At 41.4% G+C, this 144179-nt stretch overlaps 1 protein-coding gene across 2 annotated transcripts; it reads left to right on the forward strand.

The window, feature by feature from the left end:
* The first annotated feature begins 25421 nt into the window (after nt 1-25421).
* LOC112250250 (ephrin-B1-like) lies at nt 25422-106366 on the forward strand. 2 transcript variants are annotated; one of them, XM_024420230.2, is made up of 5 exons: nt 25422-26580; nt 70042-70319; nt 99781-99873; nt 103020-103157; nt 105861-106366. In XM_024420230.2, the coding sequence occupies exons 1-5, from the start codon at nt 26462-26464 to the stop codon at nt 106241-106243; spliced, it is 1011 nt and encodes a 336-aa protein (XP_024275998.1). In that variant the 5' UTR covers nt 25422-26461; the 3' UTR covers nt 106244-106366. The 2 variants fall into 2 exon arrangements, with proteins under 2 accessions (XP_024275998.1, XP_024250069.1); XM_024394301.2 differs by having other exon boundaries at nt 25422-25827.
* Nucleotides 106367-144179: the final 37813 nt, after the last annotated feature.

The following is a 144179-nucleotide window of genomic DNA, read 5'->3' on the forward strand; positions in this document are numbered from 1 at the left end:
GCAGTCTATGATTACCATGTGAGTGTACAAAAAATCAGTGAAAATAAAGGAATGCCACACCTGTACCAAAAAAAAGTTTAAAATATATTTAAATATTGCCAGGTTGGTTTTCACAGCTGTTTCATAAGGTGTTCATTGTTGTAAATGATAAGGTATCCCTTGATGGTATTTGTTAGTTCAACATTATTCATTGCTGTATCCTAGGACCTACAATAGATACATATTTATTCAACCACAAAGGTGTACTAATGAGCTATGTGAGATAGAAAGAAATGAATCATAATAGAGGACTGAAATAATATTATTTCACTGTAGATAAGGGGAGGGCAGGTTGAAATAAAAACATGGCAGTCATACAAGCCAGTGTATGAATCAAACGGATTTGCATATGAATGGAGCAGAAATTCGCTGACTTCGTGATCTGTAAGGTAAGTAACATTGACGTGTCAAGCAGATTAAACATTTGCTTTGCCATTTCCGAAACGTAGCAACGTTTATGACATGGACTTCATGTTGTTGAAATGTTAAAAAAGTACCCAAAAGTAGTTTGAAGTAATGGTTTCATTTTATTAGCGAAGCAAAACTAGTTTAAACAGCTGAATTGTCGCAGAACTCAGCTTTGCTTGTATTGTGGGGATGAAAAGAACGTAGTTTAGGCTGTAATGATCTCCAAAATTCAATGCATTAGCTCATCTACCATCTATATAGCAACGGACACTAATAGTTTAGCGAATCCCACTGTGAAGCAGGGGGGGACACTTTTTGGTAGAGGGACACTATTTGGCATGACAGACCCCCTGGAGGTCAGGGCACCTGACAAGAAGAGGAAAACTGCTGATGCACAAACAAATTAAGAAATTGCACCTTGTGTATTGTACTATTAACAGCTCAACAGTAAGTCAAGACCCCTTTTTTGTCAGCGGCCCCTTAGTTGCCAGTGGCCCTAGGTGTCTGCCTATGTCGCTTAGGGCCGATCATGTTAGTCTGCACTATGCTATAGTGGCAGTGTTTGTACTGGTTTTCTTTGGTGTATGTAGCAAAATGTGCTTTCCTAGCTCACATGCCCTTGCGACTGTCTGATCATCCATCAGCTTTACCGCTTTCCCATAGAAATCATACTGTACTGTAGCCTACATATGAAGGTTCATGACAGTCATGCGATCCAGCCATGTCCACATCCCTCATGCAGCAGCTGCACCAGGAGCAGCTGCTTTTTATTGGAGGTTTTTGAATCCCCCCAGAATGTTTCTGGCACATCATGAAATGATAAGTGTTAATCAGAGATCAGAGTCAGACCACGCCAAGGTAGCTGAAGGCAATGAAGAACAATCCCAAAGAATAGTCTTAATACATTCCTAGAAGTGCATGACCTAGATATAATTGTATTATCAACTCCTGCAACTTTATTTTAGTAGGAAAATCTCATATCTGCTGAGATAAGTCAAAATGGCAAGGAAATTGCCTGACAAAAGTTGAGAGGAAATATTCCTCATTGTGCAACAGTCTTAATTCAATTGACTTATTCTGTCCCATGAGTCGATAGCCATTTCCCCTGTCTCATCTAGCCATGGTTGATTTATAATATTCCAAGGCAGAGTAGTTTCTGGAGAGCAGTTTAAATAAAGTGTTTTTAAGTTAGTATTGTTCCATTCTCACAACCCTGAGAGTACTCAGGGGGTCCTCTCGTCCTCTCTCCTATTGTGGGTTATGCATATTCAGCAATAGGCTCGCTCGTTGAGAGAAATGCTAGCCTCTACTGTCATAGCAAATAAACACAAAAGCAACCATAATTGTTCCTGTAGATCCATAAAAATCCCAATAAACAATTCCGTCATTGATTCTATAATGCTGTTGTTGTCTTGTTATTGTTAAATCTTTCTTGAAAGCCAAACATTAGAGGGACTCAATGGCTTCCTTTGAAGCAACATTTACATATTTGTCACGTTCTGACCTTAGTTCATTTTTTATGTCTCTATTTTGGTTTGGTCAGGGCGTGAATTGGGTTGGGCATTCTATGTTTTTCAGTCTGTTTTGTTCTGTGTGTTGTATTTCTATGTGTTTGGCCTGGTATGGTTCCCAATCAGAGGCATCTGTCAATCGTTGTCTCTGATTGAGAACCATACTTAGGTAGCCTGTTCCCACCTGTGTTTGTGTGTAGTTGTTTTCCGTTTTGTGTATTGCACCTTGCAGAACTGTACATTTGTCGCTTTGTTGTTTTTCTTGTTCAAGTATTTGTATTGATTAAAAGGTATTATGAATACTTACCACGCTGCATCTTGGTCTTCTCCTTCTCCCGACAACAGACGTTACAATATTGGATGACAAGAAAATGTGTTTTATAATCAAATCAAATATTTTATAATCAAATCAAAATGTATAAGTCACATGCGCCAAATAGAACAGGTGAAACGCTTACTTACGAGCCCCTAACCAACAATGCAGTTTAAAAAAATACGGATAAGAATAATAAATAAAAGTAACAAGTAATTAAAGAGCAGCAGTAAAATAACAATATGGAGACCATATACAGGGGGGTACCAGTACAAAGTCAATATGTGGGGGCACCGGTTAATTGAGGTAATGTACATGTAGGTAGAGTTATTAAAGTGACTATGCATAGATGATGACAACAGAGAGTAGCAGCGGTGTAAAAAGGGGGGTGGGGGACAATGCAAGTAGTCTGGGATGCCATTTGATTAGGTGTTCAGGAGTCTTATGACTTGGGGTAGAAGCTGTTTCGAAGCCTCTTGGACCTAGACTTGGTGCTCCGGTACTGCTTGCCGTGTGGTAGCATAGAGAACAGTCTATGACTAGGGTGGGAGTCTTTGACCATTTTTAGGGCCTTCCTCTGACATGGCCTGGTATAGAGGTCCTGGATGGCAGGAAGCTTGGCCCTAGTGACGTACTGGGCCGTTCGCACTACCCTCTGTAGTGCCTTGTGGTCGGAGGCCGAGCAGTTGCCATACCTGGCAGTGATGCAACCAGTCGGGATACTCTCGATGGTGCAGCTGTAGAAACATTTGAGGATCTGAGGACCCATGCCAAATCTTTTCAGTCTTCTCAGGGGGAATAGATTTGGTCGTGCCCTCGTTACGACTGTCTTGGTGTGCTTGGACCATGTCAGTTTGTTGGTGATATGGACACCAAGGAACAAGAAGGTCTCAACCTGCTCCCCTGCAGCCCCGTAGATGAGAATGGGGGCGTGCTCGGTTCTCTTTTTCCTGTAGTCCACAATCATCTCCTCTGTCTTGATCACGCTGAGGGATAGGTTGTTGCCCTGGCACCACACAGCCAGGTCTCTGACCTCCTCCCTATAGGCTGTCTCGTCGTTGTCAGTAATCAGGCCTACCATTGTTGTGTCATCGGCAAACTTAATGATGGTGTTGGAGTCGTTCCTGGCCATGCAGTCATGAGTGAACAGGGAGTACAGGAGGGGACTTAGCATGCACCCCTGAGGGGCCCCTGTGTTGAGGATCAGCGTGGCCGATGTGTTGTTACCTACCCTTAACACCTGGGGGTGGTCTGTCAGGAAGTCAAAGAACCAGTTGCAGAGGGAGGTGTTTAGTCCCAGAGTCCTTAACTTATTGATGAGCTTTGAGGGCACTATGGTGTTGAACGATGAGCTGGAGTCAATGAATAGCATTCTCACATAGGTGTTCCTATTGTCCAGGTGGGAAAGTGCAGTGTGGAGTGCAATAGAGATTGCATCCTCTGTGGATCTGCTGGTGTGGTATGCAAATTGGAGTGGGTCTAGGGTTTCTGGGATGTGAGCCATGACCAGCCTTTCAAAGCACTTCATGGCCACAGACGTGAGTGCTACGGGTCGTTAGTAATTTAGGCTGGTTACCTTAGTGTTCTTAGTAGTCTGATTCGATCATACTCCTGTATTGACACTTTGCCTGTTTAATGGTTCATCTGAGGGCATAGCAGGATTTCTTATAAGCTTCCGGGTTAGAGTCCCACTTCTTGAAAGCAGCAGCTCTAGCCTTTAGCTCAGTGCAGATGTTGCCTGTAATGCATGGCTTCTGGTTGGGGTATGTACGTACGGTCACGATGTCATCGAGGCACTTATTGATGAAGCCAATGACTCATGTACTCCTCAATGCCATCGGAGGAATCCCGGAACATATTCCAGTCTGTGCTAGCAAAACAGTCCTGTAGCTTAGCATGTGCTTCATCTGACCACTTTTTTATTGATCTAGTCACTGGTGCTTCCTGCTTTAATTTTTCCTTGTAAACAGGAATCAGGAGGATAGAATTATGGTCAGATTTGCCAAATGGAGGGTGAGGGAGAGCTTTGTATGCATCTCTGTGTGTGGAGTAAAGATGGTCCAGAGTTTTTTTCCCTCTGGTTGATCATTTAACATGCTGACAGAAATTTGGTAAAAAGGATTTAAGTTTCCCTGCATTAAAGTCCCTGGCTAATAGGAGCACCGCCCCTGGGTGAGCATTTTCTTGTTTGCTTATAGAGGAATACAGCTCATTCAATGCTGTCTTGGTGCCAGCCTCTGACTGTGGTGGTATTTAAACAGCTACGAAAAATACAGATGAAAACTCTCTAGGTAGATAGTGTGGTTTACAGCTTATCATGAGATACTCTACCTCAGGTGAGCAATAGCTCGAGTCTTCCTTAGATATCGTGCACCAGCTGTTATTTACAAAAATACATAGTCCGCCGCCCCTTGTCTTACCAGACGCCACTGCTCTATCCTGCCGGTACAGCGTATAACCAGCTAGCTGTATGTTGATAGTGTCGTCGTTCAGCCACAACTCCGTGAAGCATAAGATATTACAGTTTTAATGTCCAGTTGGTAGTATAATCTCATCGATTTTATTCTCCAAAGATTGCAAGTTTGCTAGCAGAATGGAAGGAAGTGGGGGTTTATTCGGTCGCCTACGAATTCTCAGAAGTAAGCCCGCCCTCTGGCCCCTTTTTCTCTGCCTCCTCTCCAAGCAAATCACGGGGATCTGGGCCTGTTCCCAAGAAAGCAGTATATCGTTTGCGTTGGGCTCGTCAGACTCGTTAAAGGAAAAAAAGGATTCTGCTAGTCCGTGGTGAGTAATCGCAGTCCTGATGTCCAGAAGTTACTTTCGGTCATGAGAGACGGTAGCGACAACATTATGTACAAAATAAGTTAAAAAAACAAGTTACAAAACAACGCAAATAAACTAACAAAAATACGAGGGGACACGTAAAACGTCTGCCTTCTTCTCTGGCGCCATTAAATAATTGATGACACATTTTAGACCCTATAATTACACATGCCCCACACTGCAGTAAGCCCTGAAGTTTTAGCCACTTCAACTCCTATCCAAAACAGCACCACTCTTTCCTTTGCTTGACACACACTGAGTTATGTGCTCTTCTTGCGTTATGTGCTTTTCAGTTGCTCTTTGGACTTATATATTTTTCCACATAGAACCTCTTATTAATTTAGAAAGACAAAACCACTGTTTTGAAAACAAAATCTGTAGACACATTATATCTTTGCATTCTCTTTCACTTATCTAAGTTGTATATTGTATCATCAATGATTTATCAGAGTTGACTGCACCAAAGGTTGGCTGCATTCCAATAGGCGAGGTCTCTAATGACATCAGAGGCACATCTATGGCTTTCAGCATCTCTAAAGTGCTGCTAACATGAGGGCCATTAGTCACCTCTCTCTTTCCCTCTCTCCCTGTCTATCTATTTCTGAGTGTTTTGCAAATGTGGTTCTCTTTCAAATACTTGTTTCAGTATCTCATGATGGGGAAGCCCTTCGATGCATTGACCACAATGAAGCTCCAATCACACAACATCTGTCGTAGACAGAAAGGAAGTGTGGCGAATAGTGGGGAACTGTATAAGGTGCCACAATCCCGCCCACTAGTCATTATTGTTTTCTCCCCTTACGGAGATCATAAACTCTCACCAACTCCCCTCAGCATGACTTGAATTACTGCTTTTCTGCTTAACTGGGAACAGGTGACCCGCTAGAACTCACCTCCAAGAGTAGGATTACAGATTTTCCTTGAGGGTTGAGTACTTTTACCGAAAGGAATAGCCTTTGCCCCTCTAGCCCACTTAGCTCCTGCTTCTTGCTGCTTTTTCACACCACGATGGAAGAGAGTAAAGATACTTTTTAGATTTGTTTAGCCCACGTTGCAAGGTAAAACCATTCTAGCACACGCTCTGTACTACGGTCATGGTTTTTTTTCAGCCTGTAGAGCAACACCACCATGCAGTGCTCTCTTGGTAACAAAGTGCTAACTACAGCTACACTTCAGCTTGCTACTCGTTAGCTAAGCTGTACAGACCTCACGGTTAAGCTTTGAGTAGCACGCAGCGTCACACAGAAGGGAAATTAAATGCAACAAGGTACTTACGTAAATTTGAGTGTTGTCTGTTCAGGTGAGTTTCCGTTATGACAGAGTGGTAGACAGGGAAAAGGGTCAGTCAGGCATCCTGGTGTTGGAGCCTTCGGTCAAAGAAGGCCCTCGTCAGAGCTCAAGCATAGGCTCTCTCAGTTAAGCTCTAATTTTGTTCAGTCCAATGAGAGCTTGTTAAGGCATGTTTAATGGCTAGGCTGGCTCGACAACATTCCGCTGAAAAGGCAGTGCGCAAAATTAAAAAATATTTTGTAGAAATATGTAACTTTCATACATTCACAAGTGCAATACATCAAATTAAAGCTAAACTTCTTGTTAATCTACCCATCATGTCCGATTTTAAAAAGGCTTTGCAGCCAAAGCACAACATATGATTATGTTAGGTCAGAGCCTAGTCACAAAAACACATACATCCATTTTCCAGCTAAAGAGAGGAATCACAAAAAGCAGAAATAGAGATAAAATTATTCACTAACCATTGATGATCTTCATCAGATGACACTTATAGGACTTCATGTTACACACTACATGTATGTTTTGTTCGATAAAGTGCATATTTATATCCAAGAATCTCAGTTTACATTGGCGCGTGACGTTCAGTAATGTTTTGCTTCCAAAACATCCGGTGATTTTGCAGAGAGCCACATCAATTTACAGAAATAGTCATCATAAACTTTAATATAAGATACAAGTGTTATGCACATAATTAGATATATACTTCTCCCTAATGCAACCGCTGTGTCAGACAACAAATCAAGCCATACAGATATCCGCCATGTTGGAGTCAACAGTAGTCAGAAATAGCGTTATAATTATTCACTTATCTTTGATGATCTTCATCAGAATGCACTCCCAGGAATCCCTCTAGCCCACTTAGCTCCTGCTTCTTGCTGCTTTTTCACACCACGGTGGAAGAGAGAAAAGAGACTTTTTAGATTCGGTTAGCCCATGTTGCAAGGTAAAACCAATCTAGCACACGCTCGGCACTACGGTTGTGGGTTTTTTTTCAGCCTGTGGAGCAACACCACCATGCAGTGCTCTCTTGGTAACAAAGTGCTAACTACAGCTACGCTTTAGCCCACAAGACTGCTACTCGTTAGCTAAGCTGTACAGACCTCACGGTTAGGCTTTGAGTAGCACGCATATAACCTGGCTGACAAAACCATCTCTCTCAGAGTTATGGCTACTGCTTTCCCCTTACTAGGCGAACTAAGCCAAGCACTCAAATTCCTGGAATTACTAGCTCCGGCTACTTTGACTGGTTACACCGCATGGTACTAAGGTTAAAAGAGGCTCTCAAGAACGAAGAGCACATAATTTACGCTGTTCTCTTCGGCTAACACAGTGCTAGCATTAGCTAGAAAAGTAGCCCACCGGGTGAACACTAGCTAGCTAATGAATACTAGCTAGCCAATTATGAGAAGCTCACAGCTAAGCGTCATCTAGCATATGCATTACTCGGTTAACATGCTCAGGTAGTCCTGCGAGTATTGTACGGCATTACTAAGAACCAACTGCTAACCTAAGCTAGACTAAATGGTCCCACGGCTTACCTCAGCTGGCACAAGGGTGAGTTGGTCATCTTGCTTACTTAACATGTCCCACCTACACGGTACTCCACTCCAAGAGACTCTAAAAGTCAGCCAGCCATGTCAAGGCTCGTCTTTATAACCAGTAGCTGAAGCTGGGATCAAACACAGTGTGTTCTGTGCACAAGTGCCATCCAAGCTAAAGCTCCCCCTCAGTACTGGTTTTTTTGCCTCCAGAAATAAACCACTCTCTAACCCCTTGCTGTCTCTGTTCGCTTGCTAACTTAACAGTGAAATGCTTACAGGCTCTTCCCAACAATGCAGATGGAAAGAAAATAGAGAAATAATAGAAAAGTAAAACGTAAAAATTAACACACAATGAGTAACAATAACCTGGCTATATACAGTTGAAGTCGGAAGTTTACATACACCTTAGCCAAATACATTTAAACTCAGTTTTTCACAATTCCTGACATTTAATCCTTGTAAAAATTCCCTGTCTTAGGTCAGTTAGGATCACCACTTTGTATTAAGAATGTGAAATGTCAGAATAACAGTAGAGAGAATGTTTTATTTCAGCTTGTATTTCTTTCATCACATTCCCAATCGGTTAGAAGTTTACATACCCTCAATTAGTATTTGGTAGCATTGCCTTTAAATAGTTTAACTTGGGTCAAACATTACGGGTAGCCTTCCACAAGCTTCCCACAATAAGTTGGGTGAATTTTGGCCCATTCCTCCTGACAGAGCTGGTGTGACTGAGTCAGGTTTGTAGGCCTCCTTACTCGCACACGTTTTTTTCAGTTCTGCCCGCAAATGTTCTATAGGTTTGAGGACAGGGCTTTGTGATGGCCACTCCAATACCTTGACTTTGTTGTCCTTAAGCCATTTTGGCACAACTTTGGAAGTATGCTTGGGGTCATTGTCCATTTGGAAGACCCATTTGTGACCAAGCTTTAACTTCCTGACTGATGTCTTGAGCTGTTGCTTCAATATAGCCACATCATTTTCTTGCCTCATGATGCCATCTATTTTGTGAAGTGCACCAGTCCCTCCTGCAGTAAAGCACCCCCACAACAAGATGCTGCCACCCCTGTGCTTCACGGTTGGGATGGTGTTCTTCGGCTTGCAAGCATCCCCCTTTTTCCACCAAACATAACGATGGTCATTATGGCCAAACAGTTCTATTTTTGTTTCATCAGACCCGAGGACATTTCTCCAAAAAGTACAATCTTTGTCCCCATGTGCAGTTGCAAACCGTAGTCTGTATTTTTTATGGCAGTTTTGGAGCAGTGGCTTCTTCCTTGCTGAGCGGCCTTTCAGGTTATGTCGATATAGGACTTGTTTTACTGTGGATATAGATACTTTTGTACCCGTTTCCTCCAGCATCTTCACAAGGTCCTTTGCTGTTGTTCTGGGATTGACTGGCACTTTTCGCACACCAAAGTACGTTCATCTCTAGGAGACAGAATGCTTTTCCTTCCTGAGCGGTATGACGGCTGCTTGGTCCCATGGCGTTTACACTTGCGTTCTATTGTTTGTACAGATGAACGTGGTACCTTCAGGCATTTGGAAATTGCTCCCAAGGATGAACCAGACTTGTGGAGGTCTACAATTTTTTTCTGAGTTCTTTAACTGATTTCTTTTGATATTCCTATGATGTCAAGCAAAGAGGCACTGAGTTTGAAGGTAGGCCTTGAAATACATCCACAGGTACACCTCCAATTGACTCAAATTATGTCAATTAGCCCATCAGAAGCTTCTAAAGCCAAGATATAATTTTTCGAAATTTTCCAAACAGCTTCAAGGCCCAGTCAACTTAGTGTATGTAAACTTCTGACCGACTGGAATTGTGATACAGTGAATTATAAGTGAAATAATATGTCTGTAAACAATTGTTGGAAAAATGACTTGTGTCATGCACAAAGTAGATGTCCTAACCGACTTGCCAAAACTATAGTTTGTTAACAAGACATTTGTGGAGTGGTGGAAAAATGAGTTTTAATGACTCCAACCTATGTGTATGTAAACTTCCGACTTCAACTGTACATGGGTTACCAGTATTGAGTCAATGTGCAGGGATATGATGGAATAGAGGTAGATACAGCGTATTTGGAAAGTATTCAAACCCCTTCACTTTTTCCACATTTTGTTATGTTAAAACCTTATTCTAAAATAGAGTACACACAAAATGTTCCTCATCAATCTACACGCAATACACTATAATGATGAAGCGAAAACAGGTTTAAAAAAAAACAACAGAAATAACTTATTTACATAAGTATTCAGAACATTTGCTATAACACTCAAAATTGAGCCCAGGTGCATCCTATTTCCATTGATCATCCTTGAGATGTTCCTACAACTTGATTGAAGTCCAACTGTGGTAAATTCAATTGATTGGACATGGTTTAGAAAAGGCACACACCTGTCTATATAAGGTCTCACAGGTGACAGTGCATGTCAGAGCAAAAACCAAGTCATGAGGTCAAAGGAATTATCCGTAGAGCTCCTAGACAGGATTGTGTAGAGGCACAGATCTGGGGAAGGGTACCCAAACATTTCTGCAGCATTGAAGGTCCCCCAAAACACAGTGGCTTCCATTATTCTTAAATGGAACCATCTGGCCAAACTGAGCAATGACCAAACTGAGCAATCGGGGGAGAAGGGCCTTGGTCAGGGAGGTGACCAAGAACCCGATGGTCACTCTGACAGAGTTCCAGAGTTCCTCTGAGAAACAAGATTATCTGGCCTGAATGCCAAGAGTCACACCTGGGGGAAACCAGGCACCTCTCATCACCTGTCTAATATCATTCCTACGGTGAAGCATGGTGGTGGCAGGGTCTAGGAGACTAGTCATGATTGAGGGAAAGATGAACGGAGCAAAGTACAGAGAGATCTTTGTTGAAAACCTGCTCCAGGGCTCTCTGGACCTCAGACTTGGGCGAAGGTTAACCTGCCAACAGGACAATGACCCTAAGCACACAGCCAAGACAACACAGGAGTGGCATCGGGACAAGTCTCGGAATGTCCTTGAGTGGCCCAGCCAGAGCCCCGACTTGAACCCGGTCAAACATCTCTGGAGAGACCTGAAAATAGCTGTGCAGCTCCCCATCCAACATAATCTGCAGAGAAGAATGGGTGAAACTCCCCAAATACAGGTGTGCCAAGCTTGTGGCATCATACCTAAGAAGACTCGAGGCTGTAATCGCTGCCAAAACTGATTCAACAAAGTACTGAGTAAAGGGTCTGAATACTTATGTACATGTGATATTTCCATTTGTTATTCGTAACAAATTTGCAAACATTTCTGAAAACCTGTTTTTGCTTTGTCATTATGGGGTATTGTGTGTAGATTGGAGGGGAAATAAACAATTTGATCCATTTTAGAGTAAGGCTGTAAGGTAACAAAATTTGGAGAAAGTCAAGAGGTCTGAATACTTTCCGAATGCACTGTATGTGCATTTGACTAGGAATAAAGTGACAGATAATAAACCGTAGCAGCAGCATATGTGATGAGTCAAAAAAAAGGAGTGCAAAAAGGGTCAATGCAGATAGTCTGGGTATCTATTTGGTTAACTATTTAACAACGTATTTATAAATCTTATAGCTTGGGGTTAGAAGCTGTTCAGGGTCCTGTTGGTTCTAGACTTGGTGCATTGGTATCGCTTGCTGTGCGGTAGCAGAGAGGTCAGTCTATGACTTGGGTGGCTTGAGTCTTTGACAATTTTTAGGGTCTTCCTTTGAAACCGCCTAGTATAGAGGTATTGTATGACATGGAGCTCAGTCACAGTACTGGGCCATACACATTACCCTCTGTAGTAAAGCCCTGCATGTGTATGAATTTTAAACCCAAGCCCTACCCTTGCTCACGACGCTCAGGCACTACCCTACCCAGGCCTGATTGATCTCTGCCCGGGCCTGCCAAACCCAAAATCAGAAATAACTTTCTCCGTTAGTATCCATTAGCTGCTCATCTGTCGGTCCCTTGCTGTCTGCGCTGCTCGCTGCATGTGCTCTGTGCATGGCTCTGCTTGTGTGAGTATCCATAGCAACGCCTCTGTTTGCTGTTCTGCTCAATAATGTCACAGAGAGCAATTAGTTATAAACTAGCTACTTCCGTCACTCTAAACTCAGTGAACAATATTTTCTGCAAAATAATCTCTCCTGTGGACCCGGATAATGTTCTGGTCTTATATTTGACGATGTTGAAGCACTTTGCTTGTGCTCTGCGCAGCATAGCTTCATAACAGTGGGTTCATCCACCAGTAGGCTAGGCTATCAGTTCACATCCGAATGTGGACAACGCAGCAACAGTATTAATCGTGACATGTAATTAAGACTTACAATAATCAGTTACTGACACCACCTTCACACAGACGCAGCGTCACACAGAAGGGAAATGAAATGCAACAAAGTACTTACGTGAATTTGAGTGTTGTCTGGTTCAGGTGAGTTTCCATTATGACAGAGTGGTACACAGGGAAAAGGGTCAGTCAGGGGTCCTGGTGTTGGAGCTTTCGGTCAAAGAAGGCCCTCGTCAGAGCTCAAGCATAGGCTCTCTTAGTTAACCTCTAATTTTGTTCAGTCCAATGAGAGCTTGTTAAGGCATTTTTAATGGCTAGGCTGGCTCGACAACATTCCGCTGAAAAGGCAGTGCGCAAAATTTAAAAATATTTTGTAGAAATATGTAACTTTCATACATTCACAAGTGCAATACATCAAATTAAAGCTAAACTTCTTGTTAATCTACCCATCGTGTCCGAGTTTTAAAAAGGCTTTACAGCGAAAGCACAACATATGATAATGTTAGGTCAGAGCCTAGTCACAAAAACACATATACATCCATTTTCCAGCCAAAGAGAGGAGTCACAAAAAGCAGAAATAGAGATAAAATTAATCACTAACCATTGATGATCTTCATCAGATGACACTCATAGGACTTCATGTTACACAATACATGTATGTTTTGTTCGATAAAGTGCATATTTACATCCAAGAATCTCAGTTTACATTGGCACGTTACGTTCAGTAATGTTTTGCTTCCAAAACATCCGGTGATTTTGCAGAGAGCCAAATCAATTTACAGAAATAGTCATCATAAACATTAATACAACATACAAGTGTTATGTACAGAATTAGAGATATACTTCTCCTTAATGCAACCACTGTGTCAGATTTTTTAAAAACTTTACGGAAAAAGCAAACCATGCAATAATCTGAGTACAGCGCTCAGACAACAAATCAAGCCATACAGATATCCTCCATATTGGAGTCAACAGAAGTCAGAAATAGCATTATAAATATTCACTTACCTTTGATGATTCTTCATCAGAATGCACTCCCAGGAATCCCAGTTCCACGATAAAGTCCACCATTTATGTCCAATGGCAATGGAACGCAAGCTAACTCTCATGTGAACGCACGTGACCAGCTCATGCCACTCTGGCAGACCACTGACTCATTCAGCTCCCATTCCCCCCTCCTCCATAGTAGAAGCATCAAACAAGGTTCTAAAGACTGTTGACATCTAGTGGAAGCCTTAGGAAATGCAATTTGACCCCATAGACACTGTATATTCGATAGATTTCCCACTTCCTGGTTGGCTTTTTCTCAGGTTTTTGCCTGCCATGTGAGTTTTGTTATAATCACAGACATCATTCAAACAGTTTTAGAAACTTCAGAGTGTTTTCTATCCACATCTACTAATAATATGCATGAATTAGCAACTGGGCCTGAGTAGCAGGCTGTGAAAACGTGAAAATACTGCCGCCTATCCCAAACAGGTTAAGGCACTCAGGACTGAATCTTGGCCCGGAATGTGGGATCTTGTGAACATCTGTCCTCCATCCCACACCCTGAGTGACTCCACTCGTGGGCTCACGATACAACAGTGCAGTGTCCATGAATTCTATTTAGCAGCTTTCCATGGGGTAGTGTCTGCGAGGATAGTAGTAAGGACAGACATGTCTCACAGGGTGGAGCGCAGTCCATGAGGGCAGAGCAGTGAACAGCTGTAAATTACCTCGAGTTGCTTACAGTGCTTCTGGCCATACGCATTTTTTACCTTTTCTTCAGAATTGTCACATTCTGGTCAGTACTGACAATATGACTGTGGTGGCATACATCAACCGCCAGGGTGGCACCTGATCCGTGTTGGGGAGTAGTGAACTACATTTAGTTCATTACTAGTCATTTACACTACATTTTGCAGTAGCTTGGTGGTAGTTGAACCAAATTCAAATCTAGGTAGTGTTTTCAGTAGTTCATTTGGTTTTTTTCCTTATAGCTAACTACTGGAACAACACAATACTTTTTTTGCAAAACAAAACATTTTTTTATATGAGTGAGGTAGGCAATCATTTATTTTGTTTTTCCACATCAGACCTGCCCAATTTTCACTTGAAACATTTTTTGTATTTAATAGGCTAAATTACACTTACAGTTAACTAATATATGACTCCAATGTGATCTATTCTTGCAATTGGTAGTCAATGGGATTTCAGATTTACATGTGATAATTTTCCACAAAGTAGTTAGGATGGAGGGAACTACTTTTTCATAGTAATTGTTGTTAACTAAACAACTTTTTTCTTAAGGTTAGCGTTAGTGTAGCTTAACTTCTTCCTGTGTGATGTAATTGGTAGCTTGGTAAAACTATATTTTCAGAGTAGCTTCCCCAACACTGCACGTGATCTCTTCAACTGTGCAGACTAGCCCACAAGCTTATTCTCTGGAGCAGTGCACATCTTCTCTCTTTACGTGCAACTCATGTCCCAGACCTAATGAACACAGAAGGAATCCCCTATATAGGGACAGAAGACTCCATCCCCAAGTGGTGGCCAAAATGTGGCAGAAATACAGACAAGTGTCCATAGATCTCTTCGCATCACGCAAAGACACACACTGTCCACTTTTCTTTGCATTAGCAAGCAGCAATGTGCCACTAGGGGTGGACGCTGGCACACGTGTGCCCAAGGGAGTGAAGGAACTTCATTATTCATTCTTATAGCACCTCGATGACCAGGACAGCTGTGGCTAGTGGAGATAATTTCATTGCTTTTTATGGCCAGCCCTGTCAGCTGCCATTGTGCAGGGATCTGTTGACCCAAGCAGACGGAGAGATTTTCCATCCTCATCCGGATATTCTATCTCTTTGGGCCTGGCCCATGAGAGGATGAATCTTAATGCAACAGGCCTACTGCTCAGTCGTTGAGACTATTCAGAGCGAAAAGGCCCTTTCTACATGCTCACTATGATAATAAGTGGCATGTGTTTGAGGGATGGTGTGAGAAGAAAAAGAGAATTCCCTTCCAATGCTCCATTTCAGAGGTGCTATGCTTTTTACAGGACCTTTGTAAAGGTGTCCCTGGCTGCCATCTCTGCCTGTCATACATCTCTGCCATCTCTGCCTGTCCCCCCCCCACACACAATTTCTCTTTGAGGGCTCACATTGCTTACGGCCTGCATCCAAGCCTTTAGTCCCCTATCTACCCCTTGTGCTTGAGGCCATTTCAAAGCAGCCGTTCAAGCCACTGGAAAGCGTTGGAATAAGATATCTCTCATTTAAAACTGCTTTACTTATAGCCATTACATCTGCAAAGCGGATGAGTGAGCTGCATGCACTGTCAGTCCACCACATGTGCCTGCAATTTGTCCCTGGGGTTATCCAAGGTTACCTTACAGCCTCACCCTGATTTTGTGCCTAAAGTCAGCAGTGCTCATGTTAGAGCTGTTAGTCTTTCACTCACCGCCCTTTTCCTCTAGGATAGAAGAGCATCTCCATCGCTTGTGTCTTGTGTACGCCTTACGTGTCTTCATGGACAGGACGTAGGGGTCTCGTCTCTTGGACATCTCCATATACGGACAGGCCCATTTCTCGTCAGTGCCTATCCTACTGGATAGTGGAGGCTATTATAGTGGCTTGTAATAGAGAGGGGTTACCACCTCCGGAGGGCTTGAGAGCTCACTCCACCAGAGGTAGGGCTGTGTCATGGGCATTGTTCAATGGCATCTCTTTTAGAGAGATCTGTAATGCGGTTCTACCGACTGGACTTCATTGACGCATACAGTGCTCAGTGTCAAGGCCTTTGGGGGCTGATGCTCTTGAGACTATTTAGCTTCGGAGAGTATATGAGCGCAACGGGAGTTGGCTATATCTCCATAGTGAAATACCAAAATAAGTATTTGAAAAACAACTTACGGGTTACTTTGTGTACTCTAATATTATGAGTGAGGTATATAACTATGTTTCCCTTCATGCTATGAATATCAAAGAAAACATATTCTTGATAATGGCTAGAGAGCGGGATGATGGCACCTTATAAGGAGTGGGGTTCCCCACAGTTGGACAGACTTCCTGTCTGTCTACGTTGGGTGATTGGAGTTTCCTTGTGGTCATCGCCTCAAAGTGCATTCCCCATAGTGAGATACCTCACTAATATTATCAGAGAACCGGGGTTATGCAAGTAACCTTAAGTCAATACTTATATGTGGTCAGGTTGTGTTTTGACTAAACTTACCGGCTCACATTCTGAGAAAAAACAAGAACTTGTGATACTGTACTTTCAGTAGTCTCACCGCCACATTCTAAAACCGAGTAAGAGCCATTCTGTTTCATAATCAATGCACCATCTGCTGACATGGTGAGAGAAAACAGCATTTTTCAATTCCTCCCCACATCAATTATACAGTGCATTTGAAATCTATTCAGACCCCTTCCTGTTTTCCACATTTTGTTACGTTACAGCCTAACTCTAAAATGTATTAAATTCGTTTTTCCTCATCAATCTACACACAATACTGGAAATGGCGCTGGAAGAAATTGCAGCAGTTTTACGGGCGGCCAACCAATTGTGCTATTATGTGATTTTTTTGCGTTATTTGTAACTTATTTTGTACATAATGTTTCTGCAACCATATCTTACGGCAAAAAAGAGCTTCTGGATATCAGGACAGCGATCACTCACCTCAGATTAGACTAAGATTTTTTTCTATAACATAGACGACGCATAAGACATTCTCCAAACACCCTACAGGACAGACATCTCTGTTATTTGCAAGAGGAAGCGACGCAGGTACAGAGGACAAAGAGCCGGATGCCTGGTCAGGACCTGGCGAAGGCGACTGGGAAAGCTGCCGTTATCGTCATTACTACTCGCCAACGTGCAATCGTTGGACAATAAATTAGACGAGGTACGATCACGAATATCCTACGAACGGGACATCAATAACTGTAATATCCTGTTTCACCAAATTGTGGCTGAATGATGACATGGATATTCAGCTAGCGGGATATACGCTGCACCGGCATGATAGAACAGCACACTCCAGTAAGACGAGGGGTGGCGGTCTGTGCATATTTGTAAACAACAGCTGGTGCACGAAATTTAAGGAAGTCTCTAGATTTTGCTCACCTGAAGTGGAGTATATTGTGATAAATTGCAGGCCACACTACTTGCCTAGAGAGTTTTCAGCTATACTTTTCTTGGCTGTTTATTTACCACCACAGACAGATGCTGGCACTAAGACCGCACTCAGTCAGCTGTATAAGGAAATAAGCAAACAGGAAACCACTCACCCAGAGGCGGCGCTCCTAGTGGCCGGAGACTTTAATGCAGGGAAACTTTAATCAGTTCTACCATATTTCAATCGACATGTTAAATTAGCAACTAGAGAGAGAAAAATTCTAGATCACCTGTACTCCACACACAGAGACGCGTACAATGCTCTCCCTCTCTCCATTTGGTAAATCCGATCACAACTATATCCTCCTGATTATTGCTTACAAGCAACAATTAAAGCAGGAAGCACCAGTGACTCGGTCTATAAAAAAGTGGTCAGATGAAGCAGATGCTAAACTACAGGACTGTTTTGCTAGCAAAGACTGGAACATGTTCCAGGATTCTTCCGATGGCATTGAGGAGTACACCACATCAGTCACTGGCTTTATCAGTAAGTGCATCGAGGACGTCGTCCCCACAGTGACTGTACGTACATACCCCAACCAGAAGCTATGGATTACAGGCAACATTCGCACTGAGCTAAAGGGTAGAGCTGCCGCTTTCAAGGTGCGGGACTCTAACCCAGAAGCTTCCAAGAAATCCTGCTATGCCCTGCGACGAACCATCAAACAGGCAAAGCGTCAATACAAGTGCTAAGATTGAATCATACTACACCGGCTCCGACGCTCGTCTTATGTGGCAGGGCTTGCAAACTATTACAGACTACAAAGGGAAGTACAGCTGCGAGCTGCCCAGTGACACGAGCCTACCAGATGAGCTAAATCACTTCTATGCTCGCTTCGAGGCAAAGCAACACTGAGTCATGCATGAGAGCATCAGCTGTTCCGGACGACTGTTTGATCACACTCTACGTAGCCGACGTGAGTAAGACCTGTAAACAGGTCAACATACACAAGGCTGCGGGGCGAGACGGATTACCAGGACGTGTGCTCCGGGCATGTGCTGACCAACTGGCAGGTGTCTTCACTGACATTTTCAACATGTCCCTGATTGAGTCTGTAATACCAACATGTTTCAAGCAGACCACCATAGACCCTGTGCCCAAGAACACAAAGGCAACCTGCCTAAATGACTACAGACCCTTAGCACTCACGTCCGTAGCCATGAAGTGCTTTGAAAGGTTGGTAATGGCTCACATCAACACCATTATCACAGAAACCCTATACCCACTCCAATTAGTATACCGCCCGAACAGATCCACAGATGATGCGATCTCTATTGCACTCCACACTGCCCTTTCCCACACGGACAAAAGGAACACTTATGTGAGAATGCTATTAATTGACTACAGCTCAGCGTTAAACACCATAGTACCCTCAAAGTTTATCACTAAGCTAAGGATCCTGGGACTAAACACCTACCTCTGCAACTGGATCCTGGACCTCTTGACGGACCGCCCACCAGGTGGTGAGGGTAGGTAGCAACACATCTGCCACGCTGATCGTCAACACAGGAGCTCCGCAGGGGTGTGTGCTCAGTCCCCTCCTGTACTCCCTGTTCACCCACGACTGCATGGCCAGGCACGACTCCAACACCATCATTAAGTTTGCAGATGACACAACAGTGGTAGGCCTGATCACCGACAAGACAGCCTATAGGGAGGAGGTCAGAGACCTGGCCGGGTGGTGCCAGAATAACAACCTATCCCTCAACATAACCAAGACTAAGGAGAGGATTGTGGACTACAGGAAAAGGAGGACCTAGCACACCCCCATTCTCATCGACGGGGCTGTATTGGAGCAGGTTGAGAGCTTCAAGTTCCTTGGTGTCCACATCAACAACAAACTAACGTGGTCCAAACACACCAAGACAGTCGTGAAGGGGGCACGACAAAGCCTATTCCCCTTTAGGAAACTAAAATGATTTGACATGGGTCCTGAGATCCACAAAAGGTTCTACAGCTGCAACATCGAGAGCATCCTGACTGGTTGCATCACTGCCTGGTATGGCAATTGCTCGGACTCTGACCGCAAGGCACTACGGAGGGTGGTGCGTATGGCCCAGTACATCACTGGGGCTAAGCTGCCTGCCATCCAGGGCCTCTATACCAGGCGGTGTCAGAGGAAGGCCCTAAAAATTGTCAAAGACCCCAGCCACCCCAGTCATAGACTGTTCTCTCTACTACCGCATGGCAAGCGGTACCGGAGTGCCAAGTCTAGGATAAAAAGGCCTCAACAGTTTTTACCCCCAAGCCATAAGACTCCTGAAAAGGTATTTGCATTGTGTGCCCCACTATCCCCCCCAACCCCTCTTTTTAGGCTGCTGCTACTCTCTGTTTATCATATATGCATAGTGACTTTAACTATACATTCATGTACATACTACCTCAATTGGGCCGACCAACAAGTGCTCCCGCCCATCCCGCACACCCACCACCCGCCAACCCCTCTTTTACGCTACGTCTACTCTCTGTTCATCATATATGCATAGTCACATTAACCATGGCTACATATACATACTATCTCAATCAGCCTGTCTGTATGTAGCCTCGCTACTGTATATAGCCTGTCTTTTTACTGTTGTTATATTTCTTTACCTACCTATTGTTCACCTAATACCATTTTTGCACTATTGGTTAGAGCCTGTAAGTATGCATTTCACTGTAAGGTCCACTTGTATTCGGCGCACGTGACAAATAATCTTTGATTTGATTTGAATACCCTGTAATGACAAAGCGAAAACTGTTTTCTAGAAGTGTTTGCAAAATTATTAAAAATAAACAGAAATACCTTATTTACATAAGTATTCAGACCCTTTGCTATGAGACTCGAAATTGAGCTCAGGTGCATCCGGTTCCATTGATATTCCTTGAGTTGTTTCTACAACACCTGTGGTCAATTAAATTGATTGGACATGATTTGGAAAGGCACACACCTGTCTATATAAGGTCCCACATTTGGCAGTGCATGTCAGAGCAAAAACCAAGTCATGAGGTCGAAGGAATTGTCCATAGAGCTCCGAAACAGGATCGTGTCGAAGCACAGATATGGAGAAGGGTCTGCAGCATTGAAGTTCCCCAAGAACACAGTGGCCTCCATCATTCTTAAATGGAAGAAGTTTGGAACTACCAAGACTATTCCTAGAGCTGGCAGCCCGGCCAAACTGAGCAATCTGGAAGATGACCAAGAACCCTATGTTCACTCTGATAGAGCTCCAGAGTTCCTCTGTGGAGATGGGAGAACCTTCCAGACGGACAACCATCTCTGCAGCACTCTACCAATCAGGCCTTTATGGTAGAGTGGCCAGATGGAAGCCACTCCTCAGTAAAAGGCACATGACAGCCCACTTGGAGTTTGACAAAAGGCACCTAAAGTACTCCCAGGCCATGAGAAATAAGATTATCTTGTCTGATGAAAGCAAGATTGAACACTTTGGCCTGAATGCTGGATGTCTGGAGGAAACCTGGCACCATCCCTACGGTGAAGCATGGTGGTGCTGTGTTCTCTTCATTCAAGAGAATGTTGACCAACTGAATAATGAGGACTTCGCCAAGCTTCATTGATTGGTTAGGAGGCCAGGGCTATCTAATGCTGTGCGATGTTTTTCAGCAGCAGGGAGTGGGAGACTAGTCAGGATCGAGGGAGAGATGAACGGAGCAAAGTACAGAGAGGTCCTTGATGAAAACCTGCTCCAGAGCGCTCAGGACCTCAGACTGTTGCAAAAGTTCACCTTTCAACAGGACAACGACCCTAAGCGCACATCCAAGACAACACAGGAGTGGCTTCGGTTCAAGTCTCTGAATGTCCTTGAGTGGCCCAGACAGAGTCTGGACTTGAGCCTGATCGAACATCTCTGGAAAATCTTGAAAATAGCTGTGTAGCAATGCTCCCCATCGAACCTGACAGCGCTTGAGAGGATCTGCAGAGATGAATGGGAGAAACTCCCCAAATACAGGTGTGCCAAGTTTTTAGCATCATTCCCAAGAAGACTCGAAGCTGTAATCGCTGCCAAAGGTGATTCAACAAAGTACTGAGGAAAGGGTCTGAATACTTAAGTAAATTGATATTTCAGTTTGTTTGTTTTTAAAATAGATTTCTGTAGATTGACGAGGGGGAAAAAACAATTTAATCAATTTTAGAATAAGGCTGTAACGTTTAAAAAAAATGTGGAAAAAGTAAATGGGTCTGAATACTTTTGGAATGCATTGTATATAGACAATGAACTTTAGATGGAGAACCCATTTTAGAGCTAATTAACACACATAATTTCTAATAACAGTAGCACTTCTTTTTCATAGTCTAAATTGGTACAGCGATGCAGCAATGTAAGGGGAATGTAAGAATGTAATTCCGATATCACTGTAATTTTACAGTAAAGGTACAGTATGACATCAGCAGGTACAAGATGGCCAAACAAATGTTAATGTTCAGAAACTATATTTTCTATTAGACCATTTATTATGGTATTGATCTACAGTCGTGGCCAAATGTTTTGAGAATGACACAAATATTAATTTTCACAAAATCTGCTGCCTCAGTTTGTATGATGGCAATTTGCATATACTCCAGAATGTTATGAAGAGTGATCAGATTAATTTCAATTAATTGCAAAGTCCCTCTTTGCCATGTAAATTAACTGAATCCCCCAAAAACATTTCCAATGCATTTCAGCCCTGCCACAAAAGGAGCAGCTGACATCATGTCAGTGTTTCTCTCGTTAACACAGGTGTGAGTGTTGACAAGGACAAAGCTGGAGATCACTCTGTCATGCTGATTGAGTTTGAATAACAGACTGGAAGCTTCAAAAGGAGGGTGGTACTTACAATCATTGTTCTTCCTCTGTCAACCATGATTACCTGCAAGTAAACACGTGCCATCATCATTGCTTTGCACAAAAAGGGCTTCACAGGCAAGGATATTGCTGCCAGTAAGATTGCACCTAAATCAACCATTTATCGGATCATCAAGAAATTCAAGGAGAGCGGTTCAATTGTTGTGAAGAAGGCTTCAGGGTGCCCAAGAAAGTCCAGCAAGCACCAGGACCATCTCCTAAAGTTGATTCAGCTGTGGGATCGGGGCACCACGAGTACAGAGTTTGCTCAGGAATGGCAGCAGGCAGGTGTGAGTGCATCTGCACGCACAGTGAGGCGAAGACTTTTGGAGGATGGCCTGGTGTCAAGAAGACAGCAAAGAAGCCACTCCTCTCCTGGAAAAACATCAGGGACAGACTGATATTCTGCAAAAGGTACAGGGATTGGACAGCTGAGGACTGGGGTAAAGTCATTTTCTCTGATGAATCCCCTTTACTATTCTTTGGGGCATCCGGGAAAAAGCTTGTCCGGAGAAGACAAGGTGAGCGCTACCATCAGTCCTGTGTCATGCCAACAGTAAAGCATCCTGAGACCATTCATGTGTGGTGTTGCTTCTAAGCCAAGGGAGTGGGTTCACTCACAATTTTGCCTAAGAACACAGCCATGAATAAAGAAGAATGGTACAAACACATCCTCTGAGAGCAACTTCTCCCAACCATCCAGGAACAGTTTGGTGACGAACAATGCCTTTTCCAGCATGATGGAGCACCTTGCCATAAGGCAAAAGTGATAACTAAGTGGCTCGAGGAAGAAAACATCGATATTTTGGGTCCATGGCCAGGAAACTCCCCAGACCTTAATCCCATTGAGAACTTGTGGTCAATCCTCAAGAGGCAGGTGGACAAACAAACACACACACATTCTGACAAACTCCAAGCATTGATTATGAAAGAATTGGCTGCCATCATTCAGGATGTGGCCCAAAAGTTAATTGACAGCATGCCAGGGCGGATTGCAGAGGTCTTGAAAAAGAAGGGTCAACACTGCAAATAGACTCTTTGCATCAACTTCATGTAATTGTCAATAAAATCCTTATGAAATTATGACACACCTTATGACACTTATGAAATGCTTGTAATTATAATTCAGTATTCCATAGTAACATCTGACAAAAATATCTAAAGACACTGAAGCAGCAAACTTTGTGGAAATTAATATTTGTGTCATTCTCAAAACTTTTGGCCATGACTGTACTATGTCAGACAGTTGTTGAGGTCAACTGTCTAAGTCCATAACCAGTAAAAACACAAGGGGAAATCCATAGCCAAGAATGATCTAAATGAAAATCTCGCCACAGTGGCTGCCTTTCATTGGATATGATTTTAGAACATCAGTCTAAACAGTCAGCTCTAACATAAAACTGTCCAAACACACTTCTTAGTACTAAAAAGTAGTCCATCTTTTATCAATAAACTAATTTTCCCCTGTGGCGCAGCGTTCTAAGGCACTGCATCTCAGCACAAGAGGCGTCACTACAGTCCCTGGTTCGAATCCAGGCTGTATCACATCCGGCCGTGATTGGAAGTCCCATAGGGCGTCGCACAATTGGCCCAGCGTTGTCCGGGTTTGGCCGGGGTAGGCCGTCATTGTAAATAAGAATTTGTTCTTAACTGACTTGCCTAGTTAAATAAAGGTTAAATAAAAAAATATATATAATGATGACAACTAGCTGCATCCATCTCCCTCGTACTGGGTGGCAAACATGACTTGAAATGCATACAAACAACAATTTATAATATGTGTCTGGGTGATGGCAATTGCAATCTGAGAGTAACTCTGCATTTCATACTTGACACAGAACTATACAGCTGATTATATTCAGTGAAGCTGTGCCTTTCTCAAGGACAAAACAGTAGTGTCCACATCTGGGAATTAAACCTGGCCACATGCCAATTGTCTGCTACATCATACCGCTGGATTCCTGGAGCATTTCACTACATGCCTGAATGGTATTTTCAATGAGTGTCATATTCAAATGAAGACCTATTTGTCTTTTCCTCCCTTATTCCAAAGGTTGAAATAAATGCCTTGTTAAGGAGGTTGGAAAAACTTCTACATAGTCAACTCTCATGCCATGATATCAGGTTATATCAAATAAGCAAACTGCAATGTAAAGTTGCTATAGGTGTCTATCCTAAGTAGGTCACCAATCAAACATCTAGTTTAGAGCAATGAGTTATTTTTAGAGACCTGCCATAGATGAAGTTACAGCAATATGAAAAGGTCACATATTCCTGACTTTGTAGAGATGCATCTATTGCTAACCATGGCATGAAACACAACTATGAAAACAGTTGTGCTCTAACTTTACATTTTTAGAATGAGTTAGTTTTTTGGTGTATAAGCACAATCTTACTAGGTAGCTTTGGTTAAGGCTTGTGTTGAAATGTGATTTAACAAGAAATAGTTTACATTGGAACCATATCGAGATATTTTTTAATCAATAACAAATGTTAAATACACATTATAACTGGTAAAAAAGTTGGTTAATACGTTTTGAAAGAGCAAGCCGGACTATAACCAAGTAATGACTTTACAATAGGCTGCCATAACGTTGATATTAAACATAATTTCACTTCAAAGGCATCAAATATATTACAAGCAGGGAAACGTTTTATTATATTACATAATAGGCTTATAATAGAATAGAAACAGAATAGATCCAGCAAGATCCACTCGTGATAATGCTTTCTGTTTTCCCACAACGTTTCCACCCATTCCAATAGAGGGCAACATTGTCAAATGAGTATTGCAAGCCATCTTAGACCTACAAGAGTCACATAGAATAGACTACCATCTGTAATGGGAGAATCGACGAAACTTTAAAAATATATGTTTTGAATTCTATCAAAACATCTTATAAGTAGCCCATGTAGTGAGCAAGATCTGATAATACATTTACCATGCACTGCTACGTTAAAACTTATGTAGGCATACTATATTACCTGTTGATTGTGGAGACAAGTCTAGGCCACCATATCTAATCAATTCATATTTATACAACATGGTCCGTGCATATGTTGAGAAAGATAATTATCTCTTAATTATAATGTATTCACTGTAAAGACCCAGGCTGCACTATGCCTGAATATCTTCAGTCAAGAGAATGTTGACCAACTGAATAATGAGAGGACTTCGCCAAGCTTCCTTGATTGGTTAGGAGGCCAGGGCTATCTAAGCGTTGCATTACGTACTCAGCAGTGTGTGCGAAAAATGAGTATCGAATGCTAGTTTGGTGTGCACTGTACGCTGGAACCGTCACTGCTAAAATTCATTGCGAGTTCAAGTTAAATAGGCACAATATTTAACTTTACTTACAAACGTTTTTTTTTTGAGAGACTGAACTGGATTACTCACTCGTATCAATGACGTGATGTTTAAGAGACTATTCATGCCCTTTGGAAGAAGCAGTTCAGCGCGGACTTCGAACATGAGTTGGCGTCCACAATATACAGGCAGACTGTAACATTTGAAGTGGATTCTAAGTTCAATGCATCGGAGCCTAATGTCCACCTGAAATAAGGATTTTACGCATTTTATCGCGACTGTTTTTGAGTCTGCTGCTACACTGATGGAGTAGGCTACTTTGGAGGTACGCAAAATATTTTCTGTCAGAGCGTTTTTTTTTTAATAGTCGCTAAAAAATTTAATGGATGTATCTATAGACAACGGCTTCACCATACAAAGAAGACACAGTTGCACCAACTGGACAAAACAGATGTTTACTGAAGAAGCAATAACAAAAGGGTCACATTTATTGTAGTCTGCTTGTTAAATGTGCATCAACAACCGCAAAACGCACTCCAGCGTACGGGTTCGTGGGTGAAGACTCCACTTGTTACCGGATTCAACATTATTTTCTGACCAGTAACAAGAAACTTGTTCTATCAATGCGTTTAAACGTGCGCATATCCCACCTTAGAAATATATTCGACACCGGTAAGGTGATGAGATAAAGAATCCAGAACATTGACTCACTCACCTGCAAGATACTCTTGTTCTGCTTGCATAGCCTGCACGAAACGGGAAAATAGGATTTCATATATTATATTCATTGCTGGTTAATATTTTTCTATCGTCAACGTAGATTTACGTATAATCTAGGCTAGGCTACATGCGACACTAGTGAATGGGATCTAGAATTGTGCGATATTTACACTGTATCCACATTTTCGAATGATTTCATCGTGCCGTTGACTAATTTGCCTGACTGAATAAGCGTGGAAATGGCAGGCTCCGGTTCCAATTGGAAGTACTACCTTTGGATTTTGACAGTCTTGTGCAGGTCGCTGTTGCCCTATGCCAAATCATTGGAATCGGTGATTTGGAACTCGCAAAACCCCAAGTAAGTGTTAAATTTGCTAATCTAGTCTATAGAAGACGTAAACTGTATTACCATACATTGAAAAAAACACTGAATACTTATGTTATTCTATTAGCATGCGTAAAGCTTGCTAATGGAAATAAATATGCATTGACGCCAGGACATGTTTTCGACTACTGTTTGCGCTGAATGACATTCAGGACTCTGTGATGTGCTGGCTCTGAAGACTCACACAGTGTTGAATGAAACAGCATGCTGTAAAACAATATGAAAGAAGGCATCAAAGGAAAAAGCCAGACATTGTTTGATAGCATGTATCATATAGGCCATAATTTAAACAATACAACAATAAACATTCAGTTCTGCCTAGTGAGTCATTAATAGATTTCTACATGTTGTGGTAAATGTCTTTCATATAGGTTATTTTTGATAGGATTCATTAACTCGTGTTTGCCATTAATCAACTTCCAACCAACATTTATGAGGTGCCAATTTCAGCTAGAATCAACCAGGCCCCATCATTTACGGGTAGCCTGCATCTCTACTGCAGAGTGGTCTCTACAATCAAGGGAGAGGCAGCAACTGCTGTTGGTGTGTGTGTTCTCATATGTGTTTTCAGGTGCTCTCCTCTGGCTGGAATGACATATTTATAAGTGTGTTTTTCAAGTTTAATCAATATCTTTCTGGCTTTGAGGGTAGACACATTGCCTAAGATAACATCCCAACTTAAGTCCTCAGAAAGTAACAGGTACTTTGCCTTTAGAATATGTAGGCCTTTAAATGTTATTTTGTTATTTGATCTAGATTAATATATATCAAATGTCTATATATTTGTATTTCAATCCAAGTTAGTCCTGGAATTATTAATATTACCTCGTCTTCAATAGATTATATTAAGTGTTTCTCTGTTGCGGTCTCTGTCTGTCTACAGTGTAGAAAATAACACACACACATATATATATATATATATATATATATATATATATATATATATATATATATATATATATACATATACATATATATATACACATATACATATATATATACACACATATACATATATACATATATATATATACATACACACACACACATACATACATAAATACATACATACATATATATATAAAACCTTTTGGCAAAATCCCTTCAATTAAACATTTCATTAATATAAGGGGGAAAAGTTGTGGTACCACAAGGTAGCAGAGTTATGTATTGTGCATATAAGTATACAGTATATGGGCTGATAAGGTGAATCACACATTTTATAATAATCTCTTCAAAATGTGAAATGTTCAGAACACATCTCTATTATTATTGAAAGGAGTTACCAAGGGACTCAATATTCAGGATTTAAACACCAGCTGTGGATGTAGACAAGTGAAGTGGCCTAGTCCTGGCCTTGTTCACTCATCAGTACACAGTCTAAAAGAAGTCACGACACTGAACAACGTAAAAGACAAGACTTCAATTGCCGTTAACCATTTGTTAAAATAGAGACTATGTTGTTTTAAAACAGTTGGTGGCTGTTTTCTCAAGTAAGTTAATGTTTGTTTACTTACCCCACCAAGGGGTGATGCTTTGCTCTTCCTACCTCTACAATGCTTGTAGTTAGGTCATCGAGAGTGCAGACAGGCACTTAAAAGCTGATTACAGATCTATCTGGACATGAGGACATGCTCATGTTCATAAAAGCATAACATTTTTTGTTTGTTGATTTGTTATAAATTGAATTCACACAAACAAATGCAGGACTGCACCACCAGAGAATCTTACCTCAAAACATAAAATATAGATTGTCTTTCCAATGTATGAACTAAAATAATTAATTTTATACAGAGGCACAACATTTATTTTGCTGAATTGGTGCAGACTAAGTTTGCTCCAACTGCAGCTGTAGTTTTTGAATTGTAATGCAGCAGCCATTTTGTATCAAGATATTGTATGTCAAAGTTGTCAGTAGTTGGGATTAGTTCCAGTGTGGATATAAACTCAAACTTCAGTTCTCAGATAATGAGCAGAGCCCACACATGTTTGTTGAAGAAGACATTGTCTTATTGCCTAATAATAAAAAAGGCCAAAGCAAGTCTTTTCAGAGAAGCTGAAAAAATACATGTTTGAGTTCTTGTTGGCTGTAACGATTGTATGACTCGAGGTGATGGCCCTGCAAGAGGCTTGTGCATGTGGAATAACACTACCCCCATGCTAGCATTGGTAAATCAATCTGTAAAGCATTTTACAGGACTTTCCACAGTAATTTCAGGTAAATTGGCTCACCCCCCCCAAAAAAATAAAAAAAATAAACACATTCATGCAAATGCCCCTGGTATAAAATATTGGCTGATAGTATGTTTCAAAAGCACTGGTTATTACTTTAATTATTATATTGTATGATTTTGTGATTTCCACATTTTTCTAAAAAATAAACACATTCACGCAAATTCCCCTGGTATATAATATTGGCTGTTAGTATGTTTCGAAAGCAATGGTTATTACATTAATTATTATATTGTATGATTTACACATTCTTCTCAATGGGATACTTCACTTCTCTGTCAATGTTCACTCAAATGGTCTTTTACTTTGGCACTCAGTATTTCTGTTGCTTGTTCAGATTAACAGACTAACAGGAATGTTTTTGGGTTGCCACCATTCCCTTCTCCGGCTCTTTATTATTTTGCCTCATTAAAGTTATGCAGACGGTCTACCACATTGAGTCTTATACACTTCAGCCACACTGTCTGCTGAATTCTCACCAGTACCAGACCTCTGGCTTGGCTAGCCCACACCGTTACAGCTATAAACTTAAGAAGAGCGTTCCTTTCATTTAATCACATGAATCATGAAGTCACACTGAAACATGTAGATAGGCCTACTGAGATGCAGAGACCATACTTGTACATCATAAAAAGCAGAGATGGTGATTGAGCACACGAGGAAAAGCTTGTGGTAGACCAAGGAAATTGACAGAATGCTTAAAAGTGTGAACTCTAGACAGAATACAAAGATGAATGCACTTTAAAGCTGTTGTTCTTTGGTCACAAGCCAACATTTTAAGATACTGTTAACATTTTGGACAAGTTGTTTCTTGCAGACTTCTAATTTAAACATTCAAATTAGGGCTGTCAAAGTTAACGCTTGACATGTTTACCACCATCATTTCTTCGCCGCTGTTAATCGCATCTCCATTTCTTCAACGCACATAAACATATTAAGTGCACATTTCCACACTGACCGTTTTAAGTGCAGAACACAACATGGAACACAGCTAGTCAATGCTTGCTTGCTCCTTTACATAGCTGAAGACTGTGTGCCTCTAACCAAAATCAGGTGAAAGTTATGCCCAATATTACCAGACTTCTGCTTTTTCTTGCTGCCGTTGATTCGTGCGCCTGTCACGGGCAGTTTTAAACTACTCGTGACGCTCTATTTTCTGGTTTGATAACAAACATTTTAGCTAGCTAGTCATGTTAGCTATCTAGCTAGCTAGATAGCAACCTGCTGTTTCTTCTGCAAGAAGGATAGATAACTGTATATATTATTTGAGCTTTTTCTCTCCTGAGACAGCAGCTAAATGGAGTGTTTGCAAGGGGGAAATAGCTGTAATTGGATTTATTGATATTTAACAAACCTGCTTCTCTCTAATTTCTCAGGATGGAATAAAATGAGGTAATTGAAAATCTCAGAATTGAGCTCACTATTAACTTAATATAGATTTACAACAGATCTACCATTAATTTTTTCAAAGCACAATCAAATATATTATGACAAACTTGTATTTATTTTGTTATGCATGTGATAGCCTTAGAAAATATACTTGATATCATATTTGTCATCTTATAATATAGTGTGGTATAGCAATTCCCATGTTGGGCTGGGACTGGTATCTCACAAAAACATTGAGAAAGAATATAGTCATTTGTCACTTAAAGCATCCTACATGTAGTAAATCTATCAGATTTTGAGACCCATCACTGCTAAATCTCATACATTCACCCTGCCATCTCTCTCCCTTGTGAGAACAATATGTAATTCTGGCCTTGTAATGTAATTCTGGCCTTGTAATTTTCAAGATTATGAGTTCGGTGTCTGACAGACCCAAGCAGGTGGTGGCCAGTCAGGCCTACTGTATGTCGTCAAGAGACTATATTTGTTGTGTTTAACCATTGGCACATGTGAATTACAGGCAATGGTAAGCTTTTAGACAACTTGCACTTACATGCAAACAGTAATAGTTTTATAATATCTTCATGAGGGCATTTTCTGAAATGTCTTCTCACAGAGGTTATGATAGGACAACACGAAGATAGCTGTTAAGAAAAAAATACGTTTGAAAGCAGTTTCATTCCATTTGATGGTGCACTTCATACCATAATTATACTGTTGCCAATGATTCAGAAATGATCTTTGCCTGTTAAAGCCAGGGAGTATTATTTTTGTTTGCGCAATCTTGAAATAAGACCCTCCAGCTTTAGGTAATTCAACAAATCCCTGATTTAATTCCTCAAGGAAAAACAAGTGGAGAGAAAAAAAGAGAAGGGAGACACCAGTCAGTTAATGTTTTAACCACTCAGCTCATGTGTTATTGAAGTTATCTTCAAGAGGGGTGAAACCTCGGAATTCTCACTCTGTGATGACCGACACGAGGGACTGTCTGCAGTGACTGGTCTATGGTTATGTCAACAGTTTGACATCACATTGTAAAACGGGAGAGAAAATTGATATTGATTTGTGTTTTAATTGTTCCCACAAAGTCACATGGCCTTCCATACAGACAATTACAGATCTAGCTTGGTCGGAAGATTCAGCAGTGTATGATAAATTGAGCAAATATCGAGTGGCCTGTGTGTTTAATGCATTAGAGCCAAGTGAAGTAGCTCGAGCTTTGCCTGACTGTGCCATCATGATCAATGCTCCTGTGATTAAAAGTGACAGTCTAGAGATTAACTCTGTCACTGTTTAAATAGGCTGTGCCAACCCTCCAGCCTTTAATAAACCCACCCATGCCCCTTCTCCCTAGGTTTCAGCCGTAGTTTACACAAGAAAGAGATTCCTTTGAGAAGTGTCACAGGAGTGGTTTTGTTCTCCTCCTGGCCTCATCCCTTCACGCTGGTTTTGATAACGTTTCACAGAAACCCAGACCCCATCACAAAGAGGAGAGACTTAGAGCCACCTCAGGGCGGCTTAGTTCAAGAATGAAAGGAAAGTAAAAGCAGTCAGTCATTAGCAGTGTCGGGGTTAACGCGTTACAAAGTAACCCGTTACAGAAATAACATAAGTTTTTGTGGTAACAAGTAATATAATGGAGTACTGTTCCAATTTGAGTAATAATATTACAGTTACTGATCACAGATAGTTCATTGTTACTTTTGTTATCATTCCCTTCCTATTAGTTATTGATCCAAATAAATATTTTTGAAGATTATTATTCCCTCTCTGTTGGCACAATATTTAAAAATCCCCCGCCCCCGATTCTAATTGTTTTCAACCTGAGTTTGATGTCCTCTCACCAAGTTCCTGTTAACACTCACACATTACTACTAACTGCTTTAGTGAGGGAGATTAAACATGGCAGAAGCGTTGGGTTGGGTTACCCCCATTACTTTGATTTGGTAGGAGGATAAAATGACAAGAATATAACTGTGAAATATAAACTGTGCTCTCCACTGCTAGAAACACAACTTCCAAATCTTTTGAAGCACCTGCAAAAGCAAGACAAAACTTGTAGCGAAAGATCCCTGAGGCCTGACCACTGCTGCTGAAGATGTCTTTAGGCCTACCTCATCCAAACAACCAAGGTTTGATTTGAATAGTTCTGGAGGACAGGCTGTAACCCGGGGGGAGCTGAACAAGCTTGTAACTGGGTATGTTGTAGAGGAAATTCTGCCCTTATCCACGGTAGAATAGTCCTACATAATGTAGAGATGTAGGATCTTAATTTGATCATTTTTTTGATGCTGAGAATTTTACTGCACACAGGAAATGCAACATTTGAGTGTTTTTGAGTTTTAAAAATGCTTATAAAGTTCCACTTTGAAATTTCAGACTTGATTTGCCCTAACAACAAAATCTATCAACCTCTACACAAATGTCCATAAATTATAATCCACATAATAATTATATTTTCCTGTTGCTGCAGAATTATATTACTGCTGTAGCAAACTGGCACAAATTAAGATCCTACCTCTGTAATGTTGTTTACATTGAGCAACCTTTTGGGGTGTAAGGCAAAAGTAATATAAAGAGTATTGTAACTAATCACTTTTCCCATGAAGTGATAAGTAATGTAATTTGTTACTGTTAAAATAAGTAATGAGTAATAGATAATAAGACCTTGTTGGAGTAACAACCCCAACCCTCTTACAGGCCTGTGCAATTTCAGTAGTCCTCGGGGGCCTGATTTGTGTTACACTTTTCCCCCGGTCCCTAGGAAACACACCTGCTTTTATACTAATTGCATTTTTAACTGAAGATCATGATTAGTTGATTATTGGAGTCAGGTGTGTTAGCTGGGGCTGGAGCAAAAGTGTGACACCAATCAGGCCCCCGAGGACTGGAGTTGCCCAGGCCTGCAACATCTGCTACTTACTAGCCAGCTAGCTAGGTTGCAATGGAGCCTGCTTCGCCTGGAATAGCTAACGAACGTCTCCAGCGCTGTAGCAGCTGTGTTTATTACGCTCTTTTCCGGGACAATATTGACAATCCGGAGTTTCAATGCAGCAGTTGTTTGCTTGCGGAATGAGGTGGCTATCCTTAGCAAGCAAATTTCAATTCTGTGTGAACTTGTGAGGGCAAATTGGAACTTTTTCTCTCTCAACTCCTGTGGCTGGATGCCACTCGGTCTTAATGGATGTATCCCCACCTTGTCATCTGTCCCTATCTGAATGGCCTATGCTACCTGTAACTTGCCTGCCAAGGAAGTCGTCTCCATCTGCTTCTCCTCTTCCATCTTGCAGTGGAGTAGACGGAGAACAGCAAGAGGATTGTTCCAATCAGCGCTGGTCCCATGTCAGAAGTCGTGGAAAACGAAGGCAGCGGCATGCTGCTAAGCGGACTGGAATGGTCTGGCGCAGATTGACATGAGGAATAGCTTCGCCGCCCTGGTGCCTGATCTAACTGCGCTTTCATCGCTGGGAGTACCTATGTCTGTGACGGCTTCGCTGACTCCAACTAGGCTGAATCCAGCAACAAGTCCAGCTCCTTTCCTTCTCTCTGGATCTATCAGGGCATTGCCTGCTGTGGGAGGTCTGGACCTATTGCCCGGGAGCTGCGGGCGTAAGCTATCCTGCTTCTTGTGGGCCTGTGAAAGGTTCCACGAATTGTGTGAGGTGTAGGAATGAGCAGATTTCTTCAACCCCTTCTCAGTCCGTTGTATTGGGCAGTTCAATGGTGAGAAATGTCTCAGTTCTTGGAGCAAAACTTTGTGCTATCCAGGAGCACGAGTACAGGACATCAGTAAACTGCTCCCAAACAATTTAAACCTGCATCAGGAAATTGACTCTGATTCAATTACATTAAGGGTAGCTCAGAACAGCTGAAGATGGATTTTAAATAACTGATTGGATCTCTGCTTGACACCAACAAACTCCCCATAATATATGTCCCTGTGCCATCCCTAAATTGTAGCATTGAATGTTTCAGCAGACTTTTAGCCCTCCATAACTGGCAGTTATACTGCAGCTCTGTATGTGGAACATCAAATCAAATCAAATCAAATGTATTTGTCACATACACATGGTTAGCAGATGTTAATGCGAGTGTAGCGAAATGCTTGTACTTCTAGTTCCGACAATGCAGTAATAATCCAACAAGTAATCTAACTAACAATTCCCCCCAAAAAACTACTGTCTTATACACAGTGTAAGGGGATAAAGAATATGTACATGAAGATATATGAATGAGTGATGGTACAGAGCAGCATAGGCAAGATACAGTAGATGGTATCGAGTACAGTATATACATATGAGATGAGTATGTAAACAAAGTGGCATAGTTAAAGTGGCTAGTGATACATGTATTACATAAGGATGCAGTAGATGATATAGAGTACAGTATATATGTATACATATGAGATGAATAATGTAGGGTATGTAAACATTATATTAGGTAGCATTGTTTAAAGTGGCTAGTGATTTTTTACATCATTTCATCAATTCCCATTATTAAAGTGGCTGGAGTTGAGTCAGTGTGTTGGCAGCAGCCACTCAATGTTAGTGGTGGCTGTTTAACAGTCTGATGGCCTTGAGATAGAAGCTGTTTTTCAGTCTCTCGGTCCCAGCTTTCATGCACCTGTACTGCTCGCCTTCTGGATGATAGCGGGGTGAACAGGCAGTGGCTCGGGTGGTTGTTGTCCTTGATGATCTTTATGGCCTTCCTGTAACATCGGGTGGTGTAGGTGTCCTGGAGGGCAGGTAGTTTGCCCCCGGTGATGCGTTGTGCAGACGTCACTACCCTCTGGAGAGCCTTACAGTTGTGGGCGGAGCAGTTGCCGTACCAGGCGGTGATACAGCCCGCCAGGATGCTCTCGATTGTGCATCTGTAGAAGTTTGTGAGTGCTTTTGGTGACAAGCCGAATTTCTTCAGCCTCCTGAGGTTGAAGAGGCGTTGCTGCGCCTTCTTCACGATGCTGTCTGTGTGAGTGGACCAATTCAGTTTGTCTGTGATGTGTATGCCGAGGAACTTAAAACTTACTACCCTCTCCACTACTGTTCCATCGATGTGGATAGGGGGATGTTCCCTCTGCTGTTTCCTGAAGTCCACAATCATCTCCTTACTTTTGTTGACGTTGAGTGTGAGCACGCAAGGGGCCGGCTGGGGAGCGGTGTTATTTTCCTGACACCACACTACGAGGGCCCTCACCTCCTCCCTGTAGGCCGTCTCGTCGTTGTTGGTAATCAAGCCTACCACTGTTGTGTCGTCCGCAAACTTGATGATTGAGTTGGAGGCGTGCGTGGCCACGCAGTCGTGGGTGAACAGGGAGTACAGGAGAGGGCTCAGAACGCACCCTTGCCTACCCTCACCACCTGGGGGCGGCCCGTCAGGAAGTCCAGTACCCAGTTGCACAGGGCGGGGTCGAGACCCAGGGTCTCGAGCTTGATGACGAGCTTGGAGGGTACTATGGTGTTGAATGCCGAGCTGTAGTCGATGAACAGCATTCTCACATAGGTATTCCTCTTGTCCAGATGGGTTTGGGCAGTGTGCAGTGTGGTTGAGATTGCATCGTCTGTGGACCTATTTGGGCGGTAAGCAAATTGGAGTGGGTCTAGGGTGTCAGGTAGGGTGGAGGTGATATGGTCCTTGACTAGTCTCTCTAAGCACTTCATGATGACGGAAGTGAGTGCTACGGGGCGGTAGTCATTTAGCTCAGTTACCTTAGCTTTCTTGGGAACAGGAACAATGGTGGCCCTCTTGAAGCATGTGGGAAATGATTTGATTTGATTTGATTTGATTTGAACTGGTATAGGGATTGATTGAATATGTCCGTGAACACACCGGCCAGCTGGTCTGCGCATGCTCTGAGGGCGCGGCTGGGGATGCCGTCTGGGCCTGCAGCCTTGCGAGGGTTAACACGTTTAAATGTTTTACTCACCTCGGCTGCAGTGAAGGAGAGTCCGCATGTTTTCGTTGCAGGCCGTGTCAGTGGCACTGTATTGTCCTCAAAGCGGGCAAAAAAGTTATTTAGTCTGCCTGGGAGCAAGACATCCTGGTCCGTGACTGGGCTGGTTTTCTTCTTGTAGTCCGTGATTGACTGTAGACCCTGCCACATACCTCTTGTGTCTGAGCCGTTGAATTGAGATTCTACTTTGTCTCTATACTGACGCTTAGCTTGTTTGATAGCCTTGCGGAGGGAATAGCTGCACTGTTTGTGTTCGGTCATGTTACCAGTCACCTTGCCCTGATTAAAAGCAGTGGTTCGCGCTTTCAGTTTCATGCAAATGCTGCCATCAATCCACGGTTTCTGGTTAGGGAATGTTTTAATCGTTGCTATGGGAACGACATCTTCAACGCACGTTCTAATGAACTCGCACACCGAATCAGCGTATTCGTCAATGTTGTTATCTGACGCAATACGAAACATATCCCAGTCCACGTGATGGAAGCAGTCTTGGAGTGTGGAATCAGCTTGGTCGGACCAGCGTTGGACAGACCTCAGCGTGGGAGCTTCTTGTTTTAGTTTCTGTCTGTAGGCAGGGATCAGCGAAATGGAGTCGTGGTCAGCTTTTCCGAAAGGAGGGCGGGGCAGGGCCTTATATGCGTCGCGGAAGTTAGAGTAACAATGATCCAAGGTTTTTTCAGCTCTGGTTGCGCAATCGATATGCTGATACAATTTAGGGAGTCTTGTTTTCAGATTAGCCTTGTTAAAATCCCCAGCTACAATGAATGCAGCCTCAGGATGTATGGATTCCAGTTTGCAAAGAGTCAAATAAAGTTTGTTCAGAGCCATCGATGTGTATGCTTGGGGGGGAATATATAGGGCTGTGATTATAATCGAAGAGAATTCTCTTGGTAGATAATGCGGTCGACATTTGATTGTGAGGAATTCTCAGGTGAACAGAAGGATTTGACTTCCTGTATATTTCTGTGATCACACCACGTCTCGTTAGCCATAAGGCATACGCCCCCGCCCCTCTTCTTACCAGAAAGATGTTTGTTTCTGTCGGCGCGATGCGTGGAGAAACCTGCTGGCTGCACTGGCTCCGATAGCGTCTCTCCAGTGAGCCATGTGTCCGTGAAGCAAAGAACGTTACAGTCTCTGATGTCCCTCTGGAATGCTACCCTTGCTCGGATTTCATCAACCTTGTTGTCAAGAGACTGGACATTGGCGAGAAGAATGCTAGGGAGTGGTGCACGATGTGCCCGTCTCCGGAGTCTGACCAGAAGACCGCCTCGTTTCCCTCTTTTACGGAGTCGTTTTTTTGACAATTACAACAATACTGAATGAACACTTATTTTAACTTAATATAATACATCAATAAAATCAATTTAGCCTCAAATAAATAATTAAACATGTTCTATTTGGTTTAAATAATGCAAAAACAAAGTGTTGGAGAAGAAAGTAAAAGTGCAATGTGCCATGTAAGAAAGCTAATGTTTAAGTTCCTTGCTCAGAACATGAGAACATATGAAAGCTGGTGGTTCCTTTTAACATGAGTCTTCAATATTCCCAGGTAAGAAGTTTTAGGTTGTAGTTATTATAGGAATTATAGGACTATTTCTCTCTATACGATTTGTATTTCATATACCTTTGACTATTGGATGTTCTTATAGGCACTTTAGTATTGCCAGTGTAACATTATACCTTTCATCCCTCTGCTTGCCGCTACCTGGGCTCAAACTAGGAACACATCGACAACAGCCACCCTCGAAGCAGCGTTACCCATGCAGAGCAAGAGGAACAACTACTCCAAGTCTCAGAGCGAGTGACGTTTGAAATGTTATTAGCGCGCACTCCGCTAACTAGCTAGCCATTTCACATCGGTTACACCAGCCTAATCTTGAAGTCATAAGAGCTGCTGGCAAAACGCACGAAAGTGCTGTTTGAATGAATGCTTACGAGCCTGCTGATGCCTACTATTGCTCAGTCAGACTGCTCTATCAAATCATAGACTTAATTATAACATAATAACACACAGAATTACGAGCCTTAGGTCATTAATATGGGCGAATCCGGAAACTATCATTTCGAAAACAAAACGTTTATTCTTTCAGTGAAATATGGAACCGTTCCGTATTTTATCTAACGGATGGCATTCCTAAGTCTAAATATTGCTGTTACATTGCACAACCTTCAATATTACGTCATAATTACGTAAAATTCTGGCAAATTAGTTCGCAATGAGCCAGGCGGCCCAAACTGTTGCATATACCCTGACTCTACGTGCAATGAACGCAAGGGAAGTAACACAATTACACCTGGTTAATATTGCCTGCTAACCTTGGATTTCTTTTCGCTAAATATGCAGGTTTAAAAATATATACTTCTGTGTATTGATTTTAAGAAAGGCATTGATGTTTATGGTTAGGTACACATTGGAGCAACGACAGTCCTTTTTTGCGAATGCGCACCGCATCGATTATATGCAACGCAGGACACGCTAGATAAACTAGTAATATCATCAACCATGTGTAGTGATTATGATTGATTAATTGTTTTTTATAAGATAGGTTTAATGCTAGCTAGCAACTTACCTTGGCTTCTTACTGCATTCGCGTAACAGGCAGGCTCCTCGTGAGGCAGGTGGTTAGAGCGTTGGACTAGTTAACCGTAAGGTTGCAAGATTGAATCCCTCAGCTGACAAGGTAAAAATCTGTCGTTCTGCCCCTGAACAAGGCAGTTAACCCGCCGTTCCTAGGCCATCATTTAAAATAAGAATGTGTTCTTAATGGACTTGCCTAGTTAAATACTGATTTCCGATTGTTATGAAAACTTAATCGGCCAGTCCGATTAATCGGTCAACCTCACATTTTTATAAGGAGTGTAACGGCAGATTCATCTGAATAGGAGTAAGGATTGGACCAAGATGCGGCGTGTTAAGTGTTCATGACGATTTTAATAACAAAAGCACTGAACACTATGAAATACAAAAACAATAAACGAATACGTGAAATAACAAAACCGAAACAGTACCGTGTGGGGAAAAACACAGACACTTAAACAAACACCCACAAACCAACAGTGAAACCCAGGCTACCTAAGTATGATTCTCAATCAGAGACAACTAACGACACCTGCCTCTGATTGAGAACCATACTAGGCCGAACACATAAATAGAAAAACATAGAAACACAAAACAGACTGCCCACCCCAACTCACGCCCTGACCATACTAAATAAAGACAAAACAAAGGAAAATAAAGGTCAGAACGTGACAGTACCCCCAAAGGTGCGGACTCCGGATGCAAAACCTGAACCTATAGGGGAGGGTCTGGGTGGGCGTCTGTCTGCGGTGTTGGCTCTGGCGCGGGGTGTGGACCCCGCTTCACCATAGTTTTGGTGCGCCTCTTAGCCCGCCTCCGTGGCCTCTTTAGAGTGGCGACTCTCGCCGCCGATCTTGGACTGGGGACCCACGCCACGGGTCCCAAAAGGATGATAGACTCCGGCAGCGCCGGACAGCCGGGAGACTCCGGCAGCTCCGGAGTGAAGGACGGCTCCGGCCGCTCCTGGCTGACTGACGGCTCCGGCTGCTCCTGGCTGGCTGACGGCTCTGGCAGCTCCTGGCTGGTTGACAGCTCTGGCAGGTCTTGTCTGACTGACGGCTCTGGAAGATCCTGGCTGACTGACGGCTCAGGACAGATTGGCGGATCTGACGGCTCGGGACAGACTGGCGGCTCTAGCGACTCAAGACAGACGGGAGACTCTAGTGGCTCAGGACAGATGGGTGACTCTAGCGGCTCAGGACAGACGGGTGACTCTAGCGGCTCAGGACAGACGGGAGACTCTAGCGGCTCAGGACAGACGGGAGACTCTGGCGGCTCTGCTGATCCTACAGCTAATGTATGCAGTAATCATGTGCCTATGAACCACTGAGGCAGTGTCCCTAGTAGGAAGTCCACTGTGTGCAGCTCAACCTGCACAAACATAAATAACATGATCATGCTTGTCTGCTTCTGCCACACTTTCCAGTAAAGCAATAAAAACAATAAGGCATCCCAAAAAAGTGGTAAAAATAGCCCAGGTTAACATATGTAGCTTAATAAGAAACAAGGTTCATGAAATCAATAATTTGCTAGTAACAGATGACATTAATATTCTGACAATATCTGAAACTGAGATAATACCTTTGATGATTCAGTGGTAGCAATACATCGTTATAAGATCTACAGAAAATACAGAAATGCCAAAGGTGGAGGTGTGGCTGTTTTATATTCAGAACCACATTCCTGTTAAGCTTAGAGAGGATCTCATGTTAAATACAGTTGAAGTAATATGGCTACAGGTTAATCTACCTCACCTCAAGCCCACTATTGTAGGAAGCTGCTGTAGACCACCAAGTGCTAAAAGTCAGTATCTGGATAACATGTGAAATGCTTGATAATATATGTGATATCAACAGAAGTATATTTTCTGGGTGATTGAAATATTGACTGGCTTTCATCGAGCTCCCCACTCAAGGAAAAGCTTCAAACTGTAACTAGCGACGGCAACCTGGTTCAGGTTATCAATCAACCTACCAGGGTAGTTACAAACAGCACAGGAATGAAATCATAAATATATATTGTCTGCACAAATTTACTTTAAGCCTTTGACACGTACCAACATAGTGATCCCTGCAGCATACACTCAAACCGGTGTGATTAGAACGCTGATATAGAACGTCCAGTTTCGATTGACGCAACAGTCAGCGTTTGAGTTGGACACTTTTTTTCACAGAAACATTTTGTACAAACACAGTCCTTATAAATTTCTGTCCTGAATGTGACCAGTTTATTTTTAGATGCAATGTTCAGACAATCACAGAGGTAGTGACAGCATAATGCAATCATCCAAACTGGAAAATGTAGGCTACATTAGTCCTTGCGCTAACTGAGGAAAGATTGATGAACACAAGTCATACTTAGCTTGGCTGACAAACTCTTGGCTGACAGAAACCACAATATGAATTAGCTTATATCAGTTACTATTTACAATTCATTACATCATGGGTGATCTCCCCATTAATCTAAATAATTGAGTTAAACACTTTATAGTATCCGAAAGTAATCTGACGATGGGTAGTTTATGTGCGCCACCATGTTTTTTTTTTTTGCGTCAACCAAAGATGAGAAGAGGAGACGAGTTTGGTCTGTTTGAAGTATGTATGTTGAAGGGAGTGTGTCATCTATGATAAATCACTTCCCTTCATTCACTTCCGTAAGTTCACTCGAAAGATGAGTGAACCATTCCGTCACCTCATTATAACATCTTTGGTCTGACAGACTTTACGTGGCACCCAGAATGCATTGTATAATATCAACAAGCATAGTACCACATGTAGCTGGCAAATAGCTTAGCATTAGCTCATCATAATCAGTACAACCTTCAAAAAAGTATTTTACACACATAAGTGTCTATTAAAATCTATGCAATAATTGGAATGCATTTGCCACCAGTACTTGAAAACATGTGAATAAATCTGTAAATACATCATGCTCCATACCTACTGTATGCTACAGTAGAAACAACAACACGATATACATAAAATAAGGCACTGACTTGGATAGGAACGCACACATGTCCAAAGGAATTATTTGTAAGGAAAACAACAATGAAGGCAATGCAAGCGCCAGATAGAAAATGTGCCAGTTCATGCAAATGTATACTTGATCTGTCAGAAACACTGGGGACATGCTTGGGTTCTCCTCGAAGAGAGAAGTTTGTCCGGCTCAGTAAAGCATCAAACCTAAATTGTCCGCAACAGTGAAATGGGCTACTTCTATGTGAATTAATGAGGCGGAATACACCTCAATTCAAACTGTTGTTTTTTAAAGAAAATAATTTGAAATTGACAAGTTGAAACATATACAGTGGGGCAAAAAAGTATTTAGTCAGCCACCAATGTGCAAGTTCTCCCACTTAAAAAGATGAGAGAGGCCTGTAATTTTCATCATAGGTACACTTCAACTATGACAGACAAAACGAGAAAAAAAATCCAGAAAATCACATTGTAGGACTTTTAATGAATTTATTTGCAAATTATGGTGGAAAGTAAGTATTTGGTCAATAACAAAAGTTTATCTCAATACTTTGTTATATACCCTTTGTTGGCAATGACAGAGGTCAAACGTTTTCTGTAAGTCTTCACAAGATTTTCACACACTGTTGCTGGTATTTTGGCCCATTCCTCCATGCAGATCTCCTCTGGAGCAGTGATGTTTTGGGGCTGTTGCTGGGCAACACGGAGTTTCAACTCCCTCCAAAGATTTTCTTTGGGGTTGAGATCTGGAGACTGGCTAGGCCACTCCAGGACCTTGAAATGCTTCTTTCGAAGCCACTCCTTCGTTGCCCGGGCGGTGTGTTTGGGATCATTGTCATGCTGAAAGACCCAGCCACGTTTCATCTTCAATGCCCTTGCTGATGGAAGGAGGTTTTCACTCAAAATGTCACGATACATGGCCCCATTCATTCTTTCCTTTACACGATCAGTCGTCTTGGTCCCTTTGCAGAAAAACAGCCCCAAAGCATGATGTTTCCACCCTCATGCTTCACAGTAGGTATGGTGTTCTTTGGATGCAACTCAGCATTCTTTGTCCTCCAAACACGACGAGGTGAGTTTTTACCAAAAAGTTATATTTTGGTTTCATCTGACCATATGACATTCTCCCAATCTTCTTCTGGATCATCCAAATGCTCTCTAGAAAACTTCAGACGGGCCTGGACATGTACTGGCTTAAGAAGGGGGACACGTCTGGCACTGAAGGATTTGAGTCCCTGGCGGCGTAGTGTGTTACCGATGGTAGACTTTCTTACTTTGGTCCCAGCTCTCTGCAGGTCATTCACTAGGTCCCCCCGTGCGGTTCTGGGATTTTTGCTCACCGTTCTTGTGATCATTTTGACCCAACGGGGTGAGATCTTGCGTGGAGCCCCGGATCGAGGGAGATTATCAGTGGTCTTGTATGTCTTCCATTTCCTAATAATTGCTCCCACAGTTGATTTCTTCAAACCAAGCTGCTTACCTATTGCAGATTCAGTCTTCCCAGCCTGGTGCAGGTCTACAATTTTGTTTCTGGGGTCCTTTGACAGCTCTTTGGTCTTGGCCATAGTGGAGTTTGGAGTGTGACTGTTTGAGGTTGTGGACAGGTGTCTTTTATACTGGATAACAAGTTTAAACAGGTGCCATTAATACAGGTAACGAGTGGAGGACAGAGGAGCCTCTTAAAGAAGAAGTTACAGGTGTGTGAGAGCCAGAAATCTTGCTTGTTTGTAGGTGACCAAATACTTATTTTCCACCATAATTTGCAAATAAATTCATTAAAAATCCTACAATGTGATTTTCTGGATTTTTTCCCCCTCAGATTAAAGTAGTATGCAAATCCATTTGATGTAGTGATCACAATCTACAGGAGTAGCCATATCTAGGAAAGACAAAGTTCCAAAGGCTGGGGGCTAATATAGTATATAAGAGGTTATACAATAAGTTTTGTAGTGATTCCTATGTTGTTGTAAGAAATATTTGTTGGTCTGTGGTGTGTAATGAGGAGCAACCAGACGCTGCACTTGACACATGTGAATTTGAATTTGCTTATTCCAGTTACTAATAAGCATGCACCCGTTAAGAAAATTACTTGAAAAACTGTTAAATCCCTGTGGATTGATGAGGAATTGAAAAAATGAATGGTTGAGAAGGATGAGGCAAAAGGAATGGCAAATAAGTCTGGCTGCATTGAGAAATCATGTGACTAAACAGAATAAAAAGAATAAGAAACTATACAATGAAACAAAGATGTATGACATAAAGAATTATAGTAAAAAAGCTTTGGAGCACCTTACATGAAATGCTGGCCAAAAAGGCAAACTCAGCTCTATCATTAATTGAATCAGATGGCTCATTCATCACAAAACCAACTGATATTACCAATTACTTTAATGCTTTTTTCATTGGCAAGATTAGCAAACTTAGGCATGACATGCCAGCAACAAACGCTGACACTACACATCCAAGTATAACTGATACAATTATGAAAGACAAGCATTGTCATTTTGAATTCTGTAAAGTGAGTGTGGAAGAGGTCATTTTTTGTTGTTCAACAATGACAAGCCACCGGGGTCTGACAACTTGGATGTAAAATTACTGAGGATAATAGCGGATGATATTGCCATTCCTATTTGCCATATCTTCAATCTAAGCCTACTAGAAAGTGTGTGCCCTCAGGCCTGGAGGGAAGCTAAAGTAATTCCACTACCCAAGAATAGTAAAGCCCCCTTAACTGGCTCAAATAGCCAACCAATCAGCTCGTTACCAACCATTAGTAAACAGTAGGAAAAAATTGTGTTTGACCAGATACAATGCCATTTTACTGTAAACAAATTGACAAGACTTTCAGCATGCTTACAGGGAAGGACATTCAACAAGCACGGCACTAATGGCCAAATCAAATGGCCACCCAGACTATTTATATTGATCCCCCTCCTTGTTTTTACACTGTTGCTACTCACAGTTTATTATCTAGGCATAGTCACTTTACAAATTACCTTGACTAACCTGCACCCCCGCACATTGACTCAGTACTGGTACCACCTGATATATTCTTATTATTGTTATGTAAATGTATTGTTACTTTTTGATTGATTTTTAATATGTTTACTTTTTTACTCTTTCTTGAACTGTATTGTTGGTTAAGGGCTTGTCAGTAAGCATTTCATGGTAAGGTCTAAACCTGTTGTATTCGGGACATGTGAGAAATAAAATTGGATTTGATTTTATACACATCAGCTACTACAGTGACTGAAATCACTGCAACACTTAACAAAGAGCTGCAAGTTAGTTTCAGAATAGGAGGCAAGGATTAGGTTAGTCCTAAATATTTCAAAAACTAAAAGCATTGTATTTAGGACAAATCATTCACTAAACCTCAACTAAATATTGTAATATTGTAAATATTGTATGTTGAGGTAACTAAACGGCTTGGCGTAACCCTGGATCGTAAACTATCATGGTCAAAACATGTTGATACAATGGTAGCTAGGATGGGGAGAAGTCTGTCCATAGTAAAGCGCTGGTCTGCCTTTTTAACAACACTATCAACAAGGCATGACCTACAGGCTCTTGTTTTGTCGCACTTGGACTACTGTTCAGTCTTGTGGTCAGGTGCCACAAAAAGGGAAAATTGCAATTGACTCAGAACAGGGCAGCACGGCTGGCCCTTAAATGTACACAGAGAGCTGACATTAATAATATGCATGGCTCAAAGCGGAGGAGAGATTCATCACTACTTGTTTTTGTAAGAAGTGTTGACATGCTGAATGCAGCGAGGTGTCTGTTTGAACTACTGGCACACAGCTCAGACACCCATGCAAACCCCACAAGACATGCCACCAAAGGTCTCTTGACAATCCCCAAGTCAAGAACAGACTATGGGAGGCGCACAGTACTACATAGAGCCTTGGCTACATGGAACTCTATTCCACATCAGGTATCTGATGCAAGCAGTAGAATCAAGAGAAAAAAATACACCTTATGGAACAGCAGGGATTGTGAAGACACACACACAGGCACAGACACACATACACATGATAAGACATGCACTCTACACACATGTACACATGGATTTTGTATTGTAGATATGTGGTAGTAGAGTAGTGGCCTGGGGGAACACTTAATGTGTTGTGAAAAGTGTTATGAAATGTAATGTCATGTAATATTTTAAATTGTATATAACTGCTTTAATGTTGCTGGACCCCAGGGATCCTTAATGCGGATCCTTAATAAATACAAACACTGGTTATTAGGCACTCTAATATTCTACTTTTAGAATGCACTGGAGCTACTGGTCTAGACAGTTGTCTGAGGCTTCCTTTTGCAGCCATCGATGGCTTGATTTTGAGCAACTAGGGGTCCTGAGTAAAGCCTTTGTTAGAAATGGTTTTAGACATTTTGAAATTAATACATACAAAATCCATAAACTGTTCCTACATCTTATGTCTATGAGAACATTGATGCTTCATTCTCATGTGAGCCACATTCTCGTATCTGAGTGCTCTAGTCTAGCTGACCGATCAGGTCGCTCTAAGTGGCCTTTTCCCTTCTCGTTACTTATTTAAATCAATACATGAAAAGGGAATATTCAGGGGAATGTTTTACAGCATGTTTTCTCAGGGCTACACCGGGTTTTCTCAGGGCTACATCGGGTTTTCTCAGGGCTATACTGGGGAGTGAGATTTACAGACAAATGAACTGTTAATGGACAACCCAAATCTCTTGCAGTAAATATGTATTTTCTAGCTGTTACAATTGTTTTTTTTCATGTGGCGACTTGTATGTGCAGAATCCTTTTAGGAATCTGTCGACAGTCTGGCTGTAAAGTTCCTTAGCAGTGACTCATGCATACACAGCCCTCTTAATGAAATACTGAGCTCTCCAATGCAACGAAAGATATCCAAATGCTTAAGGGACAACTAACAATTAATGCTGTCTGTTAATGTCCTATAGTTGCACATCCGTCATTAGATTGGACCCTAAAGCAGTTACCATTACATAGGTGCTCATATGTAAACAGCACCTGGACATAATTTGAAAGGCAAATTCAGAAGTGTAGTACATTAGTGGTAGCCATATAAAATGAAAGAAAATAGCCAGAAAGGTTATATTTTTCATTACTGACATTTTGTTTCATGAGAAAATGGATGCATGTGTTTTTCTATCTCTTGACACAGCCGTTACATACAGTTGACTCAAAGCCATTGAGTTTATATTTATTGGCAGAGTAGGCTGAGTCATTGTTGAACACCACAAGAATACCATTGTTTGTCACACTCGATCCATGACCATTCCTAAGTTAACTACAACATTCATGGGACTCTACTAAATAATCAAGGGCTTGGGATATGGGGGTTGGGGGGGGTCAGCTCTACATGCCTAGCTCATGCTTGCACCAACAATGGCAGAGAGGTTTCTGTACAGAATGAGGATTGTGTAACACAAGGAGAGAGGAACAGATGTTAGATATCAGAGGCATAGGTCACACAAATGGGTATTCCACCAGACACACTCTAATTGAAACTCAGTACACATATCGCCCCAACCAACTGTGAGATTGGGATCCAGATATTGCTTTCCATAAATGCATATGGCTCCCCTAACAATGTGCTCTCTGTCTCTGAGGGCTTCAACAATATAATCGTTTTTGCATTCACAGTTTGCAGCAGTATCACAGTTTGCAACAGGTGGTCTGTGTTAATAGTGTACAGAGGTTTTCTTTAAACATGCTTTGAATCGTTTCGTAATAAGGACGACTAAAGATATGGTAATGTGTAGACATGCTATGTCTCTTCTTGTGTTATCTTTTATCTTAGGATCAACGTTGTTATATCCTCAATACTTCAGAGAGCACACACACACAGACAAAGATTCTGATTGGATCTTTCTCCATTAGTTACACCTATGTGTTGAGCAGGATCCCAAAGAGTGGTTTGATCTCCTTCATGGAGAAGACAACAGTAGGGAAACCCTTGTGTCTCGCTGCATTCCAGATCTAGTCCCTGGCTCTGGAACGGATGGGTGTGACAGCCAGTTCAAAGCCCATTAGAACCAGCGTTTCAAAGCAGATTTAACTAAATGGCTGATGCCATGGGCCTGCTGGGCCTAGTCCTCTGCAAGTGTGTCGCTGCGCCAGATGTACTTTTTTGCTAGAATACATTTTATTATTAATTATGAAACAGACCCTTTAATTTCCACTGTGTGTAATGAGAGAAATTACACAGCAGAAATTGCGTAACACAGACATAGTGATTATAACCATAGGCCCTGACAGTGACAAATAGCCATATCGTTCACATTTCATAAACCTGATTTTTCTCCCGCTCTGAGTGTACACATCAGATGGGAGCCATCTTGAGCTACGCTGAGGTTTTCCCTCTCTCCTTTGTCTGTCCGTCCAGCTCTACAAAGGCTAGTGATCCAATGTGTCTGTAAGCCAGGGCTTTCTCCATGCCACCTTTAACCCATTCTACTGGGGCTCCTCAAAGCCCTCTCGAGGCGTTGCTATGTGAATGACCAGCATGAAAGGATTCCCTAGTCCACTGCACAGAGTTGGGGGGGGGGATTAAAAGTCACGCTGTTAACGCCACAGCTCCCTAGGATTGGCGGACCCTCAAACCGCCGAGTGCCCTGGCAGCTGGAGAGGCCAGCTCAATAGCCCCACGCCTGGAAGCATTCTCTCCCACTCTTTATAGGAGGCTGCTAAGGAATCTGCGCATACACAGAGAAAAAACAATCCCCTTTTCTCCCATTTTTGACAAATTTTCGGAAAACTATAGAGGGCCCATAGCAGGTGATTTGTAGTGCATATAACTTTTGACCATGTGGATGTGCAGTACCAGTCAAAAGTGTGGAAACACCTACTCATTCAAGGGTTTTTCTTTGTTTACTATTTTCTACATTTTAGAATAATAGTGAAGACCATCAAAACTATGAAATAACACATATGGAATCATGTAGTAACCAGAAAAAGTGTTAAACAAATCCAAATATATTTTAGATTCTTCTTGATGACAGCTTTGCACACTTGATGACAGCTTTGAATTCTCTCAACCAGCTTCACCTGGAAGGCTTTTCCAACAGTCTATGCTGAGCACCTGTTGGCTGCTTTTCCTTCACTCTGTGGTCCAACTCATCCCAAACCATTTCAATTGGGTTGAGATCGGGTGATTGTGGAGTCCAGGTCATCTGATGCAGCACTCCATCACTCTCCTTCTTGGTCAAATAGCCTTTACACAGCCTGGAGGTGTTTTGAGTCATTGTCCTGTTGAAAAACCAATGTTAGTCCCACAAAGCGCAAACCAGATGGGATGGCGTATTGCTGCAGAATGCTGTAGTAGCCATGCTGGTTAATTGTGCCTTGCGTTCTAAATAAATCAACAACAGTGTCACCAGCAAAGAACCCCCACAACATCAAACCTCCTCTTCTATGCTTCACGGTGGGAACCACACACAATGACATCATCCGTTCACCGTCTCACAAAGACATGGCGGTTGGAACCAAAAATCTCAAATTTGGACTCATCAGACCAAAGGACAGATTTCCACCAGTCTAATGTCCATTGCTTGTGTTTCTTGGCCCAAGCAAGCCTCTTCTTATTATTTGTGACCTTTAGTAGTGGTTTCTTTGCAGCAGTTCGGCCATGAAGGCTTGATTCACGCAGTCTCCTCTGAACAGCTGATGTTGAGATGTGTCTGTTACTTGAACTCTGTGAAGCATTTATTTGGGCTGCAATCTGAGGTGCAATTAACTCTAGTGAACTTATCCTCTGCAGCAGAGGTAACTCTGGGTCTTCTTTACCTGTGGCGTTTCTCATGAGAGCCAGCTTCATCATTGCACTTGATGGTTTTTGTGACTGCACTTGAAGAAACTTTCAAAGTTCTTAATGTTCCGGATTGACTGACCTTCATGTATTAAAGTAATGATGGACTGTCATTTCTCTTTGTTTATTTGAGCTGTTCTTGCCATAATTTGGACTTACCAAATAGGGCTATCTTCTGTATACCACCTCTACCTTGTCACAACTTAACTGATTGGCTCAAAAGCATTAAGAAGGAAAGACATTTCACAAATTAACTTTTCACAAGGCACACATTTGAATTGAAATGCATTCCAGGTGACTACCTCATGAAGCTGGTTGAGAGAATGACAAGAGTGTGCAAAGCTGTCATCAAGGCAAAGGGTGGCTACTTTGAAAAATTCAAAGATATAACACTTTTTTTGTTACTACATGATTCCACTATTATTCTAAAATGTAGAAAATAGTAAACATGACGAAAAACCCTTGAATGAGTAGGTGTTTCCAATCTTTTGACCGGTTCGTTACATCCACATGGTCAAAAGTTATATGCACTACAAATCATCTGCCTAGGGGCGGTCTATAGTTTGCCTAAAATGTGTCAAAAATAGGAGAAAAGTGGGTTGTTTTTTCTCTGTGTGTGCACAGTTTCCTTAGCAGCCTCCTAAAACGAACGCGAGAGAATGCTTCCCGGCGTGGTTACTACATGATTCCATATGTGCTATTTCATTGTTTTGATGTCTTAACTATTATTCTACAATGTAGAAAATAGTAAAAATAAAGAAAAACCCTTGAATGAGTAGGTGTGTTATATATATATATATATTTTTTTTTACATTCTGAGAATAGTGGTTTTGAGCTTCATACACATTCTGTTAGGCTTCAGTTATATCCTTAGTGGCTTAAAGCAAGTGGGATTTGACGTCCATTTAATGGATTATTTTGATTGATGGAAAAAGTCTGATTTTCTGCAAGTTCTCTTTTTATGACTCTGATGTAATTATTTTACCTAACTGCAGTGTTGTGTTAGCTACTCTGAAAATATAGTTTACCAAGCTACCAATTACTTCAGACTGAAAGAAGTTAAGCTACACTGAAGTTATCCTTAAATATATACACTTCAAGGTCAAAGTATGCAAACACATTTTGGATTCTTGGAGATTTGTGAAAAATTATCATTCACTACAAATTGCAAGAACAGGTCACTCTGGTGTCAGATGTTAACAGAATATGTCATTTGGCCTATTAAACAGAAAAACGATGATTCAAGTGAGATTTAGGCAGGTCTGATGCCGAAAAAGAAAACATTCTTCCCTACTTTATCCATATTTTCCTTTCTCTTAGCAAAAATATGGTGTGTAGTTCCAGTAGTTAGCTACACCACTACATTGCAAAAAAGTAATGTAAATACTAAAAAAACAATACAGAGATTTGAATTTAGTTCAACCACCACCAAGCTACTGCAAAATGTAATTAAATTACTAGTTGAACTACATGTAGTTCACTACTCCCCAACACTGCCTGACAGTCAGGGACATTGGAAAGTATTGAAGACAATGCAGGCATACCAATAGAGAATTAATCCTGCAAACAAAAGCATTTGTTTTGAGAAGAGGCGGTGAGCTGTCAGGTTAAAGTTTCAGAAAGAAAAGGGGACAATGAAGTCCACACAAAGCCATATTGAAATTCCTCCCAGTGTGGCCTTTCACATTAAAATGAATGACATTGTCTGGAGACCAGGTATTCCTCTGGGGGAATGGGTCATTGTCTGCCTGCAGTGAGGTTACAGTGTGGCTGCAAGTCACCGCGCCAAGGCTTTGACTGATGATGAGGCTGTGACACAAGCCACAGCTTCCTCCCAACAGAATGGCCTTTATGGATCTGGCAGATTTAAAACTTTTAAAGGCACTCTGAAGTAAAATATGACTGAGAAACCCCAGGCTATGCATCTTTGAAGCCTGTTTTGCATAATAGCAGCAAAATATATGCACGTTATATCATCTTGCCTCAGTAATGCTTGTAACGTAAACAGTAATAAGCACAAAACATTTCAATTCCGAGTTTTCAAGCAAGTTGTTTCAATAGAGTGGTCATGGTTATCCTCTGACTGTATTGGCTGGAACTTGATTGCTTGACAACCATTGTTAGGAGGGACATCGAATGTTATAGTAATGGTGGGAAGCTGATTTACTGATTTGAGATTCTGTGTAAAGAAATGTATGCTCCAGTGACTGATTTAACCTTCTTCTTGAGTTAGAATTTTCTCCACACTAAAACTTAGAGCAATTAGTCTTGGTGCATTTGTCATGAGTGCAGGCTGGTGCACATGCGTAGCTATAGGGGAAATTAAACTTTATTATATAAACTGACAGATGTATTGTAAGTCTAAGGAAAAGGCAAGTAACTCGATGGACTCCTTACACAAAGGAACAATATTTTCCCGGTTGACTGCTGTGTTTTTGAAGAGAGGGGAGAGTTTGAGCAGTTGACACCTCAAACAGCTCCGTTAGCTCAACATCTGCCATACCAAAGCAACTAACACACATGCCCAAATCCTAATAGTTATTTGATACAGGGAACAATATCCACGCATCAGAATTCTCTCTGCCATATTAGGGGAGCTGCTGTGCAATGATTCCAATGTTCCCAAATTTAGTCGGACTGAATTGTCTGCTGAAAGAAGAGGGTAGGAAGAAGCTCAGAAAACAGCAGTCCTCTGATACATTGTGCTGGCATTAAGATTGCCAGCTGCGTGACAAGTGCTATTATAGTGTGTCAGCATTTACCCCCTCAGAGCGAGGTTTGTAAAATAGCCTGGCTTAGCACACAAAAAGTATTTTCAGGATTTTTAATACATTTCTTGTTCTCTGTGTGTTGAAAGCAGAACCAGGGAAGAATCAAATCTCCAAGAATCAAACATGTAGAAAACATCACATATGAGTTTAATTTCTACATCTTAATAAAGAGGATGAACTAGTCTTATGCAATATTTCATTAAGACATTCCTGGGGGGAAGAAGTAGCCAAATAGAACTTGCTTTGTGATCGGACATTATGGCTATGGTGGTCTTCTGCATTTGGCATTGTCTGCTTTAGCACAGTTAACACTTTGTATCCGTGTTCTGGTCAGGTGCTAGAAGAACAGTGCGTGTCCACAGTCACATTGCAAGGCAAGGTTGCAGCTGTCTCCAAAAAAGGGAAGACTTGTTGGGTAGAGGAAGGCTCCGGTGTCAATGTGGCCGATCTCAGTGAGATTAAGGCCCAGTATCTGTTGCAGATGGTACTAATGGTGATAATATAGCTTCCCTAATAGCGTGTCTTTCCCCCTGCTGTCTTAAGCTATTAGCCAGCTGTTCCTCAAAAACAAAAACAAATTGTTTCTTGAGAAGACTATAATTAAAAAGGGAACAACCCTACTGAAACAACAACGAAAGAACAGGACTGTCATCTTTCTGTCTGTCAGACCAGAGCTGTAATACACACCCCAGGCACTAAAGCAGACCTGTTCCAACCCTATCACAACAGCTTTGGTTAGACTGCTCCTGTTTCTTCTGACTCCTGTCAGCTAATGTTGAAACTCTAGTTTCACAAGAGAGATTTGCCTTTTTCTAATTAGCTATTCAAATGAAATGGTGCATTAGCAAATGTAGTATGTTCCATACACATCTGTCTAGTCTTACTGTTAACCTATATTTGTGTTTACTGGTTGACCTTTCCATTGAGTGTGTTGAGGAGATTGAGATTACATTGTGTCAAATAATATACAATTATCCCCCCTTATTAATAACATTGTTCTGTGGTCGGCTGTTTCTGTAAAGTCCCTCCTGTGTATCACTGTTTATAGGCAGATAGACAGCAAATGTATGTCATTGCTTTGGGGTCTAACTTGTTCACAACCAGTGTGACAAAGAATCACACAAAGTGCTGAAAAGGTCAATAAGTTGTTTTAACGTTTTTAACCTTGTTTCCTCTTGACAGTGAACAGAATGTTCCCACGTGTTGGGTGGAGATCCTATTTGCATCTATATAGATGTCACCTGGTTATACAAGACAGACCAGCAGTGTGATACAAAGAGGGTCCATTTTAGATGTTGATATGATCACAAGCTATGCCCTCTAATCAAAAATACATATGTAAGTTGACTGTGATCCCCACAGTGGAATTGTTACATTGTGTTACTCTCAAGTAACCAATATGAGATTGAGTTGTCTTTCCCAATGACAGGCTGGGCTCCTTTTTGTTCCCTTGTGTACAATTACCCCATGTTCTTTTCTCATCCCTGGCTTGACTCTGAAAGGAGTCTCTTTGGTTTGGTAGTTAATATGGGGACGAGAGCGCCATCAGACACAAATCTGGTCAGGCCAAGACATGTACTTACTTTGATGTTATGTGTACATTTGGTGGGTTTTGGTTTAAACACATTAGATATTACTTTTCGGTTGTGCAGGGCTCAACATGTAAAGTGGTGTAATGCTCCTATAGAAAATGATCTGTGCTTTTATATGGTTTTATTGCAGTCTTTCCATGTTCCTGAGACAGGCCTTGACAATCAAAAGGCTGTTGTGTCATAGATGTTTCAACTTGCACTGAACCAGGTGTTTTGTGAGCCTACCAAGTTTTTTTTTCCTGGAAGAGGTGTTAGCTAGGCAGACTAGTCACAGTCGGCAGCTTCAATATCAGCTATTACTGCCAAATGATTTAGTTCTGGCTTCTCTAATGGTGAATTAGTGCTACAGATGCCTCTTATAGGATAGAAGACATCATTCATGCCAATGCAGCTCATTGAGCAAATCAATTGATCACATTACCCGTCTGTCTTAAATCCAAGGCTAGGGACTTTTTTTAAATTCACCTTAATGGAATTTATATTATAATCATTGACATGGGTCTCTCAGGCTACTCAGGTTATCCATTCTTCTAGTTTACCAAGTAAAACCTGTTTATTTGCTGGTTTTTGGGCAGAGGGTAATCAGTTCTGTGTGTAACCTGATCAGCAACACCAACACGGTGCCAGATCCTCATTTAGTCCAAGTGTTGGGAAAAGTACCTAATTTTCATACTTGAGTAAAAGTAAAGTTTCCTTACTTGAAAATGACTAAAGTAAAAGTGACAGTCACCCAGTAAAATACTAGTAAAAGTCTAAGTATTTGGTTTGAAGTATACTTACGTATCAAAAGTAAATGTAATTGCTCAAATATACTTGTACTTTTTTTGGGGGGGCAAAAAAGTATTTATTCAGCCACCAATTGTGCAAGTTCTCCCACTTAAAAAGATGAGAGAGGCCTGTAATTTTCATCATAGGTACACTTCAACTATGACAGACAATATTAGAATTTTTTTTTTTTTAAATCACATTGTAGGATTTTTAATGAATTTATTTGCAAATTATGGTGGAAAATAAGTATTTGGTCACCTACAAACAAGCAAGATTTCTGGCTCTCACAGACATGTAACTTCTTCTTTAAGAGGCTCCTCTGTCCTCCACTCGTTACCTGTATTAATGGCACCTGTTTGAACTTGTTATCAGTATAAAAGACACCTGTCCACAACCTCAAACAGTCACACTCCAAACTCCACTATGGCCAAGACCAAAGAGCTGTCAAAGGACACCAGAAACAAAATTGTAGACCTGCACCAAGCTGGGAAGACTGAATCTGCAATAGGTAAGCAGCTTGGTTTGAAGAAATCAACTGTGGGAGCAATTATTAGGAAATGGAAGACATACAAGACCACTGATAATCTCCCTCGATCTGGGGCTCCACGCAAGATCTCACCCCGTGGGGTCAAAATGATCACAAGAACGGTGAGCAAAAATCCCAGAACCACGCGGGGGGACCTAGTGAATGACCTGCAGAGAGCTGAGACCAAAGTAACAAAGCCTACCATCAGTAACACACTACGCCGCCAGGGACTCAAATCCTGCAGTGCCAGACGTGCCCCCCTGCTTAAGCCAGTACATGTCCAGGCCTGTCTGAAGTTTGCTAGAGAGCATTTGGATGATCCAGAAGAAGATTGGGAGAATGTTATATGGTCAGATGAAACCAAAATATAACTTTTTGGTAAAAACTCAACTCGTCGTGTTTGGAGGACAAAGAATGCTGAGATGCATCCAAAGAACACCATACCTACTGTGAAGCATGGGGGTGGACACATCATGCTTTGTGGCTGTTTTTCTGCAAAGGGACCAGGACGACTGATCCGTGTAAAGGAAGAATAAATGGGGCCATGTATCGTGAGATTTTGAGTGAAAACCTCCTTCCATCAGCAAGGGCATTGAAGATGAAACGTGGCTAGGTCTTTCAGCATGACAATGATCCCAAACACACCGCCCGGGCAACAAAGGAGTGGCTTCGTAAGAAGCATTTCAAGGTCCTGGAGTGGCCTAGCCAGTCTCCAGATCTCAACCCCATAGAAAATCTTTGGATGGAGTTGAAAGTCCGTGTTGCCCAGCAACAGCCCCAAAACATCACTGCTCTAGAGGAGATCTGCATGGAGGAATGGGCCAAAATACCAGCAACAGTATGTGAAAATCTTGTGAAGACTTACAGAAAATGTTTGACCTCTGTCATTGCCCACAAAGGGTATATAACAAAGTATTGAGATAAACTTTTGTTATTGACCAAACACTTACTTTCCACCATAATTTGCAAATAAATTCATTAAAAATCCTACAATGTGATTCTCTGGATTTTTTTTTCTCATTTTGCCTGTCATAGTTGAAGTGTACCTATGATGAAAATTACAGGCCTCTCTCATCTTTTTAAGTGGGAGAACTTGCACAATTGGTGGCTGACTAAATACTTTTTTGCCCCACTGTAAGTACCAAAAGTATAAATAATTTCACATTCCTTATCAAACCAGATGGCACAAACAAAGCATTTGTGTTTAGTGAGTCCACCAGATCAGCGACAGTATGGATGACCATTGATGTGCTCTTGATAAGTGCGTGAATTGGACCATTTTCCTGTCCTGCTAAGCACTCGAAATGTAACAAGTACTTTTGGGTGTCAGGGAATCTAGTGGAGTAAAAGTTAGTTGTAAAAAATATAAATAGTATATTTACAGTTCATATACTGAAATCAGTCAATTGAAATAAATTCATTAGGCCCTACTCTATGGATTTCACATGACTGGGAATACAGATATGCAACTGTTGGATACAGATATCTTGAAAAAAATGTAGGGGCGTGGATCAGATAACCAGTCAATATCTGGTGTGACCATCATTTCCTTATGTAGTGCGACATCTCCTTCACATAGGGTTGATCAGGCGGTTGGTTGTGGCCAATGGAATGTTGTCCCACTCATCTTCAATGGCTGTGTGAAGTTGCTGGATATTGGCGGGAACCTGATCATGCTGTCATACACGTCGATCCAGAGCATCCCAAACATGCTCAATGCGTGACATGTCTGGTGTGTATGCAAGCCATGGAAGAACTGGGGACATTGTCAGCTTCCAAGAATTGTGTACAGATCCCTGCGACATGCATTATCATACTGAAACATGAGGTGATGGTGACGGATGAATGGCACGACAATGGGCCTCAGGATCTCGTTGTCACAGTATCTCTGTGCATATAAAATGCCATCTATAAAATGTAATTGTGTTCATTGTACTTAGCTTATGTCTGCCCATACCATAAACCCACCGCCACCGTGGGGCACTCTGTTCACAACTTTGACATCAGCAAATCGCTCAACCACACAACGCCATACACGTTGTCTGCCATCTGCCCGGTTGTGAGGCTGGTTGGACGTTCTGCCAAATTCTCTAAAATGACTTTGGATGTGGCTTATGGTGGCTTTTGGGGCGGCAGGGTAGCCTAGTGGTTAGAGCATTGGACTAGTAACCGAAAGGTTGCAAGTTCAAATCCCTGAGCTGACAAGGTGCAAAATCTGTCGTTCGACCCCTGAACAGGCAGTTAACCCACTGTTCCTAGGCCGTCATTGAAAATTAGAATTTGTTCTTAACTGACTTGCCTAGTAAAATAAAGGTAAAACATTTTTTTTTAAAGAGAAATTAAAATTAAATTCTCTGGCAACACCTTGGGTGGACATGCAGTCAGCATGCCAATTGCACACTCCCTCAAAACTTGAGACATCTGTTGCATTGAGTGACAATTTTTTTTTAGAGTGGACTTTTATTGTCCCCAGCACAAGGTGCACCTGTGTAATGATAATGCTGTTTAATTAGTTTCTTAATATGCCACACCTGTCAGGTGGATGGATTATCCTGGAAAAGGATAAATGCTCACTAACAAGTTTGTAAACAAATTTGTGCACTTTTTTAATGTATTTTTTTAAATAAGCTTTTTGTGCGTATGAAACATTTCTGGGATCTGTTATTTCAGCTCATTGAACATGGGACCAACACTTCACATGTTGCATTTACATTTTTGCTCAGTATACTTAAGTAGTACTTTAAAGTATTTTTATTGAAGTACTTAAAACCACTGATTTAAGTCCTTCCTGTAACAGTACAGTTATGAAAATTCCCTCTGAATTCAGATCACCCTCACTCACATCAAATGCTGCCTGGGAATGTCAGTGAGCAATATTCTACATCCACTGAAAGGTTTGTTTTCGCCTCAAGCAAGACTGCAGTCTCTCAGATAGGAAATGTAGCGAGGGTAACATTTGGAAATACTATGAATCATATTTCTTGTCAAATACATCTTAAAGCTGTATGTACATTGCTAATGTATTACCTCAAAATAATTTGGAGAAAGTTATTATTTAGAATCATATGTACTTGTTGCCAGTGGACTGGTCAGAGTCAGATTGTATTATTGAGATATTTTTCTGACTGGGGGAAAGTAAAGAGATCACGTATTCCATGTCAAACCTGATGGGGGAAGAAAGGAGCCAGCCTCATCGTCTCTTTCCTCTGACCTGTGGCATTCTCTCCTCCTAACCAAAGCGATGGGAATGTGGGCAAAAGTCATGAACGTATCTGGGGAACCTGCCCCAGGAATGCTTTGCTTGTCCAATTGAGGCTTGAACAATAGTTGTGAATGTCCATTTCCTAGCAAAGAAAGATAAATATTGAACACTGTTACAAATGTTTAAAAAAAACATTTTACCCCTTATAGTTTGTTCAGTTGCATTATGAATCTTGCCTGCCTGTCAGGTTTTGTCCTGAGCTACTGTTGCCATGCTTTTGCATATGGGAACAGTCCTAAGGTCAAATGCGTTCTTCAGACTTATTATCAGCAATGACTTGCTTCTGTGCTGCCGGGCGTGAGCAAGACAAATTATGCTGCCTTGCTGGACCCAAAGTAGCTAATTACCTTCCCCAAACCAAGGCAAAACTGAGAAAAAAAGCAGAGAACACGAGTTGTGTAAGCAGTGTTGAGGCAACTTTTAAAAAGAAGTTTAAAAAGTTGTGCTTTTTATATGCCCCATTGATTTGTATACATTTCTTTCTATACACTTTTCCGAGTACCCTTGAAGGGATGCAACAACAGAAGAGGCACTATCTGAACATCTTTATGGTGGTTTTAGTTTTGCATTGGTCTGGAGTGGTTGACCATTTCGTATACTGGAAATACCTCTGATTCAAATGTATGTCCATAGCTAGTGCTAGCTAGTAGTCTCCTGTGGTAATTGTGTGATATATTTATTTCCATGTGCCATGCAGCCAAATATATTCCTGGTACGTTATCCAGGGCACCTGCCTCAGAAACACATCACAGAGAAATGTTGTCAAAGCCCCTTTGATACTGAACAGAAAATCTCCCCCTCTTATCGAGTAGCAGGGTATGGATGTCACCTTCCTCTCCGATCCCAGGTAATAGTCTGTTTACCCCTGCATATTATAACACAGCATGTCTCATCATGTCATCCCTGTCTCCATGAGGCCACCTGGATATATCCTCATTAGAAGCACATATCACAGTCAGAGGCAGACGCCTAAAAAAAATGAATTTAAGGAGCATCCTGAGGACCTTGTGGTATGGAGCGCTCTTCTATCACTCAGTGTGTTTTGGCCACCGTTCAGATCAGGCCTGGTCTGCTGGGCTGCCTCTAGGCCCCCTGGGTCTACAGCCTGTAGCCGGTTTCCTCAGCAGATCAGAGTCCATCTGGGGTTGGGCTTCCTCCAGGACTGAAAACGTGTCTCTCAGGACCACAGTGACCCTGGACTGCCTCTGTCTCCAACCTGTTTAGAAATGACCTAGATTTTATTTACTGTACTCATTTTTGTATCTAGATTTAAGAGTGTAGATAAGTCAGTATTTCCACATCTCAGAAAAAAAAATATTTAAACATAGTTTTTGGTACGAGGCCCTTGTGGTCAGAGTGGCATAGCTGTTTAAAAGAGTTACCACCCCTCAAATGTAGGCTTTAAAAGTCCAGTTGATGTTCATGCTTGCCTCAGTTGCCGAGTTGTATTTTTATGGTGGTGAATTTTATGTGGTGAATCCCACTCTCATTTCTAGGTGGAATTTATCATTTAGAAATCTTGTTTGTATTTTACAGCATAAGCTGGGACACATTTACTCATACGACAAGAAGGAGGTGTGGAAAGATTTTCAGTTGAAAAGTAAATGTCTAAATTGGTCATACAGCAGGCACTTTTCTGCTTCTGTGTCTGATATCAAGTGTTTATAGCGTGGATATGTGTGCGTGTTTTATACACGTTTATATGTGTTTAAGCACTGTGTAGTAGACAGATATGATTTCTCTGCATTCAACTTGTCTGCTGTGCACTTCTATGATGTGACTGATAATTGTCCAGTGAGTTATTAGGTTTAGCCATTGGTCACTGTTCGATGTGTAGGAGGGTGTTACTACACTGAATCAAACCCCAGTCACAGTGACAACTCTTCATACTGCCACTGGCCTTTTGCAGAATCCTTAGCCTGCTTGAAGGTAATTGGGATCATTCGATAATTCACACAGCCAGCCTTGGGCTTCAGTCTTCAGTCCACGAGAACTTATGTACTCCAAACTGGGCTCTTGATCTGGAAGAGTCACAGCCATGTTGCCAATTACTGTATCACTGTAATCTCAGGCAGCTCCATGCGCTGGAGACCAGAATAGACGTAAAAGCACATTTAGTAAGGAGGGTGATTAATACTCTCTCCGCCTGTTGGGGGCATCTGTTGCCCCAGGGTTTACCCTTCCTTCTTCGATATGTATTTCAACATTTCAGTGAGGGTATGGCAACTTTATGATAACACATTACCAGCCCTCTAGCTGTTTAACTGTGCCTGATCAGGGGCATCATGCACCCCAAAAATCTGAGGGGGCACAAAATACGTGAGGATGGCTGGGGTGTGGTCCGAAACAGCCTTTTCCTGCAATCTAGAGCCTTAATAATTGTGCATAAATCTATCTAAAAAAAAAAATATATATGTCTGTATCCTCATGACTGGTGTTTCTTGTTTAAAGAAACTAAATATGCTTCTCTGCATCTCTGCTAAAATCTGGGTAAAAGATTGAAAGGAATGTGACACTTAGTCAGTTAATGCTTGCTTACATGTAGTACATTTAGTCTACCAACCTCTTCAGCTAAGATAGTTGGCTACTCTAACTTGATTGATAGCCTGAAATGGCTTCTTGACAGCTAGTTTTGAGGTTGGTAGATTGGGAACCTATCTGGACTAGCTAAAGCCAACTTCATACAATTGCTAAGTGGCAATGTTTTTTTTTGCAGGACAAGTCTGAGAGGACAAATTCTATTTACAATGACAGCCTACCACAGACAACATTGGGCCAATTGTGCTCCACCCTATGGGACTCTCAATCACAGCTAGATGTGATGCAGCTTGGATTTGAACCAGGGACTGCGGTGACACCTCTTGCTCTAAGATACAGTGCCTTTTACCTCTGCGCCACTCGGGAGCCCATAAGGAGCCCTGTGCCCCCTATGGGCATGACACCTCTGTGCCTGATCCTCTGTAACTAAGTCAAAATAGTTTGAAGTAGTACTTAAGTCATTTTTGGGGGGTATCTGTACTTAACTATTTATATTTCTGACTACGTTTACTCCATGACATTCCTAAAGGAAATATGTACTTTTTACTCCCATACATTTTCCCTGACACCCAAAAGTGCTCGTTACATTTCAAGGACAGCAATATGGTCCAATTCACGCAGCAATATGGTCCAATTCACGCACCGACTCACTAAACACAAATACTGCATTTGTAAATGATGTCTGAGGGTTGGAGTGTGCCCCTGGCTATCTGGGGAAAAATATATAAAAAATAACCTTTGTGCCATCTGGTTTGCTTAATATAATGAATTTGATGTATAGCTTTTAGTTTTTACTCAAGTATGACAATTCAGTACCTTTTCCACCACTGTACTTACATACATTCAAACCCCAGATACTTTTAGACTTTTACCAAAGTAGTATTTTTCTGGGTGACTTTCACTTTTGCTTGTTATTTTCTATTTATTTTACCAGGCAAGTCAGTTAAGAACAAATTCTTATTTACAATGATGGCCTACCCTGGCCAACGCTGGGCCAATTATGTGCCGCCCTATGAAACTCTAAACTAGGGACTGTAGTGATGCCTCTTGCTCTGAGAAGCAGTGCCTTAGACCGCTGCGCCACTCGGGAGCCCCTATTAATGTACCTTTTTACTTTAAGTCAAGTATGACAATTGGGTACCTTTTCCACCACTGGACATGAACTGGCCATCTGCTTTACAAATCCTTGTTGAGGGCAAAATGTCTTGGTTCGTTGAAATTGCTGTGATACTTAAGTGATGCACGTGGCACGAGGGCCTCTGTAAACCACAGTATAGCCCGTTGACACAAAAGCCATTATTCCACAATGAACTCTAAACAATGACCAGTCTGTATTTGAGCAACCTTAACCAAGGAATTGGTTTAGGGGTGAATGGTATCACAGGCCTTTTTATACTGTACCCCATGAATGGCTGTACCTTTCTGTTTACATGATATGTTCCGCTTGGCAATTATATGAAGTACAAACAGAATCAACCTGAAGCAAAACAAACAGAAAATGTGTACAATATGGCAATCGTTTTTATAACGCTACAGTAATCATTTATTGACCGGTACTAACTGTTTCAGATGCAGTCTTTTGAACAGGAAAGCAATATCCATATCTAAAATATATACCGAAACAAAAATATAAACGCAACATGCAACAATTTCAACCATTTTACTGAGTTACAGTTCATTGAAGGAAATCAGTCAATTTAAATAAATAAATTAGGCTCTAATCTATGGATTTCATGTGACTGGGCAGGGGCGCAGCCATGGGTGGGCCTTGGAGGACATAGGCCTGCCCACTTAGGAGCCAGGCCCACCCACTGGGGAGCCAGGCCCAGCCAATCCCCCACAAAAGGGCTTTATTGCAGACAAGAATACTCCTCAGTTTCATCAGCTGTCCGGGTGGCTGGTCTCAGACGATCCCGCAGGTGAAGAAGCCGGATGTGGAGGTCCTGGGCTGGCGTGGTTACACGTGGTCTGCGGTTGTGAAGCCGGTTGGATGTACTGCCAAATTCTCTAAAACGACAGAGGCTGCTTATGGTAGAGAAATGAACATTCAATTCTCTGGCATCCGCTCTGGTGGACATTCCTACAGTCAGCATGCCGTTTGCATGCTCCCTCAAAACTAGACATCTGTGGCATTGTTTTGTGTTACAAAACCGCACATTTTAGAGTGACTTTTTATGGTCCCCAGCACAAGGTGAACCTGTGTAATTATTGTGCTGTTTATTCAGCTTCTTGAAATGCCACACCTGTCATGTAGATGGATTACTTGGCAAAGGAGAAATGCTCACTAACAGGGATGTATATACATTTGTGCACAAAATTTGAGAGAAATAAGCTTTTTGAAAAATTGCTCATGGAACATATTACTAACACTTTACATGTTGTGTTTATATTTTTGTTCAGTATTTTAACACAATCACAGACTTGCAGGAAATGTTTTTAAGATTTGATGTATGTTGATTTTCTTTTTTGAGGCATTTGTTTTTCTTCCCTCTCTGCATAACAGCTCATTTGGGCTGTGGTTCCCTTACCCTCAAATTACTGTCAGAGCAAGAAGATGTTTTTCTGTTAGTTAATGATTTGCAGGCATGAAGGAAAACTATACCTGCCAATCTCCATTTTTAGCCAACATTGAAAATAGGACTAGGGGAAAACTACTTATGGTGAAATAAAGAAACGTTTCTTTCAGAGAGCCCAACATCCTTCAACTGCAAAAGAAAAGTAGTCAATAGCAAGTTTGCATAGTCAATTTTGTCTTCAACTCAAATGTACTGATCATTATATCTATATATTAAATAACTAAGTATGCAAAGTGCATGTTTGAATGTAGAGTGTATCCTGCCTTCTAGCTAGCCCGAGGCCTATTGAGAGTGTTGTATGAATGGTGACTGCTTTAGAGTGTCAGACTAGTTGCACTGCTCTCTGATATTCCATTGGATAGCCTAAATCCTCCAGCAGAGAGGCATTGTGGGATGGAGGGGTCTGCCAAGTCATGTGCTTGAATTCCCCCTTGGAATGTATGAAGGGGGGAGGAGAGTGTGGCGATGCCACTTATGAGAGCTCCTTTTCCCCCTTGGCTGTGAGAAGAGCTCAGTAGCATTGTGAGAGCATGTGAATGAATAAACTTCATTTGCATGGACTACGAATTGTAGCTCTTTAATTGGTAAAGAGAGAGAGAGAGAGAACCTGGGTGCTTCATGTTAAAATGAGAAAAGCAGAACGCTGTGATAATGATGTCCTATGAACTTTATCATTTGTCACTCTGTGGGTGGGGTTGTATCGCATACAATGTAACTTCAAACCTACATTTTATATTATTTTCCTGGCTTTGAATAAATTGACTTCACATTTTAGTCACAGACGAAAGTACATGTAAGTCTTATATATTTTCCCTCCCTAAAGCTGTATACTGTTTAATCATTTTCAATCAGAGAGGATGGAGGGGAAGGAGGGAGAGAAAAAGGGACAGATTGTGCAAAAACTTTAACGTTTCCATGGCAACTTGTTTATGCCCTAATGGTGCATCTTGTAAATCCGATTGGCGAGAGAATGAGGCCTTGTCTCCTCCAAAGCCTGAATGGAACTGCCTAGGCTCTAAGTGTGTAGGAGGCCCAAATGAGTGAAGAACAAAGGAGGGCTATTTTTCAGTCTTTCCACAGTTTGATAATGAGCAGCGCAGACAATGGAGATCAGTTTGCTTCTTCAACTTTGCCCATATTGCTTGAGTTTGTCCCCTTGCACCTGGTATATTTGACACGTATTTGATTAAGTAGTTTTGCTAGCAGTGGGAAAGATACTGGGACATTTGTGTTTTTATTTGATTAGATGTCTGCTTGGTTTGTTCAACCAGAGGCATGTATCAGTGATGGTTCACAGAAGTTGACATCTTCATTGACAGGCTGATTGAATGTCTGTGATTCAGTGTTTGACCATAATGGAGCCAAATGTCCGCCTGAGGTTGTAGCCTTGGGAAGTATATTTTAATGCAAATATGTTGACTCCTAAAACATCAATTTAACATTCAAACAAAATATTGACTTAATTTTTATGCTTTCATTTCAGAGCAAGGAGAACAATCAAAGTTTGTCTTAAATGAGTGTTAATTTAGCTTGTCACTCACTCAATGTTTTTAGAATGATCAAACATTAAGATAACTATGCTATAAAATGTTAACAGAAGCTGGCTTAATCTAGCAGCCGCTTATCTATAAGCAATAATTCCCCCACGGTTTAAACTGGGTGTTTTTCTAATGTTTATTAGATTATTGACTTTGAGGGGCTGTGTCTTGAGATTGAGAGCAGCAGTCACCATATTGTGTCTCTGCTGGACCCCAGTTAATTTTATTTTGCATGTGAGGCTGTGATAAGGGGTTGACCTGGTACCTAATTATGTTAAACAGGATCTCAGGGGCCTCGAAGCGGAGGCAGCATCAGGCCCAGGGTGGCAACGTACAGCAGGAGGAGAGGCAACCTGGTCATGGAGGATTAGCTCAATATTGAAATCAAATCCAATCTTTTTTTAATCTGTTTTCACAAATGCACTCAGTGCAACATTGCTATTTTTCCCTGCCCTGGAAGACCTTGACAATTGAATTTCAAGTCAATAGTTGCAGATGTTATTATGCTGATAGCTATTTTGCTTATTGTTATTGTATCACTATCCAGAATGAGACTGACCATTCATTGTTTTCCCCCCACTATTGTCTGTGATCGTTTATGTAAATGTGAGTTACTTGTTTGATTCTGCCTTTTTTAAGACCTTGAGTAAAACATCTCTATGTTGTAACAATGAATTATGGTGATTTGAACATGCTTGTACCCATATTCTATATAATGCATTTTATTTGAGGATCACCATGCATCCTAAACTGAAAAGGATCCTGGTGTGCTCACTGCACGTGCAGATAACAGCACTTTAAAACCCCACTGACTGTGGAGAGCTGTAATAATACCTGTCTTCTTCTGATGAAAAATGACCATTGAAAAGACATGAAAGGATTTGTATGACGGGCAAACTGAATGAAATGGCAACCATTGAGCACTCCTGATGAATATGCCAATCAATCTCATTCATATTCATTCCACTTTAAAACACACATAATACCCCACGGTCTCTGCTGATATCTGTCCCTGAAAATAATAGTGATGAATAAAAATATAAACTCCGGCCTGCCATGTTAAATTGTCACTCTTTAAACCACATTTCCTATGGAAACTAGAGTAGTGGGAGGATATTCAGAGCTTAAAGCCTTAATCGTGAAGATGACCTGTAAATTCCAGTGTTCAGTCTTGAATCTGAACAGTCTTTTGCTCGGCCTCTTAGCTCTTCTGAGCAGCAGTCCTGTTGGATCAGTACAAAGGGAATGGAGAATCTGTTTGGACATCTACTTGTAAAATGGTTAATAATGGTAATAATAGGCAGGCAAAGAAGCGTCACAGAACCTGAGACATCCTAATCAGCACAGAGCAGCAGCAGACATGGTATTATGTGGTTTTTAAGTTATCCTTGAGTTATATAATTCTCTGCCATCTACACTCTGTTGTTCATTTAGTCAGGTTTGGGGCATTTATTGTTGGTGTTTTTGTACTTGTACTATTCTCTATTTTTGTTGGCCCACGCAGAGTCGGCCAACTGTCAACAGCAATTGCTCTGCCAGTGTATAGAGAGATATCTAACATGGTTTTTGTCATATTTTTCTGTTGAAGTACTCCATTTTGAGATGCTTGTGTGAAGCCATAAAAGTGAACTGAAGAAGGGGCTACTGCTGAGAGACTACAGAATGAGACAATCAGTGTCGGTTTTGTAGACAGCTATGAATTATGTGTTGGTCATTTTAGTTTGAAATACAGTTGGTTTGGTTTCTTTTTTATACAGTATGTTGCTAGTTGACGGTTACCGCAAATGCAGTGAACTCTTTGTTAGCCGCATTACTTTGTGCTGGCCCGTGGCCGTTTACCTTATCCTCTCAGGGTCCCATGATCGCAAATACAGAGGATTATAGCAGAGAGAGCATTTCTGCTTTGTGGAGGTTTGAATGTTAAGGCATCTGCATGCTTCCCATCCGAAACAGTTCAGAACAGTTTTTGTTAGTTTTGGTCTCCGGTGATTGGTCAATAGTAGGGATTCTTTAATGACGTGTTTGTTGTCATTCAATAAGAGATGAATCGTTTCCATGAAGAAAAGAAAATCACTTCAGAAATACTGCACCAAACATCTTAGTTAGGAGTAAAATCGCACGACTAAGATCTCCTTGACAAAAACGTAAAAATGAATGACAGATTTCTTGAGTTATTTTAGACTTTTGAGGAAGTGTATACTGGCTACGGAGTCTCAAGATGGACAAACGGTACTATTGACGCTTTGTTTTTGTTGCTCAAGCAAAGGTCTTTTAAAGGAGTATGCGAGCACACTCGTTGGGTTCTCGGCTAGGTGCCAACCGAACCGAAGCATGCGAAAGTCTTTAGTTTGAGAAAGTTAGCTAACAGAGCTGCATTATGTAGCCTACACACGTTGAAGAATGCATTTCCTTTGGCTCAGAAACACATTGTAGACAATATGAAAACTAAAGCCAGACATTTGATCAGTCTCTGGAGAAGCCTGAGGATAAGGGCAAATCAAACGAGTTTGAGAAGCCAAACAGAGGACCCACTGTCTGAGAAACAAAGACAACACCAAGCTAACCGCAGGGCCAGGCAAACTGTGCTGACTCCAGACTGTGCACTCTGCTTGGTCTTTATGTACAGTATGGTAATAGTATGCCAGTTCTGTTTCAGTATATTTTTTATTACCTTTATTTAACTAGGCAAATCAGTTACGAACAAATTCTTATTTTCAATGACAGCCTAGGAACAGTAGGTTAGCTGCCTGTTCAGGGGCAGAAAGACAGATTTGTACCTTGTAAGCTCGGGGGTTTGAACTTGCAACCTTCCGGTTACTAGTCCAACACTCTAACCACTAGGCTACCCTGCCACACCATATGGGGAATAATAAGGCATCATCATCACTCCTAAACTGTTAGCGAGCACACGGCACCCTTTTTATTTCACAAATCATGAGTCTCATCATGCATGGCAAAGAGCTGTAATCCCACATAGAACCAGAGAACAAAGAATTGAGAGTGGGAGAGATCCTAATTACAGCATGTAGAGAAACAGGGTCGGTGCAGACAAGATACTAAAGGAGCCATGGTGGATTGACATAGTGGAACCAGGGCACATACTTTTCTCTAAGATACCATAGCAAACCATAACTAATGTTTCTCACAGACAGATAAAAGCAGGCAGACAGACAATGCTGACTGTTGATTAATTGTATGTGTGTTGAGTATTAGTCAGCCTCCTAACCACCAGGGCCTTAAGATGAGTCATGAAAGCTGTTTTCTTGTCAATTTAACCATGTACAAACTGGTCTGGAAGAGTGTATATGCAAATCAAATGTAAATAAGGATCAGATTGTCCCTTTCCGTCTCCACCGTAACCGAATACGTCATTATCAAATTGAGCAACGTCACTCTGGTAACTAGGACAAGGTTGTTTAGACTTTAAGCGGAACAAAAATACATTCAACACAGATTTGTTTGACTTCTTACAGTACCAGATCAAATATTGCCTACATCAGCTCTTCTTTTATAATGAATTGTGTGGATTAAGCATGTTGGCAGACCTAAGGGTTCTTATCAAGAAAGAAAAAAGGAACTGAAACCACTCAAAGTATCACACACCAAAGGCAATCAGCGGGTCCAAATCCTCAAATAGAATTCAGCAGTGTCTGTTGCTTTGAGTTAGAGAGAAGATATCAAAATGAATGTGAAAGATAAGGCGTGGAGCATCTCGATAAGGCATGCATGCCATCTGACCATCACAGTGCTGTGTGTTTATCTATACTCTCCCTCGCCGGGCGCAGATTAAGCTCAGTCAGGACCCCTGCAGCCCTCTGTCATACTGATTTCCTCTTGACATCTACCCTGGCAATGTGCTGTATGTTTGCTTTGTTTACAGTGTTTTAAATCAAAGGGAATTAATGTAAATTAATGCATGTGTTTACCGTATAACTGCTTGGGCTCTCGGTTGTTATCTGTGTGTTTGATGTTGTAAATACCCGCCCCTGCTTCCCTTAACCTGTTCCTTGCAACGAATTCACTCATGATTTATTTTGCACCGGCTTTAAGTGAAGTGAAATAACAAACAATCTACTCTATATTTGGGCATTTTCACACAGTTTTGAGCTATAGTTCAAATCGGTTAGAATAGTTTGATTATTTGTATTTCTTTCACTTGGCCCGGTTGGTTTCACATTTCCAAATGTCAAACAAACAAAAATTCCTTAACAAAACCACGTGCCCATGCAAGTCATTTGTTTTTTGGACAAAAATGTTCATGTTAAATCCATCCATGATTATTATAAAGAATCACTTTTGTTTCCCAATCTTCATATTGCTTTGGTTTTCCAACAACATGCGGGAGGAAACAGCGCAATTGCCGCTCTAACTGCGAAGTGAATATGCTATATTCAGTAGCCTATATTCCCGGTATAGCCCCCGTCTGCATTGGATGTGCTCCTAAATGCATCAACTCTCACAATGTTTCAAAGATATCAAATTATGCTCGCACTTAACAAACTAATATGACTACGCAACTCTGGTTCTTTTTCCTGTGTTTGGTCTGGACTGCGTTCTCACCTGCAAAGAACCACACCACCACTATATGAATTGAATCGGACCGAGACCACCCTTTTTGAACGAACCACGATGCTTTGTTTAGTGCGTAGACCAGTCCAAATGAACCGAACTAGGGGGATTAATGCACCAGAGTTCGGAAAAAACACTCCAAACCAATTTGGTGTGAATACCCCCTTAGTCGCTGTTCAGCCAGACACAGAAAAAACCCACTTGTGTGAAGAGAAGAATGGCATTTTACAGTGTTATTACACACTTACGCAATTAATGTGATGTATGCCCAAACGTTGCATGTATGGTTATTAGAATATTTGAAATATTCTAATATTTCTCTTGTCATATTTTGTCTGTTTCAGATTTCAGTATGGGAAGGGCTTGGTGATCTACCCAGAGATAGGGGACAAGCTGGACATTATCTGCCCAAAGGCAGACATGGGGCGGCCATATGAGTTTTACAAACTGTACCTGGTGAAGAAGGACCAGGCAGACCAGTGCAGCACGGTCATGGACCCCAATGTGTTGGTCAACTGCAATAAACCTGAGAAGGACATCAAATTCACCATCAAGTTTCAGGAGTTCAGTCCAAACTACATGGGCCTGGAGTTCAAAAAGAACATCAACTACTTCATCACATGTGAGTATCTGGTATTTTACCTTACTGATGTATCTTATTTTACACCATCTATAAACATTTTATTGATGCTTACAAATTACAACATAATTGTTCATGGATTGTTCATAGTTTAAAGGGATAATTTGGGATTTTTGAACTACTTCCCCAGAGTCCGATGAACTTGTGGATACCATTTTTTATGACTGAGTGCAGTTTGAACTAAGTACTAGAGTTAGTGCAATGACTGGATGTCTATGGGTATCCATGTTAGCAAAATACCCATACACTTCCAGTCATTGCGCTAACGCTAGCTAGCATTGGCTCACGAAACTATCTCTAACTTCCTTCATAGCAAATACATAAAACTCTGACACTGGGGAAGAAGATAAGGGCCATCCTTGCCAAAATCGCGAAGTATCCCTTTAATACAGTCCTGACATGGAATACAAAAGATTCACAAGGCACTTAAATGCAATGAGGCTTTTCCTAAATCTACAATTTAGAAATGGGTATTGCAATGCTGCGATAAAATCAAACAATTGTAATTTCCATGGGCTTAACGTTCCATAGTATGCAACATATAGAAGAGGTACTGTACTTACTTGTGCCTTTGACTTGGAATTAAAGCTTATATAAAATATTTGCTGTGGAGCATGTAACTTTCTGAAAGAGACTTGTCTAGTACCACTGAATTGATTATCCTGCTGAGCCTGAAATCATTACAGCTCACATTAACCTCCCATGGCCCCCCATAAACATTTTCTTAAGGTCGTCAGAATATAATGTGTGTTGAATAAAAGCCTTATCAAGTAGTCCTTGGTCAGGAATGCCTCAGCAGCCTTGATATCTTTTTGACCCATTGTGTTTAAGTGCAGCCATTACTAGCCTAGCTCTCCCTGCTCAGCGCGACTCTAAACGCAGTGGCGTTTCTGAATTTTCTGAGGCAAAATCGTTTCTGTCAGATCCGGTCAGTTGCAATAACATTAAAACTCAGTGGCAGAGGGGTCAGCTCCAGTCAAGCAGGCCTGATTTGTTCTGTTACACATCGCTGAGCCGGGCCCATTGGCTCTGACATCCTAACACCAGCACATAATCGACTTCAACTGACTCCACAGGCCCACGGCTGCTTTTCTTTAACCCTCTAATCCACATGGTATGTCTTTAGACAATCACTGGTGGCTGGCTGGGGAAGGTACTCTGCTATTGTCCTATCCTCTCAGAGATCTAGCATTAGAACATCAACGACACCATAATGTCCAGTCTCACTAATGTCTTCCAACCCAACGTGAATGACCCATGAAAAAAAAGGCTTGCCGTTTTGATGCTTCCCTGTGAGGAAAGCAAACATATTGCATATTTGCCACCAACCGATTACATTTTTGACTATCCTTGAAAGTAGTCAGTATATTTTTCTCATGTTCTTTAGTCTTGTTCCAAAAGAACGATTTATGTGGTTTCACGAGTAAATGGGCCACATTTATCAAAACGTGTGCACACTGAATGTGTCAGAGGTGTCCCAGCCACACATGTACAGTATGTTGGATCAGGTATCCAGTATCCTTTTGACATCCATTTGATAAACAGTGCCTCTTTTTTTGTTTAAACACCCTTCATATAGGGGAAATGAGCTCAAGTGCTTGTTTAATTAGTGAACTCTGTAGCTTTCTGGGTAGTGATGGATTAGTGATGAAGACGAGAGGCGAGGCAGAGTGCACTCTACACTGCTGATTCAATTGTTTCCTCGTAAATCAAAGTATGGTTTAATACAACGCAGGACGTCTATTGCCAAGAGTGCTGCTGTCAGTGTGAGTCTCTCTGAGATCTTACTGACTTTGTGTCTTTGATGATCTGATCAATAGTGGTCAACTTCTATATTTCAATACATTAAGAACACCTTCCTAATATTGAGTTGCTGACCCCCTTGGGTGGTGGACCCTTCTTGATATACAAGGGAAACTGTTGAGCGTGAAAATCCCAGCAGCTTTGCAGTTCTTGACACAAACCTCCTACTACCATACCACATTCAAATGCACTTAAATATTTTGTTTTACCCACTCACCATCTGAATGGCACACATACACAATCCAAGTCTCAATTGTCTCAAGCCTTAACAATCCTCCTTTAACCAGTCTCCTCCCCTTAATCTACACTGATTGAAGTGGATTTTAAAAGTGATATCATTAAGGAATCATAGCTTTCACCTGGATTCACCTGGTCAGTCTATACCATGGAAAGAGCAGGTGTCCTTAATGTTTTGTACACTCAGTGTATGTCAGACACAGACAAGAAATAAAATATATATGTTCGTAAGCCATTGACAATATAATCTGTTATACAATATGTCCATATTAGAACATATGTAATTAGTTTACTTGTTGGTGTATTGAAACCTCATTTTCAGAAAATTGGCAGAGATCCTAGGGGTTACATTTAGAGTGTACTAAGGGCGTATAAAAGCTGTTTTATGGGTCCAAGTAGTTTTTATGACATTAGGGAAAATAAAGTGCCTCGAAGAGTTTCCCTGTTGAGGTCAGATCTTTGTTTCCTTTGACTCAAAACAACTGACCATGAACATTCCTCAGACAGTACAGATTAATCATACACGTTTTTCAATTGGTATGCCAAATTGTCTCAATCTAACTCTGTGATAACAATTTTTCTATTAGGTATCACTCGATTGATAAGATTAAACTTCCCTGGCACTTTAATATTGTCTCGAGGCAATGGGACACAGCTGGTCCAGCTTTGTGTGCACTTTAACTCTCTCTCTCAGAATAACTGTGGCTTTATGACAAACTGTGCTTGTTTTACTGATCTGTGGCAAAGTAGCCTCATCAAGGCTTCATCAAAGATTTGTATACTGCTCTGTAAACATCATCTGACCAGAGATAATGCCTCTAATTAGCTCCAGTGATTGGTGGATAATACAGTACACAGAGAAGGCTAGCATTAACTTTTAACTCCATCTCTCTTCTAAGAATAAAAATATATGCTCTGGCATACAGGGCCAGCATTATGGGCGGGCCTTAGGGGGCTTGGCCCACCCTACCTTACCTCCTTGCCCATCCAAGTAAAATATAGAAATATTTATAATTTATTTGACAGAGACGCATGCCGACAGACAGACGCATCAATCTCAGATAAAGCATCCGAGCGAGCGAAACAGTGCCCCTCTGTCTCTGTATGTGTAGCCCATATATCTGATGCCATACTCTTTTTGACCAGACAGCATCAGATACATGGGCTACATATAGTAATACAGAGTGGCGCTGTTTCACTCACTCCGATGTTTTCTCCTGGGAGAGAGTTTAAGCAGAGAGGAAGAGACGAAGCGAAAGAGGCTCACTCTTGCCAAAATCTGTCGAGAATAACCTCTGTGCGTTTCTATGGGCTTAATATGCAGACCTGAGCTTGTCAACTGCATTCTCGCCTTTGGGACAATGACTCCCATTGTTAGGGCGGAGACATGAGCATCTCTTCATTATATACAGTTCTCTGGTTTCAAGCAGGCTCTTGCGAATTGGAAAGGAAAGACCTAAGCTTGTCAACTGCACAGTGCACTGTTCAGATGCTGGCTTTACCTAAAATAAATGTATGTTTTGCCAGTATTATATCATTACTCCTAAATAAAAAAATTCAAAGCACCTCACCAGAGAGAATGACTTAGCCACAGAGGATCACTAGCTTCTTTAAATAATTTGCTGTGGATTGTTTCAAATATCAAACGCATAGAGCTACAGTGCCTTCAGAAAATATTCACGCCCCTTGACTTTTTCAACATTTTGTTGTGTTAGACTGAATTTAAAATGAATTTAAGTGAGATTTTTCAGCCATTCCCAAACCTGCGACCAAAAACAAGCTACACACAGTATGGGCAGTACCAAAACAAGTAATCTAATATATTTAACATTCTATTGGTTGCAAGAATTCTGTATAATAATTTACATTTTAAAACATTTTGTGTATCAGTACATCAGAAATCTCCTCCAAACTATTTTGCAACCTGTATGGTGCAGCTATACATTTTTTGGTCCTTAAATGAAACTGGTATACTTTTATTTATCACAATTTTAATGCAGGGCCGACAGACAAGTTCCTTACCTTCTCCCCCTTCCACTAGCCTCCTCCATTTTTGCAGTAATGATGCAATCAGTTGGTTATAATTTTGGATAGAGCAGACATTTCTATATATATTTGTTAACTGCATGTGTGGCATACCAGTCCTATTTTTTATATAATCTTTTTTTTTTATATATACTTTTTTATCAATTAGTATATTTCCGTTTATATAACGGAAATATATATATTTTTCTAATATTTGTTCTGTCTTTTCTGGTGGATTAAATTGAAATTTCAACCAGCTTTCTATGGCTTGTTTTAAAAATAGCAATATTTTGGAGATTTCATTTTGAAATAACCAAAAGTGAGAGGTTTTACTAATCTGCTAGAGAACCCATTTGGATTTAAATATAGTTTATGTATGACTGAAGCCTTTAGTGAGAGGTCCAATGCTTTAATATTTAATCATTTCTGCCTTCTGAATTCATATTAAAGTGATAATGCCAGAGAAGTTGGTGTTTGAAGGATACGTCTCGGGCCGGCAAATCGTGCCAATATATCCTCCATTATCAGTCTTACACAACGGGTTACCGTTGATTGACATAATGATTGACATATTTTCATTTTAAAAAATGTATTCATACTATTTCATCCTTCCACAAGATATAGTTCCTACCCAAATAGGCACATACATTTTTAAAAAGCAAGTCATTAGGTGTAGGCAGGGCAATAAGTAAATAGGTAAACAGGAATATGACTAAAGAATTAATCAGGGTGATTTTTCCACAAATGGACTGGTGTTGTCCTTTCTTTCCAAGGTAGCAACATCTTGTCTAATTTTCTATAAAAATGTATTGTAGTGAGATAATTTCTTTCTTTCAGGATATGAATACAGAGAATGTCCACTTCACCGTCTGACTATTTTATTGGTAAAATACACTGCAATGTAAAATTTGTATATCATTTCTTCATTGTCTTTTGTTTGGAGTGCTCCATGTGAACAATGAGCATGAATCTGGTGTATCTGTTCTGATAATGTTGAGGGAGAGCTGCGTGTGAGCATGCATAGAAGTACCTGACCTGCTGCGTGCAAATGTAGGAAAATACCCATCTGGGGATGTCTGATTTCTGTTTGTCTTAACTCACCACATCCACCACTTATAACCTGAGCTACTCAGTCATTTTTCTTCACCTCACACAGTAGCCTAAGTCAGTGGAGTATGTTTTTTAACATCCGTTGCGAATTATAATAGTTCCTCACCGGCCTTGATAATCACCAAGCCTCAGTGTGAAAGAGCAAAACATCATGATCTGATGATCCCATATATCCAGTGGAAATGCCTTAAAATAAAGTACCTGATGTTTTTTCCCTTACTCAAAAATAGCTTTCTGTCCTGAGCTCACTGGCGCTGGAAACTGAGGGCCCGGAATAGGCTAGTTACAATGTTACAAGTTCGCTAGCTACAGCTTTGGGCCACACCCAGTTGATTGATTTGATACAATGTTGCCCTTTACTAGTGATAGCTCAAATCAAGACAGATTAAAAGGGAGGCAGAGAAGAGAGATGAATGTGATTGAAAGTACATGACTGTATCAGGATATTTTCTGTTTTTAATTGTTGGCTTTAGACCTACAGTGCGTTCGGAAAGTATTCAGACATTCCCCTTTTCTACATTTTGTAAAGTTTCAGCCTTATTCTAAAATGGATTAAATAAATAAAAAATCCTCATCAATCTACACACAATATCCCATAATGACAAAGCGAAAACAGGTTTTTAGAAATGTTTGCAAATATAAGTCTTATTTATATAATTTTTCAGACCCTTTGCTATGAGACTCAAAATTGAGCTCAGGTGCATCCTGTTTCCATTAATCATCCTTGATGTTTATACAACTTGATTGGAATCCACCTGTGGTAAATTAAATTGATTGGACATGATTTGGAAAAGCACACACCTGTCTATATAAGGTCCCACAGTTGACAGTGCATGCAACAACAACAAAAAACAAGCCATGAGGTCGAAGGAATTGTCCGTAGAGCTCAGAGAAATGATTTTGTCAGGGCACAGACCTGGGTCAGGGTACCAAAACATTTATGCAGCATTGAAGGACGCCGAGAACACAGTGGCCTCCATTCTTACTCTTTGGCCTGAATGCCAAGGTCACGTCTGGAGAAATTCTGGCACCATCCCTACGGTGAAGCATGGTGGTGGCAGAATCATGCTGTGGGGATGTTTTTCAGCGGCAAGGACTTGGAGACTAGTCAGGCTCTAGGGAGAGATGAACAGGGCAAAGTACAGAGAGTTCCTTGATGAAAACCTGCTCCAGAGCACTCAGGACCTCAGACTGGGGCAAATGTTCACCTTCCCACAGGACAACAACCCTAAGCACACAGCCAAGACAACACTGGAGTGGCTTCAGGATAAGTCTCTGAATGTCCTTGAGTGGCCCAGCCAGAACCCATCCAACTAGACAGAGCTTGGGAGGATCATTTTTTTTAACCTTTATTTATTTAGAACAAATTCTTATTTTCAGGGACAGCCTAGGAACAGTGGGTAGTTAACTTGCCTTGTTCAGAGGCAGAATGACAGATTGTTTTTACCTTGTAAGCACAGGGATTCGATCTTGCGACCTTTCGGGTACAAGTCCAACACTCTAACCACTAGGCTACCTGCTCTTCTATCTGCAGAGAAGAATGGGAGAAACTCCCCAAATACAGGTGTGTCAAGCTTGTAGCGTCATACCCAAGAAGACTCGAGGCTGTAATCGCTGCCAAAGGTGATTCAACAAAGTACTGAGTAAAGGGTCTGAATACTTATGTAAACGTGATATAAAAAAAACTGTTTTTGCTTTGTCATTATGGGTTAGTGTGTAGATTGATCAGGGGGGGAAAACAATGTAATTACTTTAGAATAAGGCTGTAACCTAACAACATTTGTAAAAAGTCAAGGGGTCTGAATACATCCGAATGTACTCTATGTATTTTACTTAGCCTATAGGCCAATGCATCATCAACTATCTCGGAGTTCCATGCGCTCACTTCTTTAGCCGCCAACGGGTCACAGTTTATCAGTGTCCATATGGCAGAAGCTGGTGCTCTCCTTTAGTTTCATTTTTACTTTTAGAATTTTATCATTTTAGTTCAGATTTTTATGATTAAACGCCTGACAATGATTTTGAAAAACAAAAAAACTTTATTCATGAAATTACAGTTCCACAAAAATGCACATATGGAACCCTTACCTGGCATTCAGATCAGTGTAAATGTATGTAAGCTTGTAAGCTTCCCCAAACTTGAAACTCAGATGCCGCTTATGGTCTTTACTGTAACATCCTTTTAAAAAATGTCCCGTGTAGAAAAATAAAAAACGTGCCCGCGTATGAAAATCAAATGCCCATCCAACTGATTCGTTGGCATAGTTCCCTCGTGTTTACACTGACATGGAGAGGATTATCTTTGTTGACTGTATGCACACTGGTATAGTTCGTACACATGTTGTGTGTTGGGAGTCAGTTCTTGCGCTGGCTGCACTGCATAGTTCAGCCCCATAGTAAACAGAGTGACTGTGGTGGCCTGTGGTGGTCACCGACACCCTCCCCCTGTGGTGTGGGTCTTTTCCCATGTGCCCCTGTGCAGAGGGTCATCGAGTCTCAGCAGGAGGGGTGTCAGTAATAACCCACTGATGTCAACTCCAACCTGACCACCATTTGGCAGCAGGGCCACAGAACTGCAGGAGAAAGAAACAGACATACTGGAGTGATTATACTCCCAGAGAAGAAAACAATCCTCCAAACAAAAATCCATCTTAGCATGGAGTTCTTCCATGCTATTTATCTTGTTCTCTTTTCAGAAGACAACACATACCCTGCTATGAACCATGTGTATGTCTATGTACAGTAGGTTATTTGTTGGGAGAGGGATCCTTTTTTTTAGCCTGCACTAAACCAGTCTGGCGGTGTTGTCAGCTGCACACTGATTCCCTGTAACCCGCCATGCCTGATGGTGACGCATTTTGACGGCTGCCACTCCAATTGGGATGGGGGATTGGGGATTTTTGGGGCTTGATCACATACAGTATGTAAGTCTGCATGCGTATGTGTTTTTTTTGTCCTTTTGTGTGTGTGTGTGTGTGTGTGTTGGGTGGGCTGTTGGCAGGAAATGGACATAATCCACTAAATGTCTCTGGAAACTGATCTGATTGGCACCACAGCCTGAATTTCCATCCAGTGTATTGCAGGGGCAGACGAGGACATTTGTGCAAGAAAAGCTGAGTAAGGAGATGCTACAAGATAATATAAACAATACATTTTTTAACTGTACTGCCCTACAGAGGCAAAACACAGTAACTATGTAATTATTGTTACTGCAAAATCTGAATTCGAAGTCTTTTTCCATCTAGACATAGTCATTTCTGATATTCCATGATATGTTCTGATCAACTGGCTCATTCTTGTCAAAGTTTTTCCTTTGTAGGGCAGAGTAGTATACATACATTTGACATTACATTGGAGTAATTTAGCAGACGTTCTAATCCAGAGCAATTTGAAGTGCATTCATCTTAAAATAGTTAGGTGAAACAATCAAACATCAGTCATGGTAATAAGTACATTTATTCTCAAAGTAGCTATCCACAAAGTTAGTGCTGGTAAGAAAAGATAACCGTGAGTGTAAGTTCAATAAAGGCAAATATTTTTCATGAGAGGTATTGTGGAAGAAATGCATGAAGATTTTCAAAGAATGATAGATTTGAACAAATGACATGAAATAATGAGTACCATTTCAAGCTAACAAACTGTTTTAATGTTTTTTAGCATTCAAATGTGACTAGTTATCCCATTATGTCTCCCAAGTCATTTGATCTGGCCCATGCTGTTACAGCAAAACACAACAAAGCCTTTGCAGGCAGCGTCTTTCAGGAGGTGTTGCTTCCATGGCTCTCCCACACCATGTGTAGTGCATTTGCTTCTCCCATAATCTCCCTCTGCTCGATTCATCTCATAAAGCACTGCGTCTGCAGAATTCACTGTAGCTTTGAAAATCTTCAATCCTGGGCCCGATAACAATTAAACTCTTTCATCGTGTTCCGCTAGCACCGTCTCTCACTGACATAACTTCTCTAAAATGTTACAGTGGGAACCTTGATTATAGGACTCGCAACATTGGAATGCATTGCACAAAAATTACACCGCAAGCGGAACATCACTGATGCATAGTCATTGGTTCAACACGCTGACTAGTCAAATCTTACTTGTGTATCCAGTTAACTGGTGTCTGTTACTGGTCAAGGTCGCTAACTGAGCTTGACTCAAAAGCCTTCCTCTAGTAATTCAAATGGATGTGAAACACAAACACAGCCAAACAGCTGCTCAGGCATTACTCCATCTTTATGACCGACCGCACCGATCTGTCCGATCGTATATTCCCCATGTTGCCTCTCTTCTATTGTCCTGATTCCTCTTGATTTTTCTCTGCTACCTTCCATGCCCGGGCGTTAACCCCCTCTGGAGGTCTCCTTCATATCAGGTTAATCAGGAACCAGGCAGAGAGCTGCAGGAGCCTTGTCATTGAGGAGGATGGAATCACAGTGTAATTGGGCCAGATATAGCAACGTTCCCCCCTGAGCACAGTGGATGCAGGAGGGGAATGGGGAGATTTGTCATGGAGGCTCCCTCGGACAGCTGACTCTCTAATCTTCAGCACAGCCCCAGGAACGATGTCATCTGCCGCGCTCCATCTTACCTTTTGACACACCACGACATCTCCATCGTCTACGAGACGGTTTAAGACCTTCCAATTAGTCTCTCATTGCACACGAGTCGAGATGCACCGAGAGAAACAACTGGGCCAGTATACATATGCATACAGTGCGGACTGAAGGCCATGGAAGAATATGCAGAATATGTTTATTTTGTGAAACTTGTGGTTATGTGTCAGGTCACATACAGTGTAGTAACCGTGATTTGGCTCATAATGAATCTGGCGTCAAATGAATTGGCTTTGCTTTAAAAAAAAATAAGCGTAAATCTGGAAAGAAACATGCCTGAGTATAAATAAAAATAAAAAAGAACCTGGTATTGTCTCAGAGAAGATAATGTGAAAAACATGATCCTGGAAACTAGTGTCATCCTCTCTAGAGAAGTATTACAAATCTGTAACAGACTGAAAAACGAAGATCAGGAAATGTACAGTTGAAAGGTTCTCTTTTTATCACTAGTTCAACTGGTCCCTGGATACCCCTAATGGTTTGTTTCATCAGGAATAGATCCACATTTTCAATTGAGAAGGCATAATGAAAAATGTAAGGCCTATCAAGTGTATTGTGTTGCACATATCACAACAATGGCACTGGAGTGTAGAACCTTTGCTCATGGCTTCGTTATCTAGGGCAGCATTTCCGCTGCACTACACAGCTGATTCAAATAATCAAAGCTTGATGATGAGTTTATTATTTAAATCAGCTGTGTAGTTTGGGAAATGCTAATCTAGGGCCTGGTTTATTCTAAAAAGAGCCTCTGATTATTTATTGATAGTCGTCGCTGGCCTAGACTGCACCTTGAGGGTGAGATCGGACCCGGAGCTGCATAAGGAAGTTGAATAGCCGGTCACTTTAGAATAAAGAACATATGATTCTGATTTTGAGGACATATCCCTGGCTTTGATGTACCGCAGTGCAGCCACAGCTTTTGGAGCCGGCCTGAGCAAACATTTTTCATATGCCACAGATGAAAAATTATAATTACCAGGTTCATTTTTTGTTTCGTAGTGGCTGCCATGTCAGAAGGGTCATGTTTCCCTGAGGTGGGGACCAAGGGGCTTTCCACAGTGGTCGCTAGTATAGTGTGAAGAACATCCTATTCAGAGGTTTATTCAAATGGTGTGAGGTGGTGACTAAACTCCTAAATCTCTGTGTGACCCACAGTGTCAAAGGCTTGATTTATCGACAGAAGCAGTGTGTGGTGAATAAACTGAAAATAGAAATCAGTCGTAGACTTGAAATCAGTCTGTGACTTGAAACGCCTTAATTTAAAGGAGTCAGTTGTCTCATAAAAGATAGTGTGAAAAGTTTAAAAGTGTGTTACATAGTAATGTATTTATTTTATTTATCTGTTATTTTACCAGGTAAGTTGACTGAGAACACGTTCTCATTTGCAGCAACAACCTGGGGAATAGTTACAGGGGAAAGGAGGGATATGAATGAGCCAATTGTAAACTGGGGATTATTAGGTGACTGTGATGGTTTGAGGGCAAGATTGGGAATTTAGCCAGGACACCAGGGTTAATACCCCTACTCTTATAATAAGTGCCATGGGATCTTTAATGACCTCAGAGAGTCAGGACACCCATTTAACATCCCATCTGAAAGTCAACTCTCTACACAGGGCAGTGTCCCCAATCACTGCCATGGGGAATTGGGACATATTTTTTAGACCAGAGGAAAGAGTGCCTCCTACTGGCCCTCCAACACCACTTCCAGCAACACCTGGTCTCCCATCCAAGAACTGACCAGGACCAACCCTGTTTAGCTTCAGAAGCAAGCCAGCAGTGGTATGCAGGGTGGTATGCTGCATACCACAGTATAGTAATGTACTGTATATCTACTGTATCTGCATTTTCTTGTTTTTGTAGACTTGTTTACTGCCTTGATGTGAACGTAATGAGCGTTTAGGCTTAGAAGCATATTAATTGTTCGCTCTGCAGACAACACATTTAATCGCAGGCTTTGGAGTTCCAACAAAGCATATGCTTTAGATTTTTTATCTTATTTAACTAGGTTCTGTCGAGATTGCAGGCAAAGCTTTCCTTTTGTTTCTTGGTAAATATCCAATCTTAGCTCGTTTTATTTTAAGTTTTTATTAATTCTTACAAAGTGCCCAATCAGTAAACTACTTTCAATATGACTTACTAGTCTTTATATCAGTTTTCAGAGGATTAAATACTGTTTTAGATAAATACTTTTAATCTCTTCTCACCTTTCTCTTTTGTAGGGGTGGAGATGAGAATGAACTTGTGTAACTTTTTTATGAGATTCCTGTGGGGAGCTGTGGAGATGATTAAAGTTGACCTTTGCCTTCTCAGAGTGTAGCTGTTTTTTCAGTCATTGGTCAGCCTCTGCTTATTCAAACACTGAACCATCTGAGCCCCCACATGGATCAGATCCTCCACCTGTTGCCATAGCAATATCCCTAAGGTAGTCACCTTGACCTTTGGGGGCCATAGAGTGAGGCATGATGGGATGTAGTGATGTGTGTTATGTAGGGTAATGAGTACGCTCCCTGTGCGTACAGCAGAAACTAACACAAATTTTACACCAATTAATGCTTTCAGGGACTTTCTCACATCCCTGAGGAGAGATTGTAGTTAAGTTGATGCTCTTTCAGAAATCTCGCAGTGTCAGTTCAAGCTTGCAGTTCCAACTAACTGTCCTACAATCCTGGATCATGATTTTATTCCATTTAAATAAAATTGCTTGGACAGGTCTTAGAACACGCTCCGCCATTGTAAATGGTAGGTTACACTGCACTATTTTGGAATAATCTAATTTTGAATAATAGTGGACTTTTTAATCAGACATTTGAAAATGACTGCAGAAGTTGTGTTCACTTATACACTGAGTGTACAAAACATGAATGACATAGACTGACCAGGTGAAGCGACAGTATGATCCTTTATTGATGTCACTTGTTAAATCCACTTCAATCAGTATAGATGAAGGGGAAGAGACAGGTTAAATAAGGATTTTTAGGCCTTGAGACAATTGAGACATGGATTGTGTATGTGTACCTTTCAGAGGGTGAATGGGTAAGACAAAATATTTACGTGCCTTTTGAATGAGGTATAGTAGTAGATGCCAGGCGCCCCGGTTTGTGTCAAGAACTGCAACGCTGCTGGGTTTTTCACGCTCAAGTTTCCCATGTTTCCCAAGAATGGTCCACCACCCAAAGGACGTCCAGCCAACTTGACACAACTGTGTGAAGCATTGGAGTCAACATGGGTCAGAATCCCTGTGGAACGCTTTCGACACCTTGTAGAGACCATGCCACTATGAATTGATGCTGTTCTGAGAGCGAAAGGGTGGGGTGCAACTCAATATTAGGAAGTTGTTTTTAATATTTTGTGCACTCAGTGTACATCATTAAAATAAATGAGAGCAATCATAATCAGACCAGAGAAAAGTGTTGCTGCCAATGGGATTTCAACCTGGATGTGAAAGCCCTCTTTTGTAAGCCATCCATCTCAGTCCTGGCCAAAGGATCGGTAGTTGTGGAAATTATTTCTTGTGGTAGGGTTTCATAAGTCACTGTTGACTTTAACCATGCCTCAATCGATGAAATCAGAAGGGCACTATGAAAAGGTCGGTGTTGGTACTGTCAGATCCATCATAGACAGGGAGTACAGTGAGGGAAACAGGGCACGCCCCAATCTAGTGCCATTTGTCTTGGCTGAGACATCAAAGACCGGGAGGAGGGTTCGTTGGGAGGATGTTTTTCCTCCACAATATTGTTGCTCATAAACAAACTATTGTTGCTCTATAATAAATAAATGTGCTAATATGGATATTGCTAGTCGCTCTGAATTTTTTTATTTCCAACTCCTCTCCACGGGCCCTTACAAATATTCCTGTTGTCTACCTTTCTCATTATGTCTGAGATAAAGCTGTAAGCAAACACAGTGGGCATTCTGCCTTTCATCCTATTAAGCTGTTTCTAGGAATTGTTTAAGATTAGAAAAATGTTGCTGAAATATGACAAACGACATGCTTCTAGGAGCCATGATTTGGTTTCTATGTCAATGATATGAGTAAAAAAAATGTATGTTGATATCATATGAGTCCCTTTTGGAACAATAATTCAAAGTGTTTAATATCCCTGTAGAGTAGATAATAGCATGTCCTTGGACAATAGATTTGTGAGAAACAGTGCCCGTCAGAAGTTTGGACACACCTACTCATTCAAGGGTTTTTCTTTATTTTTTACTATTTTCTACATTGTAGAATAATAGTGAAGAAATAAACTGAAATAGCACATATGGAATCATGTAATAACCAAAAAAGTGTTAAGCAATTTTAGATTTTTCAAAGTAGCCACATTCTCTCAACCAGCTTTACCTGGAATGCTTTTCCAATAGTCTTGAAGGAGTTCCCACATGCTAAGCACTTGTTGGCTGCTTTTCCTTCACTCTGCGGTCCAACTCATCTCAAACCATCTCAATTGGCTTGAGGTCAGGTAATTGTGGAGGCCAGATTATCTGATGCAGCACTCCATCACTCTCCGTCTTGGTCAAATAGCCCTTACACAGCCTGGAGGTGTGTTTTGGGTCATTGTCCTGTTGAAAAACAAATGATAGTCCCACTAAGCGCAAACCAGATGGGATGGCGTATCGCTGCAGAATGCTGTGGTAGCCATGCTGGTTAAGTGCGCCTTGACTTCTAAATAAATCAACAACAGTGTCAACAGCAAAGTACCCCCACTCCGTCACACCTCCTCCTCCATGCTTCACAGTGGGAACCACAAATGCAGAGATCATCCATTCACATACTCTGCATCTCACAAAAAATCCCCAAATCTCACATTTGGACTCATCAGACCAAAGGACAGATTTCCACCGGTCTAATGCCCATTGCTCGTGTTTCTTGGCCCAAGCAAGCCTCTTATTCGTAATGGTGACATTTAGTAGTGGTTTCTTTGCAGCAATTTGACCATGAATGCTTGATTCACGCAGTCTCCTCTGAAGAGTTGATGTTGAGATGTGTCTGTTACTTGAACTCTGAAGCAGTTATTTGGGCTGTAATCTGAGGTGCAATTAAATCTAAAGAAGTTATCCTCTGCAGCAGAGATAACTCTTCCTTTCCTGGAAGAACCAGAGGGCTATCTTCTGTATACCACCGCTACCATATCACAACATAAGTGATTGGCTCAAATGCATTAAGAAGGAAAGAAATTCCACAAATGAGCTTTTAACCTTTCCACACGTACCAACACACGGGTGTGACAAATGATAGTCCCACTAAGCGCAAACCAGATGGGATGGCGTATCGCTGCAGAATGCTGTGGTAGCCATGCTGGTTAAGTGCGCCTTGACTTCTAAATAAATCAACAACAGTGTCAACAGCAAAGTACCCCCACTCCGTCACACCTCCTCCTCCATGCTTCACAGTGGGAACCACAAATGCAGAGATCATCCATTCACATACTCTGCATCTCACAAAAAATCCCCAAATCTCACATTTGGACTCATCAGACCAAAGGACAGATTTCCACCGGTCTAATGCCCATTGCTCGTGTTTCTTGGCCCAAGCAAGCCTCTTATTCGTAATGGTGACATTTAGTAGTGGTTTCTTTGCAGCAATTTGACCATGAATGCTTGATTCACGCAGTCTCCTCTGAAGAGTTGATGTTGAGATGTGTCTGTTACTTGAACTCTGAAGCAGTTATTTGGGCTGTAATCTGAGGTGCAATTAAATCTAAAGAAGTTATCCTCTGCAGCAGAGATAACTCTTCCTTTCCTGGAAGAACCAGAGGGCTATCTTCTGTATACCACCGCTACCATATCACAACATAAGTGATTGGCTCAAATGCATTAAGAAGGAAAGAAATTCCACAAATGAGCTTTTAACCTTTCCACACGTACCAACACACGGGTGTGATCGTTCTACAGTGGTCCCTGTAGTGTACGATCAAAAACTGTTGTGATTAGAATACTTATTTAGAACAGCCAGTTTCGAATGACGCAACAATCAGCATTTGAGCTGGCCACACATTTTTCAGAAACATTTTGCACAAACACAGTCCTTACAAAGTTATGTCCAAAATGTGAGCAGTTTATTTTTGGATGCAATGTTCAGACATTCACAAAAGTATCTACAGCATAACACAATCATCCAAACCGGAAAAATGTAGGCTACATTTGTTCAGACTGAGGAAAGATTGACGTAACAAGCTGTCATGTTTGTATAACTCTCGCTGACAAACTACAATATGAATTAGCTAATAGAAATGACTGTTTATAATTAATCACATCACAGGTGAGCTCACCATTGATCAAAATAATTGAGTAAAACACTCTCTAGAAAATGAAAGTAATTAGATGATGGGTAGTTTCTGCGCGCTGCCATGCTTTTTTTCCCCTCACAGAAACCAAATATAATAAGAGGAGACAATGTTTTTGGTCTGTTTATAGTTTGCATGTTCAAGGGAGGGTGTCGTCCACCATTGTTCACATCCCACCATTCATTTCCGGAAGTTTACTCAAAAAATGAGTGAACCCTTACTCACCTCATTTTGTTTTAACATATTTGGTCCAACAGACGATTATGTGAAACCCAGAATGCATTGTTTGTCAACAAACATGGCTACACACAGCTGGAATTAGCTTAGATCATCATAATCAGTACAACCTTCAAAAAAGTATTTTACACACATAATATGTGCCCATTACAATCTATGCAAGAATCGGAATGCATGCAAACAATTGGGAAGTGCCTGGGGAATTTTGTCTGGGTCAGAAATGTCCCAAAACATAATTGTCCGCAAAAGTGAAAAGGACTATTTTTATGTCAATGAATGAGGAGGCGGAACACACCTCAATTCAAACTGTTCTTAGAAAATAAAAACTTGTTAGAAAATCATTTGAAATTGAAGTTGAAACAGCCTATAAATAAAAACAAGTACCTTGGTTTGATGGCAGCGCGGATTAAATGAACTGTTGCGTAACAATCACATTCTGACATGGAGAGAACGTTCTAACATGTGCATAAAAAAAAATAACGCTGGGGCAACCGTTAGAGATATTTGGAACTCACACATGAAAGGGTTAACAAGGCACACCTGTTAATTGAAAGGCATTCCGGGTGACTACTTCATGAAGCTGGTTAAGAGAATGTCAAGAGTGTGCAGATCTATCATCAAGGCAAAGGGTGGCTACTTTGAAGAATCTCAAAAATATCAAATATATTTTGATTTGTTTAACACTTTTTTGGTTAATACATGATTCCATATATGTCATTTCATAGTTTTGATGTCTTAACTATTATTCTACAATGTAGAAAATGGTAAAAAAATAAATAAAAAAACTTGAATGAGTAGGTGTGTCCAAACCTTTGACTGGTACTGTTTTTATATTTTTTGCTACTGCTTGACTAAGGCTGTTGGTCGGCCAACATTTCTTATCGCCCAAACAATCGACCAGTCTACTAAATGGGATCAGCCCTAGCAGCTACTTTATCCTTTCAAATGCACTGTTTTATTAGAAATAGAAAACATGGGGAAAATGAGAAACAAATGTGAAACATATCTATCACGCCCACCCAACACGCACAACCAAGTACAGATGTACATACACACACCTCCAAACCATGTAATGTAGGTTATACACACCATGTAATAATTCCCTATACCAGTTTGGGAGCAGCTCCATCTTGTCCAGTGTATATGGGCCTGTTAAGGTTTGCAATATCTGCCTCTGTGTCCCACTGCTATCTCATTGCACCGAAGCATAAATTATCCAGGCATCTACTGGATTTTAGGAGGCTGTTTAGTCCCAGTGCTGTCAATCCTGTACATAATGGATTGTGAGACTTTAGAGAGCAAGTTAAGATGCCGTTTTTCTCCTTTAAGCATCCATTAATTAACATAAATCAAATATAAGGAGATAGTCAGGACCAATCTGCTGGGAGGCTGTGAAATAGTATTGGTCGCGTACACATATTTAGCAAATGTTCTAGTGGGTGTAGCAAAATGCTTATGTTCCTAGCACCGAGCAAATGTTCTAGTGGGTGTAGCAAAATGCTTATGTTCCTAGCACCGATAGTGCAGTAATACCTGTCAAAACAATCCATGCGAAGCCAAAACATTTCAAGAAAATTCTTAAGAAATATAGAAATATTTGAACGAGCAACTTCAGAGTTCTGAAAATAAAATATAAACACTGAATGTACAAAACATTACGAACACCTTCCTAATATTGAGTTGCAACCCATTTTGCCCTCAGAACAGCCTCAATTCGCCTGGGCATGTTGTCTCCAATGCTTCCCACCGTTGTGTCAAGTTGGCTGGATGTTCTTTGGGTGGAGTCCGATTCTTGATACACACGGGAAACTGTTGAGTGTGAAAAACCCAGAAGCGTTGCAGTTGTTGACACTCAAACCAGTGCACCTGGCACATACTACCATACCCCATTCAAAGGCGTTTAAATATTTTGTCTTGCCCACTCACCCACTGAATTGCACACTTGCGCAATTAATGTCTGAAGGCTTAAAATTCCTTCTTTAACCAGTCTACTCCCCTTAATCTACACTGATTTTGAAGTGGATTTAACAAGTGACGTCAATAAGGAATAATAGCTTTCACCTGGATTCATCTGGTCAGTCTGTCTTGGAAAGACACTCATTGTATGTACAGTTAAAGTCGGAAGTTTACGTACATCTTAGCCAAATACATTTAAACTCAGTTTTTCACAATTCCTGACAGTTAGGATCACCACTTTATTTTAAGAATGTGAAATGTCAGAATAATAGTAGAGAGAATGATTTATTTCAGCTTTTATTTCTTTCATCACATACCCAGTGGGTCAGAAGTTTACATACACTCAATTAGTATTTGGTAGCATTGCCTTTAAATAGTTTAACTTGGGTCAAACGTTTCGGTTAGCCTTCCACAAGCTTCCCACAAAGCTTCCCATAAAGGTGAATTTTGGCCTAATCCTCCTGACAGAGCTGGTGTAACTGAGTCAGGTTTGTAGGCCTCCTTTCTCGCACACGCTTTTTCAGTTATGCCCACAAATTTTCTATAGGATTGAGGTCAGGGCTTTGAGATGGCCATTCCAATACCTTGACTTTGTTGTCCTTAGGTCATTTTGCCACAACGATGGAAGTATGCTTGGGGTCATTGTCCATTTGGAAGACCCATTTGCGACCAAGCTTTAACTTTCTGACTGATGTCTTGAGCTGTTGTTTTAATATATCCACATAACTTTCCTCCTCATGATGCCATCTATTTTGTGAAGTGCACCAGTCCTTCCTGCGGCAAGCACCCCCACAACAGGATGCTGCCATCCCTGTGCTTCACGGTTGGGATGGTGTTCTTCGGCTTGCAAGCATCCCCCTTTTTCCTTAACGATGGTCATTATGACCAAACAGTTCTATTTTTGTTTCATCAGACCAGAGGACATTTCTCCAAAAAGTACCATCTTTGTCCCCATGTGCAGTTGCAAACCATAGTCTGGCTTTTTTATGGCGGTTTTGGAGCAGTGGCTTCTTCCTTGCTGAGCGGCCTTTCAGGTGTCGATATAGGACTTGTTTTACTGTGGATATAGATACTTTTGTACCTGTTTCCTCCAGCATTTTCACAAGGTCCTTTGCTGTTGTTCTGGGATTGATTTTCATTTTTTGCACCAAAGTACGTTCATCTCTAGGAGACAGAACAAGTCTCCTTCCTGAGTGGCATGGCGGCTGCATGATCCCATGGTGTTTATACTTGCATACTATTGTTTGTACAGTTGAACGTGGTACCTTCAGGCATTTGGAAATTGCTCCCAAGGATGAACCAGACTTGTGGAGGTCTACAATTTTTTTTCTGAGGTCTTGGCTGATTTCTTTTGATTTTCCCTTGATGTCAAGCAAAGAGGCACTGATTTTGAAGGTAGGTCTTGAAATACATCCACAGGTACACCTCCAATTGACTCAAATTATATCAATTAGCCTATCAGAAGCTTCTAAAGCCATGACATCATTTTCTGTAATTTTCCAAGCTCAGTCAACTTAGTGTGTGAACAACTGTTGGGAAAATTACGTAAATGTCCTAAACGACTTGCCAAAACTATAGTTTGTTATCAAGAAATTTGTGGAGTGGTTGAAAAACAAGTTTTAATGACTCCAACAGAAGTGTATGTAAACTTCCGATTTCAACTGTATATGATGGTGTGTATAGACATTTATGGACAGTGTATGAATAGAAAAGGTGTGAACAGCAGTAGTTATATAGGGTGAGCCTTGACTAGAATACATAATGTATACATAAATTGTGTAAAACAGTATGTAAACATTGTCAAAGTGACCAGTGTTCAATAACTATGTACAAAGGGCAGCAGTCTCTAAGGTGCAGGGTTGAGTACAGGGTGGTAGGTGGCTTGTGAGAGTGACTCAATTTCAGGGCAGGGTACTGGGCAGAGGCCAGCTAGTGGTGACTATTTAACAGTCTGATGGCCTGGAGATTGAAGCTGTTTTTCAGTCTCGCGGTCCCAGCTTTGATGCACCTGTACTGTCCCCCCCTCCCCCGCCTGCTGTCTATGAAAATTTGTGGAGTATATTGGTTCAATGAACCTCCTGCCGGGTGCAGGACCGCATTACTTTTTTGTGTTTCCCATCAAACAATTTGCCAGAGTTCAAATCGAATTACAAACACTCTGCAGCACAGTAGCTGGAGACAAGGAGGGAGGACTCAAACGTTTGAAGAACCTATATATCGGTGGATAATGTGTGTGTGTGTGTTTGTGTGTGATTGTGATGAAGTACTGTAGGGGTTTGAGTTAGTACCAAGCAATATAGGTCTATGATAAAGCTACAATAATCTGGATCCTTTTTATGTTTGTATCACCCCTTATGGTACTAAAGATGAACTGCTGTATGATCACAGGATGGCGCTACCATCATGCTGTATATAGGATGGGGGGTGAAAAATGTCAGTTGTCCCCATGAAAAAAAGAGTTCAGAGAGTATAAAATCCAACTGGCAGTATACTAAATATCACATCTGCCTATGGGAGGGAGAATGGATGGACATTAAAGCAGTTCAGTTCCAGTGTTCTTTAAAAAAAAAATGTTTACCTTTATTTAACAAGGCAAGTCAGTTAAGAACAAATTCTTATTTTCAATGACAGCCTAGGAACAGTGGGTTAACTGCCTGTTCAGGGGCAGAACAACAGCTCGGGATTTGAACTTGCAACATTCCAGTTACTAGTCCAACGCTCTAACCACTAGGCTACCCCGAATGCTGGCAAGCGTCTCTTCTGGAAGAAAAGCTATATGTGAGGCTACACCATTTTCGTAATGTGCAATTTCCACCTTTACACCAAGATTTCTACAGGAAAAGAAATAAAATCAAGTAAATCAAGGATAGTTGAAATCAGTGTTAAGAAATGTGGGTTAAATTGACTCTACTGGGAATCATCTTAACCCTCAAGGGAGTGATACGCTCCCTAATGTTGATAAATTATGGTTCATTGGGACAGAGTACATTTAACTCCATTAAGAGTAACCAGAGACAGTTAAATCTATTGAGTTATCCACATATGTGGGAGGGGCCTTGTCATATTTCCCAGCATTCTCTGTTGCAGGTTGATTTTTCAAATTGTTTGTTTCAATATCTGTGTTTTTGCATTTACATTTTATTGTTTTTATCTATTGCTACACAAAGATAAGAAACACACATTTTTCTAAACTAATCCAATCTGTAAGTGGTTGGATTAATTGCAACTGTTAGTTAGTGAGATAGTTGTTCCAGTTTACATGGTGTTGGTCAGGGGTACTCAACTCTTACCCTACAAGGTCTGGAGCATGCTGGTTTTCTGTTCTACCTGATAATGAATTGCACACACCTGATGTCCCAGGTCTAAATAGGTCCCCGATTAGAGGCAAACAATAAAAAATTCTGTGGAACTCGCTTCGAGGTCCAGAGTTGAGTTTGAAGGGTGTAGGTAGTCTTCATGTATGATATTTTCTGTGTGATGTAAAAGTGATGGATTTCTTCCAGCAAGTTGGCTTCCAACAGAGATTGGATATCACTTTGCAAACCACCATAATGTGACACGTACATTTTTTTCTATCAGAATTACACGCTTATACACCCTTTACACCCTTAAAGGAGGTAAACTGAAATAAAAATGTACTATGCTGTAGTTGATTGTTAACACAGGCAAATGTAACATAGCAAGGGAGTTGATTAAAAATAATACTGAGGAGAGTAAAATTGTAATTTAAGTTCATTTTGAGCAACTCTCTGAGAGTTGAATATTTACTCCATTTAGTGTTGTTAAAAATAAGAAAAAAAGATCAACACCATGACCAGAGGGGATTTAGCAAAATGGGGGTGGGACAATATAAACCCCAAAATACTGTTACTTTTGAATCCATAGGAGTTGAATGAACTCTTATGATTTGACTGTCTAGGGGTACTTGTGCATACCTAAATTCTGCCCCCTTAAAAAAAAATCTGAAAACCGGTTGTTTCATTTTTAATTTGAGGGATTTCATTGAAAGTATGTAGCATAAAGAAAAATATGTGCACAGAAAATAATAGTTTAAATAAACATGTCACCATTACGTCCTCTTCAAGTCAAGCTTTCTGTTTGAATTGCTTTCTGAAACTCTTTTGATCCTATTCTATTTGATCCCACTCTACGTGAATCAGTTTGAACAAGAATAAAAAATGACATCCCCTCTCAACTATTGTATTCTTCGTTAATCCCTCTTTTAGCATGACCTTGAGAATAAAGATTCTTTGTAAGTGGTATTCAGCATATCAAATGTTGTTTGTTTCCTGAGCTCAGTAGTTTCCCAATAAAACCCTTCTGGTGTCTATTGAAGGATTGTATATTATCTCTGTAGTTTCCTTCGAGTGAAATCAGATACTCCCAGCTTGCAGGAAGATCCCGGCAGAGCCTTCCAGACATCGTCTCCTCTGTCACTCTGCGGCACCAGAGTTTAGGTTTCTGTGAACAGTGGTAGGGAGTGACCCAGAACGAGTCGACTGGGGTCTTTTCAACTCACTATTTCTGTCAGAAACGCCGCTTCCCCAAAGACAAACAATTACTGTGCCTGTGCATCATCTTTAAACATGGGTTACAGCTTTGATCTGTGCTCTGTGTATAATTACAGTTATGCCCATTAAACTGGGGATTTGGGTAAAACTGGTCATTTACTGGTCCCTGTCAAGCTCAGGCAACCAACCCAATACATTAATGAAGTCATATGGAACGGAATTAAATGTTGACTTTTCAATTTACATTTGACTGCTGTCAAAATGTAAAAACACACATCTGAGGGCTTTTCATTATTGCTACACCCTGGAGTGTTTACAGAATCTTGTTGTAGAAATACAGAACCCTGTTTTGTAAATATTGAGCACGTGTCTCCACTCATAACCCACATTTAATTGTCTGTTCAACCACAGGCAACCTCTCAGGTGCCCACTGGACCGTTTATTAGGTACACCCATATAGTACTGGGTCGGACCACCCTCTTTGCCTCCAGAACATCCTGAATTATTTGGGGCACTCTACAAGGTGTCAGAAATGTTCCACAGGGATATTAGTCCATGCTGACGCAATGGCATCATGCAGTTGCTGCAGATTAGACGGCGGTATATTCATTTTGCGAACAGCCTGTTCCATCTCATCCCAAAGATGCTCTATTTGGTTGAGGTCTGGGGACTGTGGAGGCCACTCAAGTAAACTGAACTCACTGTTATGTTCCAGACAATGTTTTTCCACTCCTCAATTGTCCAGTGTTGGTGATTGCGTTGCCCACTGAAGCCTCTTCTTTTAGCTGATAGGAGTGGAACCGTCTGCTGCGATAGCCCATCCGTGACAAGGATCGAGGAGTTGTGCGTTGCGAGGTGCCATTCTGCACACCACTGTTGTACAGCACCATTATTTGTCAGTTTGTGGCAGTTTGTACGATTCTTGCCGTTCTCCTTCGACCTCTCATCAATGAGCTTTTATCACCCACAGGACTGCCACTGACTGGACTGCCGCTTTTTTGTTTGTCGCACCATTCTCGGTAAACCCTAGACACTGTTGTGCGTGAAAAGCCCAGGAGGCCGGCCATTTCTGAAATAGTGGATCCGGCGTGCCTGGCACAGACGGTCATACCACTCTCAAAGACTTGGGTCACTTGTTTTGCCCATTCTAATGTTCAATCGAACAGTAACGGAATGCCTCGATGCCTGTCTGCCTGCTTTATATATCAAGCCACGGCCACGTGACTCACTGTCTGTAGGAGCAATCAATTTTCGTAATCGCAATGTTGTGAGTTGGCATCCACCCTAGCATCCACAGAGACACTCACAGAGCTGACAGGTTCAGTGGGAGAAAAATAAAAAATGTGTTTCCCTTCATTTTCGTCAAAGTCCTGCTTTGGTTCTGATGTCGTGTAGTGAGCCTGTGGTCTCATTCTGATGTGAGGTGGGTAGGTGGGAGACAGTGGTGGCGGCTGGGCTGAGTTCCCCCTCTCTGTTCTGGGACTCTTAGCTCCCATGGTGCAGCTGGCCCCCGGGATTTAAAGGTTGTTCTTAATATCATTGGTGGAGCTGAGTGTGCTGTAATCTTGCAGCAGCGCTGAAATATCCACTCCAGACCCTCAGCTTAATTTGTCAGCAGGCAGGTCAACTGTGCCTGATCTGATGGGGCAGCCTTGGGACTTAGCCACTCTCCCTTGAATCCCTAAAACAACTGCTTCTATTCCTAACCCAAATATTTTGCATCTTATTATCTTACTGACCATAAACACAGACCAAACCCAGTTTCTCGCTAAAGATAGTGAGTCCAAAATGTTCTCTATTTCACAAGCGATTGACATTGTCAAAATATAATTTTAAACTGTCTAACATACCACAGTTTCTTACTTTTCAAGACTTTTATAATGTCCTTCTATTATGGACAGAATAGCTAGCTGCAATGTTTCCAGTGTCCCCAGTGTGTCTAAATGATGTGGGTCAGAGAGTAGCTGTGGCCTTGTCTCAGAATGCTGAATCCCACTCCAGTTTCTGTCAGGGTGGCTACCTGGCATAGTCCTTGAAACACAGTTATCAGTGCTCATCTGGGAGTTGAGTTTACAACAACCCTTTCTATCCCGCTAAGCCTATCACTCATCAAGGCCTTTTAAAGGTGCTTTGCGTGGTTTTCTCTGTGCCTTTTTCTTACCATTTGTCCCAAGGTTTTAAAGTGGCGCGTCAGTGAAGGTTCTGTCTCCACTGAAACAGATTACATGAGTTTTTGTCAGACGGGGCAAAGCTCAGACATGTCAGATGGTGTTTGGGGCAAAGATGCCACTAGGAGTTACAGTGAGTTACAGGGAAAGAATACAGAAGCCGTGACATTAACATTATGGGCCTGATGTAGTGTACACTGGCAAGTTCTGTAATACTGCTAAATCAATATGTAATAAAAATATAATTGAAAAATGAATAATGAGTATACAGTATAGATTTTGCTCATGTTTAATTACAGTACAGAGGGTCCTTGTATGTCAGATGTTGAGTCATGCATGCATAAGTACATGCTATTGCTCAGTGAACACATGCACAGGACTGTGTACAAGGTATTGTCTACGCATTCTACAGAAGCATGCTGCAGAGCACATTAATTAAAATTGAATGCGCTTGGTCTTTTGTTTTTGGAGAATGTCTTTGTCATTTCATCTAAGTACAGAGAAGAATTTTTGGGACAAATCGTGTTTGCTTCTAAACATGGTGTGCATTGGTGAGTGTGTGGGGATGTGGTATTGGCTGCACTCAGAGGAACATCCATAGCGTCCTACAAACTGAAATGACAGTTAAGTTTGGAAATACTGTCTGCATTTTGTTTTGTCAGCTAAATGAGGACAAACCACAGAGAATGTCAATTGTAAAACAAACTGTTTTGCTTCATATCCTCACCCACAATGTCTTACAATGAGTGAATAAGACTCCCTTCAGATTGGCTTATGTTTAAACAAGCAGCACAGTATCTGTGCTGTTGCAGTTGCATACAAGTATGATGGCCTGCGAGACCAATGCTATTTGTCCTTGGAGCAAAGAAAGAAACCATAATCAAGAGGAACCATGTTGGAGTTAATTAGAGGTGCTAAAGGAAGAAACCTAGAATGGCACAAGATTTATTTTAGTCATGAAGCCTCCCTCAGAGAAGCCTCCCTCAGAGCCACACACTATAGCATATAGAGCTTATTCTTGCCAAATGAATTATGTGCTAATGTCTGTTGGCTCCCTACCCCCAGTGGTAAGGCTCCAAACAACCATGCTATGATTCAAACAGAAAGGCTCCACTTTCTCAAGGGGATTTTTATAATTGGTAGCTATACAGTAAGTCATTTATATTTTGAGCACCGTATATTAACAAAGGGTCCCATCTCAGTCTTATAAACATACCTAGAATTGAACAAGTTAGAATTCTCAGACCTGGACTATGCACTATATGGTCCACATTCTTTAGAAATAAACAAACATTTGCCCTGATAATTTGAGGTGGTAATCTTACATATAACACCTCTCTGATTCAGAGGGGTTGGGTTAAATGCAGAATACACATTTCAAGTTGAAGGCATTCAGTTGTACAAATTACTAGGTATCCCCCTTTCCCGAAAGGTGTTTTTTATCAACATAAATCACTGATCTATTGGGTAAGAAGGGAACTTTTTGTCGATACAGGCTGTCATGCAAAATGTATCCCCAGTCCCTAAACTAATCTGCTGTGTTCAAATCTCAAGATGTCCTCCAGATGTTTTTGGTACACTACAGTACAGTTGGGGACAAAAAAAAAGACCATTTCCTAGTACCCCCCAGACGGAATAGTTTGAGTATTGTCCTTGAATTTTTCTAGAGTTGACTATTATTTCAGACTTTTACATTGGAATACCTATTTTCCAGACTCCGTTTCATGGAACGAGTGCAGTAGCTTTGTTGAAGTTGAATGATAGAGACTAGTGTTGTTGCAAGGTAAAGATATCTTTCCAACATCTCAGAGCCCCATGAGTTGTGAAATGTGACCCCCAGTTCCCTTGAAAACAGAAGTCAGTTTCAGCAGCTGTGGAAGAGATGGGACTGCTGATGACCCTGCTTCATATCCTGTGTTAAATGATGTTTTCCCAGTTCAAAGGTTGGCCTTGACAGTCCTGGAACCAACTATGAGTTTACTCATTGCAGTGACAAACAATTATACAGTGTTTACAATAATAACAGACAACTGCAATGCATGTTATAAGATTCCTTTATCCTTTCTCAGTGATGCCGTGATTTCCTGTCCTGGAATCTAAGTGTTTCTCTGATGGGCAACATAGTGGCCTATAATTGGAGGCCTTGTTGGATAGTTGTCTGTATCTCTGCCCTGCTTCTCGCGGGCACGGTGGCATGCTCACATTGTGCATGACGACTCGGTCGGAGCCTGGCACCTCTCCCAGGCCCATGCATCTTAATAGTTGTGACATCATTCACGGCAGCGGGGCTTTCTCCCACTCACTGCCTCAACTTTCCACTAACAGAGCGTTAAGGATCCGTTCAATTTTTTTTGTAACGCAATTTGTTCTTGGGGTTAAGTGCTGTAAGCTATCGATTGCTCATGTTTTTCTCACATCCGTTCTCATTTCATGAGTGCTCAAAACCTAATAAGACAAGCTCACTTTTTCAACGACAAAGTTTAAAAAGGCATCTGTCAAATGAGGGGTTATAGGACAGATATGGGATGTATGAGACAGTTGGTTTTTGAGAAACATGGTAAGTCTATTTGGTGGTTAATGCAATCAGAAAATACTAATGAATTGTGTCTAGGGTTTTGCTTCTCTTGCTCCATCAAACTGTTCAAGGTTAGCTTGTCACTTTTATTTAAACCCAACATTAGTTTGCTGGAGCCTCTCTCGACTGACAAAGAAGTCTCATTTGGTGGTAGTAGTAGTAGTAAAAGAGTTACAGAAAGTACCCTGCATGATATAGCATGCAATGTGAATGAGACAGTCAGGTAATGTAATCAGCTAAGGTCGCGGCTTGTAGGTAGACGAGGCTAGGTTCCACGTTTATTCCCTGCATTGGCCAATAGTCAATGAGATTGTCTTTTCGCTGTACTTCTCAAGCTCCTTAACTTAATGAATCCCTTTCCATTATAATGTCTCTTGATTGGCCATACTGTACGGCTGTCAGTATATGCAGAGTGTCGTTAGTGAAATGTCATCAATATAAGCTCCTTTAAGCTTTGCCTGTAAAACAAAATAATTCAAATTCTCATGTTATTCTATCTGGCTGCTCCATAAGAAGAAATTGCTAATCCAAAATGTTTGTCATGAGCCTGGTTTTGTGTGTCCTCTGTCTTCTAATTGCATCCTTGAAGAATGAAAAAACAAAATGTGGGAAAGAAAGAGTGAAATCAGGTTCACAGGCCTCCCATTCTGTGTTGTTGAGCAGTTGGTGATTTGAGCCAGTGGTGTGGTGGGATACCTCTGCTGGAGCAGCGCCACATGCCCCATTCTCACCGGCCCACCGCCATTGTGCCTGGGCTCCACTGAGAGGGGCTTTGATTCTCCTGGAGAGGGACCTTATTAGTCAAACACTCTCCTACATGGCAACTCATTCATGACTCTTAATGAGAGAGGAATCTGGACCAGCTAATAAGGTGGCCGTCCCTTTAGTGCCATGTGAGGGGGAGAATGGAGCAGATGGAGAAAAAAGCGGAGGTTTCTGGAGGTAAAAATACCCACGGAGCAGGTCTGAAAAGAATCACACAGGGCAGGGCGGGCCCCAGCTTTCACTGGCATGGAAACCACCTCCTCGTATATATGGGCTGAAAGCATTATTGAGAACCCGATCCATATTCACACTCCTTGGTCTTTTCTGTCCCAACTTAGAATAGAGAGTGCCAATTGCGCCCCGTTTCTGTGACTTAAGTCCTTGGGAAGCGAAGCTGACAGAAGCAACACAGGGCGACAGAGATCCTATTGGCCTCCCCTGTCCCCCGGCCTCCTCAGCTCCCCTCAGTGGATATTGATTTGAAGGAAAGCCCCTCAGAGATAAGGGCTGCAGGCCATTGTGCCACCCAGTCTCTAATTACAGGACATGCCGAAAGAGAAAGCTAAGCCCCTGGCATTTGCAGCTTGCGATAATTGCTTCTGGCATAACATGCCTTGCCAAATGTTTGGTACATTGCTTCAGCAAAAATGAAAGAACAAAAACCTGTTTTAAAGAGGAGGGGGAGAGATAGAGGAGGAGGTGGGTAAAAGTGATTACCACATATACATTTTTGGACTGTGCACTGTGCACACCTCCCTCTCTCCACATGTATGATTTCAGCAGTGTTTTGAAAGCCACCACATTCCCTTGGGATCAGATTACTATCACAGCCATGTCTTAGTAGGAGGAGACACCACTTTTCATCATCCATTTCCTTCCCTATGTACAGATATAAGCAGCACCTTCAAAAATAATAGAGCCTTGTTTTTATATGGTGCCACAGCCTGAGCGGACATTACCGGTGTGCGGTTTAGAAAATGAACCTGTTGTAAGCAATATATACAGCTTGATGTAAAAAAGTGTTTTCTCAGCGCAAGTGGTTAGATTGTATCTTATGAAGCAAATATATTTTCTCTTCATGAATGAACAATCAAGCCATACATTCATTCTGAGTGGCTGTAATTATTATTTATGTTCCAACACTGTTTCCTGTCTCATCACAGCCACGTCGAATGGGACCCTGGAAGGTCTAGAGAACAGGGAAGGAGGGGTCTGCAACACCCTCTCCATGAAGATCGTCATGAAAGTGGGCCAGGGTAAGTAAGCATCTCGATGCGGGCTGGCAGGAATGCCAGAAAAGTAGTAAAAGGCAGTCACAATAGAGCCAGGCAGGATATAAGTATGGATGAGTGATAATGAAAGCTTTGTATGGGGACTGTCATGACTGCAGTGCAAGGGGAGCGTTTCATGAGCTATTGTTCATAAAGCCAGACACCCCGGGCGTGGGGTTTTACAGTGGGATACTCCGCTGCTCACAGTGTGTGGAGAGTCGCCCAGTGACTTCATCGCTCATAAAGTAAGGGCCTCAGACATCACATTTCACTCCATTCTTTACTTTTCTTTTTTGAGAAGGGAAAGATGAAACAAAGAAAAGCTATTGTGCAAATACAGATGGACACACTGAAACACTTTCTCACACATACCAAAAGACCTCACTCACACAATGACAAATTAAAGCTGTGGAAAACATAGAGGACATTCCATAGAGCATGTTATGGACTACCTGTTGTCCTATAACTTAGACCGTCAGTTGGTCTAACATGAATGAGATTGCTTTGCCTGAAGGGCCCAGGTTTCTCACACACTGTCACTCTTAAATTTGAACTTTGTCTCTCACAGTGTCACAAATTCAAATAAGTGTTGACATTGTTTTCCAAATGAGGCAGCAGCCTTAACATAATGTCAATGTATTGAGATAAGTGGGGCAAGAGTTTCCAGGCATTCTACACTGGTGTGGTGTGGGCTGTCTAATCTACCATGGCATGTCCCCACTAGCTTTTAGAAATAACACTGTGCAACATGTATACGCATTTGTCTCAATACATAATCATGCTGACAGTGGATTACGAGGCCAACACAAACCAATTCAACACAAATCAATGTGATGAAGGAATAAAGACGTTTACCACACGCACCATCAGCCGCGTGGAACAGATGAGACCACTGGAAAAACCCAGGTTCTCCATATATGTGCATCAGTCAGCACATGCACTCTCCCTCTCCTTAAATCCTCACTGATATATTGGCCCACTCATCTACACAGGGCTCCAAAAGGGTTATTAGGCTGTCCCCATAGGAGAACCCTTTTTGGCTCCATGTAGAACCCTCTGTGGAAAGGGTTCTTCATGGAACCCAAAATAGTTCAACTTGGAAAGGGTTCTTTAAAAGGGTTCTGCTATGGGGACAGCCGAAGAACCCTTTTAGATCCTTTCGAAGAGTGTAGCTAGGTCTCTAAAGAGACCTTTGCTTGGCCTGCCGTCATGCTAGGAGTGGCAGGGTCAGTCTTAATCACTGCCCTAGTCAGCGTCCACACATCCAAAACAAACAAACCACAAAGGGAGGGTCTGCCGATAAGACTCTTATTCTACAGATAGGGATTATTTGTATAGCTGACCTTAGATAATAATTATCATAGTTGGCTTGACATTCCTTTTGTCTTTCTCAAGACTTGTTTGCGTAAATCTGTGTTTAATGCACAAGATGCCCATTATGTTAGAAGCTAGGAAACAGTAAAAAGATTATATATGTCATTAACTGTGCTGTCTTGTGCAGGTAGTTACGATTGGAATGCAACGGTTCATTTCTTTAGGATTTGGAGCAATGACGTTACCGACCCTAGGTCATAGTACATTCATCTGCGTGTTTGCTGAAGGATTGGGTCCTATTTTCAGCCACTGAGTCATAGCAACTCTGTTGCCACAAATATTGTAGACACAGAGAAACGGTTTACATACAATAAAGTAAGGAAGAAACAGTATCGTCTCTTTGCTTTTAATACACTGACTCATCCAGGGCAACGGTCACTAAAGTATGATTGTTAACAACACACAAAGCAACATGAACAAATTTTATATTATCAGAAGAGGATACATACAGTAAGCTATAAACCCGTTTGTAAAAATAAAAAAAAAAAGTAATTCCTATATTTTTCATGGAGAGAACTTTATCTCTAACAAAATGCCTTTGTTAACATAAATGGCAATGATTGGAGACGATCATATGACCAATATCTGGATATATAGCAGACTGTTAATCTGCTGATACACTTCCTCATACTGAGTCACTCTTGTATTACTGCACACTATGAGATTTAATTTATTGATTTGTATATGAACATTGAATTTTATGCAATTATAAGATGACTATTCACCCATGAAATGAGATTGTATGGTACCGTATGCTGGGTAGTTTAAAGGGAGGCTGATGGCTTTGATGGACTCTCTCTTATCTGCAGACAAAGCTTTCAAAATGTTAGTATAATGAGAAAGAGCCAGGCCTGTCGATGTTTGAAACTCAGGTGAATTGGTCACATTTATATTAGTATGGGGTGTGTAATGTCTTTATAAAACAAGCTGTCATGTTAAAATGTGTGATATTGTCTTTGGGATGGAGATTCTTTAGTGGTTGTTGACATATCCATTTGTTGTGTTGCACATTAGAAACTAGCACTCAGCAGTAGCAGACAGCACACCACCAATGCGCCTGGAACAATAGTTCTCTTAACTGTAATCAAACAGACAAACTGAGGGTGCAGTTTAGGTTATACATAGCACACTGTAGCAGCAAAATGTGCTGGTTTAAATAAATCAATATCTGTAGCTATGCCTTTATAAATACTGTGTTAATAACCAAAGAGAAAACACCTCCATTAGCGCTCTTAAAATGCAATTCTAAAAATAGAACAATTGGACATTTAGAATATTTTCTATAAACTATTACAGGAAAATAATTCCAAGATCTCTAAGTTCTCTTGGAAGGAGGGGCAGTAAAACTCATATGCACACTTCAATAATATTCCAGTCAATGAAATCTCCCTTAATGCCAGTGTATCCCCGTAGACTTCTGCATGGCATCGATGAGACTCAGGGGAACCATGAAAAAAGTGACAAATGCATTTTTGTCAGGAGACAAGTTACATAATTTCTTATAGCTTTATATGGCAAGGTATAGCAGATACTGTCATGCATGTCTCAAAATATGACATCATGACTTGTCCGTTTTTAAATTGAAAAGTGTGCCATCGACTACTTTGAAGAAATTGAGTTCAAAGGAACTGATAAATATGGCTCCCATTCCAAACTCCATTTTCAAATCTTTAATGGAAAATTATAAAAAGAGCAACAGAATTTACAATATTCACATTAGAATCTAACTTTGTTGACTTTCTTCATCTAAATTGCAGACCCAAACACAGTTGTACCGGACCCAGTTATAACAGACAAGCCAAGCCAAGACCAGGACAACACTGTGAAGGAGACAACCACCAGCCCATATAAGAAAAAGGGGGGCAGTGGTGGGGCTGTGGAGCCAGGCAACAAAGGTGAGGATGCTCAAACTTGTGGGAAAAGGAATATTTGTCTCAGTATGAGCCCTGTTTCCCTGTTTTGTGTTCTAGTCCTCATTATCAGTGGATTGGACTGTAACCTTCAATGCCAAAAGGTCATGGTTTTACTTCCAATACTGTATCCCACATTGTGAAACCATTTGTAACTGCATGTTCTAAGTACAATGCTTCCCCACGTCTGCCACACACATATTCTCTCAGCCCAGGGGAGGCTGGTGGGAGGAGCTATAGGAGGATTGGCTCATTGTAAAGACTGGAAACTAATAAGGGCACACTAACAAACACATCAAACGTATGGGAACCACATGTGTGACTCCGCTCCATTTATTCCATTCAAGCTATTACAATAAGCCTGTCCTGCTATAGCTCCACCCACCAGCATCCTCTGTTTCGCATGCATGCACAAACACAGGCACAAAAGTATTATATTTTTCCATTTTGGTTTGAGAAAGCTACACTAATCTACTTTTTTAATTATGCTGAGTAGTAATTTGGATAGATAGACACAGTGTTCAAGTATGGTAATGAAAAATTAAAACCATATCTGCTCGGCTGAGATCTAGCCGCAGATGATAAAATTATCAGAGACTATTAAATCCATCAGCAGGGTTTCTGCACATTAGATATAGCAATTTGTGTTTGTTTTGCTTGGGTTTCAGTCACCAGAATGGTATTTTTTCACAGGGAGGCAGAAAATGCTAAAGTTTACATAGGTTTAGAAAGTCATTTGGGCCCTAGAGTTCTGGCTCTGCTACAGGACAAACAAAATGGCTTTCCCTCTCATCCTGGAGAGCTGCCAAGTCTCCCACAGTGGGGTTTTCTTTCAATGTGAAGGTTTGACAGTCATCTTTCTTGGTGTGTTACTTTGAACTTTTGTTTCTGTCCTATTCCTTTACCTGCACATGAGAGCTCCGCCTAACAACCTTTTGCGTCTGACTTCTCTCATACCACAGGTGAAGAGGAATGTAATACAGGTGCACAGTTTATCATGCCTGTCTGCACAGCTGAACGCTGAACGGCGGCTAAATGGGCACAACTGATCCAAAGCCAATCAGGACAACAGACAAAATAAATGCATGGGATTATTGTCAGAGCTGCCAGCAGGAGCAAAATGATACGTTTCAATTTACAAATACTTCAGCATTTAAACAGTCAGAGATACTGTTGGGAGGTTTATCCCTCTGCACTAAAGTGAAAATATACTGAGATATCCGGTACAATGCTTTGCCTTTGTGGTGTTGAAGCTTTGACAGAGGAGCACAGGTACTATCTGTATCTGCTTATTATGGCAGAAAAAGGCTTTTATCAAGCTGCTTCCTTCTGCCTATCATTCATTCAGTGGAAAGATCAAATGTTGTTTTGCCTCTGTAATACAAAGAGGTAATACCTCGTTTTAATTTGTATGCACATTTTTTTCCTGAGCCATTAAGGTCTCAGCAGAGTGTGAGGAAAGCACATTATAATAACACTCACAGTCATTCATGCTCAGCATCTAAATTAAACTGGGTAGAGAGATGGCCAGAATAGATTTCTATAAATTATTCAGAACATTCTGAAGTGTTGGCATGGGTCTACAGTTAGGTGCAAATGTGAAAATGAGTTCACCCAGAAGTCATTTGAATAATTCTAGTGTCTTAGAATCGTTCAGACGATCTTGAGGAAAGCTAATGTTCCATGTCACGATAACGTCCTCATGCTCATTAACCGGCAGGTGGTCTTGACTTCATTAATATGAGCGAGAACGAACTAGTCTTTTGTTCACAAACTAGTCTTCTGTTCACTCGACATGCTGGAAAATAAAAGCAGTGGGGACTGACAGACACTGATCAGCTCCATTGCCTTCAACACACATTTGGCTCTATGGTCTCGTGTACGATCAATAGTCGACTGTTTTCCATCTGTCAACTTTGAAATGGGATTTTCTTCCCCTTTCATCAGGGCCGTCTTACCTTGCAAAATGAAAGAAAATAATAAGAGCTGGGAATAATTCTAGTGGTGATTTGGTTATGTTTGGGATCACTGTGGAATCCATTCCTCTACCCCCAGTGTAAATGCAGCTAGCAGCCTCTGATTTGACAGTGCAGCAGCAGCGTTGGGCAGGCAGGCAGACAGCGGCGGAAGCTGTGCTCCCAGGCAGGCAGCGCTGGGATGCAGTGAAGTATACATAGTGAAGGGAGGGAGGGATAGGGAGGGAGGGAGGCTTCAGGACCACACAGGAAATAGGCATGCCACTCTAATTGGACTCAATCCTCATCCTCTGTGTCTAATAGAGGGACTGGTGTTGTTTTCTTTTCCCTCGCAGCCGGTTATATACGTTTAAACAGTTTCTCTTCCTTTACCCCCTCATGTGGAGTTATAACATATGGCTAAACATACACAGTTTAATCCTCCACTCGCTCTCAGGATGCATGCCAAGAAGAAATGAGCTATCATCTGTGGAAAACGGACACCCCCACACGCTCACAAAGGCCACACAGTCAGGAAGCCCCTAGCTAGTCAGTCAATTCAGAGAAATAATGGAAGAAGCCTTTTTCTCATTGAGAACCCATTTGCACCCTCGCAGGGTTCCACCTCTATCCTGATCAGCAACAGTACAGCTTTGTCTGACTTGGCTGCCAAGCAGACCACCACTTGTTCATTCCCTGCTGCTAACTGATTCCTTTATTTTTCCATCCACAGACACCATGAACCAGGACAACAAGTCCAACTCAGCAGAGGGTATTTTTGCCTCCAAGCCAGCGCTGTTTGCTGCCATCGGGGCGGGATGCGTCATCTTCCTGCTGATCATCATCATCCTCATCGTCCTGCTGATCAAGCTGAGGAAGAGGAACCGCAAGCACACCCAGCAGCGGACCACCGCTCTGTCACTCAGCACGCTGGCCAGCCCCAAGTGCTCTGGGAACGCTGGCTCAGAACCCAGTGACATCATCATCCCTCTACGGACTACAGAAAACAACTACTGCCCCCATTACGAGAAGGTGAGCGGGGACTACGGCCATCCGGTTTATATAGTCCAGGAGATGCCCCCGCAGAGCCCAGCCAACATCTACTACAAGGTCTGAGCAAAGACTATCTTTAGGATGTTTGCTTGTAGGGGAGAATTCTGGCCTACCTTTTACTACCTTGTCCATCTGATGTTCAAAATAGCATCACAAGAACAGAAATAAAAAACAGGTCGTCATGGACACGGTAGTTGAATAATTGTTTGTTTCAAGATAGGCCAAAGGGCAGGTTTTGGAGGGTTTGTGTCGTCTTCTCTTCATGCTTCTTGCTAGAAATTGAATTCACCCAAGTTTTGCTATTCTGTGTGTATGAGAGGACTGTAAGATGGTCAAGCCTATGGAGTAGAAAAGCCTTTGCTCTGACAATGGAGACAAGTTCCAAACAGGGTATACTACACAAACAAAGGACCCGCGATAGGGCTGTCACTCATGGGCTCCATTCCTGTAATGAAGCCTCCATGGTTTTCTCAGAGACAGAAAAAGGCACAGTGTGATGATATAGCATAACACACTTCCCTTTAATATGTTTTACCTGCACTATTCTTTTTTATCAGTCACCTACAGTAGCTCCCTCTTCACCAATGTCTGCTCCTTCAACGTTGTTTATTTTCTACTGTATATCTAGTTAATACATACAATATTATGGTAAATATTAATATTTTTCATGTGTCCTTTAGTGATACTTTGCCACTCTTTCTCTTATATATATATATATACAGTGTATGTATATATATATATATATATATATATATATATATATATATATATATATATATATATATATATTCACACACACACAGTACCAGTCAAAAGTTTGGACACACCTACGCATCCCAGGGTTTTTCTTAATTTTTACTATTTTCAAAATTGTAGGATAATAGTGAAGACATAAAAACTATGAAATAACACATATGGAATCATGTAGTAACCAAGAAAGTGTTAAACAAATAAAAATATATTTTCTTCAAAGTAGCCACACTTTGCCTTGATGACAGTTTTGCACACTCTTGGCATTCTCTCAACCAGCTACACCTGGAATGCTTTTCCAACAGTCTTGAAGGAGTTCCCACATATGCTGAGCACTTGTTGGCTGCTTTTCCTTCACTCTGCAGTCCAACTCATCCCAAACCATCTCACTTGGGTTGAGGTTGGGTGGTTGTGCAGGACAGGTAATCTAATACAGCACTCCATCACTCTCCTTCTTGGTCAAATGGCCCTTACACAGCCTGGAGGTGTTTTAGGTCATTGTCCTGTTGGTTACTACATGATTCCATATGTGTTATTTCATAGTTTTGATGTCTTTACTATTATTCTACAATATAGAACATTTTTTAAAAATTATGAAAAACCCTTGAATGAGTAGTTGTGTCCAGACTTTTGACTGGTACTGTATTTTTAAAAAACACATCTAGGTGACATACTTGTGTGAAATAAGTGTCTCCTCTTCTACTTCTCTAAGCTTGTCTGAACAGGCAAAGTCAGTTATGCAACTGTGGCGGGAAAAAACGAGCAACGAAGTTGCCTCACCCTGGATATAAATGAATAAAAAACAAATAGCTCATACTCAATCATGGTGAGAGGCCATCATGACTGAAATAAAAGAAAACAAAGGTTGTTTCAAATTGACAAGTCACTTCTGTATCTGAAGCCTCAATGGGTTTTGCTCCTCTTAAATTAGGCCTGAGTTTTCCCTTCAGTGAAAAATAATAACAAGATCTGATTTGTATGAGCAGAAAAAGTGTGGGCACAATTAAGATGTTATCAAACCTTTCACTCCCACCTAAAGGTCGTGCTCTCAGAAGAATTGGATGGCTTTGGAGGGAATGAGTGGTGTTCACCGAATGGTATGACATTTGTAGTGTTAGTTCTGCACCCGGAGACAATGGAATGGATAGGGATGTTACTAAGGATGGTTTTATTGTTTTCCACATTCTCTTTTGGGTCTGAATTCATTCATAGTCACATACTGTACACATGGTGCCTGGATCAGTCATGTGCTCAGAATGAGAAGTGGGTGCAGGTAATGTCAATCATGTGTGTTGTGCGTCTCAATAAAAGCTAGTTTCAGGAGAATAAATGATAATAGAAAGAGTTTGGCAACCAGCTCCAGTCCCTATTCTCCTGAGCTGTGCGATGGTGGGAAAACCAAACCTTTCAAAATCACTTAGCGCAGATGAGGCACAGAGTAGACACTTAAAGTAAATAATGATTCTACATTACAAAGTGTTGTAGAAACGTAATTGCAATACAGAACATTTTTATCTTAAACTATTCCTGCTCATGAAAAGGCTTTTTTAATTCCTAAAGAGTTATTACCACCGCAACAGGGTGGCGCTTAAACATCTCTGGTGTCTTCAGGAGGACAACTAATGACTTACAATTCCTATCACATGGCAACCTCAAAGACCAGGGAAGATTACACTGGTACCAAATAGTTTTCAACACAAATCATTACACGTACAGTATTTTCTGTGTCAATATCTTATCCCCATGTTCTGAAGTTTGTCCCGTTGTTTAGTTGTCTGTGTTTATTGTGAAAGAAGATAGATACTGTCCTGTATTTACAGTAGAGGTTATTCTGGCATATTTTTAATGCTGATAACATTGACATTATTTAAAGTTATTAAGAAGTATAGCAGCAAGAGCAGGACATGTGCGACCAGTTTGTTGGCATTGTTTCAGATTCTTAAGGTGCCACCAACCTCCTGTGCTGTACACAGACATATTTGTTTGCTTTGAGGGCTATAGCAGACTGCCTGTTCTTTTATAACAAAACATTTATTTTAGTTTTTCCCAGTCTGGATTTATGTTGATACATTCACATTTGTTTGGCTTAAAAAGGGCCTAGAAAAAATGTACTATTGCCTTCCTAGTGTCTTGTACATTGACACCTACATTGAAAAAATACATGGTTTACAACATATGTAAAATGACTGTAATCATGATTTGGCATTACATTTTTTTAAACATATTTTGTTCAATACTGTAACTAAGTTTTATCGAGGGCACAACTCAATAAGTGATTTTTTTTTTAAAAACTCAGATGAAGTCAATGACAAACTGGTGACCAACAGAATCCAAATTCTTCAGATATTGAACAAACATTGTGTGGTTATTGTGTGTGGTTTGTCATTGGGTAAAGGTATAGTTGAATACAATGATAATCGTCAAAATGTTGGAAGGATAATGTCTACACCACTGTATGGTCTTCAATTAACACTACCACAAACACCATGTGGTCCTAGAAGTGACATCCATTTACTGCTTGTTTATTATTGTTTGGTTAGTTCAGTGGCCTAAAATAATGTAAATATGTGAAAAAATTCAATTTAAAAGTTACATTTAATAGAGCCCCATTTATGAACATATTTGTTTTTTTTGTATGCAGAATTTTGTAAATAGATGTCTTTTTGGAAATACATTTCATATAAATCCAGATTTTTTTTTTAGAGACCGATAATAGATGACACATCTCTTAGAGACAGTGTTTAAGTGTCAGGCATTGCAAGGAGAGAAGAACATCGTATCATGGTTCACCACTTACATTCAGCATGAGAGATTCCCCCCTTAGTTTCATTCTAGCTGTCCCAGATTGTTTGTTTGTGGGTGCTGGATTGGGAACCTAGAGAAGGGCTAGACACTCTACTATACATGTAATCAATTTTCTCTGTGACAGTCACCCCTTGAAATCAATGGAACTGTTAGTGAACGTAAAACAGGGGAGGGTCAGCAACCAGTTAAATATCGCTTGATCAAGATTCATCTGAGTATAATAACATACTCCATAGGTAAATAAATAAACCCATGCTGATTTAAAATATTCAGATGAAAAGAACATTATTCCGGGCATCTCTTTGGCAGTATATTATTCTGGGCAAGTTTCCCTAAATACAGTCATTCCATCTCTAGTTGTGAGAGTCCAAGGGGGAGCTGCGTGCTTGGAGCTCTGCTGAGCTTGCGACTTTAGGAAATAAATAATGCCAGCATACATGGCTCGATCTCACTCCTTTGTCAGCCCTCAAGGTGAAATGGAGATGCTCTCTTGACCTTTGCAGATTATCACAATATTATCTCTGGCTCTCTTTAATGATAAAGCAGCTCAAGCCACAGACATTTCTTCAGCTATCAGCCGCCACACAGCCAAGTTCAGCCAGACTCTGCTGTGCTGTGTGTGGTGGCCAGGCCGCTCACAAAGGAAAATATTCGAGCAGTGATTAGCGACATGATAGTGGAAGTACAGTACATGAACTTATACAGCTCCATGTTATTAGAGTAGTAATACAGTGTTTTGGTTTTCCTGCTCATCACAGTTTAAACAGTACTGGCTTGTTCAGTTTGACTGGTTGCTCACTTTCCCTGCTCTGTGTCATTATTGTCATTGTTTTATTTCTGTTCATGATACAGTATTATTTTCAATGTACATGTATGCAATCCCAGTGCATTTGTGTTTTTTGTATCTGCTCCGCGTTCATATTTCGCCTTTCATTCACACGCAGCTTCAACCCATGTTCAACATAACCAGTTACTATGGAATGGAAATTCCATGAGCCAAGTTTGAAATCCTGATATTGCATATTGATAAATAAATTTTTCCTATGGAATTTATCTGGTGTCTTTTATTTCAAAATGTATAGCAAGCAGATGGTGCATTGAACCATGCACGGTAGAATGTGTCTTACGCAAGGCAGCACTGATATGGGTTTTATTGAAAAGCAATTCAGAGTGTATATCTTGACTGCCACATTTCTTAGCTGAACAAAATAAATGTGGTGGTATAGCTACACTACATGACCAAAAGTATGTGGACAGTGCTCGTCGAACATCTCATTCCAAAATCATGGACATTAATATGGAGTTGGTCCCCCTTTGCTGCTATACACAGCTTCTTCTGGGAAAGCTTTTCACTAGATGTTGGAACATTGCTGCGGGGACTTCCATTCAGCCACGAGAGCATTAAGGAGGTCAGGCACTGAGGTTGGGTGATTAGGCCTGGCTCACAGTTGGTGTTCCAATTCATCCTAAATGTGTTCGATGGGGTTGAGGTCAGGGCTCTGTGCAGGCCAGTCAAGTTCTTCTACACCGATCTCGACAAACCATTTCTATATGGACCCCGCTATATGCACGGGGTCATTGCCATTCTGAAACAGGAAAGAGCCTTCTGCCAAACTGTTGCCACAAAGTTTGGAGTACAGAACCGTCTAGAATGTCATTGTCTGCTGTAGCATTAAGATTTCCCTTCACTGGAACTAAGGGGCCTAGCCCGAACCATGATCAACCATGGTGATCTTAGGCTGCTCGGCCATGGAAACCCATTTTATGAAGCTCCCGACAAACAGTTCTTGTTCCGATGTTGCTTCCAGAGGCAGTTTGGAACTTCGTAGTTTGATTTAGAGAGAGAGAGCGAAAAAAAACCTGGGTGTTTTAGTGTACAGTCATGGCCAAAAGTTTTGAGAATGACACAAATATTAATTTTCACAAAGTTTGCTGCTTCAGTGTCTTTAGATATTTTTGTCAGATGTTACTATGGAATACTGAAGTATAATTACAAGCATTTCATAAGTGTCAAAGGCTTTTATTGACAATTACATGAAGTTGATGCAAAGAGTCAATATTTGCAGTGTTGACCCTTCTTTTTCAAGACCTCTGCAATCCGCCCTGGTATGCTGTCAATTAACTTCTGGGCCACATCCTGACTGATGGCAGCCCATTCTTGCATAATCAATGCTTGGAGTTTGTCAGAATTTGTGGGTTTTTGTTTGTCCACCCACCTCTTGAGGATTGACCACAAGTTCTCAATGGGATTAAGGTCTGGGGAGTTTCCTGGTCATGGACCCAAAAAAATCTATGTTTTGTTCCCCGAGCCACTTAGTTATCACTTTTGCCTTATGGCAAGGTGCTCCATCATGCTGGAAAAGGCATTGTTCGTCACCAAACTGTTCCTGGATAGTTGGGAGAAGTTGCTCTCGGAGGATGTGTTGGTACCATTCTTTATTCATGGCTGTGTTCTTAGGCAGAATTGTGAGTGAGCCCACTCCCTTGGCTGAGAAGCAACACCACACATGAATGGTATCAGGATGCTTTGCTGTTGGCACAGGACTGATGGTAGCGCTCACCTTGTCTTTTCCAGACAAGCTTTTTTCCGGATGCCCCAAACAATCGGAAAGGGGATTCATCAGAGAAAATTACTTTACCCCAGTCCTCAGCTGTCCAATCCCTGTACTTTTTGCAGAATATCAGTCTGTCCCTGATGTTTTTCCTGGAGAGAAGTGGCTTCTTTGCTGCCCTTCTTGACACCAGGCCATCCTCCAAAAGTCTTCGCCTCACTGTGCGTGCAAATGCACTCACACCTGCCTGCTGCCATTCCCGAGCAATCTCTGTACTGGTGGTGCCCCGATCCCGCAGCTGAATCAACTTTAGGAGACGGTCCAGGCGCTTGCTGGACTTTCTTGGGCGCCCTGAATCCTGCTTCACAACAATTGAACCGCTCTCCTTGAAGTTCTTGATGATCCAATAAATGGTTGATTTAGGTGCAATCTGGTAGCAATATCCTTGCTGTGAAGCCCTTTTCGTGCAAAGCAATGATGATGGCACGTGTTTCCTTGAAGGTAACCATGGATGACAGAGGAAGAACAATGATTCCAAGCACCACCCTCCTTTTGAAGCTTCCAGTCTGTTATTCAATCTCAATCAGCATGACAGAGTGATCTCCAGCCTTGTCCTCGTCAACACTCACACCTGTGTTAACGAGAGAATCACTGACATGATGTCAGCTGGTCCTTTTGTGGCAGGGCTCAAATGCCGTGGAAATGTTTTTGGGGGGGGATTCAGTTCATTTGCATGGCAGATGGACTTTGCAATTAATTGCAATTAATCTGATCACTCTTCATAACATTCTGGAATATATGCAAATTGCTATCATACAAACTAAGGCAGCAGACGTTGTGAAAATTAATATTTGTGTCATTCTTTTGTGTCATTCTTTTGGCCACGACTGTACATTTCTTCTCCATTAACTTTTTCGTTGATGCTATCCATTTTTTCCGAGCCTCAGCTCCCAGCACACATCTAATGAGCAAATGTTGCTCTCATGGCTGGAGTTAGTGCAGGAGGTCTTGTAATAAATGTGTATTTGCAGGTTGAGCTCTAACTGTGGATATCTCTGCTGCTGAGTCATCCTGGTGTTTGACATCCTGGCTTTTTGACATCCAAACTGGCGATTGATCCAAATGAACAAATCATGTGTTGTTGTAGTGATCCCTATTAGCTCCCTGAAGTCCTCCAGAATTTATAGAAATTCAACTCTTCAAAGCGATCATTTATTTAGATATTGCTGGTCATTTTAATCTCAAACACAACCACAGCAAGCTCTTAGGTGTCGTCACTTCAAACAGAATTTCAGTCAAACACATGTATTTGGTGGTATTAATTGGAAGTATCCTGTCTCTCACACGGTTTGCTAAATGTTTGTATAAGGCATTGAATCGGTTCTTAAACAGATGTTGCTGGCACTCCCCAATACATGTTTCATCCTCAACTCTTTCAGACACTCAGTTTGTGAAAGAAAATTCAGCACATATTTCTTTGACTTCTCAAAAAGTTTCATAAGTGCCACTGTCAGCAAATATCTTGTCATGAATATTAAAAAAATAAACTTTTCCATATTTGCTTCATGGAGTGAAAGAAAACTGTCTGGAGGGAAAAAATCAATACATGCACCGCCTTCAAGAGAAAAGTGAATGCTAACGCTGCTAACTTTGGAAACTTTCCTCTCCCCCCTGCAACTTTAATTTGTTCCTCTTGGAACAGAACAGCAGAGCTAGAAAGCAGTGCTGGGCCATGTGACCCAGTAAGGCAGCAGACTTCCCATTAGATAAAGGGTTCCACCTATCCCAACCCATCACTTAAATGTGAGAGTTATAATATAGAGATCTATGTGTTCATAAAAATCTAACCAAGGCTGTTCACCCTCAGGAGGGCCATGCATTATCTTGCATTCGTGAGATCAAGGTCTGATTTTACTGTTAAAATGTTTTTTTTATTTTTTATTCACAGAGACCAACGTGGTATTCCATTCTGAACATAGTAGGGAAAAAAGTACAAACGTTTATATGGCACAATCAATAAGCAACGTTAAGCAGTAAGCAACCCATCTAACATAAAGAAGATGGTAGAAGTTGATTATTTTGATTATTTAAATAATTTATTATTTAAATAAAATGGTGCCGAAGAAGATGGCCAACGTTTTACATGGCCGTAATCAATTGTGCAATTTGTTCATTTTTTTGCTTGTCCTACCAACGGGACATTAAGAACTGTAATATCCTATGTTTCACCGAGTTGTGGCTGAATGACGACATGGACAATAAAGAGCTCGAGGGAGTTTCAAAGCATCTGCAGAACAGAGAAGCTACGACCAGGGGTGGGGTGTGTGTCTTTTTGTCAATAACTACTAGTGCGCAACGTCTAATATTAAATAATAAGGTATTGTTCGCCTGTGGGTAGAGTACCTAATGATAAGCTGTAGACCACACTATCTACAAAGAGAGTTCTCATCTACGTATATTATTCGTAGCTGTCTATTTACCACCACAGACAGAGGCTGGCACTAAGATCGCACTCAACCAACTCTATAAGGAATAAGCAAACAAGAAAATACTCACCCAGAAGCGGCGCTCCTAGTGGCCGGGGACTTTAATGCAGGCAAACTTAAATCAGTTTTACCAAAGATTTACCAGCATGTCACATGTGCAACCAGAGGAAAAGAAAACTCAAGACCACCTTTTCTCCACACACAGAGATGCATACAAGCTGTCCCCCGCCTTCCATTTGGCAAATCTGACCATAATTCTATCCTCCTGATTCCTGCTTACAAGCAGGAGCAGGAAGTACCAGAGGAGTATACCACCTCAGTCATCGGCTTCATCAATAAGTGCATCGACGACGTCATCCCCACAGTAACCGAACGTACATATCCCAACCAGAAGCCATGAATTACAGACAAAATCCACATCAAACTAATGGCTAGAGCTGCTGATTTCAAGGAGTGGGACACTAATCCGGACGCGTATAAGAAATCCCTCTATGCCCTCAAATTAACCATCAAACAAGCAAATCGTCAATGCAAGATTAGGATTGAATCCTACTGCACGGGCTTTGATGCTCGTCGGATATGTCAGGGCATGAATTCTATTACAGACTACAAAGGGAAACCTAGACGCGAGCTGCCCAGTGATGCGAGCCTACCAGACTAGCTAAATGCCTTTTATGCTTGCTTCGAGGCAAGCAACACTGAAGCATGCATGAGAGCACCAGCTGTTCTGCATGACTGTGTGATAACGCTCTCGTTAGCCGGTGTGAGCGAGACCTTTGAACAGGTCAACATTCACAAAGCTGTGGGGCCAGATCGATTACCAGGACGTGTACTCAAAGAATTCGCAGACCAACTGGCAAGTGTCTTCACTGACATTTTCAACCTCTCCCTGAATGAGTCTGTAACAGACACCTCACAAGTCCTCAACTGGCAGCTTAATTTAATATTACCCTCAAAACAATATCTCAATATTCAACAGTGAAGAGGCGACTCCGGGATGCTGGCCTAGCCTGTAATCGAACCCACAAATGCTGATGCTCCAGATACTCAACTAGTCTAAAGAAGGCCAGTTTTATTGCTTCTTTAATCTGAACAACAGTTTGCAGCTGTGCTAACATGTTTGCAAAAGGATTTTCTAATGATCAATTAGCCTTTTAAAATGATAAACTTGGATTAGCTAACACAACGTGCCATTGGAACACAGGAGTGATGGTTTCTGATAATGGGCCTCTGTATGCCTATGTAGATATTCCATTAGAAATCTGCCGTTTCCAGCTACAATAGTCATTTACAACATTAACAATGTCTACACTAGTAACCGGAAGGTTGCAAGTTCAAACCCCCGAGCTGACAAGGTACAAATCTGTCGTTCTGCCCCTGAACAGGCAGTTAACCCATTGTTCCTAGGTCGTCATTGAAAATAAGAATTTGTTCTTAACTGACTTGCCTGGTTAAATAAAGGTAAAGGTAATAAATAAAGGTAATAAAGGTATCAATTTGATGTTATTTTAATGGACAAAAAAATGTGCTTTTCTTTCAAAAACAAGGACATTTCTAAGTGACCCTAAACTTTTGAACAGTAGTGTACATGTTTCAAGCAGGCCACCATAGTCCCTGTGCCCAAGGAAGCGAAGGTAACCTGCCTAAATGATTACCGCCCCGTAGCACTCACGTCGGTAGCCATGAAGTGCTTTGAAAGGCTGGACATGGCTCACATACCCTAGACCCACTCCAATTCGCAACAACAGATCCACAGATGACGCAATCTCAATCGCACTCCACACTTCCCTTTCCCACCTGGACAAAAAAATCACATATGTGAGAATGCTGTTCATTGACTACAGCTCAGCGGTCAAGACCATAGTGCCCACGATACTCATCACTAAGCTAAGGTCCCGGGGACTAAACACCTCCCTCTGCAACTGGATCCTGGAGTTCCTGACGGGCCGCCCGCAGGTGGTAAGAGTAGGCAACAACACGTCTGCCACACTGATCCTCAACACTGGGGCCCCTCAGGGGTGTGTACTTAGTCCCCTCCTGTACTCCCTGTTCACCCATGACTGTGTTGCCAAACACAACTCCAACACCACCATTAAGTTTGCTGACGACACAACAGTGGTAGGCCTAATCACAGACAATGATGAGACAGCCTGTAGGGAGCAGGTCAGAGAACTGGCAGTGTGGTGCCAGGACAACAACCTCTCTCTCAATGTGAGCAAGACAAAGGAGCTGATCGTGGACTACAGGAAAAGGCGGGCCAAACAGGCCCCCATTATCATCAACGGGACTGTAGTGGAGCGGGTCGAAAGTTTCAAGTTCTTTGGTGTCCACATCACCAACGATCTGTCATGGTCCAAACATACCAAGACGGTCGTGAAGAGGGCACAAAACATTTTCCCCTTCAGGAGACTGAAAAGATTTGGCATGGGTCCCCAGATCCTCAAAAGGTTCTACAGCTGCACCATCGAAAGCATCCTGACAGGTTGCATCACCGCCTGGTATGGCAACTGCTCAGCATCTGACCGTAAGGCGCTACAGAGGGTAGTGCGTACTGCCCAGTACATCACTGGGGCCAAGCTTCCTGCTTCTGCCAGTACCTATATAAGAGGCGGTGTCAGAGGAAAGCCCATACAATTGTCAGAGACTCCAGTCACCCAAGTCATAGACTGTTTTCTCTGCTACCACATGGCAAGAGGTACCAGAGCGCCAAGTCTAGGACCAAAAAGGCTCCTTAACAGCTTCTACCCCCAATTAAACAATTAATCAAATGACCACCGGACTGTTACATTGACCCCTCTCCATTTGTTTTGTACACTGTTGCTACTCACTGTTTATTATCGATGCATAGTCACTTCACTCCTACCTACATGTACAAATTACCTCTAACCTGTACTGGAGTTCGACAGATTATGATTTTTCAACGCCGGTACAGATTATTGGAGGACCAAAAAAAAATGAAACCAATTAAATCGGACGATTTTTAAAATGTATTTGTAATATTGACAATTACTACAATAGAGAATGAACACTTATTTTAACTTAATATAATACATCAATAAAATCAATTTAGCTTCAAATAAATAATGAAGCATGTTCAATTTCATTAAATAATGCAAAAACAAAGTGTTGGAGAAGAAAGTAAAAGTGCAATCTGCCATGTAAGAAAGCTAATGTTTAAGTTCCTTGCTCAGAACATGAGAACATATGAAAGCTGGTAGTTTCTTTTAAAATGAGTCTTCAATATTCCCAGGTAAGATTTGGTTGTAGTTATTATAGGAATTATAGGACTATTTCTCTCTATATCATTTGTATTTCATATACCTTTGACTGCTGGATGTTCTTATAGGCACTTTAGTATTGCCAGTGTAACATTATAGCTTCCATCCCTCTCCTCGCCCCTACCTGGGCTCGAACCAGGAACACATCGACAACAGCCATCCTCGAAGCAGCGTTACCCATCGCTCCACAAAAGCCGTGGCCCTTGCAGAGCAAGGGGAACAACTACTCCAAGTCTCAGAGTGAGTGACGTTTGAAACACTATTAACGCGCAACCCGCTAACTAGCTAGCCATTTCACATCGGTTACACCAGCCTAATCTCGGGAGTTGATAGGCATAAACAGCTCAATGCTTGAAGCATTGCGAAGAGCTGCTGGCAAAACGCACGAAAGTGCTGTTTAAATGAATGCTTACGAGCCTGCTGGTGCCTACCATCGTTCAGTCAGACTGCTCTATCAAATCATAGACTTAATTATAACATAATAACACACAGAAATACGAGCCTTAGGTCATTAATACGGTCGAATCCGGAAACTATCATTTCGAAACCAAAACGTTTTTTCTTTCAGTGAAATACGGAACCGTTCCGTATTTTATCTAACGGATGGCATCCCTAAGTCTAAATATTGTAGTTACATTGTACAACCTTCAATGTTATGTCATAATTATGTAAAATTCTGGTAAATTAGTTCGCAATGAGCTAGGCGGCCCAAACTGTTGCATATACCCTGACTCTGCGTGCAATGAACGCAAGAGAAGTGACACAATTTCACCTGGTTAATATTGCCTGCTAACCTTTCTTTTAGCTAAATATGCAGGTTTAAAAATATATTTTTTCTGTGTATTGATTTTAAGAAAGGCATTGATGTTTATGGTTAGGTACACGTTGGAGCAACGACAGTCCTTTTTCACAAATACGCACCGCATCGATTATATGCAATGCAGGACACGCTAGATAAACTAGTAATATCATCAACCATGTGTAGTTATAACTAGTGATTATGATTGCTTGATTGTTTTTTATAAGATAAGTTTAATGCTAGCTAGCAACTTACCTTGGCTTCTTACTGCATTCGCGTAGCAGGCAGGTTCCTCGTGATGCAGGTGGTTAGAGCGTTGGACTAGTTAACCGTAAGGTTACAAGATTGAATCCCTGAGCTGACAAGGTAAAAATCTGCCGTTCTGCCCCTGAACAAGGCAGTTAATCCACCTAGGCCGTCATTGAAAATAAGAATGTGTCCTTAACTGACTTGCCTAGTTAAATAAAGGTGTAAAAAAAAAAAAATAATAATAATAATCTGCAAAATTGGCTTCCAAAAATACCGATTTCCGACTGTTATGAAAACTTGAAATCAGCCCTAATTAATCGGCCATTCCGATTAATCGGTCAACCTCTAACCTATACCCCTGTACACTGACTCGGTACCCCATGTATATAGCCTCGTTATTGTTATGTTATTGTGTTACTTTTTATTATTTTTTCTTTAGTTTATTTGGTAAATATTATCTTAACTCTTCTTGAACTGCACTGTTGCTTAAGGGCTTAAGTAAGGATTTCACTGTAAGGTCTACACTTGTTGTATTCGGCGCATGTGACACAATGTTTTATTTGATTTATTTTAACATTAGAGCTTTAATAATGAAAACCAAACATTATTAGTATTATTTAAACATTATTACTTTCATATACAGTTCACCTTGAACTTTTCACCTTGGAAGCCATGCATGCATGATTTGATATCGTGTCTGTAATATATAGTGTAGATGACATTCCTCTTCATCTTTGATGAGAGCATCAAGCCAAAGTGGAGAGACAGAGATCTGGTCAGTGAGGTGGGAGAAACACTCTTTTAGGAATGACCGTAAGCAACAAATGGATTACCGCTGAACGTTTTCAGCAGTAAATTTCCTGACACTGCCTGCAGAGATAACACTCTGCCCACAAATTCTGGTTATCTGGCTTGTGCTGTCAGACCGGTGCTCAAATTCAGAGTGAAATTACTTTTCTGGGCCATGTTTATGTTGCAGACACTCTGCAGTGCATCATACTGTCATGAGGAAAAGTAGTTTCCCCCTCTCTCCTTCACGACGGACTGTTTGATCTCCCCATCGCTGTGAATTCGCATGCATATCATGAATGTTTGTGCTGCGACTGGAACGAAAAATAAACCACTTTCTGTGACATGAAAAGGGCCGACTCTCGACCTTCACCCTCTCTTGACATCACTCAGCAATCTGTATGCTAGGGGTGATCTTAAAACACGCTCATACACAGCAAACCGAGGTGTCTTTAAATAAAGAGATGCAGTCATGATTAGTCATTCCTGGTTTAATAAATGCATTTAATTTACTGATGGTGATGCCATTAGGAAATTAGTCTCGTTGACCCCCGTTACATTGTACTTTGAGATTCCTAAACACTTATATATTGGCATTACTGCCCTTTTATGTCAGTTAAACAAACATTTCAGCAACTGAATACATCAATTGCAATATAAACTTTTCATGTGCTGGATACTTGTGATACACAGATATCCAAGATACACAGGACAGGATGTTGTAATGAGTGCAGTTACTGTAATTTCCTGACAAGTAATGTGTCTCCAGTAACATCACAGGTGAGAACCAATTGGAGGCAAGTCTGAGGCTCCACTGCTCCGGATGAGCTAATTTCCCCTGGAAACAGCCTCAACAGACCAATCCACATTTAGGGCAACGCACCGGACCGGATCCTAACACACACTGTCACTGCATAGGCTGAAGACCAACCAACACAGGATATGCTCATGTTAAAGACTCATATTGGGGTGCAGATTAAACTGCTAAATATGTAAAGCAGGGGCAGCTCATTTTCCTACAACCTGGGAAATTACCAGGCATGTATTCAGGTGCATGGCTGAGAGCATTACATTTTTCTGCCAGTTTCAAATCTTTGCTGGCTACGTGTACCTCCTCCGGCCATCTGATAACTGGGTACAAGACAGGCTGGCTGAAATACGTGTTTGGAACAGCCACAGGATTGTTTTTATGAGTGTGGAGACGAAGACAGGTTGTGGTTTGTTTTACACTATTACCTTAATTACGGGATGCCTGGAATTCCTCCCGCGTATCAATACAAGCCAAAACACACCCGATACTGAAATCAAACATACTGAATACTCCAATCAAATAAAACATTTAATTGTGATGGAATAGTTTTGCCTATTAGATGACTTTATCACGGTACAGGATTAAAGATGTATTCAAAAAATACATATTCAATATATTTTGAGGACAACAAGGACAAACATGTGCTCTAATCGCTGTCCCTTGATCTCAAATTGCACTTGATAAATTATTTAAACTGCTAGTCTCATGATTCCAATGATTACATGATTCTAAGGCCTTACGGCATTATTTTTGTCATTGTTAGTCAGACATTGGGTAACACTTAAGTGCAGTGGTCCGATATAAAAGATGCCCATCATTTTTAAAAGCAATGCATATACATTTGTGTTTATATGCTATGTCAATAACTAATTCAATATTTTATCTGTTGTAAAGTTTGAAAGAAAACATTGCCAAACTCATAAAAAGCCTTTGATGGGGTCTTGTTACGCTTCATAGACTGAGCAGTGCATAACTGTTCCCGAAATCCACTCACCCTCGTACATAGTGTACAGTTCAGTTCACTCACTATCAATTGTGTCATGTGAAAAGTGCAGAGCGGCAGCCCCTGCATCTGAGACATGACCTAAATCTAGGAGCCATGTGCAGACAGTGGGGCGGTAGGGGCAGAGGCAGGGGCGAAGTAGACTGTAATACCATCTAAACACTAACAACCTCAGCAGTCCCACTCACTGCCACAAAGGCAACATTACCCATATCTGACGGGCATCACACAAGATCTAGATGGAAAAGGTAAACTATTTAGTCTATTGTGACACCTTCATTTGCATTTAGAAATACGTAGTAACGTGGAAACATGGGTACAGTATGTCGGACAATGAGTGGAAACCACAGAGATTGTCCATCCTTCTTCAGAGGTTTATTTTCCCGTGGTTAGAATCATTGCTTCTAATTTAAGTGTCTATGTGCAGAAAGAGAAAGAATCCATTCTCTGGCTTTAATATGTTATTATTTACATTTTGGATCTACCTTTGGGATGTTTTCTACAGTAAGACTGGAATCATTTAGTCAGGGATTTTGTACATGTGCTTTTTTGTCAAGGGGGGCTTGTTGATTTGGTTAAGGCCAAGCAATGCTATCCTACAATCTTAAGAGAGAGCAGAGGGAACTGGTAATTTGAATATCAGGCACAGTCATGGCTTTAGGACCTGGAAAGATGCCCATTCAACGGTGCCTCTACCGAAGAGCCAGAGCAAGGGGCCTCTGACTCTTAATATAGCTGTATTAGTCATACACAAAATGTCACGGTCTGATCAAAGAACATAGCAATGTGAAAAGCATACATCATGTGTTTATGACCTGTTCCCCATCAGTAGTACAGTGTATTTTTTGTACAACGAGGTGTACAGTATATTGTTATTAAAAAGGAATATAGAGAATTCATATCAGATTTTTTTCACGTGTCTTGCTTAGCATTGAGGAAGGGAATAAAGATGGACTTGATATACTATAATATTTGAGAAACAATTAGTTTCCTATCAAGCAACTTCTCCTTCAACATCATCAAAACAAAGGAGTTGATTGCAGACTTCAGGAAGCAGAGAAGGGAGCAAACCCTTATCCACATCAACGGAACAGCATTAGAGAGAGTCACACGTTTTAAGTTCCTCTGCGTCCACATCACTGAGGACTTGTCATGGACAAACACCACAACTCTTGGCAAGAGGGCGAAACAGCGTCTACATCCTAAGGAGGCTAAAGAAATTCAGCATGCTGCCATGGCTCCTCTTCAAATACTACTCCTGCACCATCGAGAGCGTCCTGACCTGTTGAATCAGTCTGCTACAGGAATTACTTCGACCCCGACCGCAAGGCCCTTTAACGGGTGGTAAAGGCGGCCCAGAACATCACTGGGACCGTGCTCCCACCCATCCAGGACATCTACTTGAAATGGTGCCTGAGGAAGGCATGTTAATATCAAAAGGCTCAGAGACAGTTTATATCTATAAGCCATCAGACTGCTGAACACTTGAACTGGACTGACTACCTGCTCTGATTCTCCGCACCTTGTATGCATACACTCACTCTTAACTAAGGGATCGGTGTCCCTATACCGGGACGGTTTAGCTAACGTGTACTAATGTGATTAGCATGACGTTGTAAATAACAGCAAACTTTCCAGGACATTGACATGTCTTATGTGGGCAGAAAGCTTAATAAATTCTTGTTAATCTAACTGCATTGTCCAATTTACAGTAGCTATTACAGTGAAAAACTGTCCATGCTATTGTTTGAGGAGAGTGCACACCAACAACACACTTGTCACAGCAACTGGTTTGATACATTCACCTCTGAAAGTAAATAATGTACTGATATTCAGTAATCTTGCTCTGATTTGTCATCCTGAGGGTCCCAGATATAAAATGTAGCATAGTTTTTTTTGGGATAAAATCAATTTTTATATTCAAATGTAGGAACTGGGTTCTACAGTTTGAACTCCTGCTGTCTCTGGCTCCACACCTACCCTGCCCGGTTAGTGTATAAGCTAATGATCCATCATGTATGACATTCCTGGGAGTGTGTAAACTTAAATTTTGTATTACCATAGTTATGTACTTGAAAATGTATTAATTGACCAATTCAGCACATTTGGGCAGACTTGACACTAAATAATGTCCAGTATTGCAATGCTTCACAGGATCAATCTGAGACATTGCCCATACACTGTCATCTAGTGGACAAAATCTAAATTGCATCTAAAATGCAATATTATATTATGGCCTTTATCTTGCATTTCAAAGATGATGGAACATAACACAACAAAATTATCTTTGAACAGATCTAATGTGTTATATTATCCTACATTAATTTCGCATTTCCACAAACTTCAAAGTGTTTCCATTCAAATGGTATCAAGCATATGCATATCCTTGCTTCAGGTCCAGAGCTACAAGCAGTTAGATATGGGTGTCATTTTAGGATAACATTTTTTAAAAGTGTCCTTAATAACACACCCACACACCACAACTGCTGCTACAAGGGGAGAGCTCTGTTTGTTGTTTTGGAAAGTTTGATGTTTTGAAAGTGTATTGGTAAGTTTCTTAGTAGCTAGCTAATCTTTGAGTTTGGATCCCGTGACGCAGTTGGCATCAGTTGCTGGGACAGCTACTCTCTGTCTAGTGATCCTGCCGACCAAGGCCGGGTCTGAGGAGCTATTTGGTGTAGCCTATCAAGCTAGTAGGGTTTTCTACTGAACACAGCCCGCGATGTGGTTAGCCATTGTGGCTGGGACTGCGGATTGTCCCGAGTTTGTGACTGTCTAGATCCCTGCTGTTTGTTGTTGTTTTCAATCTTCCCTGTGACCTGCCCTGTCTGGAACTGTGAGGAGTAACAGCGTAACCTAGGTTGCAGGCGACCATTACAAAGACTAAAGCTGGCGGGAGTACCGTTGAGCACAGTGGTGTCACTATCACATGTGAGGGATCTTTTATTTCTTTCATTTTTTTTCTCCCCAATTTCGTGGTATCCAATTGTTAGTAGCTACTATCTTGTCTCATCACTACAACTCCCGTATGGGCTCGGGAGAGACGAAGGTTGAAAGTCATGCGTCCTCCAATACACAACCCAACCAAGCCACACTGCTTCTTAACACAGCACGCATCCAACCCGGAAGCCAGCCGCACCAATGTGTCGGAGGAAACAACGTGCACCTGGCAACCTTGGTTAGCGGCCCGCCACAGGAGTCACTGCTGCGCGATGAGACAAGGATATCCCTACCGGCCAAGCCCTCCCTAACCCGGACGACGCTAGGCCAATTGTGCGTCGCCCCACGGACATCCCGGTCGCGGCCGGTTACGACAGAGCCTAGGCGCGAATCCAGACTCTGGTAGCACAGCTGGCACTGCAGTACAGCGCCCTTAACCACTGCACCACCCGGGAGGCCCTGGGGGATCTTTTAAACAAACAAGTTCTACAAGTTGTTACAACCACAAGAAAATGGTGGAATGGACAACCTGACCAGAGAGGTCCAGGACATGAAGAACAGTTTGTAGTTCTCCCAGGGTAAGCTCGATGAGTTGAAATAGGAGAACGGCAAGATGAAAGCAATTTGTAAGTCATTGAGAGAGGATATCAGTTGTGTGTGAATCCATGATAACAATTACGGAGAATTCAGACTCTCCAGGGACAATAAAGGCGGAACAACATGGTTGTGGACGGAATTGCAGAATCTCCACATGAGACCTGGAAGGAGTCTGAGGACAAAGTGATGGAAAAGATCTCTGAGATTGAAGATGGACCACAGGAATATTGAGGTGGAGCATGCTCACAGGTCTGGAAAACCCACCACCGGCCCAAGTGACAGGCACAGGCCGATAGTGGTCAAGTTCCTGAGGCTCAAGGACAAGGTAGCTGTGCTGAAAATAGCCAAGAACTTGAGAGGGACATATATCTTCCTCAATGAGGACTATCCTGAAGATGTGCACCAGAAGAGGAAAGAACTTATCCCAGCCATGAAAGCCCAGAGCGCGTGAGGATATTGCTTACATCAGCTATGACAGGCTCATTGTCCATCCTCCCACCCAAAAGTAATACTTAGAGAAGATCTTATGTCAAGTGTTACTCAACTGTGGTTGCAGGTTAACCGGGCACTGCTGAAGTATTTTCTTTTGGGGTGTTGCTATATGCCACCAAGTGCTAACGGTCAGTATCTAAATAACTTGTGTGAAATGCTTGATAGTGTACAGTATGTGATGTAAACAGATGACTACTTTCTTGGGGACCTGAATATTTACTGCTTTTCATCAAGCTGTCTGCTCAAGAGGGGGCGGCAGCGTAGCCTAGTGGGTAGAGCGTTGGACTAATAACTGGAAGGTTGCGAGTTCAAACCCCCGAGCTGACAAGGTAGAAATCTGTCGTTCTGCCCCTTAACAGGCAGTTAACCCACTGTTCCCAGGCCATCATTGAAAATAAGAATATGTTCTTAACTGACTTGCCTGGTTAAAAAAAAAAAAAGAGGAAGCTTCTCACTAACCAGTACCTGTAATCTGGTTCAGGTTATTAATCAACCTACCGGAGTGTTTACAAACACTACAGGAACAAGATCATCCACATGTATTGATCACATTTTTACTAATACTGTATAACTTTGTTCTAAAGCTGTATCCGTACCCATTGGATGTGGTCATATCCAGGAAAGCCACAGTTCCAAAAGCTGGGCCTAAAATAGTGTATAAGAAATCATACAAACGATTTTGCATGTGACTCAGACGCAGCATTTAATTTAAGAAACTGCTTCTTCCAATTATTGATAATGCACCTGTTAAGAAACTGACTGTTAGAATTGTTAAGGCTCCATGGATTAATGAGGAAATAAAAAAACTATGGTTGAAAGATGGGGGAAAGGAATGGCTAAAAAGTCTGGTTACACAGCTGGCTTACCGCAAATTGAGAAATGATGTGACTAAACTCAACAAAAAGAATAAACTGTATTGTAAATCCAAGATCAATGATATAAAGAATTATGAAAAAAACAAGTACTTTTATATAACCTTAATTTAACCAGGTAAGCTAGTTAAGAACAAGTTCTCATTTACAACTGCAACCTGGCCAGGATAAAGCAAAGCAGTGTGACAAACAGAGTTACACGGAATAAACAAGCGTACAGTCAATAACACAATAGAAAACAAAATAAAGTCTATACAGTGTGTGCAAATGGCGTGAGGTGGTAAGGCAATAAATAGGCCATAGTAGCGAAGTAATTACAACTTAGCAGTTAGCAGAGGGATAGATGAGCAGATGGTGATGTGCAAGTAAATATTTGTGTGCAAAAGAGCAGAAAGGTGTTGGCTTTGGGGATGACCAATGAGATATACCTACTGGAGCGTGTGCTACGGGTGGGTGTTGTTATTGTGACCAGTGAGCTGAGATGAGGAGGAGCTTTACCTAGCAAAGACTTATAGATGACCTGGAGCCAGTGGGTCTGGCGACGAATATGTAGCAAGGGCCAGCCAACTAGAGCATACAGGTCGCAGTAGTGGGTGCGATAAGGGGCTTTGTTTACAAAACAGATGGCACTGTGATAGACTGCATCCAGACTGCATCCAGTTTGCTGAGTAGAGTATTGGAAGCTATTTTGCAAATGACATTGCTGAAGTCGAGGATCGGTAGGATAGTCAGTTTTACGAGGGTATGTTTGGGGGTGAGATTGAAGGAGGCTTTGTTCCGAAATAGGAAGCCGATTCTAGATTTAATTTTGGATTAGAGAAGGAACTACCGCTCCCGGATCCGGGAGAATTATCATCATCTGACACTAATTAGCATAACGCAACGGACAAAAACTATTACTAGAAAATATTCATATTCATGAAATCACAAGTGAAATATATTGAAACACAGCTTAGCCTGTTGCTAATCACCCTGTCATCTCAGATTTTGAAATTATGCTTTACAGCCAAAGCAAGACAAGCATTTGTGTAAGTTTATCGATAGCCTAGTATAGCATTATGCCTAGCTAGCAGCAGGCAACCTGGTCATGAAAATCAGAAAAGCAATCAAATCGTTTACCTTTGATGAGCTTCGGATGTTTTCACTCACGAGACTCCCAGTTAGACAGCAAATGTTCTTTTTTTCCATAAAGATTATTTTTGTAGCCGACATAGCTCCGTAAATTCTTCACGTTTGGCTGAGAATTCAACCGGAAATTGCGGTCACGACAACGCCGAAAAATATTCCAAATTAGCTCCATAATAATCGACAGAAACATGGCAAACGTTGTTTATAATCAATCCTCAAGGTCTTTTTCAAATAGCTATTCAATAATATATCAACCGGGACAGCTGTATTTTCAGTAAGACCGGGAGGAAAAATAGCTACCTCTGTCTATTACACAAGAATTACTCTGAGAGCACTCAGCCTGCCACTTACGCAATGTAGTCGTTTACGCTCATTCTTCAACATAAAGACTTGAAACTACGTCAAAATGCTGTAGACACCTTGGGGAATACGTAGAAAAGGAATCTGGTTGATATCCCATTCACTGCTCAATAGGGACGCATCGGAACAGAGCTTTCAAAACATGAGTCACTTCCTGATTGGATTTTTCTCAGGCTTTCGCCTGCAATATCAGTTCTGTTATACTCAGACAATATTTTTACAGTTTTGGAAACTTTAGCGTTTTCTATCCTAAGCTGTCAATTATATGCATATTCTAGCTTCTTGTCCTGACAAAATAGCCCGTTTACTTTGGGAACATTATTTTTCCAAAAATGAAAATAGTGCCCCCTAATTACAAGAGTCTGGAAGGAGAGTTTGCAGTCTAACCAGACACCTAGGTATTTGTAGTTGACCACATAATCTAAGTCAGAACCATCCAGAGTAGTGATGCTAGTCGGGCGGGTGCGAGCAGCGAACGGTTGAAGAGCATGTGTTACGCACGCCTCTGTGAAGAGGGAACGCAAAACCCTGCTACAACTCAACGTGACGTGAAAGAGGTATGGGACTGTAGGTGCGAGTAAGGATGACAAAGGCAGAGAGAGTGGTACCGTTTACAAGGAATTTATTCCATCACACGGTAATATGGGGAAAAGGGGCTGGACGGAACCAAAGCAAAGAAAGTAAATATCAAAGCCCCCTCCCCTACCTGCCTACCCACTACTTACCTAATTTAGCACCACCTGGTGCCCTAACCAAAATACAGGGGGTGGTTCGCCCAGGTCTTACCTAGTGTGCCTAGACAGTGAATATACTACGGGTATATGTATGCCCGCGGGCCTCTTGCCTAAGCACTCACTAGGTGCCTTCCCCTTCCCCCTGGGAACAAATGAAACAGAATAACACAAACAATTTCAATAATCAAAACACTGTGTCCTATTGACACACAACAGACATAACCAATCAGCTCTCTCTTTCAACCAATACAGGACACACTAATCATCTCCCTCTGAGAACAACCAACACAGTATATCACCCATAGCCATCAGCCTCCTCTCTCAGCAATGATCTTTCTCTCAGCAATGACCTCCCAGCAATGATCACTCTTCTGAACAGGACACTGGCTTTTATATAGTTTCAGAAGGAATTGGCAATTGGAGACAGCTGCATCTTGACGAGGGGGCGGGGTCAGCTCCAATCATCAACGGGGCTGACCAATCAGCTGCTTGGGGAGAATTCACAAAGCCATATCCTGAAATACATACATGCAAATACACAAACTACAACACATAAACTGGGGAACGTAATTGCATGCATTTGGTTTTACTAGCGTTTAAGAGCAGTTGGAGAAGTGTTGTATGGCATTGAAGCTCATTTGGAGGTTAGTTAACACAGTGTCCAAAGAAGGGCCAGATGTATACAGAATAGTGTCGTCTGAGTAGAGGTGGATCAGGGAATCACCAGCAGCACAAGCGACATCGTTGATATATACAGAGAAAAGAGTTGGCCCGAGAATTGAACCCTGTGTAACCCCCATAGAGACTGCCAGAGGTCCGGACAACAGGCCCTCCGATTTGATACACTGAACTCTGTCTGAGAAGTAGTTGGTGAACCATGCGAGGCAGTCATTAGAGAAACCAAGGCCGTTGAGTCTGCAGATAAGAATACGGTGATTGACAGAGTCGAAAGCCTTGGCCAGGCCGATGAAGACGGCAGCACAGTACTGTCTTTTATTGATGGCGGTTATGATATTGTTTAGTACCTTGAGCGTGGCTGAGGTGCACCCGTGACCAACTCGGAAACCGGATTGCACAGTGGAGAAGGTGTGGTGGGATTCGAAATGGTCAGTGATCTGTTTATTAACTTGGCTTTCGAAGACTTTAGAAAGGCAGGGCAGGATGGATATAGGTCTATAACAGTTTGGGTCTAGAGTGTCACCCCCATTGAAGAGGGGGATGACCGCGGCAGCTTTCCAATCTTTAGGGATCTCAGATGATATAAAAGAGAGTTTAAACAGACATATTTTAAATGAAATTATGGGCACAAAGACAAATTCAACTCCATATTTCATCAAATCAGATGGCTTATTCATCACAAAACCATTTGATCTTGCCAATTATTTTAATGATTACTTCATTGGCAAAGTGGGCAAACTTAGGCAGGAAATGCCAAAAACAAACAGTGAGCCATCGCATTCATGCATAAAAAAACTAATAATGAAAGAAATGCTTTGGAGGTTTTAATTTTGTAAAGTTAGTGTGGGAGATGTGGAAACATTATTGTTATCGATCAATAATGACAAACCTCCTGGCATTGACAACTTAGATGGAAAGCTACTAAGGATGATAGTTGACTCTGTCATATCTTTAATCTGAGCCTAGAAGAAAAATGAACAACAGACTGTCAGCAGGGCACTCAACATGTACTGCACAGACTCAAATGACTGATGATTGGTTGAAAGAAATTGATAATAGGAAGATTGTGGGAGCTGTACTATTAGATTTCAGTGCAGCCTTTGATACTATTGACCATAACCTGATGTTGAAATAACATATGTCATGGCTTTACAACCTCTGCCATATTGTGGATTCTGAGCTATTTATCTAATACAACTCAAAGGGTTTTCTTTAATGGAAGCCTCTCTTTGGCAAACATTTAAAGTGTGGTGTACCGCAGGGCAGCTCTCTAGGCCCTCTACTCTTTTCTCTTTTTACCAAGGACCTGCCACTTGCATTAAACAAAGCATGTGTGTCCATGTAAGCTGATGATTCAACCATATATGCATTAGGAACCACAGCTAATGAAGTCACAGAAACCCTTAACAAACAGTTTCAGTCTGTAACAAACAGTTTCAGTCCAGTAATAAACTGGTCTTGAACATCTCTAAAATTATTTGGTACAAATCATTCCCTAAGTTCTAGACCTCAGCTAAATCTGGTAATGAATGGTGTGGCTGTTGAACAAGTTGAGGTAACTAAATTACTGACTGCATCACTTCTTCTTTTCATAAGAAATGTTAATGTGTTGGAAATCCCATATTGTTTGCATAGTCAACTTACACACATCTCCTACACACACACACATCCCACCAGACATGCCACCAGGGGTCTTTTCACAGTCCCCAAATCCAGAACAAATTCAAGAAAGAGTACAGTATTATATAGTGTCATTATTGCATGGAACTCCATTCCCTCACATATTGCTCAAATGAACAGAAACCTGGTTTCACAAAGCAGATAAAGCAACAAATCACGACACAACACCTTTCCCTTATTTGACCTTGATAGTTTGTGTGTATGTATTGATATGTATGCCACTTGTGCCTTTAATTTTTTTGTTATGTAGTTCTGTCCTTGAGCTGTTCTTGTCTATTAATGTTCTGTATTATGTCATGTTTCATGTGGACCCCAGGAAGAGTAGCTGCTGCTTTTGCAACAGCTAATAAGGATCCTAATAAATACCCCAAAATACCAGTCTCTTATTATACTGCTCAATGTATACACTTGCCCACCATCCCCACCTTCCCCAATACATGTACAATTGTTTTTTTGTATGAATGTTTATTTTTGTCGTATTTTTAGGTTAAATTGTAATTTTTTACCTAAAATTGTTTTAATATATTTTTTTATATATAACATTTTGTTTAACCCCCTTTTTCTCCCCAATTTCGTGGTATCAAATTGGTATCAAGTACAGTCTTGTCTCATCGCTGCAACTCCCATACGGCTCGGGAGAGGCGAAGGTCGAGAGCCGTGCGTGTTCTGAAACATGACCAAACCAAGACACACTGCTTCTTGACACAATGCCCGCTTAACCCGGAAGCCAGCCCCACCAATGTGTCGGAGGAAACACAGTACACCTGGCAACCGTGCATGCGTGCATGCGCCCGGCCTGCCGCAGGAGTTACGAGAGCGCAATGGGACAAGAACATCCCTGCCGGCCAAACCCTCCCCTAACCCGGACGACGCTGGGCCAATTGTGCACCGCCCCATGGGTCTCCAAGTCGCGGCCGGCTATGACAGAGCCTGGACTCTAACCAGGATCTGTAGTGGCACAGCTTAGACCACTGTGCCATTCGGGAGGCCCCACATGTACAATTTTGGACTATAAATTGTGCCTTCCTGTATTATGCTTATGCTAAAATGTATTATTCTATTCCACTGAGCCATTTACTTTATGTTCATATTCTTAGATCTTATTATTTATTATTGTTGCTGCATTGTCAAGAAGGAGCCTGCAAGTAAACATTTTGTTGGACAATCTATACCATGCGTATCCCGTATATACGGCTAATATAATTTGAAACTTGAAAGTAACAATAGCCATATGCAGCCCTGTCAGGATAGCATCAGTATCATCTCCACTCTGCCTGAAAATGAAGATAAAGTAAATATTCATGTTGGAAAGAGAAAGCAAGTCTGTCCCACGTCCCATTAATCTCTGCTCTGAGTAATCTCCATGTACTGTATTCATAACTTAAATACTAGTGTTAAAGTTACTTGCAGATGGGAGGTCCTTTGCAGACGACAGTGGAATGGCAGTGTTTATGGTACAATATAAATCCCCTGACAATAAAGTACACATCCTGAGAAATCAAATCAACGCTGCCAAGAGAGCGGACTGTCATGTTATTCAGAATATTTAAACAAATGGCAATTTACTCCGAACAGTATGCTTTTTCTGTGAGTCAACCAGACATTGAGAAATACAAGTAGTGTTTACTCAAGCCTTTAGCTAAGGTGTGGTCTTACATTATACAGTCCTAAAGGCTGAATGTGTGAGCGTTTGAGAAGATAATAAACCTTGAATGACCCTAAATAAACCACAAATGTTTCCCTCTAGGGTTCACATATATACAACTAACACTGCAGTTTCTCTCTCTCTATCTCTCTCTCTGCAGTGTTAGATTATTTTAATGCAACTAAAAAGCAAGGGCATTTAGTTGGTTTTTGAACCCTGCATCAAGAATACATCTGCAGACAATTAGACTTGACCTCTGACATTCCCAGGCCACAGAGCCAAGCAGCTCAATAAACCTAACAATTTCAATCAATTCCTTTCTACACACAAACATTTGGTATTAATTAAAAGGCTTCTCACTGGTTTGGGAGGAATTATGTACAGTAGCTAAATATCCCATACTTATTCTGTGCAGTAAAACAAACCTCAAAAAGCTTATTCATGGGAGTTTTCCCCCGCAGAGAGCCTGAGGCTATAGGAAACACATACTCAACCCTCCAGCACCTGTTACGATTAAGCAAGCTTTGACACTTTTAAAGAACAAATACAAGTGTATGATCTTAATTTGATTACTCTGTTGCTTCTGAGAATTTTACTGCGTTGCAGGAAATGCAAATGGACTTTGTGATTTACATAAATTCCCTGAAAACCCGCACTAACACGCAATTATATTAACAGTATTGCACTTTTCATGTAGCCTAATTTTAGCCAGCGAATAGCCTATCCACCGGTCAAGCAAGTTAAAAAAAAAGGTTTTAAATCCTGATGCTGGAGAATTATTTTTGCTATCGCAATACTGGTCAAATTAAGATCATACATCTGTACACACATCATTAAAAGTCCCAGTGTGTGAAAACGTTCCCATTAGTTAACTTAGTCTCTTGGTCTTCCTGCTTAACAGAGTTCTCCCCAATGCATTATGAGGTTTGTCAGTGTCAATTTCTTTCTTTCTCTCTCTCTGTTGCACACACGCGCATACACAGACACACACACACAGTGAGGAGGGAGGATGTTTGGAAATGTCAGATTTAATATTGCCTTCCTACTCACGACAGGAGCAAAAGAGCCTTGGCTTAAGACAAATATGTCTGTCAGGGAGCTTTGGAGAAACGATGGGCAGAGAAGAAAGAGCAAAAAATGACCAAGAACAAATTGCCATTTTTTTCAGCCACAATTGAGGGGATGGAAAACAAGCTTTCCTGTTCAGTAGGCCTGTTTGTGCGTGTACGTGCATGTGTATGAATATGTCAGGGTGTGTAAGAAGTGTGAAATTATCTCACAGTTTTTCACAGCTTTCTTTCTCATAGTATATTTTATTCACCTACAGTACATCCTTTTACAATGCATATCAGATTGAACAGGATCCATAAACATTCTCGTCTGTACCTTGCCTGCTTGAATCAACAGTCAGCAGCTTATCTGGGACATTCACATAATGTGTGAAATACTGTGACACAGCCCACAAATTGCTGCACTGTATCACACAATAATTTCCAGAGGTCCCTGTCTGCACATATTATAATGTAATCTGTACTTTATCCTGGTTAGTGAGCTACAGCACACCGGCTGGTGATGCATTGGCAGGATTATAGACATCCACATGCCACCACATGATTTAGCCAAATTGCTTCACCTTCCAATTTGTACATATGACATTAAAACACAGATTACCACGCAGGATCAGAATGACACTTAATTAAGCTGTTCTCAGACGTGCTGGGACACTAGCATCGTTCTCTCTTTTCATCTCTCTCTCTCTCTCTCTGAGTGCACATGTGTGCATTTTTGTGTCTGTGTGTAAGAGAGAAGTAGGGGTTGTAATTTATGCCCTTTCTGGTTTGTCAGGGTGCTGGCCATATGGGGCTTCAAAACGTTTGGGGGTCCCCTGCTGCTACTGCATCTTTCCTGATCTTTCACAAGCAGAGGCAGAGGATGACATCCCAACCCCAGTGGTTAAAAGCGTTGGGCCAGTAACTGAAAGGTCACTGGTTCAAATCCCAGAGCTGATTAGGTGAACTATCTGCCAATGTGCCCTTGAGCAAGGCCCCACCCTAATTTCTCCTGTCGCTCTTTGTCTGTGCTTGTTTCTTAGCTGAAGACAATAGTAGTGTTTAGGTAAACAAAATACCATAATGTAGAACATAATTCACACATCCTCCAAGATGGATGCTTTTTTGTAGGGTCTGTCACAATTGCTCCCCTTCTGTCACCATGTGTTCTAAATGATCTATATTACATCAGCCGGAAATAGATTCCCGCTTTTTATACACCAGCAGGAGAGACCAGAGTATAGCCTTCCAAGAACACACACCAGATCTTTATTTTACTTTGGAGAGATAAAAAGGAGCACAAGTATTATAAATTATTAGGGGGGATAGGCTTAAAGCATGTGAAATGTATTAACATTGTAAAATGTTTTTTATACCATATCACAATTGAGAAGTAACGTATGAAAATCAACTTAGAGATGATATTACTGTAAGTAGTGTATTTTTATTAGTGAAAATATTCAAAAAATGTATGCCACCCGTTTGTCATTTCAAACAGATAGTACATAGAGAGTATAAAGTGACACATTGGTTTTAAAGTTCACAGACAGTTTTACATGGACCCGAAATGCCTCTTCAAAGCGAACTAGTACTATGTTAACTATGACCTTATTAAACCAAATGGGTGGAATTCAAGAGTCAACCACCACAATAAATAAATATATGCCCAAAAAGAGTTATAGCTCCCAGTTAAACTCAAGTAAGTGTTACTTTCCACTGTGTCAAGCCTTGGCATGATCCATGATCAGTTCCAAATACAGCGGGGAACACTATCTTTTCTCAAAGCCAGTCTAATGTTCTGCTGCCCAGCAAAATCAAAACAGAATAGTTTGAATTGTTGGCCATGAGGCTTCCTGAGACTTAGTTGAAAGCTACATAATTATTCCTGGAGACGGTCTATCAGGCATGCAATCCCCCTAAAACGTAGTATTTCCTTAGTCATTTAGTCACCAGATAAACCTGATCAATATTTTCTGTACCATGTACAGTATTATCCTTTCAATACTGTTCTCTATGTAGCTGCTAAATTCAACAGTGCCATTAAAAATGTGTAAATTACTTAACCTTTCGTTCGTCCTCAGATCACTGTAGTGGGCAAATCTGAAGATATAAGATTTATTTAAACTCCCAACCTCTTCTCATAGGGCTTTCTGTAAGATAAATGAGTTACTTACTGTAAGATAAATATATTAACGTATGTTATCAGAATGACTGTGGCATACGACACTGCTCTGCTATCCAACAGTGCACGTTTTCATATCAGGGGTTTATGGCACTCATAGAACAGTACTCACACATCAATCCCAGAGCACTCAGGCCCTGGATGCAAAGTAGGGGGTGGAATTAAAAAAACATGTGGCTGAGATTAAGTGATATCATATCACACATAATGACTTTAGCAGCCCTCCCATTAGAAGTTGCAGTGCACAACCCAGCAGATAACATCTGAATTGGTGCAGAGCTCTGATTTTTTTCCATTAAAAAATAGGATGCCATAAGAGTGAATATAAGTAAATGTGAGATAATATGAGTGGCTCATTCTCATATGAACACAAATGATGTGAGTAAAATCATAAGCACCTCACTCAACTGAATGAATGAATGAGCCTTGACTTTGTGTATCTGAATGAGTTAATTCCTTATACAGTAGTTTGACTTGGGATAAATTAAAGAGTGAGCTTTAACTCATATAATATTGATGAATATGAACAGATTTCATTCTCATCCCTGGAAGGCATTTTAAGACTGCCACCTTTGAAACAACAGATGGGATTTTTTTTCACATAAAGTAGGCTGTTAATAAATCTCTGTGGATGAAAGTGCCAAGAGCATTTATTATGAGTCTCTCCACAAACTTCATGTGGCACACACATATTATGACCACAGACGTAATTCACCACCACAGTCATTATTTTCATTAGGATCATTTTTGAAGCAAGACCAAAGGCTTCTGTGGAATTGTTTTCCACAATTACTTCAATTTGATAATTAACACCTCACCTTCATGAAAATGTATCATTGGATTACCTACAAACCTGCATCGGGTTGATACGTTGTTTGCATACAGTATTTGTTCATCTGTGCATACAATATGTAGCTATATTTACAGTGCACACATACTGTACACAATCACGCAAATGTGAGCACATGTTTGCAGTCTAAATTGTGTCAACTGTACATATGCTGGTCATATTTATACTCCTGATACCATAATACAACACCTGAAGACCTATGGCCATATGCATTATGCACTCTGTACACTTTGCACGTACAGCACTATGTAATTTCAACATACAAGGGCAGTGCCGTTTCTAGGCATAAGCGACATAGGTGCGTCCGCTAGGGGTCTCCAAACATTTTTTTTAGGAAGTCAGTCGTGGTCTCAACTTAATGTTAGTTAGGATAGTAGAATACACGATTTTACTCTTGTTATGTCAGTCACTGACAGTGACAATTAGCCCATATATTAGCTAACATTTCATATATTGCTAGGTAAGTTAGTCCAGCCAGCTATCTAAACATTGTAGTAATAAAGGCCAAATTACTGACTGGGCATGCAAGGCACGTGCCCAGGGGCCCTGCCTTCCAGGGAGCCCGCATTGATTTTGTTAGTCACTCTCACTCAGGTGTCATATAAACATGGCATAAGTCATTGCAAAATGTGTAGAATTGCAGGAAATTCGCTTTAAAACTGCAAAAGGTTCTCTACATCCCAAGGCTAAATGTGTAGAACTGCAAAATATTTGCTTCAAAAAGGGATTTACATTTTTTACCCTGTAGCAAAATGTGTCGAATTGCCCGAATTTTGCTTTATAATTGCAGTTCTCTCTCCTGCCCATGGCAAAATGAGTAGAATCGCATGTAATTCATTTTAAAACGGCAAAATCTTATTTCTGCCCCATAGAAAAATGCGTAGAATTGCAGGACATGAACTTTAAAGCTGCATATTATTCTCTCCGACGCCAAGAGGGGGCCATTAAAATGTTTTGCCGACGAGGAGGGGTGGAGGGGGTTGGGGGTGGGCGGCAACCAAATATCACTTAGGGCCACCAAAATGCTAGAAATGGCCATGTCAACATCATAATGTCCTAAAGGCTACAGTACAGACACAGTATTCATGGTCTTTCATGGTTACAACAACACAAATTCATAAGAAACCAATTTGTGTTTATTTGCCCCACAGAAATGGACACTCCCTATCTCCCACATTACAGGGGCGATTCACTAATTAAAAATAAGCGTATGTAGCTCTGCAGCTCCTGCAGGCACCGCCACTGTGATAAATAATGTTCTAGTCTGGAGGAGGCCAGAGGCAAGCCAAGTCTGCAAAGTCTCCAAAAGCTCTGGCTGTACAGTGGGGGAGAAAATCAGCAAAAAAGTCTTCATGTTTGAACTTGAATGGTAAGAGAAGAGTAGACACGCTTAATAAACTGGGGTAGCTTGGAAATACAGTAGAATGATGACACAACAGTCATATGTTAACATGATTTACTATATAGAGTTACAGCCATATGAAGTGGACATCTTCACACCAAACCCTCCAGTGGAGGAGAGGATAACGATCCTTGTCTCCAGATCAAGATGTGGATCTAAAGTGAGCTATGGCCACAAGAACAAGCGGAAGGACGGGTAGAAACATCCTTGGCAAAGAAGGTTTCAGGAATCCATAAGATGAAGTGCGTGTAGGAATGGTCGGAGACAATGGCTTAGAGACGGTGTGTCTCAGGACGAGAACACAAGAAAGTCATCAGAGTCATGGAGAGAGACGTGACTGTTAGAGGAGCACGTATAGGGAGGAAGTGTGGGTTTTTATGGTGCGGAAGAGAAGGGCCAGGACAGCTTTGTTGCATTTAGCTGTAAGCTCTACTGACTCTCATGCATGGGACACAAATGACTATCCCATATGTATGGATCTTATTGAACCTACAGTGATACATTCTTTCCTAATAGCCTGCTGAGAGATATAACAGAGCATGTGCATTAATAACATTCCCTGATGGAATGGGCCTAGAAGCAATTGTGTTGGCTCTCCCTCTCTCTGTTGGTAGGGAAAGGTCATAATAAGAGAGCATACAAAACCAGTGATGCAACCTCATGCATTTACAACAGGGATAAAGCAGAGCAATCAAAATGCATCCATTCAGCCTTATAGGAAAATCGACTTTGACCACGTGTGTTCCAAGATGGCGTAGCAGTCGGAAATCTGTTTTGTCTTGTCCCGTCCGATCTTGTGTATATATCGTTTTCTTCATTCTATATTTCGTATATATTTTTTATATTTTTGATCTCAATTTCCATCTAAGGACTGAACATACTCTCCTGCAACCCACCTCACCCAATGTGGTGCGGATCTGCTACCGGAACCCCCATCAGGAGCTAGCCAGCTAACTAGCTACTAGCTAGTAGTCAGTTAGCCACTGCTAGCGGTCATCACTGTTAACTCGGACATCAGCCAGCCTCAGCACGGTCAATTCCTGCCAGCCCACACAACGCGATATCAACCCAGAGCATATAGGACTGCTTTTTTCTCTAACACATCTCCAGATTCCTACCGCAAGCTCTGAACCATTACACTGGATCATTGCAGCTAGCTAGCTGCTATCCGGTTGGCTTCTCCTGGCTAACGTCTCTGTCCCGAAGCAAGCACCAGTTAGCCTGTAGCTAGCCTCGAGCTATTCACATCTCCCGACTACCCGAAGAGGTCCATCAGCCAATTCTTGGGCTGCAATACCTATTTTGCCAATTGCCCTGGACACTTTTACTGCCGACGCGGAGCCCAGCCCATCCATCACGACTGGTCTGCCGACGTAACCATCCAAGGGGGTTTCAACAAGCTCTTCCATTGCGAGGTTCCCCGGAGGTCCATCTGCTAGCCTGCTAGCCCGGCCCTCTAGCTGTCTGAATCGCCGTGTCTCCAGCTCACCGAGCTACTCACTGGACTCTATGATCACTCGGCTATACATGTCTCTCCCTAATGTCAATATGCCTTCTCTATTGCTGTTTTGGTTAGTGATTATTGTCTTATTTCACTGTAGAGCCTCCAGCCCTGCTCCATATGCCTTAGCTAGCCTTTTTGTTCCACCCCCCCCACACATGCGGTGACCTCACCTGGCTTAAATGGTGCCTCTAGAGACAAAACCTCTCTCATCGTCACTCAATGCCGAGGTTTATCTCCACTGTAGTCACATCCTACCATACACTTGTCTGTACATTATGCTTTGAATCTATTCTTCGCGCCCAGAAATCTGCTCCTTTTACTATCTGTTCTGAACTCACTAGACGACCAGTTCTTATAGCCTTTAGCCATACCGTTATCCTACTCCTCCTCTGTTCCTCTGGTGATGTAGAGGTTAACCCTGGCCCTGCAGCCCCTAGCACCACTCCCATTCCCCAGGTGCTCTCATTTGTTGACTTCTGTAACCATAAAAGCCTTGGTTTCATGCATGTTAACATTAGAAGCCTCCTCCCTAAGTTTGTTTTATTCACTGCTTTAGCACACTCCGCCAACCCGGACGTACTAGCTGAGTCTGAATCCGGGCATAGGAAGGCCACCAAAAATTCTAAAATTTCCATCCCTAACTATAACAATCTACTGCAATCTACTGCAGAAATAGCCTGCAGAGTGCTGTCATACTATCCAGGTCTGTGCCCAAACAATTCGAGCATCTACTTTTACAAATCCACCTTTCCAGAAACAAGTCTCTCACCGTTGCCGCTTGTTATAGACCCCCTTCAGCCCCCTGCTGTGCCTTGGACACCATATGTGAACTTAATGCCCCTCATCTATCCTCAGAGTTTGTACTGTTAGGTGACCTAAACTGGGACATGCCCCGGCCGTCCTACAATCTAAGCTAGATGCCCTCAATCTGACACAAATTATTAAGGACGCTACCAGGTACAACCCTAAATCTGTAACCATGGGCACCCTCTTAGATATCATCCTGACCAACTTAAATACACCTCTGCTATCTTCAACCAGCATCTCAGTGATCACTGCCTCATTGCCTATGTGCGTAATGGGTCTGCGGTCAAACGACCACCACCACCACTCATCACTGTCAAACGCTCCCTAAAACACTTATGCGAGCAGGCCTTTCCAGGATACCTGGCCCGGGTATCCTAGAAGGATATTGACCTCACCCCGTCAGCAGAGGATGCCTGGTTGCTCTTTAAAACTGCCTTCCTCACCATCTTAAGTAAGCATAAGAACTAAGAACAGATATAGCCCTTGGTTCACCCCAGACTTGACTGCCCTTGACCAGCACAAAAAAATCCTGTGGGGTTCTGCATTATCATCGAAAAGTCCCCGCGTTATGCAACTTTTCAGGGAAGTCAGGGACCAATATACTCAGTCAATTAGGAAAGCTAAGGCCAGCTTTTTCAAACAGAAGTTTGCATCCAGTAGTACTAATTCCAAAAGGTTTTGGGACACTGTGAAGTCCATGGAGAATAAGAGCACCTCCTCCCAGCTGGATCTCTGCAAATGAGCTGGGCTTGACAATCTGGACACCCTCTTCCTAAAATTATCAGCTGAAATTGTTTTAACCTCTACTAGCCTATTCAAACTCTCTTTCGTATCGTCTCAGATCCCCAAAGACTGGAAAGCTGCCGCGGTCATCCCCCTCTTCAAAGGGGAGACACTAGACCCAAACTGTTATAGACCTACAGTTTAAGTCTGAAGATTACATACACCTTAGCCAAATACATTTAAACTCAGTTTTTCACAATTCCTGACATTTAATGTGAGTTAAAATTCCCTGTCTTAGATCGGTTAGGATCACCACTTAATTTTAAGAATGTGAAATGTCAGAATATTAGCAGAGGGTATTCGTTTTTTCAGCTTTTATTCCATTCATCACATTCCCAGTGGGTCAGAAGTTTACATACACTCAATTAATATTTGGTAGCATTGTCTTCAAATTGTTTAACTTGGGTCAAACATTTCGGATAGCCTTCCCACAAAAAGTTGGGTGAATTTTGACCCATCCCTCCTGACCGAGCTGGTGTAACTGAGTCAGGTTTGTAGGCCTCTTTGCTCGTAAGTGCTTTTTCAGTTCTGCCCACTTTTTTTCTATAGGATTGAGGTCAGGGCTTTGTGTTGGCTACTCCAACACAGTGACTTTGTTATCCTTAAGCCATTTTGCCAAAACTTTAGAAGTATACTTGGGGTCCTTGTCCATTAGGAATACCCATTTGCAACCAAGCTTGAACTTCCTGACAGATGTCTTGAGATGTTGCTTTAATATATCCACATAATTTCCCTGCCTCATGATGCCATCTATTTTGTGAAGTGAACCAGTCCTTCCTGCAGCGAAGCACCACACACATGATGCTGCCACCCCCGTGCTTCACAGTTCGGATGGTGTTCTTCGGCTTGCAAGGATCCACCTTTTTCCTCCAAACATAACAATGGTAATTATGGCCAAACAGTTCTATTTTTCTTTCATCAGACCAAAGGACATTTTTCCAAAAAGTACGATATTTGTACCCATGTGTAGTTGCAAACCGTAGTCTGGATTTTTTATGGTGGTTTTGGAGCAAAGCTATCAGAAGCTTCTAAAGCCATGACATAAGTTTCTGGAATTTTCCGAGCTGTTTAAAGGCACAGTCATCTTAGTGTATGTATTCCTCTGACCCACTGAAATTGTGATACAGTGAATTATAAGTGAAATAATCTGTCTGTAAACAATTGTTGGAAAGATGACTTGTGTCATGCACAAAGTAGATGTCCTAACCGACTTGCCAATACTATAGTTTGTTAACAAGAAATTTGTGGAGTGGTTGAAATGCAAGTTTTAATTAGGGATAGGCGTCCCGCTGGAGCGACACAAGCCGACATTTTCCGGTAAAATTGGAGGCCGCGCAATTCAAATAAATAATTGTGAACATACAAGTGTCTTGTATCATTTAAAAGCTTAAATTCTTATTAATCTAACTGCATTGTCCAATTTCGGAAAAAGGCTTTACGGCGAAAGCATACCATGCAATTGTCTGAGGGCGGCACCCCACATCAACATGTTTTTCAACCAGCACAGGCTTCATAAAATCACAAATAGCAATTGAATAAATCACTTACTTTTGAAGATCTTCCTCTGTTTGCAATCCCAAGGGTCCCAGCTACAACATGAATGGTTGTTTGGTCGTTTAGTTGTTTTGTTGCCGAAAGACTGATATTGTTTCCTGTGCTCCAAATACTTGTTCGTTTTCAAAAAACAAGCCTGAAACCTTGAACAAAGACGGTTGATATCTAGTGGAAGCCATAGGAATTGCAATCTTGGAGACGGATTTACTTATTTAATTAGAAACAGTCGACTCCCATTATAAGTGCCTGGGAGCTAAAAAAAAACAAAAAAACATTTTGGTTGGATTTCTTCTGAGTTTTGCCTGCCATATCAATTCTGTTATAGTCTCAGATATTATTTTAACAGTTTTCTATCCAATGCTAACAGTTATATGCATATCCTCACTTCTGGGCCTGAGTAACAGGCGGAATATCAGGAAACTAGACCCTATCCCTAAGAAGTTTTAATGATTCCAACCTAAGTGTATGTAAACTTCTGACTTCATCTGTATATCCATCCTGCCCTGCCTTTCTAAAATCTTTGAAAGCCCAGTTAAAAACCTGGCCAAGGCCTGGCCAAGGCTTTCGACTCTGTCAATCACTGCATTGTTATTGGCAGACTCAATAGCCTTGGCTTCTCAAATGACTCCCTCGCCTGGTTCACCAACTACTTCTCAGACAGAGTTCAGTGTGTCAAATCGGAGGGCCTGTTGTCCGGACCTCTGGCAGTCTCTATGGGGGTGCCACAGGGTTCAATTCTCGGGCCGACTCGTTTCTCTGTATATAAAAATGATGTCGCTCATGCTGCTTGTGATTCTCTGATCCACCTCTACGCAAACAACACCATTCTGTATACATCTGGCCCTTCTTTGGACACTGTGCCAACAAACCTCCAAACAAGCTTCAATGCCATACAACACCCTTTCTGTGGCCTCCATTTCTGTGGCCTGCTTTTAAATGCTAGTAAAACTAAGTGTACAACACCCTTTCTGTGGCCTGCTTTTAAATGCTAGTAAAACTAAGTGTATGCTCTTCAATCGATTGCTGCCCGCACCCCCCACTGGCTCCAGGTCGCACCCCAAACCCCCTGGCTCCAGGTCATCTACAAGTCTTTGCTAGGTAAAGCCCCGCCTTATCTCAGCACACTGGTCACCATAGCAACTCCCACCCTTAGCACGCGTTCCAGCGGGTATATTTCACTGGTAATCCCCAAAGCCATCACTTCCTTTGGCCGCCTTTCC

The sequence above is a fragment of the Oncorhynchus tshawytscha genome, linkage group LG30 (genome assembly GCF_018296145.1).
Source record: "Oncorhynchus tshawytscha isolate Ot180627B linkage group LG30, Otsh_v2.0, whole genome shotgun sequence".
NCBI lineage: Eukaryota > Metazoa > Chordata > Actinopteri > Salmoniformes > Salmonidae > Oncorhynchus > Oncorhynchus tshawytscha.

Excerpts from the sequence above, each read along its gene's own strand:
- LOC112250250 (XM_024420230.2), top strand. The coding sequence starts at position 26,462 with ATGGCAGGCTCCGGTTCCAATTGGAAGTACTACCTTTGGATTTTGACA. Across the intron at positions 26,581-70,041 it reads TGGAACTCGCAAAACCCCAA|ATTTCAGTATGGGAAGGGCT; the intron begins GTAAGTGTTAAA and ends TGTCTGTTTCAG. Across the intron at positions 103,158-105,860 it reads TGTGGAGCCAGGCAACAAAG|ACACCATGAACCAGGACAAC; the intron begins GTGAGGATGCTC and ends TTCCATCCACAG.